Genomic DNA, 142,315 nt, shown 5'->3' with positions numbered 1-142,315 from the left:
GTGACAATATTTTACTACAGGAGTAACAGCAGCATTCATAAACACTGTGAGTGCATATAGCTGACTCTTGTCATTTAGGTGTGGAAAGCAGTTTTCAGTTACAGGACAAGGGCACTTCATGAATCTGATTCACATATATTACATGATTTATACATGTAAATAATTTATGGAGCACACATCTGTGTATTTTAATCAGGCATGCCTTATAGATACAGTGTTTGTCGTCAGTCAGTACAGAAGTAATATCACAGTGTGCTGACATACACTACATCACCTAGCTCTAGCTGTGCTGCAGTGGAGCAGTTACTCACACCGTCTTTTAGGAATCATTTGAGGGACATTAACGACAGCAGTGTGTAAGAGACATTGAAGGCTTCTACACTTGTTATGCATATGCATGAATCAATATGCATATTCACACACTCACCCCATGTATGCCCATATGCAGATGTGAGGCAAACACACAAGTTCACCAGAGATTCTTGTAGTTTTAAAAATCTCATAGACCTCCCTCATAAGCAGTGGACATACACACTCCTATAAAACCATACAAACGTAAATTAGTACGTTTGTCTGAGTAAATATTCGTTTACTCAGAAGATTGCACTGATATTAGTGTCAAATGAAACAATATTAATTCAGAAAGTACTAATTTTAAGTATTCAGTGTTTTTACATAAACCTTTCCTAATTTTTTTTCTTAGCCAAGCAAAGTATTAATTTTAGCTATTAGCTAATATTAAGTTATTAGTGTTTTACTGGCAAATGCACACTGTGTATTCATATGTGTGTTAGTGTCTTTGGGTTTACATGAATACTGATTTATTAAATGGTCAATGCAGCTTATATATACATTCACATGTAGATTACTATAGATTCAATTATGAAATAGACTAAAGGCTTTTATGTGGTTCATTCTCTAAGACATTCCTCCCCATCTCTCTCTCTCTCTCTCTCTCTCACACACACACACACACACACACACACTTGAATCAGTGTTTACCTGGAGTTTTTGCCTCGTGTTAAGTCTCTCTGGTGTACTGTGTTGCTCTTCACTCTTCTGTAATATGATGAGTTTAATATTAATTAATATAAATGAGTCACATTATGGCCTCAGGAAGTCATCCATTTTCCTGTGCACATTTTCATGCTTTCCCCACTCTCTATTTACAAGGCGAGAAATCATATATTGGTAAGTGAAAGCACCATTTTGAGACTGTTGATAGTACATTGAAAGATCATTTAGCGGTTTCTGGTCATTTGTGCTAAGTAACTTTATGTTGTCTGTGAGGAGTTGGTGTGTTCTCCTTGTGTCCGTGTGGGTTTCCTCCGGGTGCTCTGGTTTCCTCCCACAGTCCAAAAACACACGTTGGTAGGTGGATTGGCGACTGAAAAGTGTCCGTAGGTGTGAATGTGTGTTGCCCTGTGAAGGACTGGTGCCACCTCCAGGGTGTGTTCCCATTTTGCTCCCAATGATTCCAGGTAGGCTCTGGACTCACCGCGACCCTGAACTGGATAAGCGCTTAAACACGCAATTTTTTCCCCAGTAGAGGATGTGTCATTTTATTGTCACTTAGAAAATTGACACAACATTACAACTTGATACACCTTGATTCTGAGACTATATAATCCTATAATATTCAGCAGTATAACTGAGAAGCAAAGTCTGCCCTCCATATCCTTGGGAGATTAGTTAAATATATAAGGCGCTGTATTTTAATATAACCTCTGCACGTCCGTGAAGGTCAGTGATCAAATACATGGAAACGCTGGGCATCCAGCGTATTAAACATGGGATAGTTTAATATTTCTGATTCCCGGTTGGATGAATCCATGGATGCAGAACCATGGCATATGGAGGACCGTCTGTATTATGATGACTGAATGTAAGAGGATTTCACTTCCCAAAATATAATTTCTTGCAGATTTTTTGAATTCATCATCAAATCATCATTCATATGGTCTCACTCTCACCCTCGCTTTTTCTCACTCTCTCTCTCTTTACTTTTAGCTCTATATCCCTGTGCTGCTCTCCTTCCAGATTACTGCACACCACCAAACAACATCACAAATATATCTAGATTTCACACCCTTCTACACTCCAGTCTTTCTGAACATATTTAAATGTTTTCATGTTGTACTTTAAGCTGTGAAGGATGTATGTTTTGGGGGCAGATTGGGTGGTCTCTGACAAGAGTCGGGGGTTGTATATCTGACACGCTGTTGTTGTTTTCCTCTTCCTCAGGTTGTGTCGTGTCATGCGTTTGTATGTCAGCTCTTGTTGCTACACCGTTTACACTGTGTATCACTGTCCTGTCTGTGTCTGTCCTTGTGTCCTCATGTGTTTGTCCTTTGTGCTCTGTTTGGTGTCGCTGTGGCCTCTTCCTCCTCCTCCTCCTCCTTTCCCTGTGCTCTCACAGTGACCCGCCACCCCTCATATCCCCCACTCAGGGGGCACAAAACCTTCTCCTGTGCAGTTTTCAGGGTATTTATTGGGATTGCTCAAAATTGACAGCCCAAATTGTCCTTGTTCACAGAGTTGGTTGGGTGCTGGGCCACTGAGTGAGCTTGTGTTTAGTTTGTGTTTGAATAAAGCTGGTTTCTTGTCCCTCCTGGAACTGCCCTCCAACACCGGGCTCCAGGGAGCAGTGTTTCAGCATAGCTTTCAGCCTCAAGGGGGCAGCAGACATGCTTCTATAATGTTTGAGCATTTTAGAATATTACTAAAATAGATCAGGTCAACATATGAACTAGCAAAGAATAACAGTTTACCAAATGGTCTACGCTGAAAAATGCTCCATGCTAATGCAAAACACGTAAATGGGAAGATTTTCTGATTATGATTTAACATGACCAATCCAGAAGGTACTTTTGTGATTTTTAGGAAGATAACAAAATAGGAAAAAGTACTTTGTGTGAAAGTACAATGTGGGAAAATAGCAAAAGACGACACAAAATTTGACAAGGCTCTTTAGCTAACTAGCGAAAAGTTTATCTGCCACATTTGCCTACTGTGCTCTCCACTTTCCCAGCTTTAATGCACATGGATCAAAATATTTTATAAATTTTACTTGGAAAGTGAACAGTGTAACCGTAACCAGCTAACGTTAGTAAGGCTTAAATGCAAAGGGCAAAACAAACAAGCTAGTTAACTAGCTATTATTTTACTTTTGCTTTTCCAAACCGCACAGGCTAGCTTTCATGATTCAACCAAGCTTTTGAATATGAAGTCTTGAATTAGGATCAGGTTTTGAGCACATGAACTTTCATGCAGCAACTTTCTGGATGTAGTCTACATGCTGTTGGAAGAGGCCTGGCTGAGCTCAAACACTGCTGTCTGATGCGTGAGGACGTGAGCCACAGTCCTGGACACACCTCCTGGCTCTCTTCATCCCCTCACACACAACACGTTTGGTTTTAAACCTTGTCCGGACGAGAAATCCCACCAATGTATTCAGTTATATGTACCTAATTATGTTTAAGAAGAGTTTTCCAAACCTAACCCTAACCTTGACCTTAATCACATTAACCAGAAAGAAATGTTTTTGCCCTGAAACTTGTAGCATTTGTTAAAAGCTCTTTACCTTGTCAGGATTATTTTTATTGGTCCTTACAAGGTAGGTTATCTCTGTTATTCTTTGGTTTTTATTCATTTTCAGGACTTTATTGTCCTGAACATATGTGGAAAGACACACAGAGGGATGACCTGGACGCATACTGACACACCGACAGATGGAACCAAATTAGTCAAGTATTATTAATAAATAATATTATTATTCAGTGCCTTCAAGCTGCTGAATTCTGGTGACCCACACACACACATAAGCAAACCCATTAAGGGGGAAAATGATGCTGTACTGTACAAAGACACAAAATCACACTTATATAATACTTACGGGAATGGAACAAGTCTCACAAGCTGCATAAATAAATTGACAGATGTGCAGCTTATTGAGCAGGTAAGTTACTGCAGTGCTCCTGTGACACACCTGGGCTGTTGTCATGGCGACAATGTGGGCTGCGCTGTGGTTGGACTGTAAAGTACTGCCATCAGAATGATCCATTGTAGAGAAACCTACTGACTCAGGTTTTTTTACAGTGGGACTGGGAGGAACCAAGGGTGTGATGTCTACAATGCACATGTTGCCATTTGGTATTGTTAATGATACACTCATGGCAAATCTAAACAAATGATAACTTGCATTTGCCATAGGTTAAGGCCTTTTCTGAGGACTATTTTATTATATAATACTATTATAATTAAATAATTATATTGTGTTATAACTGTATTGTATAGTATTATGTTATTGCCTCAGGCATCAGGCAAAGCATTTAGAACCTGGTTCCTGTCATCGCTGATGTGAACAGTTCTGACTCAGTAAGCTTCTCGGGACTAGTGCCTTTCACATCACACCACTCTCAATGAGTTTGTTCTCATCTTAATCATGTACTTATTCTCTCTCTCTCTTTATATATAAATATTGTTCTCTCATTCTCTCCTGTCTTCTCATTCCACTTTGACCTTTGTTGTCAAATACTAAAGAGCATAAACGCAAAGGTCAAAGAATAGGAGGGGTTGTGTAGTTCTGACGTGTGTATGTCACAGAATGTGTGTGAGTTTTTGTGAGTGGGTATTTGAGTATACTCGAGTGTATAAGTGCGTATGTGTTTTGGTGTGTACATACTTTGTTCTTTTTACCTGTTGTGTTTGCATGTTATTGTTGTTGTTGTTGGTTTTGGTGTTGTTTTTGTTTTGTTGGTTTGGTGTTGTGTATTACCCTTTTTTTCCCTGTCTTTTTCCCACTACCCGCTCCCCACCCCACCCACTTTTTACCCACTGTTGCCAAGGAAACAGTGGAAGAGAGCATTCTGGGACTGAGCAGGGTATGACAGAACGCTTGTATTGAAAGAGTTATAGGATGCAGGTCTCATGATCGGGATGATTACACTACAGCAAGCTGTCTGTTATTTGGAATTTGGAAACTGACAATGTGTCACAGCGTCCAGACATCTAGTCATGATCCCAAGATGCACTTAGGACATTACTGTTGTTTTATTTTATTTGAATTTCCTCTCCTTATTTGATTATTTTCTTTTGTTTTATTTTCTCTTTGTTCATTTGTTTCTCCACCACAACAGCTTTGTTCGTCGTCTTTGCATTGATTGGTGTTTTTCTTGCCTGGACCTCAGCACAATGAGCGCTGTGATGGAGAACCCGATCCACTGGCCGCTCTCTGACCGCGTGAAGTTGATAGAGCTGACCATCTCGTTCTGGTTTGGAGCTGAATCTGCAGTCTGGCCGCTGGCCACCGCACGCTGCCTCAGTGCACTGTAGTCAATTTCCTCCCTGGCCCTTTGTCTTCCAGCGATGGAGAAATGCAGCACTGCGGGCCGCAGTCATATCTCTCTCTCTCTCTCTACCTCCCTTTATTTCTCCAATCTGTTCATTCCTGGCCTGCGCTGGTAATGATCCCGCATTGATTTTCCCCCAACCGATTTTCTGAATCATTGCTGTAACCCCGGGGCCAGTTGTGTCTTAAACCTATTCATTATCAGTTCTCCCACAGCCTTTAGCAATCATCGTTGTCACACACGGCCCAAGGACTCTAAAGCTCTTCCAAATTTACTTAGATGGCTGTGGCCAGTCTGAAACTCCCCATTATATTTATTGAGATCAGATATCCTGTAGACATTTCACACTCATTATAATACTGGAGGATTTCAGTAATAGAAGCATGAATAAAAACATACTCTTGAGGTTTAAAAACATTCCTTATTGAATGTAAAAGGCATTATTATAATTAGAATTATGGAGTAATTTTTTTTTATTATAATTTTTAAAATGTTTTTTATTTAATCCCATTAAACTCCAGTTAACATTATCAAAATTTTAAAGTCTGCTTGGTTAAGGCAATGTCAGGTGGTCCACTTTTAAATCAAATTAAAATCACTACGAAGTACTGTTCTGTTTCAGAGATCAAGCCTTTTTTTTTATTAGGCTGCTCTACGTTCAGTTTACAGACACAAATACACACCTAATTTCTCTGCTCTTTTCAGTGAGCTGCAGGAGGAAAATATGAATATAGTTATGATATACTTTGGTTGTCTTCAGCAGTAAGTGATGTACAATCATTTGCATTAAGTGATCTACATTTATAACTGAAATGGGATAGCATCAAAATGTAATAACGCCTTCTTAACCTTTTTGAGGACAATTTCCCCTATAACATGAAAATGGCTGGAGGAGGGACGGTGACTGCAGTGCAGTGAGGTGTTTTTTGCAATGGCTCAGGCTGAATGCCCTGGTGCTGTGGCAGCAGGGAGGTCAGGGTACTCATTTTGCTCAGGTCACTGCCCTGGTGAAGGTGGGAGGGAGGGAGAGAGGGGGGAGGCCTAGTGGTCCAGTTCACCTCCAGTGCTGCTGTAGGCTCAAATCCCACACCCTTCAGTCCAAGAGGGATAGCTGTATGCAGTAGTTGACACCGAACAAATATGTTTTGTTGATTTTCTTTTCTTTTTTTCTTTTTTTTTTTGAACAATGCAATCAACTGCATTGATTTAGAATAAATGATATTATATCCAGTGAAGTGAGATATTCAGAAGATCATTGTCCATGTCCCCACAGTTTATCAATAGATCAGTCTAATTCTCACTGAATCATTGTAAAATTAGAGGTTTAACAAAGCCCTAAAGTTTTTTCCAAACATTTTCTAGACATTTACACCCCTAGAAATCACACTGAGCCGACACTGAGCGTGGCTGTAGGGGGTGGACTGAGGCTGGATCGCACCAGGCAGAGGTAAATCACAACAAAGTCTGGAGACTGGCAGTAGCTGCTGCTCTCAGCGTGGCGTCCATTATGCAGTTTTAATCAGCGCTGCAGAAACATGTGTTCTCCAGGCAGAGAGCCAGCAAAAATCTCCAACACTGACCCCGCCCGTTCCCTCACCCAGGCTGGCTGTTGATTGGTGGGATACAGCAAATATTTATGGGTGCACCACTGAAGTTATGTTGTCAGTCTGTAGTCAGGTCATGCCCACATTAGATGATTAGGGTCTAAGCTGGAATTTTCTACAACAAAATGAATGGAATTTTCAAAAACAAAGCACAAAATAAAACAAAAAAGAACAGCACTTTGTGGTAAACAAATCGTTCCAAAGCAGATGTATTCCCCTCTCAATATCACTTGTAAGGAGTCGATGTAAGAATATTGCTACAAGCCATCTGACATTGCAGCATGTTAAACTGATATCATAACTTCACCAAAATAACCCCCACAGACCTAATGAGGTTAAAGTTACAGGGAACATACTCCCCAACTTCCACAAGTGAACGCAGTTCTGGGTCATAATGAAATGTCTGACCTGTTTTGGTTGAAATTCCACAGGGATTAAACTCCTCAGCAGTGTTCTCCCCTGTTTAAACATCCCTGTTCAAACGGCTGGTTTCAGCACCTGTCCCTTTAAATGACTATGAGCCACAGCTCACTTCAGCAAGAGAGCCCAGAAGTGAGGAGCAGAACCTCTGTTTTTTAGCCGTTTTTGCTTGGTTCTCTTTTTTTCTCTGTTCTCAGTTTGTTTATTTCTCATCCGTTATGTTTGTGTTGGTCAATTTAACCTCATCTTTGTGCTCTCACATAAACACTGGTCTAGCGCTGTGATAGGAGACACTCTTCACAATTCTTAGCATTGGGTACGTACAAAAACGGACTGTTTGGCCTTGTTTCACAGGTTTTGGGTTGGTAGGCTCTACATATGCTCAGTGTACACGTGCACTGAACAAGGAAAGGATATTCCTCCTTTAAGATACTTCAGCAGTGGTGGCTAGAGTTTGAATAGCTGAACCCCATTAAACTTTTTTGTGCACCACAGGATGCAATATCACAAATGCCACTTATTAATATCATACAGTAATCCAATGTATACCTGCAAAACCTTTATACGGGCATGGTACCAACTAAAGAATGATAGATGATAGTGGCCCATACTTGCTAAGGGTCATTGGGTCTCTGATAGCCTTGTGTCTTAAACTGACTGTACTGGCTTGACATGAATTGGGCATGTAATGTCTTTACGTGCTTCAGTATGCCAGGTGTAGGATATTTATTCGTGTTTGGTGATGCAGAGGGCACCGTTGGGTCAGGACGAAGATGTATGGAGTGCTTTATTTTTAGGCAGATAATAAGCTTGTGGGTGTTTTTTTTTATTGTGTGTATGTTTGTGTGCGGGTGTACTTTCCTTTCATGATCACCTTCTGTCTGTCTCATGTATGCAGTAATCATACATGATTTGTAACAACTTCAATGTATTTTCTTTTCAGACGTCTGTAACGGTTGTGTCCCTTATAAAACTTTATGTAGTAGTTCATTGCACTAGTGTTGTCACTCCATTGAACCTCTTCACTTTGTTATGTCAGTATTTGTAATGCTTTTGTGTTTGTGCATTGGTCTGCAAAGTCATTTTCAGTGTGCAGGGACGCGGGAAAGTGCTGAGATTTTAAGCATATGTTTATAAGATGTGTACAGTAGCATAAAAACGCATTCCTTTTTTGTTTCCCTTGTGAAAGTCAATGTAAATTATATGTTTTTGGAACCACTAATTTGCATTAAATCACAACCACAGTAACACCTAATTTAAATTATATTAAATTACACTTAAAGTATACGTAATCATGTTATTTTTGACACTGTTCTAATACTATTGAAGTGCATTTCTGAGAGCTGCCTAAACAAATTCTAAAAATAATAGTCATTAATATAAATTAACAAACAGACCTCAGGCAGGGTGTGTTCCTGCCTTGTGCCCAGTGATTTCGTGTAGGCTTCGGACCCACTGCCACCCTGAAATGGATAAGCGCTTACAGACAATGAATGAATGAATGATCTATCTTACACTATATATATTAACACTGTATTAGAAAAGTTGCACAAGTAACATGACTAGAATACACAGTATAAAGTTTAACTTTATATAATTGAAATTATATATTCATAATTTCGTACAAATTAGTGGTCCCAAAATAACTTATTTATTTATTTATTTTGGGGATAAAACAACTTGACGACTTGAACATTATGGAAATGACCTTTGAAGTTTTGTTTTTCTATTCTTTTGATTATTTTTAAATTTATAATTGACAGTTAAATATTCCTGAAATCTTTTCCCTGTTCCCGCATCTCTGACTTTTTATTCTGTTGTTTTTTGTATCATGGCATGCTCAAGTCTGTGTCTTAAGTTACGACAGAGAACAAATATCCACTGTTGGATATTTCAAATATTAACCTGGATTCTATTAGTTAACCAAAGCCGAAGGCTAGAGACTTATCTGCTGTTGAAGGAATAATCAACCTGTGAGTACTCGCTACTGAAACACTGTAGATTTCATGCTCCAATTGTTCGATTTAATGCACCTCCAAAAAACTGGAAGCTAATCTGGGCCACGGAAATGTAGACCCTCTTTATTAGTGTATCTTTACTCTCTTCAGGGTGTAATTTAATGGAATGTAGTCTTTTCCATTTCCAGAGCCAAAGGCATGTTTTGGGAGCATTACATACTGCTGCTCAGAAAAGACAGTGGGCTGTACTGATTCGTGCTGTATTCATTTTCAGTTCAGGATTGTACCAGGTCTAATATTTACACCTCACTGTTCCATCTCCCATCCCACCCTCAGGCCGGCCCTACAGCCCCCGTAGTGTTACTAAAGTCTGACCTGAGGTACGTATGCATACCAGAAGATAGCTGTCCAAACAAATTTAGACAGAGGTCAGCTTGACTGCATGACAGAGCTTCTGAGGCACCTAGCTATGAGCTCTTAATACAATGGCCTGCAGTGATACTCCTGCACCTGCAATGGGATCACTTCGGGTGAGAGTCGTTAAGACGCTTTGCCTTCCATGTTCTCTGCTGTGTAAAAGCACCAAAGAGGTGTGTTTGTGTAAGATAAAGAAAGTTACAGTCACTGGTATACTTTTTAAAGCATTTAGACCAGGATATTTTACTTTATCTTAAAGCCTCAGTCCACTCATTTTCATGCATTTGTTCATAGAGAATGACACATTTGAGATATTTAAATTATTTTCTCTCCGTTTCCTTCCGTTGGTTTTTAGTGGCTCCTGTAACGTCTGGTCTGCCACAGAACCAATCAGATTAGTGATATATTTACGTCACTCCCCTCAATAAAGACACTGCTAAAGCCCTGTTGGGATTGGATGATTTTATCGGGGAGGCAGTTATAATGGTACATTTTACATATCTCTTCAGCGATAAACTCTTGCATCTGAACTTAAACCGAAACTGGACGAGTGAGTTGCCTTAAACACCCTGCCCTTAATATTACTACTGGTGCATTGCTGAGATTCTGGTATTGAGAATGGAATGTGGGCCCTGGCTCTGCCTGCCCCTGATGGGTTTCTTTCAGCAGGTGGCACTTTCTACAGAGTGTTTGCTGCACTCGAGCAGCATAGAGCACAGGAGATTTTGGAGTGTTTTATATATTTTATATACTTATTTATACACTATTTACTCATTTATAATAATGAGTGGGCAGTGGCTTTAGGTGTTCTTTCAATTAGAATTTATTCACTGTCATCCGTAACCTCTTACAAAACAGGCAAATGTCATGTGTGTGAGGGTTTGTGTGCATTGGTGTGATGCTTATTGCACCGAGTGCCCATCAGGTTGAAAACTGTATTGTGAATGAGATTGTTCTAGCTTCTCAGAATTCCCAAAACATTTAGGTACTATCACTGTGTGATTAGCCTCATGGCCTAATCCAGGTTTTTCTCTGAGAAAAATGTGAATGGTGTTTTAAAAACCACAGTTCTGCAGAAACACCTTAGACCCAGAGTTCCTGATAAGGGCAAGGTGAAAACAACTTTAGGGGAACAGGTTTCTTCAATTTTACCCTTGTTTTCTGCTCCTCTTGCTCATTATGGCTCTTGCTGCATGATCTGTTTGCTGGGGCTCTCTGAGGCATTCTGGATCATCTGGCAGCAAACACTGGGTTTCCCAGCAGCTAGAACAACCATTATAGATTGGGATGCACTGATCATAAATTTTTATGGCAGTTTGGGATGACTTTACATGGAGTGTACTTCACTGACTCCTTTTATGTATGGCAAAATATTGTTAAACAGATTAGTTAGTTCCTGGTCAAACGTGCACCCCTAGTTAGAGATATTCATGCTGCTCTCTGGGTCAGTTATGTTTCATTACTAACTCACTCACTCACACATACTACCCATTTCTTCGAGAGAGAGGGAAGCTTACTGGAGCTCAAAATCATGTCATTACTGATTCATGCGCAGCGCCTGGATGCTGGGTATGTACAGAGAGAGGGAGAGAATGCAGCCAGGCAGAGAGGAAGCTCTCTGCATTAATGTTATGCCCTACACACACTTAGGACCATTGTTGCATTTTCCAAAGCCTGTGGTTCCTATTAGAAACACCTTTTTGTGAAATTACCAGCTAATTTTCGGGCTTTATAATAGAAAACCAACCATGGACCAAGCAAGTAGTGCTGGGTAGAGTGAAGTAGAGCAGGTACCACACAGTGAAAAGCCCCATATATGGTCACACTAATTTCTGATTGACATTTTTGCTGATATTTATAATCAAAGGTGGGCAGTCAGCTTTAGCTGGTAGAACATGCCTCTGCAAAATACATACTAGGACATAACAGAGGAAATGTGTTTTAAAAGTATAACCAAGAAATAATAAAGCTTAATTAGAGGCATGTGTATTAGTCAGTAAGGGTTACATATCTTAATTTGACCCATATAATCTCCAACACCTCTTAAGTAAGCAAAATGGCCATTTCCATGTTGCTGTATCTGTTCTATGCCAAAATCTCATTGAGTTTAACAACAGATTCACAGTGAACACCCAACCCCCAAAACACACACATGTTCAAATGGCATGAATCAGCTGCAAGACTCTGCTGCTGTACCTTAGACCTCATACCAAACTACCCACTGTGGGACTACACCTCCACCACACACTAACATCAACCTCACATCATAACTGGTCAGGGCTAAGGAACATGCTGACCCAGATCTGTCTGCTGTTACCCAGCATGCCTCATTGCCTGGCTCCTATAGGCGACACATTAGTGTAGGAGTTTGGGTGACAGTCATTGGTGCAGCGCCCACTCTGTCCCAGAAGCAGACACACACACAAACACACACACACACACACACACCTGCGTCACTCCATGGACTGAAGAAAAGACAGAATGGCTGACAAACGGACAGAAGGACTTTCCAAATAGCTACCGTTCTTCTTCCTAATGAGATTTTCTTTTTCTTTTCTTATTTCAAAAAAAGTTGTTTAATGAATTTTTGCTCATGGCGGATGTGTCAGTGTGGGGGGAGTTCTCTTGTGTCTATAAGGGGGTGTCTATGATGTAATACTGCTGCTTTTCCTTCCTCATCCACTCCCAGTGAAGACCATGTGTGCATTGACCACGTCCAGACAAGATATCGACACTCTATTATCAGTCACATGGGTGTGTGAAGACATTGAAACTAAAATTGATCATTCCATAAAGGCATTTAATGAATTGATGAAGCTGGATTCAGTAGTAGTTCAGCCATCATTACTGCCACCTCCTAGTTCTACACTCACTCCCCATTCTGACCATACAGGAGCACTGGGTACTTCTACAGTTACAAACTTCAGTATATCTGTAGCTCTGCATACTTTTTTGCCCCCTTTCACAAATCTTCAATGAACAGGACCACCACAGAGCAGCTATGATGTGGGTGGGGGATCTTTCTGAGCGCTGCAGTGAAACTGACATGGTGGTGGTGTGTTAGTGGGTGTTGTGGTGGTATGAGTGGATCAGACACAGCAGTGCTGCTGGGTGGCCCTGTGGGGGCCTGACCATTGAAGAGCAGGGCGTTGAGCAACAGATGGACTACAGTCTGAAATTGTAGAACTACAAAGTGCCAAACTATATGTATACAGTTAATGGACAGTGAGTGTAGAAACAAAGAAATGGTAGTAATGTGTGTGTGTACATATGTTGTATATTTTCACTGTAATAATAAAAAAAAACATATATATATATATATATATGTATATATATATATATATATATATATATACACACACACACACACACCATTGAATCTAGCATTATCAAAGTAGCCAATTATCAGTCCAGTATTCTATAGAAAGTGTAGATTATCAATGACATCACTTGGAAATCCTAGGAAATGGATGTGGAAGGAAAGTTCCCAGGTGTTTTTGGACCACGTGAAGCTTGTTTTGTTCCGTAGTTCTCTCCTTATACAGATGCAAATATTTTGAATTCATTGGAAAGTTCAGTATCTAAAAACTCTAATCAAACCCTATTAAGGGTTAAGACTACAGAAGGAGTTGTTTTGAAATACCAGAAAGTTTCACTTGGTCCAGAGCGCCAGATAAGAGGCTGCCTGCCTCAGTGCTTTGATTGGACAGAGCTCTCCGGCTGCTGTCTGTCTGACCCGTGCGGTTGTGTCCTGTCCGAGACTGGATCAAACACCTGGATGCTCAACTCGCTGTTTTTCCCCCCTCTTGAGCACAAGACATTTCTCGAGTTACACATCAGGTGCTTCATCCACCTGCTCCACAAGTGCCCTACCTTCATCACAACTGTATGTGGCTGCCACTAGTGGGAGCTGTTTAAAAAAAATACTTATGTGGCATTTGAAAACACGAATTTTAATGACATATTTCATAATTCTCATTTTCCTGTTTTGTCCTTGTCTCTGTCTCTGTCTGTCTGTCTCTGTCTGTCTGTCTGCCTTTGTGTTTCATATACACTTGTTTCAATATTTTATTTGATTTTATTTTTCCCTTTCTTGTTTGCTATATTCTTTATAATCTTATTTCTTGGTGATTGTCTGACCCTCCTCCGACCACCTTTTCAAACCCCCTTTACCTGATGACTTCTGAAACATTCACTGTCCCATTTCTTACTTCTCATGCTCAATCTTCCTGACATCTAACCACTACATCTAAACCTGTCCATTTCCCTAAAAAATCATCTCCTCCTAAAAACATAAACCACCCTCCCTGAAATCACCCAAATGCCTGTGGTCTCTGGAATGGCATCTGTAATGTCCACTTACACCATCTTCTGCTCTAGCCACTGGCTATGAGAAGTCCCGAAGCCTGAATAACATATCAGGGATGACGGGGGCTCCCCTGCGACTGACACCCGTTACCCCCATCAACAGCTCCCCCTACGAACCCTATGAATCTCCTGGCCCCCTTCGCCGATGCCGTTCCCCAATTCCTTCCATTTTGTAATGCAGCGATAAAGGATGTGTAGATGAAAAGACAAACCACACCAACTAGAATCATCCCTTGAGAGATAGGCCACAATTACACCATGAGACAACATTATTAACAAGTGATAATGATAATAACTCTTCACAATGCAGCACAGTTGCTAAAGCTTTGACTGGACTTTGGTGGGTAGGGTGGTCAGTGTTGTACTGGGTTGGTTTGGGTTAGGGATGTGGATACATTTGGATTGGGTTGGGATTGAATTGGGTTTGGATACGGTTGGATTAGATCTGAGGGTGGAATTGGGTTGGACTGGATTAGTAGGATGGAAGGGTTGAACTGGGTTTATGGGATTATGGTATTGTGTTAGTTGGGTCAGGTTTCAGGGAGGTTAAATTACATTGAATTAATGAGACTGGGTTGGATTGTGTTAAACTGGTTTTGTAGGGTTGGGTTGGACCTGGTTTGTGGAATTGGGATTAATTTGGTTTGTAGTGTTGGGTTGGGATTTACTGGATTAGGACTTGAATAGAATGAAGTTAGTGAGGTTTGGTTTGCATTATACTGGGGTTGAGTGGGTTAAACTGAGGGGATAGTAGGGATTATGTTGTGTTAAATTAGTTGAGTTATAAGGATCAGGTTTGGTTAGGTAGAAAACGGTGTTCACTATGTCTTGCCTTTACATGGATTTGGGAATGGTTCCTGACTCAAAGTGCTAAAGCAATTAAAAGATTCCGCAGAGCTTTCTCAGTAACTGAACTCTCTCATACACAGCTTCAGGCAATATTTCTGACTGGCAACTATAGAAATGTATGTGCTGTTTGAATTCAGCAATGTTATGCCTTATTGGAACTGTAAACACCATCACATAAAAAAAAAAAAAAACATCGATCATTGCTCAGTGATGAGCATTCTGTAGGTTACTAATATGATCAATTAGAACATTTACCCACTTAGTGAGACAGTAGGTGGCATCTCTTGCCTGATTGCTGGAATTATAGAGAACATACACCATGATGCAGTAGACTCGAGGAACAAAAACTGAGAGCCCTGATGCACCACTGTAGGCCTTGAAGCGAACTTGCCTGATAGCAAAGCTTGGAATGATGCAGTCACAGGTCTTAGAAAACTCAGTAGTTGTAGTGCATGCCAGAATACACCACAGAGAAGAAGCAAGTAGTGCATAACTAAAGAACATAAAGGAGATTCCCCTTTAACCACTCGACTTCTAAACATCAGCAACAATTAGTATAGCTTTTTATTGTAGTGGTCTATGCTACCCATGTACGCAAGGACACTTATTCATCAGTCAGGATTTTTGTTACTTATTGATTGTTACCGTGAACATTGTTATTATCATTATCATGATGAGTGTTATCAGTTTGAGAACAGTGGAAGACACTGAAATCACATTTGTGCAATACAGACTCTACAGACTCTTATGACCGCATCATAGAAGCTAGAACTGGATGCTTAAAACAAAAGTCAGTCCTATGAAATTTTAAAAAAAGAAGCGATGTATGGACATTATTTGAAGAAATACGTGGACTATTTTTATACAAGGCAATAGGGACTGTAGATAGGGGTAGGGATTTGGGTGGAAATCTCTTTGGGTGGAGGTTCAGAGAGGACCTTATCAGATATCAGGTAGATATATGTATATCTGCTATTTAGCTCTTGCTCTTAAGACTGCTTTGAGACTTGGATTGGCCCTCCTTCATGAGATGAAAAAAAAAACAACAAAAAAAAAACAAGACCACTCTGTTATTGTTATGGACAGAGAACCAGGAAAAAAGAGGAGCCATCTTCTCAAGGGCCTATGATCTTCTGCACTGCTTCAGGACCCCTCCCCCTCTTTTATATACTAGTGCATGAAGGAAATGTCTTAATCTCTTCTTCCTAGGTCATTCTCGCATAAATATGACATATCAAGTGTGGAGCTGAACTAGAATCTTCCCTCCTTTGTGAACTGGACAGTGGCTTCTAGGGTTCCCCATCAAAGGAAGCATCCCACCAGCTCCCTTCATTGTCTTTCTCTTCCTCCTCATCATTATTCATCCCCACATTAGGGCCAAACGTCCCACTCATAGATAGTGTGATTCTGACCATTTTGAATGCAGTAGATTTTAAGTTCAATCTTTATTTTCCTTCTTGATTCCTCTCTTTTTTTTATTTATTTCCTCCCTTGTTCTTTCTTCCCCTTTTCCCTCCATTTCTTTTTGACTTGCTCTGTCTCTTGGATGCTGATCTTCCCATTCCATAAAAAAGGAGGGAACGTTGAATGGATGCTGGACTGACAGCAGTCAGTAGGAGAAGAAAAAAATCGAAAGGATCGCTAAACGAGAAAAGAGTGACATAAAGAAAGTGAGAGATAAGAAAAGAATGAGAGAAAGGGAAGTATTTTGATCACATTGATCTGCTGCACGTCTGTGACTGTGGTGCTCAGATCTAAGACTGTGTCCACACTCCTTAGAGAAACCTTCACTGCAATGGCAGCTTGTTTTGTTTTGGGTTTTTTTTCCTCCATTTCAAAGTCTGTGAAGATGAACATGAAGAGACAACAACAAACCTGTAACTGAACAATACAGATGAAAAAAGTTTAGCTCGCTTTGTGATTGTAAAGACATTTTATTGGTCACCTTGCAGCAGAAGCATTTTTTATCCTTGTGTTAATCATTGATGCCTTTCTAGGCAACCATTTCTAATGCTGTATATGTAAATGGAGCTGTGTGAATTTATTTTTGTATTTATGAATATTTTAGTCATTTCGCTGCTAGCATATGTATAGCGAGGGGTTTCTATTATTTGCTATTGTCATGTATGTCCCACATTTTATTTGAAGTCCTTTCACTTCTCATGCATGAAGAAACAGAGACTGGAGTCAGAGTTGAAAAACTTTGTGTACAGATATACAGAGCTTAACAATCAGTCATGAACAGTGTCCCAACTACGATCTGTTATTAGAGAAGGCTAAGGCTCACTTCTCTGACCCTAGACTACATACAACTTTATAAAACCTCAGGCCATAGATAATCTATGTTTGCAGTGATCAGTGTAGCTTTACTTGATGCAGCTGCATCAGTCTCTTTGAAGGGAATCCTCAGACCATTGTGATCACCAGAGTGAGCGAATAAGAGAGCATAGCACTGAGAGCTAAAAACAGTAGCTGAGTTAATTAAACTGTTAGCTGAAGATCAGCCTTTGTTATTGTCAGCTGTACATTCAGATTCTTATTCTCTGGGTACCTTTATACATTAAGGATGTGCACATTCACATGCGTCCACTGCAGAGTAACTTAAAAAGCTTAACAGATAGAACGAACAGGGATGAAGAACCAGAATAGAGACACTTAGCAAGTTAGCAGTGTAGCTAATCATGTCCCTGCTGTTCAGATTAAGCTCACTCCATATCAGACCTCTCTGTTTTTCTTCCTTACCTTATCCACTTCATCTCTCCATTCCTGCCCCTGTTCTCAGGCCTTCGACAGGTCTCAACAATGTGTACAGTTTTAAAGAATGACTTTGTACTTCATGAATGCATGGTTTTCTCCCTTTTGCGAGCAATAAGGAACCTGTCTATAAGATCCTTAAAAAGTATGTTTTGATAAGAGAACTGATTTTATCTAAAGCTTTATGTATGTGTATATTCATATGGGTGTGTACATATGGATGGATGAATATTCATATGCACATACATATTAACAAATTGCATGTCAGGTTTTTGAAAATGACAAACAAACAAAAAAGCAGATTGGTGTTTTGTGGCCAATCTTTTTTTGCTGTTCTGACTAAACTCCTAAACTGCTGAAGGGGAGGGGCTTAGTTGTGCATGCTAAGATGCTATTGGGTGGCAGAGACCATTGTAACTGTAAAACGGGGTTGTTTTTATTTGGGGCTATGACTGAACTCTGTAAACATGCTGTTTTTGTTTCTTTTTATTTTTTTTCTCTTGTTAGTACTCAGTGGTCTTGTTAATCACTTCATGATTTATTCTTTTTTTTTTTCATCTTTTCACAGAGAACTATTCTGAAAGCCCAGTGCTTATCAGATATATGCAAAAAGAAGCTGTAACTGTGAACTAATCTAAAACAGAAAACTCCACTCCTCCTTCCTTTCACGTATGCATTCCCAAACGAAAACCTGACCCACACTTCTTCCCAGTTGCTGTAACAGTGCTTCTCCTTCCTGACCGATTTCTCCACCCTCTTGTCCAGTCTCAGTGTTTGCCATTGTGTCCTGTTACCATCCCACCCAGCTCTGATCTTCCTTCAGTATGTGGAAGAGATCATGTGTGCACCCGCTACATCTTTATACATGTTAGTGGGGGGTGGGGGGTGGGGCAATACTCCACCAATTGGATACTAGTAGCAGAATCACTCGAGCCTACAACGAGGGCTAAATTGATGTAGCAAAAGCTATTTTAGGTAAGCAGAGAGACTGTTGGTCACTTTAGTGGAATTAGATGAATGTTTACCTGTCCTAAGGTCATTTAGCTTGACCTTCAATCACTCTTTTGGAGTTCAAAGTCTCTGACCTTTCCTGCCAGAGGCCAAGATGACAACTCGTGTTCTCACTAACCCAGAGAACATTTTTTGTAGAAGATACATCTGTTCTAGGAGGGAGAGTAATCAGTGACGATGATGCTACTACTGCTCTCAGCAGTGCATGTTGCCTCGCATACTACTGGAATGCTTAGTGCTGCATCCTTGTGCATCTTGTGGTTTTTTCTATATGCCTATAGTAGCTATATTTCCCAGGGGTAGAGCTAGGCTGGGCAGAGCAGGAGGAAAATCTTCATCCCGTCTCACAAAAGAGAAGGGCTGCATCCTATTAGTTTGTTCGCTTATTATGCTTGTAGTGTAAGCAGTCGCTACACAGGGCAAATACCATGGCAAATGACACCTTACTTCTGGTTTATAATATAATTATAATAAACTGTCATTTATACTGTATTTATATATAATAATTATCTAATATTTCTTGATATGAGATTGGTGTGAGAGTATTCCACTTATTTCTAGATTCTAGACATTTTTAATTGTTGAAAGTGATTTTATCTGCTTGAAATACTATTGGAAGACTATGCTACTATTTCATAGTTAAGTTTAATAATATTTATCACGACTCAAAAGTGTCCGTAAATGTGAGTGTGTGAATGTGTGAATGTCTGTGTGAAGGACTGTGTGTATTCCAGCCTTGCACCCAATGATTCCAGGTAGGCTCTGGACCCACTGCGATAAGCGGTTACAGATAATGAATGAATGAATTAATGAATGAATGAATATTTATTTAAAATAATTTCACTCTTTCTGTTTAAAATGTTGAATAATCTTCTAACTTTGGCACAGCAATCTCCTATAGAGAAATAATAGTTATATTCAGTTGTTTTAAGGTGGTTTCACTTGCCATGGCATCATTTTTGCAGTGCACCCCTTGGCTTTGGTTTTAGAATACAGCAGAGAAGACAGGGAATGTGTTTCGGTTGAAATAGATCAAAACTCGTCACTCATACTCCTCTCTGTCTCTTGTCAACCTATATTCCTCCCCTGTCACAACTCAGGTATATCTCTCACTCTCTGTGGGTCTTCCAAAAAAAAAAAAAAAAAAGATGTCATTCAGAACAAAAGAGAGAGAGAGAAAGGGAGGAAATGAATGAAAATGGATTTTTCTGTCGGCGCATGTGCACTTGGAAATATGAATGTGCTGTTATTCGTCCTCATCACCAAAAACAAAGTCTTCCTTTTGCCCACAGTGTCCTTGTACTTTTTTTTTCTTTCCTCTGTAAGCATTCAGTCATTCCCTCACAATCAGATCTACATTTTCTTTTACTTTTCCTTTGGATTTCATTGATTTTATTTCTGCTCTCCGATGTCCTGGATGAGAATATATCGTTATAAAAAACAAGAAAGATGTGTCAGAACTTCAGAAACTATGATGTGGATTATACATGTCACATGAGCGTGGAAACAGGACTCGAGATGAACGAGTGCAATACGGACAGATTGTATGAGTGTGGAAAAAGGAGTGTGTGTGGAAAGAGGATTGTCGACAGAGAGGAAGAAATATCCCCTCCCCTCCCTCCCCCCCCCCTGAGAAATGGAGAAAAGGAGGACAGTTTGGGGAAGAAAGAAACGAAAGGAAAGAAAAAGAGGAAAGGAAGGAAGGAAGCTGCTCGCTTCTCAGTGTAAGGATGAGTGTTTGGTGTTGCTTCCATGTGCGTGTTCTTTTGCTCTGTGTCTCCATGTACCGTGCTCAACTGTGTGCTTGTCGTGTTTTTTTTTTTTTTTTTTTTTTTTTTTTGTGTAAACTAATTTAACTTTCTTTCTTTTAATTGTGTGTTTTAATTGGTTCTCTTTCTTTTTCTGCTGTATTCACATTCCTCACTGTGTGTCATTCTCAAACACTGCACTTGTTTCTCTATTCCCTATGCCGTGGGCAGAAAATGCTCTATAAGTCTCTCCAAAGTCCAAAACTTTGCACTTCATAGGGAATAGGGAGCCATTTTGGGATGCACGCTTTTCGTTGTTGGTGTCAAGGGGCTTCACTGAGCCTTTTTCGCTCCCTTCTGGTCAGTCCTAGAGGCCCCTAGTCCTGCAACATGGCAATCATTTGGCCAATCAGTGACTGTGTTTTTCCGGATTCAAAAATGATGTTAACCCACCTTTGTCAAGCAGATCTTGTGGCCTTCAAAGACTGGAGGGTGTGTGTGTGTGTGCTCTACACAGACATGTGTAAGAGAGAGTTTTTGAGCTTTATGCATGTGTTATTTTTTCTCTTTCTCTGTGCTAAACAGGCTTCTGTGAGTGTTTCTAACATTTACAGTACAAGCTTTTTTATTTCCGCTTTTTCCTGCACATGTTAAAGGAACAATTCTGTGAGAAATCAGATTTCTATGATTTTCTATTTTGTCCAGATGTGGTCACACAGCTGAGAGGTTTGGTGTCTATACTTTTGTTCCTTAGGTCAGTGCTGGCGTTACGAGCGAGACAGTACTCACCCACGTCTTCCCGAAAACCTCTCTCAACCTGCTCATATCATGTCCAGGTCTTCATAAACTTGTACGATATTAAAAAATAAACACTCTTAACACTAATATAGGAAACAGTTGCCATGCAAGTGTATGGACACTACAGTAGATATTTTTATTTAAAAAATTCACCAGCTCGTTATAAGCTCAGAGAGTCCATTTTGAATGCAGGGGCATGTTTACGGCTGGGTTGGAATCATCACAGGAATCATCTGCCCATCCAGTGAAAACTCACTGTAGTCGTTGTCGGATACCCCCCATTTGTTATCATCACGTACACCCCCATCCCCCCCGGCCCTAACATTTAAAGTAGACCGTAATTGTTGCTTACACAAATAATCCCCACCCAATTGTGATATCCTAGTAATGCCTCTGTCAGCATCTGTTGCCCAAAATGACTGACAGCTGTGTTTAGACAAACAGTGTAGTTATATTCACAGCCAGTGTGTCTTACACACCTGGCGATGCAGGGATGGAGCAGTATACACATTTACAGGCAGATATTTTCCTTCTAGGAGTCATGTACCATGGGGTTGGACAGTCTGAAATCCCCATCCACGTTTCTGTTGTTTTACACTTTGCCCATTCACATTTCTATTGGTTGATATACCCCCACGGCATCTGAAAAGTGTTTTGAAACTAAAGTTGAAATGGTTTGAAATTTTTTCAGTGGTCTGTTCTCTGTAAACAGAGTTGTTTCTAGTTCAACAAAAGCTAACGCAGCGTCCTAACTGAAATACACTGTTTAACAGTGTTTCTAATGCTGCAACAGCCTCTATGGTTTAGGCACTCTACATCCTATAGGACAATTTATGATTCTGCATCGAATTTACGGCACAACCAATGCATAGGTCCCGCATATCTGAGACGCCTACGCCGTATCCTAGGAGGTAACCTGATCCGCAGCTCCCCGGAAATGTAACTACGTGTCACAGTGACGCAGATGTAGATGTAAATGACTGAATAGTGCACAGTCCAATGAACATGGATCATGTTGGGAAGAGATAACTGAGGAAGCCCAGAAATATGAACTCCTCTTCTCCACACTAAAGAGGCTGCCAGAAGCAGGAGATTCACAGCAAGAGATTTCTTCACCTGTTTGGACCTCATGGAACAAATAATATAGTCGAATAACTTGAGGGAAATATACAGATGCCTCCAGGAAAAAGAAAACTGCCTACAAAGAGCAGGGAAGTGAAAAAAGTGTCTGTGTTGTATTTGTTTTTTCTGACACAGCATGGAAACTATGCTCTGTCACAAATAGCCCCCTACTCCCTTCATAGTGCACTTTACAAATTATAAAACAAATACTACTACACCACTGCATTGTGTACTGCATAGGGTGGAAAAAGATATTTGGAATTCAGACCAAGTATTTTGGTGATCTAATCACAGAGCGACACAGACACAGCAAGGCCCAAGTATAAACGCTCACAGCAGCACAGGGCACTTGCACAGGCTACAGACTGTGCAATGATTCGGGCAGAAACATAAATCAGCTTTTCGACATACTGCGTCCTAAACCACATGAGCAAGTCTGTAAAACTTTAACCGAGCAGGTTGAGAGAGGTTTTGGAGATGTATTTTATTATCTATATTAGCCTCGTAGCTCCAGTGCTAAACTAAAGAATTGCTATGTGGATGCTAACAATGTTTTTGCTGACCAACTACATCTAGGGACATTGGGAAACTCTGCAAAGTTGATTTTCCACAGAACCATTCCTCTAAGGTGGGCTCTCATGAATAGTTTGAGTTTGTTTTATGTTGTTTCACCTGGAATTTGGACAATGTCACTTGCAGAAATGAACTTAATCCATGTGAAGGGTGAATGTGTGCTGTGCTCATAAATATGTGTCCTTGGCTTACCACCACTTTGGCTTTCACAGTTTAATGGCTTCAGATAGGCACTCCAGTAATGTGCCGTTTCAGTTTCTTTTTCCTTTCTCTGATTTCACGTTCCTCCATTTTCTGCTCTCTCTCTCTCTCTCTCTCTCTCTCTCTCTCTGTTTCCCACAGTGCTGAGTTTCTGAACTGACCTCTTTCTCCCTAAAGAAGACCCCCTTCCCTGCCCCCTCTCACTCACGCTGCATAGAAAATCAAGAGGCCACTTCCAGAGTCATCAAGAAATGGAGAGAACCCACAGGGAAAAGAGAGAGAGAGAGAGAGAGAGAGAGAGAGGAAAGGAGAACAGGGTGGTGCTCGTAAGACGTCATGAAAAACAGGATCACTCATCTCTCCGCTCATAGATGCTACCTCGACTGGATCGACCCAAGCACAGCTGCGTTAATAAAGCCTGGAGGATGTGGGACTTTACACAGTCTTCCAAACCTGGAATATGGGTTCTGTCCAGCTGTGCTTTTCCGCATGCATATCAACACAGCTCTGCTTTACCTTGCAGCCAACTGCCCAGGGATTGAGACTGAGATTGACCTGGGCACACAATCATTTTAAATGGACTAGTTTGCATTTTTATTTTTAAGACACTAGACCCATTGGCTTTGCACTTTGCATTTAAGCTTATCACTCAAGCTAAGGCCAGTACAACTCAGCAATTGTAACATTACAGATTTCCAGACACTTGCTGTTTAAGGCGCCAAACTGGCCTGCACTCCAATCCAATGATGGTGGTCTACCATACCTCTGCTGTCCTCTCAAATACCCTGGGTTCCACTTGCACTACACATGGACAGACAAATAACATCAAAAACAACAACCTGTCTGAGGGACAAGATCAGTTCTCACCGGACCCTCAGGCATATGACCGTGAGCACGACGTGAGGGAGGACCCTCAGCCACTCGCTCAGTCTTTCCTCTTGTTCTTTCTCTTCCTCTCTTCCCACTCCGATGCCCCCTCCACGTCTCAGCATTTCTCCTCCTCTGTAGATGAACTGCATGGCATGAAAGAAATATAACATAAAAAAATAACTAATTAAATAAACCTACGGGGAGAGAGAGTAGTGACCACAGAAGTGAGGATGGAGAAATGGGAGATGTTTCTAAAGCCGCGAAAAAGTCCTGCTCACACAGCGAGGGGGGACACAGCGGCCGTGGGGAGGGTCTGGGATAAACGGGACAGTGCAAATCATCCGGGGAAAAGGACAGGAGTGTTTTTCCACATCAAGACAGCGATTGTGGAAGCTACGGAAGACCGGAGGGGGTTTTCAACAAGGCTGAGTGAACTTTACACAAAACACTTGAGAAGGAAAAAAAAAAAGAAAAAGAATGAAAAATTGAAAATGCATTTTTCTGACTTTGTTTACCAGCATGACTAAAACTGCATGACTTGACTTCTGCAAGCCCCGAACCCCACCCATCCCCCCAAGAAAAAGAGGGCTTGGAATTACTAAAGAGCAAAATCATGGGAAAACGATACAGATTTATGTTATATGCAACAAAATTTAGGAAAAAAAACTATTGTATTTAAAACAAAAAAAGATGTTCTATATTTTGTTTGTTTTTTTAATACAAAGGAAAAAGAACAATGAAAAAAAAAAAAAAGATATGATTGCAAGTCACGTTCAGAACTATGCTTTATTAGAAATAAGATTCCCCCCAGTGAAGTCTTAGCTGACCGGTGAGATTAATGACCATTTCAACTCCTACTGTTACCATGCTACACTCTCTCTGCTCCTCCCTGCTCCTGACTCTTTGTTCTGCTGCTGAATCCTGCCGTCCGAACTGGACGTTACATACTCTTGGGGTCAGTCTGTGCCTTTGCTGACCTCAGCAGTCACATTGCAGCTGCTTCAGAGGCCTGATGCACAGAGGGTGTTATATGTGAGGGTCTGGGGTGACTGCTTCATCCTGGAGATCTGAGATTATTGAGAAGATTTAGGACATTTTACGTTTTGCATTCCATATCCAGAAGCGACTAGTCCAAGAACTTGTCCAAGAATCACAGTCTCTTTGTGCTTAGTTATTGAGCGTACAGGTGCTCCTAGATGATGTAGCAGGTGTCTCAGGAGATATGAGTGGTTCAGTAACAGTAATAATAAATATAGGAGCAACCACTGTCTACCGGAGTTGGCCTGTGTGGCTCTGTATGTTTTAGTAGAGACAGATGCATAAATAGATATCATATATGATTTTCTGAAGCGAATGTAGGACCCCTCCGTGATGTGTTTCTGATTCTGAGTGGGCTCTGGACCCACCGTGACCCTGATCAGGATGAATGAATGAATGAATGAAGCAAATGTAGCTTGTGAGAAGCCTTGTTCTTTTTGTTCATCCTATACTTTCTTTGGTATTTCATCAGAGGAAATATTGCAGTGCACTTCAGGGCAGTCTACAAGCAAAAAAATGGCCTATAGATTCCCAAACGCATCGTTGTGCACTGAGCCAAGGTGCTTTTCAAGTCTTCCTTTGCAGCTTCTTGGTTAAAGGCCAAGGGAAAGTATCACGAAATGGATTCTGCTTATTTAACGTGGTTCGATAGGTTGCAGACTGGAAGGTGAGCAAAAGTCACAGGGCACTCACTCCAGCTTCTGTTGCTGTAGAGCAGGGACATGTCTGAATCGGTTCTCAATCAGTTTGTATATTTAGGGCTTGAGTTTTGGCATTTTTACGAGAATTGCTGCTCTTTATCCCCGTATGTCAACAGAACCAGGACCAGGCCAGGAAAGGGAGCTTGAGCAACTACTGAACCTATGCAAGACTGTTGCAAGACACGTCATCCCCACAGGCAGGTACTCAGGCCGGCGAGCCGACGGTTGTGTGTTCTGATTGAAGGGCAGCACACAGGCCGGATGAACCTCTAGGTCTAGCCAAAAAGGGCTACACAAACCAGAGAGGCCACTGCTGCACATTACCCAAAGCAGTGGGTCAGCAGAGACGGGAACTTTGGGGGCAGCTGAGCAGGAATCCACTGTTTAGATTTTCCCACTCATTTTTTTTTTTTTTTTATATATACGTTGGGCTCCTTGCTGGTAAGTAGCAGAAGAACCACAGGAGCTGATAGAAACATGTTTTTAAAACATTAAAATGTGTAGCTATAAAAGGTCATCAGATATTTTGTTATCTGGAACTGACCTGGAACCAAGGAGTGAGCCAGGCACTACTCCTTAGGAAGGTGGTCCTTCAGAGAGTAGACCAACTGCATGGGGTAAATTCTGTTGGCACCATTCAGTCGGAGCAATAATTTGGTGCGATCCCACCCTACTCTCACTTTCCATCTCATTCCCAATCAGTCGGAATATCTAGCCTGCCTGAGAGATCAATGATCTTCTAATGTTATTTTGGCCACTGCTGACTTAGCTGCGTCGACGCATGCAGCTTTGGGTGAGTGAGCAAGTGTTGGTGTATGTGTGAGTCTATCAGATAGAGCTCTCTTTTTTTAATTTTCCTTTTATTTTGATGCTCAAGTTCAGCATTTCGGAGGTGCAGAGTGAGACTGCCCGACCCTGTCCCACCCCAGCCCCCCCCTTATGATGACTGACAACTCAACACTCGCATAACTTTTACTTGAAAACCCAAATATCAGAACATATCAGAGAGGATTAGAACAAAGCCAGAATCAAGTCTTCACCCTTTCTCTTTCCTGTATGTATTCCTCCTCATCCCTTTATTTCTCTCTCTCTCACTGTCACTCTCTGTTCTCTGCGCCATCCTTCTCTATTTTTGAGAAAGAAGCTCTTTTTTGCATCCCTTGTTCCTGTGTTTTTCTATCATATTGTTTGAAGTTGAATTATACTGCATGCATGGGATAAAAAAAGAAGACTTTAAAACTTAATTGTGAATGGTCAGATCAAGGTAACCATCTTTTTCTCCTGGACCCTCTGTCTGTCGCTTGCTTAGAAGAAAAGTGGAGATATATGAATTGCCTTTTCCAGTCCAGTAAGAGATAAAGATAAAGATTAAAACGGATAATCTGACAGAATGTTGCTCACAACTCACTACTGACCATTCATTCTCCATGGGAGATGTGGTGGACACCTATAGCTGCTACTTGAATTCATTCAGCATCTTGTTTTCATTTAAATCACAATTCATTTCATTATTATTGATATATAAATATATTTGACGCTCGTCAGAGACATTGCACTTTAGGGCAACTAGCATTGCTCTCCTACCTTCGATTCTTTCTGGAGTTCAAAGTGAATTATCCAATTATTTTTGGCACGTTTATATTAAGAGAGTTCACTGCACTTTCAATGCTGTATAAGAGATATCTATCCCATTATAGTTGGTAACTGACCATCTGACCCTCACTGACCACTTAATGATACAAACTAAGACAAAGAGAGAGCAGCGAGAACAAGATGGTTACTAAAACAATGGATGGTTTATGCTATTAAGACCGATGCTGGACACAATTTTAATGTCAATACAAAAAAACAATCGAAAAAAAAAAAACCAACAAATGACAAAAAAAAAAAAAAAACAAATAAAAAAAACCCCCAGAACTGTATAAAATATATTTCAATGGAATGTTTATTATTTACCTTTTATATTTTTGAAACATGTAAAGAGATTAAAAAAAATAAATAAACTGTAATAATTGATCAGTTTGAAGAAAAACAGAGACTTAAAACATTATACTACTGAAGGTATGAATGTTTGAAGGTGAATGCTAACCTACCTGATAAAGTCTTCATTACCAATAGGAAAAAATAACCCTGAAAATGGTCAAAAATAAAGGGGAAAAATGAAATTTAAAAGAAAAGCCTAAAAAATCTATAAAAATAATAAAAGCTCATGCCAAAATTTTCAATATGTGTCCTGTTTTCTTTCATCCAATAGCTCAGAATTATATTTACATATCATTTACATATCTATTTGCAACAAAATGATTTTTAGGTCTCAAACTCCATGTGTCAGCATCTGTGCTGTGCTGGCTGTTTCAGAACCACTTTTTAAATTGTTTATTTCTGGGTTTTCTTACAACTGTAGTGAAAAAAGAAATTCGGCAAAAACTAAACAACCAAAATGAATTAAAGTATTACAGGAAAACATTTGTAAATGGACTAAATTGGTAACATACAGCTGGTCAGCATTGAAGGGATTTTTATGGAAAGGCTCTATTAACCCCTCTGTAGTACATGGAGATTAGAGACAGGGAAGAGAAAACGTCATGAATGGGTCCTAGGTTTTAATAAAGACTTTATTAATAAAGACTACTGTATAGATCTATGAACTTTACCAAAAGCAGTATTTCATTTTTAGGAACACAAGGTAAACTTGGGGATTCCTTTTGCTCCTGGAGCTCCCCCTAGTGTAAGGCAGCTGGTGTACTAACCTCTTCCAAAAGGTACATAGTGCAGTTTCTGCAGTGTTGAGCCCAGAGCAGCTATGACAGAGGCTCTTTTCCCACTATTACAGGTCAGTGGAGCATCACGGTTATTTTAAAGCTGTAATTTTAAGGTAAAACGTTACAAAGTTTTCCTTTATTATTTATTTGCCATATGTCATCAGCGAGAAATGTGAAGTATTGACATCTAATATTTGCCTTGTATCTGTGCAATAAATTTCTCTAACCACACTTGTTTAATGTGTTATATTTAGTACCAGGATCTGTATATATATATATATTTTTTTTAGAGTTACTTTTCCTGGGAAGATTGTGTGGTCTGATTTATGATGACGAGTTGCTCTAAAAACCGTCAAGTAGCCATGGATCAGGCTTCATTACAGCTGGAGGAGTTTTTGTGGTCCAACAGCTATAAGAAAGACTGATTGGCTGAATGTGAATTTGTCCACAGGTGTGAGTGAGTGAGTGATTGAGTGTGAGAAATTGCCAGTTTGGCACTGTTTTTTTGAGCGTTGTTTGTTGGGCTCTGAGCCATCAGTGATATCCATCTTATTCATGAAACAAGCTCAAGACGAATCATTTTATTATAGTCACTGATATAGAAAACATACGTTTATTTATTGCAAATGTATAAGATGTTGTTAAAATACAGTACAAAAAAGGTAAAAGATTGTTTCTTAATATAGGAAGTGCTACACAACTATAGTAACATAGTGAACCAAGGCCTGCAGACTGATCTGCAAAATCGAGGCCAGGTGTGTAAGAGCCCTGGAGCAGGACTGTGCTGGTCCCCTGCTTTAACATAACAAAACACTAACAACAAATACATGTGCTCTTATTAATATGACAAAGAAATATAGATATAAAGCTGTATGTACAGTCACATGTGGAAGTGTAAACACCTCTGTGTCCAGCAACAGGTTATAGTTGATTCTGTAAGTGAAAATGAATGAACACATTGCCTGGAACTGAATACATACCAGTGCTTCTAAATAAATTAGAATATCATCTAAAGTTTCAATTCAAACGTTTTATTCGGTTCAAAAAATGAAACTTGTATATTATATAGATGCATTAAAAATGGACAAATCTGTTTTTCAAGTGTTAATTTCTTTAATGTTGATGATTATGGTTTATAGTCGATGAAAACCCAAAAGCCATTATCTACTAATAATCAACAAAAAACACCTGCAAATGTTCCCTAAGCCTTTACAATGGTCCCTTAGTCTGATACAGTAGGCTACACAATCATGGGCAAGACTGCTGACAGATGTCCAGTCTTGATGTCACTGACACAGTCCTAATGTATCCAAGCATATTAACGTAAAGTTGAGTGGAAGGAAACAGTGTGGTAGAAAAAGGTGCACAAGCAACAGGGAGAACAACAGCCTAGAAAGACTGGTCAAGAAAAGGCTATTCAAAAATTTGGGAGAGTCACAAGGAGTAGACTTTAGAGCCACCACACACAGATGTGTCCAGGACATGGGCCACAACTGTCATATTCCTTGTGTCAACCCACTCATGACCCAGACACAACGCTAGAAGTGTCTTACCTGGGCAAAGGAGAAAAAGGACTGGACTGTTGCTCAGTGTCCAAAGTCTTGTTTTCAGATTAAAGTAAATTTTACATTTCATTTGGAAATCAAGGTCCCAGAGTCTGGAGGAAGAAGTGGAGAGGCACATAATTCAAGTTGCTTGAGTCTAGTGTGAAGTTTCAAGTCAGTAATGGTTTGAGGAGCCATGTCATCTGCTGGTGTTGGTCCACTGTGTTTTATCAAGTCCAAAGTCACAGCCGTCTGCCAGGAGATTTTAGAGCGCTTTATGCCTTGTTTAATAACCACAGTATCACTGCTTGACTGGCCAGCAAACTCGCCTGACCTAAACCCCACAGAGAATCTATGGGCTATTGTTAAGAGGAAGATGAGATACACTAGACCCAACAGTGCAGACGAGCTGAAGGCAGTCATCAAAGCAACATGGGCTTCCATAACACCTCAGCAGTGTCACACGCTGATCGCCTCCATGCCACACCGCATTAATGCAGTAATTCATGCAAAAGGGGCCCAGAGTAAGTATCGAGCATGTGCATATACTGTACATAGTTTTCAGTAGGCCAATATTTCTGTATTAAAAATCATTTTTAATATTGGTCTTATATTATTCTAATTTTGTGAGATAATGACTGTTGGGTTTTCATTGGCTGTAAGCCATAATCATCAACATTAAAAGAAATAAACACTTGAAATATAGCACTTGTAATGAATCTATATAATACATGAGTTTCTGAATTGAATTACTGAAATAAATAAACTTTTTGATGATAATCTAATTTACTGATATGCACCTGTGATTATTTTATATCTCAACTTCTGTTTGCTGAATAATACTGGAAATAATAAAACATAAAATAATAATAATAATAATAATAATAATAATAATAATATTTTGTACTTTTCAGGAACCCAAAGACACTTACAATCTGTAATACACAATAGGAAGACATTACAAGAACACCATGATACATACACCTAGACAAAAGTATATATAGCAGGACTGGACTTGGTGGAAGAGCAGATTAGGCTTGAGGCAGATTATATGCAAGTGTGAAAGGATATGATTTAAGATTAGATTTGAATGTGAAGAGAGAATTAGATTATTTAATCAGAAGTGGAAGAGAGGAACCAGAGTCTAGGTGCAAATTTAGAAAAAGCGCTTGGGCACCAAAGCCTCGCAGATTGATTATAAAAAGATAATTACAAATTTCACATAGCTGTAGATTCCTAATAATATTCAAACTGTTTTTTATTTTATCTTTTTACAGATACATGTGTAATATGAGTCTAATGTGTTAGGTTCCAATGTAAATTAAAATGAAATATTAAAAATGAAGAAATAAATACACATTTTGTGTAATGGTATATATTAAAAAAAAATCACAAAACTGTTAATACAATAAGATTTTGCATGCGTCTTATTATGCATCTTTAATGTTTGGAAATGGTTAAAGCCACAGGGAGAACACTCATTAGCTACTTTGGAGTGGAATGCTATCAGAAATCAAGCAATCTCAAAGGTCTCTGCTAAATCTTTCAAAGATTTTCAGTGACAGTACTGTGATTTTGAATGAGGTAGAAGTTACAACAGCTTACTGCCTAAAAGCTAATGTAAATCCACTAGTTATGATCTCAATATGAAAATATAACTATTCTTACTTACAATATCAGCCATGATTTTATAAAGATTTCACTTTTAGTGACTTGCATTTACAAACTTCTTACCATAGTTCTTTATAAAATGAAAATGAAAAATCCCTAGTTTAGAAAAACACAGGCCTCAATCCTGACCTGTGAAGCCACTTTTCAAACACAAAATATATTCTTATATTTAAAAATTGCAAGCTGTACGAAATATATGATTATAGCCTTTATACTGACATGACTATATTAATTTTTACAGACTTTGTCTATTTAACTCGGCTAATATAATGTATTTAAGTTGGCTAAATATTGCTGTGTACATCTAATATATAGAATGTATCTGGAGTATCCCGAATAGATGCTGTACCTGGCTAATCAGACAACTTACAAAATTGGTTATTAAGGTGCATAGCCTTAGATTTGTAAATCTAATCTAAATAAATAGAATACCAAATTATACATGTTTTGGCATGTCCATTTTTCTTTAACTATTTGCCAGTTTCAATTCTGGTTTTAAAAGCCCTTGTTCACTTGGCCTCAACATTTTCTCCTAAACCATGAATCCCTGATGTCACCTTTATGGCTCAACACTACTAATTGAACACAAACGACAATTTCAGCAGAAGAATTTGCTCAGAAACCAATGCAATATAACATTTACCTTTTGAAATCCAAGAAACTGTGTAAAAAATTAGCCACAGATATGCCTTATAATACTTCTAAAATACAGCATTCATAAAATTTACTGCTGAAACAACATTACTTGAAGCTGCTAGCTTGGTAGCATATTGTTGGGATAAACCTAGCATGAGCAGAAAATAAAGGCAAAACACTACAGGTGCTGGTGATAAAATTAGAATATCATGAAAAAGTTGATTTATTTCAGTAATTCCATTCAAAAAGTGAAACTTGTATATTATATTCATTCATTACACACAGATTGATATATTTCAGGTGTTTATTTCTTTTAATTTGATGATTATAAGTGACAACTAATGAAAACCCCAAATTCAGTATCTCAGAAAATTAGAATATTGTGAAAAGGTTCAATATTGAAGACACCTGGTGCCACACTCTAATCAGCTAATTAACTCAAAACACCTGCAAAGGCCTTTAAATGGTCTCTCAGTCTAGTTCTGTAGGCTACACAATCAATTGCCCACTTGACAATTGTCCAAAAGACGACCACTGACACCTTAGACAAGCAGGGCAAGACACAAAAGGTCATTGCTAAAGATGCTGGCTGTTCACAGAGCTGTGTCCAAGCTCATTAATAGAGAGGCGAAGGGAAGGAAAAGATGTGGTAGAAAAAAAGTGTACAAGCAATAGGGATAACTGCACTGTGGAGAGGATTGTGAAAAAAAACCCATTCAAAAATGTGGGGGAGATGCACAAAGACTGGACTGCAGCTGGAGACAATGCTTCAAGAACCACCACGCACAGATGTTTGCAAGACATGGGTTTCAGCTGCCACATTCCTTGTGTCAAGCCACTCTTGAACAAGAGACAGCGCCAGAAGCATCACGCTTGGGCTAAAGGCAAAAAGCACTGGAGTGCTGCTGAGTGGTCCAAAATTATGTTCTCTGATGAAAGTAAATTTTGCATTTCCTTTGGAAATTAAGGTCCCAGAGTCTGAAGGAAGAGAGGACAGGCACAGAATCCACGTTGCTTGAGGTCCCGTGTAAAGTTTCCACAGTCAGTGATGGTTTGGGGTGCCATGTCATCTGCTGGTGTTGGTCCACTGTGTTTTCTGAGGTCCAAGGTCAATGCAGCCGTCTGAATGGAATTACTTAAATAAATCAACTTTTTCATGATATTCTAATTTTATGACCAGCACCTGTAAGCTTAGAGTCAATTCAAGCATAAATACACCCAATTGTGTGTTCAAAATATCCAGATAACAGAAATTGCATGGCTAGCTGATGAGCACACTGGGGCAAGCGCATTTTGTTGGAACATTCCTTCCCCCACAGTCCGCTATCCAATTGGCTAGTGAAAGTTGTTAAAACAACTATAGAAACTGTGTCAACATGATTTTCTTTGTTGTTCCCAACCTAAAATCAAGCCCAATTCCTGCCTACACCATACTCTCTGCCTCCTTTGTGCCTACATTCTCACTTGCATCTGTTTAGTCTCCACATTATGAACCCCCCCAGCAGAGCTCCAGCAATGAACACTAGGACGGATCCAGCCAAGGGAGAGATGCTGCAGAGACAGGAAGCTGAACCCTGCTCTATAGTGAACCGCATCATTGCTGAAATACTGTTAATCTGTAAGTACAGAATGTAAAAGAAAACAGGAACATTGATATTGGGGGTAACATTACTGTAGGTCATTGTTCAAAGGGCTACATAACCCTATATAACCATTTCCTAGCAACAAAAACATCTATATAGGCTTATTACAAGTGTCAACTTCACCCTAGAAAGTGTTATGACAACTGATGCTTTTTGGATTAAGACTTTGGATTTAATGTAGGTTTATCTGTAGTCATGGAAGGCTTATGTAGGAGTCATGAATGATTTTTCTGGCATACATTACTTGCAGACTCTACAGTTATTCTATCTCTGTGTTGGCTGATGCCTTGGAAGAACAATTATGCTTTTACATGCTCTATAATTAAACTTATATTGTTGTGATTTTAGCATTGTCATTTAAAACTAGTCAAGATGTGAAATATCTATTAAACAGTAGATCCACAGCTCTATAAACAGATTATTGGGAGGAAACCTTCCCTTTAGACAAATTTAATGAAAGTAAGCAATGAGTTGCCACAACTGTTAAATCTAATTTATGTGTATTTCTTTGACCTTTGTGTATTTACAATTCTTTCTTACCCATCCTCCCATGTTACAAATCCACTGCAGTAACTTTCTCCTGAAGAAATCCAGACTTAAATTCAGTATGTCTGTGAACACTGCTGGTAAATGAGCGAGAACCATCTAAAGTAGACAAAGAATCATGACACAACTGCACACACAAAGAACATACAGGATGAGTTAGTGTCCTGAAAAATAAAAACATGAAAGACCTTGACAGAGAGTTTTCCCACGGAGTAGAAAAGCACGATAATTCTTCCCCAGGTAATCTGTTCATTACAGAAGACCTTCTCCACCAGCTTCCAGAAACTGCTTTTATCAGCAACACATACTAATCCATCTATCATACTGAGGGAAAACAAGGGGACAAGAAAACAGTGGTCATTTTTGAAGCTCAGAAGATTAAAGGTGTTGTAAAATGTCGACTGTAGTTGTCTAGTCAATTGTATTAGCACTGGATTTGGACAGTCACTATCAACAGCCCTTGATTTCAAAGGAACCACTGGGTGAGTGGGTGTCTCACAACTATAAATTAGCATATAGTGTGATTTAGATCATTACTTGCATCATTTCTGCAGTGTTTTCAGGTGGTTCTCTAGTTAGTTCTTAGAAAAAAGTTTGAATGTGATACTTAAGACTGATCACAATGTCTGACCCAGTTTTTTTTATATATAGTTTATACAGAAAATGTTGTTTTGTCCTGTTACTCACTCATTAAACCGTTGATCCTGGTCCAATCTGTCTCCAATTACTCTGATGGTGTCCGCCAGCTGTTCCACCAACCTCTGATCCTGAGAGTTGGTGATTGGTTTAGGTTTTGGAAGACTAAGGGAAGAAATGTCCACTTCCGTAGTTGCATTCTTCACCTGATCTTCCACCACTCTGAAAAATACCCAAAGATCCTGACAGTGGCATAATAATGCAGTTAATACATTACACCTGTTAAATGACTGGCAGTTTCTGTAGTACATCAATTACAATTTCAGTCTTCATTATATTGTCTCATGGGAAGCCACAGACAAAATATGTTGCCATAAATGAACAGCTTATGTCACATGCTACTGTGGTGACAGTCATTCATTAATTATCTGTAACTGCTTATCCAATTCAGATTTGTGGTGGGTCCAGAGCCTACCTGGAATCATTGGGCGCAAAGCAGGAGGAGGGGGCACCAGTCCTTCACAGGGCAACACACACACACTCACTCCTACGGACACTTTTGAGTCGCCAATCCACCTACCAACATGTGTTTTTTTGGACTGTGGGAGAAAACCGGGGCACCCAGAGGAAACCCACTTGGACACGGGGAGAACACACCAACTCCTCACAGACAGTCACCCAGAGCAGGACTCAAACCCACACCCTCCAGGTCCCTGGAGCTTTGTGACTGCAACACTACCTGCTGCGCCCTGGTTACATTCAGTTCTAACTTATATTACCTCAATTTACATTATTATCCCAGTAATTTGCTGTATATTGGCTGGACATGTAACCATAAAGTGCATCAGAAACCTATGACTCACATATGAACTGTCAAAGTCCATATACTCGATTTGCTTTTAATCTGCTGTTGCCTAACTTGCCTTAAAGCATGGGTGGGGATCTCCGGGCCTAAAGGGCTGGATTCCTGGACAGTTTAGTGATTTTCCTGTTCCAGCACAACTAATTCAGCTCCGCAAATACATAAACAGGTTTAGCTGTGTTGTCAAAGCAGAGAAATCAGCGAAATGTGCAAGACTCCAGCTCTCAGTTCCCCATCTCAGCCTTAGAGCCAAAGCCACTACAGTAAATACCTAAGCAACTCAAGTGCTGGTTAATGTTTATTAACACATTCATGTCCTATATATATATGATTCTGGGCAGGCTCCGGACCCACCGAGACCCTGAACTGAATAAGCAGTTTCTCTAAGTAAGTTTTTACTAGTAAAAATATGCATTAGAGATATGTAAGGTTTCAGAGCTCTAAAATTTAATTTTAGATATCTACAATTCAGTTTTCCAATAAGAATTGAATTCTAGATACCTGCAATGTCATTTGTACTAGTAAAAACAAAAGTGTACATATCTGTAATTATATTTTTACTAGTAGAAACTGACCTGAAATATAGATATCTATAATTCTCATTTTTACTAGTCAGAATTTCATTTTTACTAGTAACAGTTATTTTTGTTACCGGCAAAAACTGAATTAGGACTTGTATCGCTGGTGTCATTTAAGGTTAAATCGGCTTGCACCTTAAATCATTTTAACCACTTTGACTCTAATTCATGGATTAAAAAGGATGTATGCAATCTTGTTGACAGTTAAAAATTATAACACATTTTATAAACATCAATGTATAAACCGTGCAGAAAATGAGTGAAATAAAAGAATGGAAAAAAGAAAAAAACTCACCCAATCAACAGAGCCTCTCCTATCAGGTCATCTGTGAGAAAACAGGAGAAAATAGTCCTCATGCAGAAAAGTGAGGTTCAAAGCTCGCAATGAATGAACAATAGTTATTAAACTCACCTGAGGTTCCCTCGCAGGTCATACTGAATTAAACCTTTCACTGACGGCCAGTCGGCTGTTCCGGGTCAGAGTGCTGCTGTGACTCTCCCTCTTTTCAGACGAAAACTCCTTCAAATACTTTCAATATTGAAATTAGGGAAGCGCCTCAGCCTCAACGCACATGCGCTGTTTACAGAGTACAACTCTCGCGTCCGCTTACGCTCTCGCGATAATTACCTTCAGCAGGGACCGTAAAGGATTGTTTTGGTTTTATTTTATTTATAATTATATGTTATTTTATTTATATGTTTTGAACCAAAGCATATGCCAGAAAAAGTAATAAAATACTGCCACGGGAGAGAATTAGTGGAAAAATGAAAATAGTAACAATAAACTGATTGATAAATAAAAAAGAAAAAGAAATGAACGCAAATGAAAACTAGATATAAGGCTATTTGCATAAAAATGTCAAAATTAGACCATGATTTCATAAAATAATAATAATAATAAATAAAGTACATATTTAAAATACATATACATCCATTCCTGGCATTTAGGCCTGCAACACTTGAGATCAAACTATTTAATCATGATGTGGTTTGAAAAAAATGATGTCAGCAGGTGATTAAAATCATTCAGTTCAATATTTCAGTTTTATTTATAAAGTGTATTTTACAAGTTTTTGCAAAGAAAAAAAAAAAAAAAAAATATATATATATATATATATATATATATATATATATATATTGTACAATGTGTGTTGCCTTCACAATTATATCTTCTTCATGTATCATGAATGAATGAAGCCTTCATTACCAGTAGTGTAAGTCTGGAAACAATTTATTACGTGGCAGTGTATTTTAAAATATAATTTCTCAACACATTGTGGTTGTAACGGAGCTCTCGTCCGTTCCATGCTGAGGACATTTTAGAGAACCAAGAACAAAAGCACAGACAATTTATATGGTTTTAAGGACTCTTTTATTCAACTCTCTGTGATCATGGCGGCGCCTGTCCAGCACACTTATTTTCTGAACTCTGAAAAATAAACACAAACGATCATGCTTATCTCGCACTATTCAGGGTGGCCAACTGAGGGTGTTGATGATTTCTACTTTGTGTAAGCATTATCTGGGCATATTTAACTGAAATAATAGTTTCAATGTGGGTTTGAAATGAGTTTGACTGACTGGTTTCTTCCAGCATGCCGGTGACCTGCTGTGAGTCACGGGCACAGGGGGTTGATGGGTTATGTAGTCCTGAGTGTGTGCTAAAGTTAGGATTGTCCCATCCTCCATATTAAGCAGAGGGGGGTGAGTTCTCTCAAGTTTCCTACTTGTATTTTTTGTTTGTTATGTTATTGCATGAATGTTTTAAATAAGGGTTTGTTTAGTTAAAACAGCATTGAGTATTAAAAGTGGTTTTAATTGAATTAAGAAAGATAGGTTATGGTTAACCCTACAATTTGTAAACTTACCTGTATTTGGGCCAGGCCTATAGCCTAAAGGTATTTAAGGGGGAACTCAGCCATTTTCGGCTGGCTGGATGGGGATGCAGACCTTAATATTTTGATTGATAAGCTACTATATTAAGTGTTGATTTTCTTTGACTGTTGGTACTTGGGTGAAAATAAAACTTCTGGTGCATTTGAACTCCTGGTTGTGAATCAGTTTTCGACCACCACTCAGCTATCCTGCAACAGTGGTGCACTGTATAATGATGCACATTGTCAGGGTAAGCGTAATGTGCAATGATTGTGGCTGTGCTGTAGGGGGCAGTGTGTAATATGTGAGATTGAAAGAAATAAGAAGAAGAGAGGTGGAGTGGGAGTATCTCAAATCGCTCTCTATACCCTATAAAGTGTACAATTTGAGTATTTTACTTTTTTATTTTTTATTTAACTACAAAGCACGCTGTATGTCCATCACAAATTGTGCGCAAGTGGCTTCATCACAACCTTATAGAGACGTTCCCATAATTATGACCTAGTATCGCATGAGGTTTGGTTCATATTAAGCAGATTAAGTAACTGGACTAACTTTTCTAGGCCTGTGTAACATGTACAATTTATGTTGTAGATCTCTAAGAAAATCTCAACATTATTAGTATAATATTCATGTCTGTTTTGTGCGTTTGTGTGTGCCTTTAAACCATATAACAATAGAATAAATTAATATACACAAAGAAATAAAAGTCAACAGAAACATGAAGATTTTATTGAAACACTGTGTCCAAATATATGTAGACACCCACCTACGTCTGTAGTTGGTTCAAAACGCAGCTGAGAGGCTCCATGGAAAGCAGAGTATTACCCTGAACTCATATTTTTACAGTTCAGCCAAGGTTAGGAGCACTGGGCTTAGGTGTTGATGAACAACCTACGCGTGTAGAACACAGAAATATGTACAACAAACACGGTATCAACATAGTTACGGACATGTTTAAGTGGTAACCTTTTGTTTGTTTAGACAAGTTTGCTTCTGGTTGCCTCATGTCAAAACTCTTCACTAAGGGACCTTCAAGACATTGGACGCAAATCGAAATCAGGTAGGGAGTAGGGAGCAGGCGGCAATTTGAGAGTCAGCCTGAGAGAGTGCATACGATTGAAGGGGTGCTCAGTTTAACGCGTTTCCCGTGCCTCTTTATTTTAGTGATTAGTTACAGCTATCAAACCCAGAGCACTTTAACGCGGGGTATCTGTGTTCTGGTGTGTTATAATAACACTAGAATAGCTGTAATTCTTATATAGACTACGTCTCTGTGCTTTCTCGCTGCAGTCCGTGGCTTTAACTTTATTTAGAGAAGTTAAATGGCAAATACTACCTTAAAATCTGTGTATGATATATTTCAGTCCATGGAGTACGGAGCGTCCAGTCCGAGCTCTGCTGCTACTGCCAGGGTAAGAGTGAAAAACTCCACGTTACACTGAAATAACATTTCTAAGAACAGGTTTCAGCAGCAGATGTGTGTCTGTCATCTGCCCCAGAAGAGGGTTCCCTCAGTAAAGTCTGTAACTGTTCACATATGACAGTTCTCATTGGGAACACGTGACAATGTGATCTACTGGTGGCCCCATTTTGGAACGTTAAATGGTGCACTTTACTGTTTTAATTCAATCTATTTTATTTATTAATCTTCTGCTTTATATCAGTTTTAATTATTGTATTGTTGTTTTCTTTATATGCTATTTTTGCATGTCTTGTTCTACCTAAATGTTTTTATTAATATTATTATTATTTAACTGAGATGACTACTACTGTGAAACTCAATCTCAGAATATTTTTTATTTTATCATTATATATTACATAATAACTAATACGTATAGAACTGTACACTGAAAGCAACACTTGATATTTTATTATTATACCATTTAATATCTAACATTACCAATTATTATTAAGGCATTTGTTACTAATTGTGTAAGTCTAAATTATTATTCTGATTGCTATCTTTTCGAGGAAACTTTACAATAAAATGTCTAGAGTAAATGTATGATACAGAGCAGCAACATAATTTATACAAATAAACATATGGCCCCAGAGTAGTAGTATAGTAGTAGTATTTTTATTGTCATTTCTGTACAGGACATACAGAGGTTTGAAATAACGTTACTCTCCTCTCCCACTTGCAGCTAACATTAACGAAAAAAGACTCAATTAAACTTAACTAAGCATACAAATATATGAAAATGAACAAACAGAAGACAAATGCAGGACATATGATACAAATAATCTCACTAATAGACATACATAGTCTAACTGCTGCACCATTTAACTCAAACTATAAAGTAGAATTAGAAGTTGGAAAATAAAAATCCAGGTTTGTTTTGAAGTGAGTCTGACCTGGTGGAGTGTAAATTGTTACAATTAGGTTTTATTTCTCACCTGTTTCCGACAGGCCACGCCCCCTGCGCTAGGATTGGCTTGTAGTGTTCCACCTCCTCTGCTGCTACAGGCTTATAGCTCATGTTCACATGCAGTTAACCAATCAGAAATCAGTTTGAGCGTAGGCAGGCGTGGGCTGTTGAGGTACGGGTGGATTTAAAGCTTACTGTGTGAACAGTGCAGTAGTGAACGCAACTCAGATTTTATGGATGGTGTAAAGTCCAAAGAAAAACAGGTCTGAGTGAGTTTAGTGCATGATCTACAGAAGCCCTTCTTTTATTAAACTTAACACTGGAAATATTTAAGAATCACTTTATTTGTATGATGTATACGTAACAGCGGCAAGTGTCACTCCCACACAGCTCCAGGGGCTCTGCGTCCTGGGTTCAGTTCACAATTAGGGTCACTATCTGTAGGGAATTTGGTTATCACAGAGTTAAATAATATTAGTCATAATTTCTGAATTTCTTTGTTGTTTTTTTTCTTTGTTTCTTTTTTAATCAGGCCTGGCTCGAGCAGAAATCATCTTCTCTTGGTCTCTTCATTGATGGGAATTTTGTTTGTCCAGAGAAAAGAGAGACACTCACTGTAACTGATTCCACAGGTTAGTGTGTGTTGAAACAAGAGGCGACCAAAATTATTTTCAAAGAGGCAGTGTGCAGAAGTGGGTAGAGCAGTTTAAACCTGTACTGAAGATCATTTCAGAAGAAGTACAAATGTCACTCTTTCACTCTCACGCTCACGCTGTCACACACATTCAGTCACTCTGTTCAGTGCTTTACATCTTTTTACTGTCTTTTTTTACATTAAACCAAGAACTTATTTCCTGTTCTGTAAATTAAGTACCATTTTGGAGATACAGGGATTTAGTCAGCGATTTTAGATGTTAACATTAAATCTGAGTGTTACTTGTTACTGTAGTGTTTATCTCTGGTGCCGTCAGTGATCAAGGAGGGTCTCATTCTCTGCCCCCTGTCCTGGTCTTTAAGATTGTGTTGTGTTGCTCTGCAGGTGGGGCTGTGTGCAGTATTATCTGTGCTGAAGATGAGGATATTTCGTCTTGTGCCTCCTCTGCATCTGGAGGCTTTAAAGCCTGGAGTGAATTGAGTGGACACAGCAGAGCTAAAGTCCTGCTCAGGTTTGTCTGGCACAAACTGCTTAAATCATACTGGACAGGGAGGCTTCGGGGATCTTCACTAAGTATATTCACTGTTTACACTCACTGTAAACCTGTAATTCTTTATTAATACGGATCCTCTATCTGTCTAATTATCTATCCATGTATCCTTCTATCTTTATATCCATCTATCCATGCATCCCTTCCTCTAATTCTCTTGAGCTAGTGTATACAATGCTGTTAGTGTGTGTATTTTTGTGTGTGTGTTTCAGGTTGGCAAGCACTCTGCAGAGGTACACTCAGTGTGTGAGTGAGCTATGTGAAGTTTGTCAGTCTCCCTGTTCTCCTGCTGTTCTGATCAGACTCGCTCAGTACTGCTCTGGCTGGGCTCAACTACGGGACACACTTCTGCCTGAATGGGCTCCACGAGGTGTGTGTGTGAGCGAGGGAAAATTTGTGTGTGTTTAGAGAGAGTGAGAGAGGATTCAATACTCATGAGTCTTGAATCAGTCTCTGACTCTAACTTCACTGCTGTACATTTTTATTATTATAAAAGTAATTAAAAAAAGTACGAAACAAATATACTTTATTGCATGAATGACACTGAGTGAATAATGACTGTGTTTGTTAAGATGTAAATGTTTTATTGTGCTGTAGGTGTAGGTGCTGTGGTTGTTTCCGATGACTGCTTCTTCTACTCCATATGGATAAAGGTCTTCCCGGCTTTGGCTATGGGTGAGGTTTGACTAACACTTTTCACCAACAGAACAACTGTATTAAGTTTGAGGGAATAACTAAACGGGTAACTGGGTAACTGACTAATTACAGTTACTGAGTGAGAGACTGGGTTTGAGTGTGGTCCTAGGTGAGTAGGTTACTTCTGTAGCTATAAGCTAGTTCTGTGTGGTGCGTATCAAAAATGTTAGCTTGTGTATTCAATGTTCTTACAGTGTGTAACTGCTTACGGCCTCTGACCACTGTGGAGTGACCAGGTGTGACCTGCGCTGTGTATCTGTTTATAGGTAATGCAGTTGTTGTAGTTCCTGGAGTGAAACTGGCTCCTGCTGCACTCCTATTGGCTCAGCTCGGTGTGGAGGCGGGGCTTCCTGCTGGAGCTCTCAATGTAGTGATTGGTGATGGCACTGTAGGTGTGAGAGTGGCTCAGAACAAGCACATCAGCTTCCTCACCTACAGCGGGAAACAACAGGTGTGTGTGCATTTTGAATTATATCTATTTCAATTATATCTAATCACATGTATGAATAAACACACAAAATAAATAAAGCTTTGATGATGCTGATTTATAAACTTCTCCTCTGCCTCTTTTTTTTATTTCCAGGATGGAGAGGTGTTGGCGAAGCAGATGGCTGGTTGGGGTCTCCCTGTCTCTCTCTCTCTGTCCCTCAGTGCTGTGTGTCCCTTCATCATCTTTGAGTCTGCAGACATTGACAGTGCTGTGGATGGAGTGATAGAGGCAGCTTTCAAAAAGAAAAAAGACGTAAGCCAAACTGACAAAATGGTGTCGGAAATGTGAAAATTTGCTTTCAGCTGCTGCAGGATATAACCTGTCCATCTGTCTGTCTCCAGAGACACATTCTTTTTCCCTTTCTGTCTCTTTCACTCTGTCTCTATCTGTCAGTAGCAATGTGTGCTATCTCTATCCTTTTTAATCTGTCTATTTGTCTCTTTGCTTTACTGGTGCATTAATAATTCATTACTGTACTACTGAAGCAGAATACACAAAACAGTGTCTTTACATCTCTGTCCATGCTCTGTCTGTCTCTCTCTCTCTCTCTCTCTCTCTCTCTCTCTCTCTCACACACACACACACAGTGGCAGTGGGTGCTGTGTGTTCAGGAGTCAGTGTTGGACAGTGTTGTGTCCAGGCTGAAGCTGAGGATGACTGGAATGAAGTGTGTGCCCCTGGTCAGTGAGTCTGAGAGGGGTGAGGTGGACGCTGTGGTAAAGGAGGCTCTCCAGCAGGGGGCCACAGTGAGTTACACTCTTTACATCATTCATGGCTGTAGCATGTGAAGTTGAATGCTGATTTTTATGCATTATGCTCACAACATAATATTAATTTTATATTAATGTGTCGAACATTGATTGAATAATAAATTAAATGGATTTTAATTTTTTATTTTATTGTGGTCTAGGCCACACTGAGGCAGCGTCTACCATGTCATCATCCTCACTGTGTAATAGAATTTGTTGTGTGTATTCTTTGATTTAGCTGGTCCAGTCATGCTCTCCACCTGCATCCGGTTCTATGTTCCCACCCACAGTCCTGTGTGGTCTGGCTCCAGCCTCCTCGGCTGCAGTGACCCCTCCTCCAGGGCCACTGCTGCCCCTCCTCACCTTCAGGAGTGCTGCAGAGGGAGCTGCTCTGGGTAAAAAAATGGACAAATGTTTTGAATAAAGGTTTTTCATTAATGTCTAAGTAATTTAATTTTGCTTTTTTTGTGAAATTGTGTAAAAGTAATTTTAGATTTTAGTCTGTACTGTGGATGATTCCATAGTAATTGGAATGCATTTTAGTATCAGAAATGAAGTTATAATAAAATTTACCCCCATAATGCATCATATATTTAAAGGTGTGATCGAATATTGAGGGTAAAAATTACTTCAAATATTTAACATTAAATTTAAAATATAGTTTGGTATATAGTTTATAGCATTTAAATTGGATGTATATGAAAATGTCAGAGTCAGGCATTTTCTGTTGTGTTTGTGGTCCATGATCAGTTTGAAGGTGATTCTGGGAGACTGTATCTCTCTACTTCACTTCAGCTGCCAGGGGAAGTGAATGATTTTGTTATGTTGTGTATTAGCTCTCAGTGGTGTCTAACGCAGTCTGTTTATGTGTGAAGCTAATCGGACTCCTCATGGTCAAGCTGCCTCCATCTGGACTGAGGACCTCACCTTGGCTTTGGAGACTGCCAAGAGGTACAGGCTCAGCCACCTGTTTATATCCAACTAACCTTACCTTGACACTAACCAATCCAGCTAACCATAGCCTTTTACCTTGAGGCTTTATAAAGGGAGATGAGTCAATCCCCTCTGTAAATCAAGGGGATGCTATCTATCACAGGCGTTTGTTGAGCTGATGAAAAAGAATTTGCCATGGGGAGCTGTCCAGTTACATTAACAGACGTTTGAAAAGGTGGCATTTCATGTGTCTCAGGAAAATGTAAACAAGACTAAATCAGGAAGAAAAACTGAACTGGATTTAAAAATTACTTGCTGTAAGTACCTACTGTGCTGTTGTATTCATTCTTTCTGCACTGTTGGCTAAACTTGACGTGTGTGTGTGTGTAGTGTGAGTGCAGGTTCTATTTGGGTGAACAGTCACTCTGTAACAGACCCCTCGCTCACTCAGTGTGGACGGAGAGACAGTGGAAACTGCACCGATGGAGGGAGAGAGGTAAATTACTCTATTCGTTATCTCTTTATGAGCAGTGTTTTAATAAAGAACTTAGCTACTGCTGAGGTATTGTCATCTAGATATATATTTTGTGCTTGGCTAAGCATCCAGTTGCCTAAACCTCACCAGTCTGGTCAGGTAATGATTACTTCAGGCTGTTTTGAGATAATTCCTGTCAGTTTTGTCCCTCTTTTATACAACATGTACACTTTTTGGGGCAGAACACAGCAATGACACTTACAGATCTCGGGTGCAAAGCTGTAGGGTGTCTGTAACACTTACTTCATAACAGCAGGTGAAATGCTGAAATGGAAACAGAGGAACTCTAGCTGAACTGTGCACAGAGTTTGTGACTTAACTGGACAGTCTCTATGTGGACAGGATTGGAGTGGGTATTAAAACAAGGTGAAATGTAACAAAAGATCATTCAGGGGAATTAATGCATAAGACTAATTTTGTTCCTGGAAGTTTCTCACATAATGTCTGTCAATGGTCAAACTGTTTTAAATAAATGAGAATATAGAAATATTTTAAATATTGTTCTAAAATTCCTGCCTTGGGAATAAGGCCAAACTTATGCATACATTTGGAACTGTTTGGGAAAAAATACATTAAATTTTTAGTATTTTTCACAGTGCGTATATAAAGGTGACATATTTTGACATATACACGAAGCTTAAATGAAATATTTTAATATTACTAATGTATTTCAGCACTTCAAATTTTTTTTTAAAACAGGCAGTGTATGTTGGAGTATATAAATATGTGGATGTTCTGTATTGTCTTTTGTGTGTTGTAGGGCCTTTATCAGTTCCTGCGCCCGTCTCTCTCTCCCTCTCTTCCTCGCTCCACTCCGTCTTCTCTGGAGTACTCCACATTCGGCTCAGGAGCGTCAACCTTCATGATTCCTGAAGCCTGTAGTGTGTCCAGGTGTGATGAATTATCATCATCCTCATCTTCTTTTCCTCTTGTCCATTTCAGGGTCGTGGTTGTGATGACTTAGTAAACTATAAGATAAGTTTGAATAGATAGCATGTGTACGTTAATGATAATAGAAATAATAATACTTAAAGGCTGTAGACTTCCAGTGTTGTTTATTTATCCACGTTTCAAAAAGGAAGCATTACGTAGAAAATTAACGAATGCACTTTGTGGACTGTCCACAAGATGTCTCTCACTTATTGTCATATTTTTCACTTACTCTCTCTCTCTCTCTCTCTCTCTCTCTCTCTCTCTCTCAGTGTCTCTCGTTCCTGTTCTCAGTTTGTAGGTGGTAAGCAGTGTAAGGCTGATTCTGGCTGCAGTAGAGCAGTGCAGGCTCCAGGTGGCGCAGTATTGGCTTACTGTCCTGATGGAGGCAGGAAAGATGTCCGTAATGCTGTGGAGGCAGCTCTGAAAGTCCACCCAGGGTACGAATCTTCCCAAACAGACTCCAGCTATTTCTTAAAAAATGCCACATTTAAAGACACTATTTAAATCACAGTAGTTATGTCTTAATATGCACAGAAGACAAAGAATTACAGAGTGTCTGATCTAGACTTGGTCAATTCCAACGCTGTTTATGTTGAGTGCTCACTATCTTCCTGTCTGCTCTGTTTATGTGTTTTAGGACTTAACACGGTGTTATTATGTTTCTCTCTTGTTTTGTTTTCAACTGCAGGTGGCTGAAGAAAAGCCCAGCTGCTCGAGCCCTGTCCCTCTTCTCTTTGTCAGACAGTCTGGAGAAGAAGAAAAGGGACATGGCTGCATCCATCCAGGCTCAGACCGGACTCTCTGTGGAGGAGGCTGAGAAGGAGGTGGAGCTTAGCATCTCCCGCCTTTCTGATTGGGCAGCGAGATGCGATAAACTAAGAGGAGAAATGCCGGTAAGGGACTGGGTGATTGTGGATTAATTATTTAGCTTTTATTTTTTATATTTTATAATTAAGTTCCTCCTTTAACTTTAAATATCTATATATGGTGTATAAAAATAGAGGGCAACACTGCTACTCTCCACTGGGGTTTGATTCCCTGCTCAGAAAATGTCACTTCAGTATATAAATAAAAGTACCTGAGCAAGACTCCTGTCAGTGCATTAGTCTACATCTTTAACAGGATTAAACTTGTATTAGCTTCCTCCTCTTTCGTCAGGTTGGTTTTACAAGGTTTAACCTCATCTTTGCGCGTTCACATAAATACACATAAATGCATGTGCACATGCACAGCGGTGTGATTGGAGACACTCAGATAAGGGGTGGGGCAGATATAGTTAAAATAAAACACTGAGTTTTCATACAGAACACTTATATTTTAGCAACACAAAATACAGATAAAAACAGTAATTAAAAAGCAGGTTAACCAGTATAGCTGTAAATTAATGCTGTTCGTTTGTCTGAAGCTGCTTCCCCAGACGGGCTGTGCTCTCTCAGCTTCGGAGCCTGTGGGAATTGTGGCTGTTGTTCTGCCAGATGCTAAGCCTCTGCTCTCGCTGGTCTCTCTGCTGGGTGCTGCCATCTCCACAGGCAACGCCGTCATCCTGGTGCCCAGTGAAAAATACCCTCTCCCAGCTCTTGACTTTATTCAGGTGTGTGCTAGTTTGTAAAAAACAAAATTCATCCATTCACTCATTGAAGGAAAGGTTTGTGTAATGCATATACTTTATATAGTACACAGTGTAATATAACAATACAGTACTCAATATGATGTGCTAATTCTGATTGTTACTTCACTAATGTATTGTTACCATAAGAGAAAACAGCTTGGGTAACTATATATTGATTATAATTTTAGTTTGTATTTTTATTTTTTTATAAATAATATCATATTATTATATTTAAGTAATCATGACTGATATCGTTTCTGTTCCCTTTCTGCAGGTTCTCCAGGCCTCAGACCTTCCTGCCGGTCTTGTTAGTGTCATCACTGGAGGAAAGAATCAGCTGACCCAGGCACTGGCCAACCACAGTGAGATCCAGGCTATTTGGTACTGGGGCAGTAAAGAGGTGAGTTTGATCTGTGTGTTGTGCATTTTTAAGGTTACTGTGTGATGATGTAGAAAATAATCTTCATGGGTAATGTCAAAGTGCCTAGCTGTGTGACTGCACTGAGGGTGGAACAAGACCCAAACAGTACTTTACCCAAACAAGAATAAATCCGATATCGGCTTCAGGAGTGCCAAATGCCAGGAAGCTTCATCACCTGGTTGGAAGCACAGCTACAGTGTCAGTGCAGAATGGTCTTAGCAGGGAAGTGCCTTAGGGCTGAGACTGTACTCTTTTACTTTTCACAAATAGTTTCAAGACGGGAAGCTTTGGGATGTTCAGTATTCAGTCTGACTCTTCAGAATACAAAGTACTGTGTGTTGTTTGTGACAGATTTTATCAGTAAATACAGAGATGTACAGAATTTACACAGATCAAATAATCTCTCTCTCTCTCTCTAGGGATGTCAGTTTCTTCAGTACACCTGCTGCAGTCCTCTAAAGCGTCTTTGGCTGCACTGTGAGGAAGAGGAGGATGGAGACGTTGGAAGATACTGGAGCCTCTCAAGTCCCTCGCTGCAGGAGGAAATGTGGAGGGAGGCGGTGGTGTGGAAGAGTGTGTGGATCCCTACAGCTTAACACTGCAGAGGACGTTTAAGTGAAAGAGGTGAAGAGGGAGGGAGAGAGAGGGAGAGGGAGAGGGAGAGGGAGAGGGAGAGGGAGAGGGAGAGGGAGAGGGAGAGGAGAGAGAGAGAGAGAGAGAGAGAGAGAGAGAGAGAGAGAGAGAGAGAGAGAGAGAGAGAGAGAGAGAGAGAGAGAGAGAGAGAGAGAGAGAGAGAGAGAGAGAGAGAGAGAGAGAATGTAAGACTGACTGGTATATTGTGAAATGGGAAAAATAAAGTCCATGGGATAGTGATAGATTTTCTTTTTGACAGAAAATTCCCAGATGTAAAATGAAGTTCATGGGAATATATCTGCGGGGTAATTATGAAGAAGTTGTTCCAGGTTTATTTCGTGTTCTGGAGAACGTCTTACACAATGCATTGTTCATGAAGAAAAAGTTTTTTTTTTTTTTTGTTCTCTAATTGATGAAATTATGTATTCTGCTTTCCTCATGATCCAGTTTACAATAGAAGACAGTTTTAAGCCAGTTCACTGTGCATTGCCTTACAATCTCATATGCTCAGGAACCTGGTAAAAATAGAAACTATGCATTTATATCTAAGACACTCTTCATAGTCATGTGTACAAAGATTTGTATACACTTAACGCATTCCAATCTGGTACAAGGAAGTACCTAAAATACATAACTCATACACATAATATTAACATATTAAGATAATAGGCTGTTAATCAATGTCCAGGCATCAGTTTCCCCAAGAGCAAATTAACATAAAGATGATTCCTAAATGACAGAGCGAGCACCACAATGAACACTCACTCTCTAAACAGGCTAAGATGATCTTAGCACTTAAATGCTTTTGGAAAAATGGGCCCATGTTCATTAGCAGCCTCTCCAGGGTTAGTAGGCAATTGATAAATCTCAACAGTCATACTTCATATACTGTGACACTTAAAGTCATTTTACTTTTGACAATGCCAGGGGCCGCAAAAGTATTCATAATGTACATGGTCATGAAGCTTCCTTTTAAAGGTATAGTTTGATGGATACATTACTAATGAGCTAATACATATACCCAGACTGAACAAAGCAACCATTGTGAATGTTTTCTCTGAAGAACAGAGCTAGTGCAATTTTTAGGTTATGCCTGTCTTTTTAAAAGCAATTTACACCTCTACAGCACTGCCCTACCTTACTCGTGAAATGGGCTCCAGAGCTGGTTTCACTTACAGTTCTGGAAAACCAAGGATTTTCATAGTTTAGATTTTTCCTGCTCTCGTTCACTGTATAGACAAAAGTTATGGACAGTGGTACATCCAATATTTCCCCTGAACTGAATGGCATTTACAGTTAATTGGTGCCTCTTTTGCTGCTGTAATAGCTTCAAATCCAGAAAGAAATAGATGTTGGTACACTGCTGTGAGGATCTGACTGCATTCAGCCATGAGATTATTAGTGAGATCAGGTACTGATGTGGCCACACCGAATTGGCACCAACACAGTTCCACTGCTCCAGAGCTCATTGCTGGGAGGCTTTGTACCCCTTCAGCCAATATTTGGCATTGAGTATGAGGTGTCTACAAACCTTCTGATATATAATGTATATCTGACACAGTTCATCAAGGACACTATCATGTCTGAGGGGCTGAATTGTGTTATTATGCCTTCGCCACATAACATTTCTGCTGATTTCATAGGTGTAAGATTGCTGTGATACTGGTTCAGATTTTGTACATTTCATTTGTTCTCTGTTAAAGAAGTGACAGAAGTAAAGGTTTATGTAGCGCCATGTTACTCATGACTTGACTTAAATTGCCAAAAAACCTGACTTTATAGACTTAAACACATGGGATTAATTTAAACTGTACTTCAAGAGCAGGAAAGACAGGACTGAATTTTCACATCCCTTCATTCATATGTTATTCTTGATTTTATAATTAACGGTTACTGTTGCTATAAGACTCCAACTGAGTCCTCTTTATTTCAGTTTCTTAATATTTTTCTAAGGAATTTAGAGCTTATAATTGCAGTAAGAATTATAGAGATGAGTCCTCAAATAAAACGGTTCAAGTTTATTCATTTAATGTCTCTGAGTACTTATTTTGGGGAGGGGAATGTTACTGTGCAAAAGTAAGAGACCAACCTTTAGATTATTCCTTCATTTACCTACATTCTAAGTGTTTCATACTGATCAGGATCACAGTGGGTCTGTATTATACCTGGGTGAGGGTCCAAACCAGAACCCAGAGACCATGAAGATGCTTTGTGGCAGCGAACCTGCCGGCTGTGTTGTCAACTTGCCACTCACCTTTTGGATTAGATGTTAGAGGGTAAATTTAGCAAACATAAGGGGATGTCATAGGGGATGTTTTTTTTTTTACTGCTAGCAGTGCTACATGAGGTGACCAGAAAAATAAACCTGTTCAACTTTCAAGTATGTTTCCTGATTAATTTGTACACTACAATGTTCCAATTCATTCATTCATTCATTTATTGTCTGTAACCTGTCCGGAACCTACCCAGAATTAATGTTCCAATTGTAAACTCATATTTTACCCAATGATATATCCTTAGCCATTATTCTTATCTTGGAGTCATTTAATGGCAATGACAAGTATAAAACCCTGAATATCACTGTAATAATACACACCTACGTGTCAGTTCCACATAAGCCAGTTTCCTTAAAAGGCAATTTATCAACCGTCTTTTGTTATGTAAATAGCTGATGTGTTGTTACCTGTGTTACTACCAAACTGGTCTCATGTCTGCCTACGTGTGTTGTTGTAATTATAAAACACCCAAGAGGAACCCTATCTGAACTGACTGGGAAATGCCGAGTCATAGTGATGCAGCACATTCTCAGAGCACGTAAAGCCTTACAGGTACGAGAGACAAGCAGAAACTGGTCAGAATGCTTTGTCACATGACTTTACTTATACAGAAATAAAAACACACCATAAAAAGCTATTCCTCCCTTAAGCTGAGAAACATATTTAATAACTAGACAGGGACCATAAAGTTGTGTTTAACCAACTTTTATCCTGAATATAAATTGTACACAGAAGAGTTCTCTTACAGAATTAGCATGAAGTCCAGAATTGCACAAAATATCTTAATGTTTATCATGTCATACCTTCCAATTCTAACAATAATGTTTAGGAATCAAGTGTAACGCACATTTGATTTCTGAAGAAATGTTATGGGAAAAATTGTACCTACAGGTTTGAAGCTATATAGTGTATCTGCATTAGTATACAGTAGCATTTACTAAGGTTTACTCCATTAGAAATGTTAACAGTTATGAAAGATGCCCGAAACTTTGATCCAGGCTTGTTTGCACAGACCTGTGTTTAAAACCGCTTGAGTGTTACGTGCAGGAAAGTACATGTTTATTAGTGAACCTTTCACAATTTGTTCTTTCTGGACTCATCCCCACTCTACATCATCTGACTCTGACAAGACCATAAATGAGGAACTCGAATCACACTGTGGTAAACTAACATGAGTGTCTAACACAAGCACTGGTTTATTTGTATGAAAGCAATGCATGTTTCCAAACATTTTAAGTAAATTTAACTTAAAAAAGGAAAGTATTCTCTACAGAAAACACTTGTATACATTTTTATGCTCAGTTACTGTATATTGGCCTAATTTAACATATTGGGAAAATATGACTTATGCAAATGTTATAGTAAATAAACTGTGTTTATGGCTGTGAAAAAAACACTTAACATTGTCCACAGAGGAACAAAATATTTCCTTAAAACATGAGCTATGGTGCTTTTATCTAAGGGTCAAACTACACTGTGTTTACTCTGATAAAACACCAGTGAACGGTTCCTACCCTTGTTTACTCAGTGTTTATATTTTCGGCTTTGGTATGAATCTACAAAATGGAGATGCAACACGACACAAATACAATGCATGAGCTGTTGTATTTAAGGAAATTTACTTTTTAAATCTGTCTTCTAAACTTTGGTTTCTGTCAGAGAAGCTGCTGGGTAATAGATAACTCAAGAGAGAATTATTACACGGGTTATTCAATAACACTGAATATCTGTTTAAAACAGTTTCATGTTCATCATATTTTAAATTGTCAGGAACTTTTTAATATTCAATAAAATAACCTCTATTATAATTTAACATCTAATGCTGCTTTTTCCTTTTCTGATTTACACAAAAGCATGCTGAATATTATATGTAAGAAAAATGTCATTTAAAAAATAAATTAAAACATGTAAATAGCTTGTATGTAATGCAGAAAATTCCACTATAAATGCAGGTATGTTCACTTTTGTGAAAAGATTACAGCTGATATATGTCCAATATTCTCATTTTATAAAATCTAATTCAATCATTTGCAGAATACAGAACACAAATTCTTACCCAAGTAGTTAAAATGGTTGCATATTATAATATTCAAAACACTATTTCTTACACCTGGTATAACTGTTTGCTGGTAATTGAGATTAGATTTGGATTGAGATGTTGACTGTGTTGAGTGAGATGGGGGTGAAATCAAGGTGTTTGGGTCAGTGAACCGTAAAAACTCTTGTGTGAAGATAAATTGCATCATAAGCGGCAGTTCATTACATTAGTGCTGATGTAGCTATCTAAATTTCAAAAGTGTGTGAAGGGCTGTTCTATAATTTCTGAAACTGGTTTGAAGCGGAGATCTACCAAGGCGGGTTCTCTCAGTTAAACCCTTCCCTCTGATACTGACACTGTAAAAACAGGAAGTGCTGAGTCAGTGTGACACAGCATTATCTGTGTCCTGTGACTTTGTAAGGAAAGCATTCGTATGGGTTAAAGAATCTACAGTAACTCAAAAATGCTGTGTCACCTTCTGACACAGTGTTGTTCAGGAGTGAATCTGACCAAAAATCTTCAGTTATGATGAAATGAAAAGTAAACTCAGGAGAAATGTAGCAAAACACTATTCTTTAGTAGTTAGGAGTGTGTCTGACCTAAATGTTTGAGTTAAGGGGAAGTATTTGTATGGATTAAAGTATCTCTAGCAACTGTAAATGTTTGGCCACATTTTAAATTTAGGAGTGAATCTGACCAAAAATCATTATTGTGGAGGTTTTAAACTGTTTCGAAATTGTACAGTAAACTCAAGACAACACACATTGACAATGATTAGAAGTATCTTATAGCTAAAAATGGATGATTAAATATTTAAATAAACATTATTGTAACCAAGTGATTTAACTTTGATTACTTTCTATAATTTTAACTCCAGACCTTCATCATGAAGAAGAACATTTTTATCAGGATTTTTTGTTTTGGACTGGAATAGTACGGTTTCCAGCTCATGGTGGGAAACGAACCCTGCCTCCTGTGTGGTCAACAGCAGTCAGTGTTATGTACTATCCTTGGTACACTTAAGTTGTGTCAGTGTTACATTAAGGGATTTCATAATTTTTTGAAAATCTTTTCTTACATGAAAATTGAAAAAAAATAAAAAAATGATTAGGCCTATTTGTTCAGCATTTCATGCAAACACATAAGTGCTTTGTCTAGATTTCATAATTTGTAGCTAATAAAACAATTAAATTACATTCATATACCAAACATTATTAGTTACACTAAATGCCTTTTCATGTCTTTTCATATGATATCTTATCTTAGATTTGTTTACTTGTATTCTGGTTTCAGTCTGAGTTTTTAATTTGCAACAAAATATAATCACGTTGTTTTTTTTTTTTAAGAAAATAGAACATTTAAACTGGGTAAAAAGTCCATGGGGTATGAGGGATAGGTAGGCCAAAGTTTAGTCATTTAAAAGGTTTATGATTAAAGGGCCTGGGTTTGATCTGGCATGATTATTTTTATTGATGTGACCTTGGTACACACTCCAAAGTCAGAGAAATAAGTCAGAGCCTGAAATTTGGCAGAACTATTGTGTGAAACCCACAACCTAGAACTAATTTATTAATTAAATGAAAGTCTCCTTTATGTGCATTTCCAGTTGTATATTTTTGACATTACAAGGAATGTTTTTGCTTAGTGCTATTGCTAAACCAAACCATTTTAAAAGACCAATGCTTGTTAAATCTTCTCAAACCATAGTAACGTTTTAAGTGATTATTCATTTTTAACTCCTTGATAATGCAAATATCTTCATGAATGCTTGCTTTTATGGCTAGAAACATGTCATATTTCAAAGGTAAAAAAAAGCTGTGTCACTGTGTCTCATCCATTTGAGCCCAAAATATTGTCATTTGAATTCATATACATTAACACTGTACTTTATTGGTTGCACAAAGACATTTAAATGTTTAAAGTTACTTTACTTTTCCACCTTTGGCCATAACACCGAGTAAAAACATGAAAACCTTTTGTGTTGATTCTTTTGCTCTAATTTGGCTGCAAACCAACACGAGTATCATGATTGGTTGTGCTGTTTAAGACCCACCTCGTTCTTTGTCAAGGTCTTGAGTTTGATTGGCTGGCTGCGCTGTCGGTTAACCACTGCAACCCTATAAATACCGCGCACAAACAACCGCCATCTCATAGCTTTGGGAAGATCCACAAGAGGTTCTTGCTTCAACAGTGATTGAACGGAACTTCTTTCTCTTCTTCGTCAGGCATTTCGCGCTGTTTTCGACGTTCGTCGTATAAATATTTATTTTTCTACGTTTGTGATAATAAAAGAGAAAAGCAGCTGAAATGGAGACTTCTCAGATCCGTCAGAACTACCACCGCGACTGTGAGGCCGCTATTAACAGGATGGTCAACATGGAACTTTTCGCCTCATACACTTACACCTCCATGGTGAGTAAATAAAAGAACATTGTGCATTTTTAACTTGGGACGTGAAGGTATAATTTAGGCGTTTTAAAGTATGTAGTAGGTCTTTTTTTAATCTTGAGTAGGTATAATAACTGTTAACTGCTGTTGGTTTTATTGTAGTCAAAAGAATATTTACATTTTATGAAATGATTTCAAATTCTTCCAAATATACATATCTGGTATTTTTGATATTATTAATTACTTACTATAGGCTCATCCCAATAACCTTGTTAATGTGCAAATTGTGGCCTTATTAATTGCCAGTGTAGCATAACAATGTTTCTTCTCCCTTCAGGCGTTCTACTTCTCCAGAGATGATGTGGCTCTTGAAGGATTTGCCCATTTCTTCAAGGAGAACAGCCATGAGGAACGAGAGCACGCTGAGAAGCTTCTGTCCTTCCAAAACAAGAGAGGAGGGCGCATTTTTCTGCAGGATGTCAAGGTATCTTAATGAAACATTTAACCCTAATCCTAGCTCAAGGGAGTTTGTGTTAAGTTATTTAATATTTACTCTTTTGTACTTGAACTAATCATTTTCTTTCTCCTGACTTCTAGAAACCTGAGCGTGATGAGTGGGGCACTGGTCTAGAGGCTATGCAGTGTGCCCTGCAGCTGGAAAAGAATGTGAATCAGGCTCTGCTCGACCTGCACAAGATCGCCACTGAGAAGGGAGACCCTCATGTAGGTGTTTGTTCACACCCATGTCTGTGGTGACTCAGATAGGCAAGAGACATAGTTACGCAACAGAACAAATGGTCTCTGTCCAACCTTCAATTTGTTCCGCCCTCAGCAAAAACTTGGCTCATAACCACACGTAAACAGTATGGCTGATGAACTGAACCATTTATAGTCTGTTTTCCCTTCATTTCCTTCAGCCTGTGGTCAAACCTATTGCTTCTAAAATTTTAACAAGGCTTTTCCTAACCTTGCATTTTGTTTCAACAGCTGTGTGACTTCCTGGAGTCTCACTACTTGAATGAGCAGGTGGAGATGATCAAGAAGCTGGGAGACTACATCACCAACCTCACCAAGATGGATGCTGGAAACAACAAGATGGCAGAGTACCTGTTTGACAAGCACACTCTGGGGAGCAAGAGCTAAATCTGCTTTGATGTTTTGTCCATGGCTAATGTCTCCTTAATCTGTGACAGTTCTTCCAAGAAATGTACTTGGTTTGCATAACATTCATGCAATGTTGAGCTTAAACAGTGTTTAGTTCCATGTTTTCACTGATTAATGGCTGTCTCGAGTCCCTGAACGTGCACTACTTTTAACCACAAATTAATCTGATGAATAAACATTTTGAGCACGACACATGACTCTGGATTTTCTTTTATATATACTTTCCACAGACAACAAAGCATAGTTTCTTTAGAGCTCTAGTTCAGTCCTGGTCCTGGAGTACAACTGCCCTACACCTTTGAGGCAAAAGGTCAAACTTATTTTATTAGGGTTGAATAGACCACCTCATAGCTACTACAGGCTCAGCACTAAAAACTGCACCATGTAACTTCTGAAGGAGGGTGGAGAAACTCCTTAATTTCAGAACTCTAAGTGAATAACATCATACCTAGTGTTCCTTTAAAAACATCTAGTGGGTATTCCTGGAATACATGTATCAAAGTGTATAAATACGAGTGAGCAGTATTAAATGCAGGAGAGCAAAATGTCAGGAAATGAGTGAATTTTTGCAGGACAGTTTGATAAATGGAATGGGGGGAAAAACCTTCATTAAGGAGCTGTGTAATTATGTAACCAGTGAAATTAAGTATTTATTAGAAATCTAATATAAACATTTACAACAATTCAGTGTCTCAATGAACTAGAAATGGGAGGTTGTCTCCCTCTGCTAGCTTATCTGGCAGTGCTTTACGCTTGCTAATTGGAACACTGCTGTGAGGAAATTGTCATTGGGTTCGGGCACTGCAAGTCAGCGCAATACCTCTAGCCCATACTTTGCATCGTATATGGTCAATTTAATGGTTATTGCTATTCTATGTAGATAATAGAAGCTGTGTCTGCAATGACTTGGATAAATTGGATTTGTGCTCATGCCAAAGAAAACTGTTTGACTGCTCCACAGCCCAATGCTGGGGAGCTGTATACCTCTCAAGTTACATTTGGCAATGAGCATTGTGACCTTAGGTTTAGGTACAACTGCTAGTGTTCCACTTCTTTCCACGATGTACTGTAGGATATCAACACTGTGTATATGTAATTGAATGTCTGTGTCCTTTATATATAGATGCATCTTAAAGCATTAAAGTAGCTGAATACAAATTCATTATGAGGGGTTTCTGAGTTTCAGACTTAAACTAATTATAATTTCAGTAGGGTCACTCACCTGTTCTAAACCTACACAGAGTGACTCAACACAGTTTCTCATTGTAATATAAATGTGCCCCTTTTATATTTGATTAAAAAATGTAAGATTCACTGATTTATTATTCAAGTAATCTTAAATAAACTTTATATACTAGAGTAGTTGTAGTGTAGTTTTATTGTGGGCCTTGCTGAGTTAAACATGCTCAGTCATGGTTTTCATTGACAATACTAGTTGCAGCTCTCTGGGACATTCCCACATGACATGAAAGAGTCCATCCATAGCAACTCAGCTTAAGATAAACACTCTGAAATCTGAAGAAGACTGGGCATGTACTGAGATTTAAGGTAATACATCACCAGTGTCCTCTAAGTGGTTAGTTTAAAGAGAAGGCAAAGATAATCTTAGTGTTTGATGTATCTTTATTGAATATAATTACATTCCACAATTCATTTGGAGCATTTCTGCTGAAATGTTCAATATAACACCAGTTTTACACTCTATTTCCAAAAATGTGTAGACCTGGTTTCAGCTACATTAATGTGCCCTTAATATGGACACAGATGTTCAGTTTGGAAAATATCTACAGAAATATATTAGATGAAATGGGATGCTCTGAAGAAGAAGAATCACATTCATTTACATCCTTCTTTGCATTTAACCCATTCATGGTATTGAACACACACACACTAGTGAGCAATTTGTCACACACACTAGGGACAGTGAACATGCACACAAACGGAGCAGCAAGCTATCAACCACTTCAGTGCTCAAGAAGCAGTTTGAGGGTGAGGTGCCTTGCTTAAGGGAATTTCAGCTATTGATTACATTTTCCTGTCTGTCCTCTGAATTGAACCAGCTGCCCTATGGTCTCAAGCTCACTTCTCTAACCTTAAGGCCATGGCTACCCCTAATGTCGTAAGGTCACTATGCTAAATGCCAGTAGGTGACTAGGGAGGTATAAAGCTCCCAGCATTGGGCTGTGGGCAGTAGACTGTGTTTGCTGGAGTGATGGAGAGCCATCAAGTACCTTTGTAGTGAGTGGTATATGTGATTAAGCACACATTGTCTATCTCGTACACATCTTATCTCACTAAAGCTCTTAGGGCTGAATACCAAAAAATACCACAAACTGTTTCCACATTCTAGTGTAAACCCTTCCCAGAAGAGCAGATGATGTTTCTGCAGCAAAGAATGAAAAACTCGCTATAATACTTGAAGAATTGTGGGTGTCCACATACTTCTAACATGTTTGACAGTCCAGATAAGAACAATTTGCCTAAAGAGAAATTCTGGCTTATAAACCATACAGAAGGACTGGATCATAAACCACAATTTAATGAGCTGCAATGTAAAAATTAAATATGATGCTGAAAAAAAACTATGATAAATTGTGTGTGTGTGTGTGTGTGTGGGGGGGGGGGGGGGGGGTCCATTCATTCATTCATTCATTGTCTGTAACCGTTTATCCAGTTCAGGGTCACAGTGGGTCCAGAGCCTACCTGAAGTCATTGGGCGCAAGGCAGGAATACACCCTGGAGGGGACGCCAGTTCTTCATGGGGCAACACACACTCACACATTAACTAATACACACACCTATGGAGACTGGGGCTACATAGTGTTCTTTTAACACACACAATTTTGTCTGCTTGCAATGATTTAACATGTTAAAAGTTATGTTAAGAGGCTGCTTGCTGATTCATCATTATTCACAGCATCAGGGTCAGAATTAGTGTTGAGTCACTGTACATCACAGACATTGGATGCAAGGCTAGTGCATGTAACTGGACACATGACAGCGTTCTGCACAGGTGAAAACCAAAACCAGAAACAGAGAGGGAAAAAGTTTTGCGTTGGTGCGATCACACTCAACACAGGGGAAGTGTCCAACATAATACAAGGACTCCTGAAATAGCTGAGTCACATAAACATCATTAAAATAGCAAAAATCTTTAAGGTTGTTTCCCAAAGAATGATCAGATTATTTATTTTTATTCATTCATGTTTTCATTTAGTAATTTTAACTACAAAAGATAGAATAATGTTTTTTATATGTATATACCTTGCACAAAGATTAATTAATTAAAGAGACAGGGACTTTTCAAATCATAGATTTGTGTGAAAGCAAAGGTGTAGAGTTAAATTTAAGCCAGAATTAGGGCATTGAGCTTTTTATATATATATATAAAAAAATACACATTCAAAATTGTAATTTTGATGAAAAACAGAATAGATTTTAGATATTTCATTGATTAACAGAAAAATCCTTAAAATCCCCTTTTTTTTTGTTGTATGTAATGCTGATAATTATGTTATTTATGATGTTAAGTATGATTAATTTTCTTTGGTAACCATTTTGTCTAACAACATATTTGTCTCTTTTATAGAAAGGCAACTTATTTTGCTGTTCTGGAGTTCAGTTTTTGTTCAGTCATGGTTTAAAGGCGAGTTTTAAAGCTTTGAGATTAATAAATAATATTAACCTTAATTCATTTTTAATGAAGGTTTCGTCACAACAGGACGCCTTCTCGTGCACGCGCCTTTATTATGAAAAAATCATCCTCGCCTTCTGATTGGCTGTCCGGGACCTGGTCGTTACCAGGGTGATGATTATAAATAGTTTTGTGTAAGGTGCTTGCTTCTCAGGACAGGTTCTAGCTTCAACAGTGATTGAACGGAACTTCAGAGTTTGGCTAAAATTTTACTGATTTTTCGTCGGAAAAACAACAGAATATCAGGCGAAATGCAGGCATCTCAGATCCGCCAGAACTACCACCACGAAAGCGAGGCAGCTGTCAACAGGACGGTGAATATGGAGCTGTACGCCTCCTACACCTACACCTCTATGGTGAGTAGCTAAATACCTCAACAGACTCTACACGTTCAACCCGTAAAAACCGCTCTTTAAGCTTCTGCAGCTGTGTTAGTGTTAGTCTGAACTATTTACATTCTTAACTACTCTTTGCAATAGCACACTTTTCACCGAGGGTTATCTCTTTATTCAAACAGCTGATTATGGCCCCTTTGTATCACTAATAGAGGGTATGTTCCTTGTTGTTTTGTTTCTTCTTTGTTGATGCTCCAGACAGACACACAGAGAGAGAGAGAGACAGAAATGGAGATGAGTAAATGAAAGGAGGAAGGGAGAAAGAGTAGGTAGAAAAAAAAGAATGAAGACAAAGACTAAAAATTGATAGAGGGAATAGAGAAAAATGGATACCACCAATGAGTGGTGAGACAAAGTGAAGAGAGAGAAAGAATGAATATAACAGGGGAGAAAGTTAATCAAGAACGTGTACACAGAAATAAAGGAACATAAGAGAAAGATTAATGGATGAATGCAGCAATAGAAATGAGAGAGAGGAATAGGAAGGAATATTAACAGTTTTTTTTCTATTCTTTTTTTACTTTTCCAGTCAAACTGTGTTTTTCTCTTACATTTCAGTCATTATGATTTATTATTAACATCCATTGCAGCTTTTGAAAAGTACCAGTTAACTTACACCTGTTTATTAATAAGCTTTTTGAAAAGAAAATCTACCTTCCAACTGCTTTTCGAGATATTTAACTAGCATAATTCACCCCTGCTCCCCAACAGGCCTACTACTTCTGCAGGGATGATGTGGCCCTGGAAGGGTTTGCCCACTTCTTCAAGGAGAACTGTCATCATGAAAGAGCTGAGAGACTTCTCTCCTTCCAGAACAAGAGAGGGGGACGCATTTTCCTCCAGGACATTAAGGTACACCTCTGTAATGATGCATCTTAGAAAATGTAAGATGCTTTCTCTCTGTTGTGCTTATGCTCATATTTCTCTGTTGATACAGAAACCTGAACGTAATGAGTGGGGCACTGGTCTGGAGGCCATGCAGTGTGCTCTGCAGCTGGAGAAGAAGGTTAACCAGGCTCTGCTTGACATGCACAGGACCGCTACTGAAAATCAAGACCCTCATGTGAGTCACCTGGCAGTGTACACGCGTGTGCAGTCATAGGTTTGACAATAATACATAAACTAATACTCAAGATTTCTGCAACCTTACTAGCGAAGCACATATCTGAGTCAGGGGCAACAGTGAGTATTAACAATAGACCTTAATATTTGCAACACTCAGTCAAGTGAATAAAGACATACATTATATAATACTAGCCTCTTCCAGGGTGTGTTCCTGCCTTGCGCCCAGTGATTCCGAGTAGGCTCCGGACCCACCGCGACCCTAACTGGATAAGGACTTGCAGACAATGAATGAGTGAATGAATGATATTAATTCATGCTAGTGCCCCCATTGGATTCTAGTAATGCTTTCAAACTAGCTGCATTCAAAATTATTTGTTTTGTCTTTTTTACATTCATCACTCACATTTGAAGCTTGAGGCATTTGTGCAGATGAGTGAAACCTGGATTGTATTCACTGTGTGTGATGTAGAATTTTCAAAAGCCCTGTAGTGATGCCTTTTCTTACTACTTTGGTAATTTATCTGGATGGCAGTCATCTACAGGGCATGGTCTTCATTTCAGCTCCTGAAGCCCTGACCATTGGGAGAGCTTGTTTCCCTGTTTCCATATAGATACCATTAAAATAATAATAAATAAAAACCCCTGACGTGAATTTGTTTAAGATGATTCAAAAATTGACCCTTTTTTCCAATCAGAACTTACAACACTATTTATAGTTTTTCAATTATATAAACCTGACAATTATATGAAATAAAAATGACAAAATTAAAATAATGCAAATGTTTATTAATTTTACAAAATCATAAACTGTTTGGATGTACACTGCTTATGGTGTATTATTAAGATTATATCCAATTTTAATACTCATTATTAGCTTTCGAGACATTTGGTTCCACAATGAAAAAAGTAACTTCAAGTCCCAGGATAATATCTTGGCATTCTTAATGCCAAGATATTATCTGCCACACAAACATGTCCTATCAACTTGAGGTGTTAAAGCCAAACCAGCTGTTTTAGTCAAATGATTTAGTTATGACATATGTTCTATTATGATTCTTTATCTTTTCTACAGCTGTGTGACTTCCTGGAGTCTCACTACCTGAAGGAGCAGGTGGAGATGATGAAGAAGCTGGGAGACCACATCACCAACCTCACCAAGATGGATGCAGGGAACCAGAAGATGGCGGAGTACCTGTTCGACAAGCACACTCTGGAGAGCAAGAGCTAAACGCAAAATTAAGGCCTGGGACTGAACAAGAAGCTACATGTTTACAAATTAGACATGTTAAGCACAATATAAAAAGTTTCAGGAATTATCCATTGTCCCTAGAGCTTCATTCTGTTCAGTCATCTGTCACAAAGCAGCTGTTTACTGCATCTGTGCTCTGAAAATTTAACCATGACTGAATCTGATAAATAAAAATTTGAGATGAATGTGACTCATGTTGAATGTGTCTGATTTTGCACAAAAATGACTGCAGCTGTCTTTAGAATGTGTGTTCTTTACCAAAGAGTGTCCACTTTTTACAACATTCACAGGATTGGGAATTTTTAGTTGCACCCACAGCTTATAAAACACACGAAATGAAATGGTACAGGAGCAGCAGCACCTGAGACTCAGGTCACTGCTCAATGCTATGTGTGCTAGATAAGTATAAAGCAACCATTATTGGGCTGTGAAGCTGTGGAGTGTTCTCTGAAGTAATGGAGCTCCATTCAGTATCTGGTAAGTTGGAGAGATGTTATTGATCCAATACTAATCAGTCAACATCATCCCCTAAGCTCACAAATGCCCTCATGGCAGAATGCAATAAAATTCCCATAAACATGTTCCAGTATCTACTGTAAAGTCTTCCCAGAAGAGTAGGAGGTGTAATGGCATTAAAAGGGAAGTCTCAAGAGATGCTCCTGATTTAAGATTTGTTGGAATGAGCAGGTCCAGAAAATGTTGGCCATGTGCAGGACTCTGTACCTAGACTATAACTATTCTGGTAATGAAAATGCCATAAAACATTAACAAGCAACTGCATACAGATGCATGAGCTTTAATGCTGTGAAAGAAAGTCCTGCTTCTTAGTGTCTTATTTACATATCATTAGTATGTATGCTAGCATGTGTGTATATATAATCATGACACAACAAACCACACAAATGTGAAGTCTCTGTTTTTAAATCTCTCGCTCATATAATGTTAATAATAATATAATAATAATAATATAAACAGATGAACAGAGCTGTGTGTGAGTCCATAATTACTGAAGCATCAGGAGTAAACGTCTAATAATATTAATTTTCAAAATATTTGAATATTCATATTCTGCAAGTACTGGTTTAATTTAATTGGCCAAACACACACAGGACCTTGCTATAAATTGATAATTGCGGTGGATGGTTAAGTCGCTTTTATTTTTTTTGTATATTCAAATTTACATACTTTTCTTTTGTGGGCAGCATAGTGGCACTGGAGGTTGTGTCATGAATAAAACAAAGTTCAGTCTTAGAAGATTGTTGCATTTTTTGCTCCTCACCGTCTGAATAACTGCAGTCACATTCCGCTATGCTGGGGTCTAGGTTCTGGGGCGTTCTGTCCATTGTCCTGTGAACAGCAGAGGCTTTCTTGTGCAAACCATCGTCCTCTTTGTCTATTATGGCTTCTTGGCAGATCCACATCCTTTGAGACCCATTGCATTGATTGTGTCTGTCTGTAAATGTATCTTTGTAAATTTTCATTTATTCCCTCAGTTATTGGACAGAGCTGGAAAAGCTGAGACACCACGAGTCAACAAAACGTCACATGACCCGAGTTTCCATTGTTTGTGATGAACAGGTAAAAGGAGTGAAGGGAGTGAAGGGAGATTGGGACCTGAATCCTGTAGAGACTCCTCTTTCACTGACGTAAGTGAAGAGTACCGCTCATAGTGACTTCATGCCTAAAAACAAAGCTATTAGTAGCCAGTGTGTTACCCAGGAGCTATTAATCAAATTTAATCAAGCCTACTCAAAAGCACATTTCAATGCTTTCTAAAGGTCTGCTTATTGTGTGTACAATTTCACATCCCTTTGAAATGATCTGCTCGAGTTAAATAAAAGCAAGATCTGCTTATGGACATGATCAAATCCTATCAGGGATCAAACTTGTGTTCTTCTAACTGTATTAACTCAATATGAAAATATAACAGCAAATTTGAGTTTTGTTGGATTCTATCATGTGGCTTTTCTGACTGAACTCTCAAGCTAAGAATTAAAGAATTCGAACTGACCCCGGTGAGTTAATAATAGAAGAGGATTGACTCCCTCCCAGTTCCTTGCACCTCGCTACAGTGTGTAACATGATTATTCATCATTTATTCAGGAGAGAATCCACGTCCATCCTGTAAACAAAGACCATGGTCATTCATCAAGACCAGAGAAATTGGAGCCAGAGTTAAGCTGAGTCATGACATGCATGAAGATCTATAAATGTATGCTGTTTTTTAATTTTTTGAAAACCACCTCAGTGATGGTTGAAAGAAAATGGTCTGTACGGCAAAATATAACCATTATGTTTACCCCGAGAAGCAATAATTCAAACATCTTGATGCTCCAGTGTTCTGGGTTTACGGGTTCAAACCCCACTTCTGGTCACTCTTTCTGAGAAGTTTGTTGTGTTCTCCCAGTGTCTGTGTGGGTTTCCTGTGGGTTTTTCAGTTTCCTCCCACAGTACACAAACACATGTTGGTAGGTGGATGCAGGGCAAAAGTGTGCACAGGTGTGATGGTGTGAAACCGTCCAGATGTGTGAGTGGGTGAGCTTGTGAAGTCGTCCACAGGTGTGAGTGACTGTGATGGACTGGTGCCCTGCCTGGGGTGTATCCCTACCTTGCGCCCAGTGATTCCAAGTAGGCCACCACTGTGCCCCTGAGCTTGATTAAACGGCAACAGAGAACGAATGAATGAATATTTATCTGTGTACTGATTAAACCAACCCAAAGCGCAAAGTATATGCAACTGCGGAGCTCCCTTTAAAAAAACCCACCTCTCATGTGATAATCATCATCATCATCTTCTTTTTCTCTCGGTGTCATGTGATAATGAACAGTTAATAGCACAGACCGGTAAAGCGGAGTGATACATGGGGAGTAAATAGCCGCAGCGCTGTAATACTCAGTACTCTTGTATCAGTCGGAACTAAATGTAGTCTAATGATCGTTATGGTGAAAAAATGACTCAGCACTTTTCCACTCATTATCCCTTCTGATTGGCTGTGGGGCCGCTCGGCGCGTTGCCGCGGTGATTATAAATAGTGAGGCGCGCACGGCTCTAGGACACTGGTTCTCGCGTCAACAGTGATTGAACGGAACCAATTCCTCATCTAAGCGTACCGCAGCCCTCACAACTTAGCTCTGCTCCTACAAACTCTCCACCTCAACTCCGAGGAGAACCAGCAGAAAACCAGCCGAAATGGAGAATTCTCAGATCCGTCAGAACTACCACCGCGACTGCGAGGCCGCCATCAACAGGATGATCAACATGGAGTTCTTCGCCTCCTACACCTACACCTCCATGGTAAATAACTTTATCAGACTGTTTATTACAGATAAGTTGCAATACATTCAGAATAACTTCTAAAATTATAGGCAGTTTGTTCTTACTCTTTATCCCCAAGCCATTGCATGGTACCCCATCACTCCAGAGGATGCAGTATGCTTTATAACCCTCTAGTCCACACTTTTGAGCACTGTGAGATGTATGTGCTGTTGCCGCAGAGCATCCTGTTCCAGTGGTCAGTGTTTTAAGAAGATTTTAAGCATTGTGTTAGCAACTAGACACTTGTGCCCACAGCTACTGCGCCTTAAAAATGCTGAATTCTCTGAGGTTAATTAGAGAAAGTCTCTGCAAACTTTTGGATGGTCTACTACTAGGTGCTAAGTGGAATCACTGCTCTAAAGCTGGCTATTTAGTTCTTGTGCAACATTATTGTAAATTAAAATTAAATTTAGTAGGCACACTTCATAATGTTTAGCTTGTTATTTAAATGCATGTCTTATGCCGGGAATTTTATCTGCTATCTGGAAAAGAAACAAACCTTGAACAAGCATCACGTTCTTCTCCCTAAATATCCACAGCCGAAATGCCTTTGAGCAACACTGAGGTGCTGAGGTTGTGCCTTGCTCAACAACAAATATGCTGTGGATGTTGAGGGATGAGAAAACACTGTTCAAACAAGTGTGTTGGCTTCCATCAATATGGTGAAATTTTGTTGTACTACTGTGGAATTACAGTAAAAGCATGAATCAAGTTAAAAAAAAAACAAAAAAACAAGACACTGAATTTTAGTACTTTTGTCAAAAATATCCACAGTAGAATAAATATTATTCTATAATAACTCTATATTTCTGCTTTCAGAACCAAAATGTGTATTTTTAAAAACATAAATTAACTTTATTTTACATATTTTAACATATTTCACAATTTCCATGCTATTATTTAAAACAGCAAAAACTATTGGAAGCTCCTTTCAGCCCAGTCCTTAAATCAGAGTTTTCTTCCCCCCAGGCCTTCTACTTCTCCAGAGATGATGTGGCCCTGGAAGGTTTTTCTCACTTCTTCAAGGAGAACAGCCACGAGGAACGAGAGCACGCTGAGAAGTTTCTGGAATTCCAGAACAAGAGAGGAGGACGGGTTTTCCTGCAGGACATCAGGGTATGATTCACTGTACTGAAGGACTACATCTGAGGACTAGGAACACTAGAGTCAAGTTAGTCACAAACATGTTTTTAACTCTTGTTTTCTCCATCAGAAACCTGAGCGTGATGAGTGGGGCACTGGTCTGGAGGCCATGCAGTGTGCCCTGCAGCTGGAGAAGAATGTGAACCAGGCTCTGCTCGACCTGCACAAACTGGCCACTGAGAAGGGAGACCCTCATGTGAGTCTTTATCACCTACATACAAACCTACAAACATAAGGCATGGGACGTCTGGAAGATGTGGGTTATAGCTATGCATAATGACACATAAACCTCTGCTGTTCTTAATGGTGCTTCTTTGACTTGAAAAGTAGCCTCATTGTGATATAACAGTTGACTAGTGATTTGATTAAGGCCCTGGGAATTGGAAGACTTTTTGCCACCATCAACGGTGTGGCTCTAAGTGGACCAAAAAAATCTCAAATTTGAGCACACTCTCCCTCTTGCGTACAACCAGCAGTTTAACCTCTTGGAGTAGACTTAATCTTGGTTTGCAGCACACTTTGAACTTACCATGTTAATGTAAAAAAAAGAATACATCGAAAATAGTGAAACTTTTAAAAGTACTTGAATAAAATTAAGCTAATTTTGTAATTTAATGTAAAATTAGACTAATACTTTTGTACTGCTGTATTTTGAAATACTTTTCTATTTTATCTGACTAAAACTAACAATAATTGAATGACTAAAATGAGACTAAATCTAATACACATCTTAGTCAAAAGTCTAAGTCTAAATAAAAATCATCTGCCAAAATTAACACTGTTATGCAAAGTGGCATAAAATTCTTATGTATAAGAGGTCAATAAATGCAGAGTTAGGAATCTTGCCCATGGACTGGTTTTAGTGTAGCATGGTGTGACTGTCAGGGCAATTTCAGATTCGTACTGCAGCAGTGAAACAAGCTTCAAGCAGTGTTCATGACCTCCACCTGATTGTTCCTTACTCTTTCTCCTCCAGCTGTGTGACTTCCTGGAGTCTCACTACCTGAATGAGCAGGTGGAGATGATCAAGAAGCTGGGAGACTACATCACCAACCTCACCAAGATGGATGCTGGAAACAACAAGATGGCAGAGTACCTGTTTGACAAGCACACTCTGGGGAGCAAGAGCTAAATCTGAAACAGGCCTCACCCAGAGCTTTACAGGGCATGGTTAGGATAATTACAATAAAAAAGCAAAAATTATGAAATATTTATGTGAGTACTTGTATTATCTGTGAATGCCACTTGTTAAAGTGGTTTCGCTGTGGCTTAAGAGATGTCAAACTAAGAATAAACATTTTGACCTGGATTTCTGAGTCAGTGCATTTCTCAAACAAAATATTACAGGTTTCAAGCATGTATTGTATTATCAGTTACATATGGCAATTTGTATGTGGCCTTTGTTTGAGACTAAAACTGATAACAATGAAGTGGAAAGTGATTACATATACATGCTTTCATTATGATTCCTCTGTGATTTCTGGCTTTCCTCTTAAAATTAATTGGTACTTCAGACTAAATATCCATAGTAAAGTATCTAGAAATTAAATTAAATAATCCATAGATCAAAAATATAGGAACCAGTAAGTGGTTGACAGACTTAGCAAACTGAAAGCAAAGAAAAGCAAAAATTCTTCCCAGAATTTTGTTTCAACTTCCTCAACACCTCTGCAATTAGTTAGAGAAACCAGTTGTAATGAAGTCCTTATACATGTACTCCACTTTGGGTCATGGCCCAATTATTGATTTGGATATAAAATATATTTATTTAATCAAAAAAATTACATTTAGTAAATTTTAAATGTGGAGCAGAGTTTTCCCACCTTGAGCAAACCATTTCATTATTCTCAGGGCAGTATGTTTTACAGCTACTATAGCTTTCATTTAAACAAGTGGATCTCAGTCCTGGTCCTGGTGGGCCACTCCCCTGCATGTTTTGGAGATCCCTCTACTCCCAACACATCTGATACAAATAATGCAGCTGAATTTGTTGTGATATTGAGAAGACTACAACTTGCAGGGCTATGAACCACCAGGAACAGGATTACGAACTATTGACTTAATCACAGTGACAAATATCAAACTCTGTCCAGGAATGTATAACAGTCTATCAGATTCAGTGGATATGACATTCATGGAGGCCAGTCAAATTCCTTTTGGGGCAAGACTACTCCAGCCTTCAAACGCATCACTGACATGGTCTCTTGTGGAGCATTTTGTTAACAGAGTGTGAGTGGTGAGGTACTTCGTGGTCTCAGTGAACCGGGCTTATTTGCAGCCACAAAAATGTTTCTAACTATATATTTGAAATAAAAGGCCCCATACCATAGTAACAGTTTGATTATGTAATAAACCTTTTAACATCGACCCAGGCTGATCTATTGATAGATTAAGGAGTTAAGTTTATGTATTTACTCCAAGACAAATAATAATAATAATAGCTTGAATGTGTTTTACAAGCTTTATGTCATCTCTTGGCACTTGAATCTAAAAACTAATCAGTCGGAGGACCTAGCTATTTCCACTTGTCTAGTTTAGCTAGCTAGAGCTTTTAACATAACTGCTTGGTTAGTTTGCTATATCATGATTTTCATGGCGATATTTTTATTTCTCTAATACCTCAATTGATATAAAAAGGTACTGCAAAATATCTGGCTAAACGCAACACCTATGATTTTATGCAACATGTAGAATATTAGCTACCCTCACTAACTAATCATATTTGTGCTTGCATTATGCTGCTTTCAAGTCATGTCCGAAATATAGCATTTACAAGATGAAAATTACAACAAATCTGTAATTACTAGTGAGAAATTCAGATTCCTAACTTTTCTGAGTTCCAGGTTATGTCAATAAAGTAGCAACAGTAGCTGATAATAGTTAACTGAATTAGAAAGTATGCATGACCCTTGATATTCATTTTGTCTCAGTATTAAAGCAAACAAATGAATTTTAATCAAATTGTTATTCCAATGGAATACCTTTATTTTATTTTATTTATTTTTTTACTAAACAATCTGAATACACTTCATCACAAAATGGTAGTGTGAGTGCTTGAAGGTAGCAATAGTGTGTTTTGTGCAGATTATTTATTTATTTATTTATTTATTTATTTATTTATTTATTTATTATTTTATTAAATTATCCTTATATTTACCTGCGGAAATTTAATGCACAACACTGAGAAGATGCTGAGTCACAATGTCTCAGCACAACTTTGGAGCATCAGGGTTTCCACTATCTTTTGTTTGTAATTCATGGAAAACATGTTCATCAAGTCACTTATTGCTAAAAGACCTTTAGCTTAACGTAACTTGAATATTCATTCATTATTAAGGAGGGTAACAATGCTCAGGTCCATGAGTGAAGTGAAAGAAAAAACCTACAAGATGAGCCAAAACTAATTTAGTTTGTTTAGTCTCCTGTCACGTGGCTGTATAAATTATTAACTTCAGTGATTACTAAATGACCACTTCAGAATACAGTACTGGGTAAAAAAACAATGGGCCATGCCAATCCTATACAGGTTTTAATGGTGTTAACAATAAATATTGAATTTAATATTGCAGAAAGACTTACTGCAATCAAAGCTGAGTGGAACAAAAGATGATCCTCCGTGGGTGAAAAATCTGCAAGGCATCAACATTTAGAGAAATCAAAGGAAACACCCTTGAATAATTTAATCTGCTTGTTAAATTGTTGTTCACTTCTTGCTAATAAGAGTTAACATTTTTCCCATTTTGGGCTTGGAACCTTTTGTTTTGTGCAGGATTATACACATTGTTTACTGTGGTATACTGTGTTGTATACTGTCTTAAAGTTACTGGGTTTTATGCTGAACTCGACTAGTGTTTTTTAACTGAATCATGTTTGCTGCATACAGTTAAGGTCAAAGGTCAAACAGACTGGTAGAGGTGACAGATATATGTTCCACTGAATTCGTCAGCATTTTCCGAGAAGAATCGCGTAACACCTTCAGTCTCGAAAGACACCTGTCAGCAGTTAAGCGTTATCACTTTTCATTAAATTAAATATCTTCACTGGACACTGAATTACAAGAATAGTTTTGTTGCTTGATTTTATACACAATAGTTTCCAAGAACTAAAACGTTAGTTATTTAAAGTTCAGTCAAGATGGGCACACATCAAAGAATGTGGAGCTGACAAGAAGGAAAAGGAAATAGTTCCTCCCACAATCCAATAGCACATTTTGGTAGGTGGATTGTTTAATCAGAATTGTCCACAGGTGTGAGTGTTTGAGTGAGTGAGTGTGTGATGCTGTATGATGTACTGACTCTTTGTCCAGGGTGTGTTCCTGCCTTGCACCCAATTATTCTGGGTAGGCTCCAGACCCACTGCAACCTTGACCAGGATGAAGTGGTTACAGGTGATGTATGAATAAATGAATGAATGAATAAGTGGCCAGATTAATACTAACAGCTTTGTTAATTATATTTAGCCTTACTCTTCAGGCCAGTTAAAATCCTTACTTGACATTGAATCATATGATTCAAGGAGATCTCTTATCTAGAAAATCTCACTAGTCATCTGTAAACGCTGTAGTCATATTCTATGCTATGTTTCAGCTTCTAAAATTACAAACATTAAAAAAGCTGTGTCACGATTCATCATCAGGTAAACAATCCCATCCTGTGGAATGCAGTCCTGATTGTAGATGCCTATTTTGATCTGTGTTGCTTATAAATCTAATAGAGTCTACACTGTTTAAAACCTCTAGGACTTTTTAGGAATATTTAGATTGTTATAAACTTTTTATATCTTTTCAACATTTTGAATCTTAATAACTATTTAAAATACGTCTGCGAGTCAGCAAATTTTAGTTCAGGACCGGCTCCTCCCTCATCCTTCTTCTTGCTTACATCAGCATTAAATCCAAGCATCTGATTTGTCGTCTGGAGCCCTACGGGTTTCTCACTAATAATAAATACTGACCACAAACTCTTCAGCTTCACATCTTTGGAAAGATCCACAAGAGGTTCCTGCTTCAACAGTGATTGGACAGAGCTTCTCCTTCATCCTTCCAGCACAATTTATTTTCCAGACACAGAGGAAAAAGTTGGAAAACCAGCAGAAATGGCACTTTCTCAGATCCGTCAGAACTACCACAGCGACAGTGAGGCTGCCATCAACAGGATGGTGAACATGGAGCTGTACGCCTCCTACACCTACACCTCTATGGTGAGTTTTCTGAATCTCTGTTCATCAATAGCAACAACTATTGGAATCTCCTTTCAGCTCAGTCCTTAAATCTGATTTTTCTTTCCCCCAGGCCTTCTACTTCTCCAGGGATGATGTGGCCCTGAAAGGTTTCGCGCACTTCTTCAAGGAGAACAGCCACGAGGAACGAGAGCACGCTGAGAAGTTTCTGGACTTCCAGAACAAGAGAGGAGGACGGGTTTTCCTGCAGGACATCAAGGTACATCCAAAGGTCCTAGAGGTTCTTTAGAAAAGGGAACAATTCTGTATCAAACCATGGACAATTAATAACCACTGAATGTATAGATGACACTTTGCGTGATTAAAGGGTTCTTCTCTTTGATGAAGAACCTGCTGTAAGAAATTTTCAAAAGTTTTCTAGAGTTGCAGTTGTTGGAGAAATTTAAATATAATTTCTTCACTCACAAGGCCTTTTACTCCTTTATCCCAATAGAAACCTGAGCGTGATGAGTGGGGCACTGGGCTGGAGGCACTGCAGTGTGCTCTGCAGATGGAGAAGAAAGTTAACCAGGCTCTGCTTGATGTGCACAAACTGGCCTCTGACAAGGGAGATGCTCACGTAAGTCTCATGTCTGTTGGTTATCAACTCTGGACAGGACAATGGATAACAATCCAGATACGATCATATTACAGTGTTCTGTACAACTCTAGAGGACATAGTTGATGTTTCTCTGCCTGTGATGGGGCAACCACTATAGGACCCTACATTGGCATTTAGAGAACCACAAAATATTATGATGGCTGTGAGTTTAATTCACACTGGTGGTGAGGAGCTATCCACGATTGGATTCACTTATCAGTGACTGATGTAATCCAACAGTCCAGCTGCACTCAGTGGTATAAATAAGGCATAAACATATTACAAACCAGTTGTGTTTTCTCATTACTCTGATTAAACAGTCCAATGGTAAGGTTGACATTCTGTTAAGAATTAGTAGTCAATTCAAGGCTTCCCTACACATCTTTAAATTTACCAATGGTAGCATTATATTATTATATGTTCAATAGGATCATTATCATACTTCTATCCAGCACTACAGTGCTAACTTAGCCATGTGGCTAGACATCACACATTGGCAACATTAACTCTACTGATACAGGTCCAAACGCCTTGATATGATGATAACTATACTCATCCAGGCCCTTGGGCAAAAATGATCTCATCGAGATCTTCACCCAAAACCAGAACTGTTTAGTGAGGAACATGAAAAATGGTCACTATTGTTGTTGTTTATGACCTCCACCTGATTCTCTCTCTCCCGCTCTCCACCAGCTCTGTGACTTCCTGGAGTCCCACTACCTCCACGAGCAGGTGGAGACGATCAAGAAGTTGGGAGACCACATCACCAACCTCACCAAGATGGATGCTGGAAATGACAAGATAGCTGAATACCTGTTTGACAAGCACACTCTGGGGAGCAGTTAAACACATCCCAGGCTTCATCTACAGCCTCTAGAACCACCGTCTGATTATCTAATATGTGTACTATCTAAGACAAAATTAAAGACCTGGGGAGTTGTAGAAGATCATGAGAAGCTCCTCTGCACAGCAAATTCACCACTGAAAGTGTTAAATTATTACACTAACAGTGATAATTTAACACTAATAGTGTTGCTTTAACACTGGAGAATTTGCTGTGTGTCCAGTAGTAACGTCTCATTCTGGTGGTGGAGAACACTAAAGTGTAAAAGTCTGGTAAATAAATATTTTGAGCTGGACATGAAAGTCTTGTGTGTGTTTTTTGTGATAAAATGTGTCGAGTAAGAGACTGGAATTGTAGCTTGTAGCCAGTCATAGCTGCCTTCCTTATTCATCATTCAAACCCCTGTACTGACATTAGAAATGAGAAATAAAGCCTGAAAATGGTAGAGTGGGTGTCTACAAACATTAACATAAAGAGTTGGTCTAAAGCTACTACAAACAAAAATACAAACAAAAAAAAAGCTGAAATTAGCAACATTTTTGTCCTTCCTCTTAATTGTTCACTTCCAAATGACAAATTCACAAATTGCTAATTCAAGCAAATTCTAGACATGGTGATATGTTCTAAATTAATAAAAAGAAATAAATTCACTGTGGGTCCAGAGCCTACACAGAATCACGGCAGGAGCACACCCTGGAGGAAACCTATGCAGACACAGGGAGAACACACCAAGCTCCTCACAGTCACCTGGAGCAGGATTTGAACCCACAACCTCCAGGAGCTGTGTGACTGCGACACTCCCAGCTGCGCCACCATGTCACTCTTTATATAGATATGTTAATCAATTTTTCTAAACTAATACATATCCTGCTTTTTTCTGCCCTTTTCTGTGGTATGTTTTTAATGTGGAGCAGACCTCACAACTTCACATCTGACATCTGACATGTTCCACGATGTAGGATTTGAAGGTTTGAAGAAACTTCACAAGGTTCTTTACCAGTTTAAAGGTTGGTAAATCAAAAATGGTTCTTTATGGAACCAAAAGTTGTTCTTCTATGGCATCACTCAAAGAAACGTTTATAGCACCTTTATTTTTAAGTGTGTCCATGAGAGACCACCGTGTGGAATACTCCCAGGCAAAGCAGAAATTGTTGGTCATTTGTTAGCCCCCTTCTTCTATGTCCACCTTTAAAAAAACTGAAGTTGAAGTACTTCATAAAGTAATAATGTCTCTCAGCGCCTCTTCCGAAAACATTTATCTAAATTTTATTCCAATAGTGTCCATTTTGGTTTTGACCAAACCCATTGAACATAGTACACTATGATCACAAAAAGGAAAGAAGGAACAACTGAGGAGCACATGATGGTAACAACAATTTGTTTTGTGCAAATATATATATTTTTTACTAAACAAGGCTCAGATTTACCTGGAGGATATTAATGAGCAGTGCTCAGCAAATGCTGAGTCACAGTGTCTCAGTACAACTTCTGGCTATCAGGGTCTCCACTGTCTACTGTGTGTCCTTCAAGGACTAAATGTTCATCAGGTCATTTAGTGCTTAACCATATTCAGCTCAATGTAACATAAATGTTTATTTATTATTAAGAAGTGAAACAATTACTGAGGTCCATGTGTACAGTGAAAGAACATAATGTACAAATTGAGCCAAAAGTCATTTCCGCAGTTTTTTTCCTCAGTCTCCATGTTGTTGTACACATTATGAACTTCAAGGTAATGAACAGACTGGACTCCTGTATAATAAAAAAACAATGTTTTTTTTTTTTTAAGGTGTTCTACAGAATGACCAAACACAACAGTGCCATCACTGCCAAGAAGTGTCTTAAGAACATGTCCATCTTCTGGTCAGAGTCCAAAATGATACAAAAAAATAAATAAAAATACAGTGGAACAAATGCCTATGATCCTCTGTCTGTGAAAACTTTGCAAGGCTGCAACAATTAAAGTAATCACAGCATCAAGCTCCAGTATCTGGGTCTAGAACCTGAATTTCCTCATGGGCCGATGGCAGCTGGTAAGGATGGACAGCATCATGTCCACTAACCCTCAGCACCAGTGCCCCTCGGGGCTGCATGCTCATCTTCTCTGGTACTCCCTGTACACCCAGGAATGCACAGGGAGGCACAGCTCTAGTGTCATCCACTGTAAATTTACTGATGACACTACAATCATGGGCCTGATCAACAGCTATGAGGCAGCCCAACAGAGACGAGATTAGCTTTGTGTTACACTCTTGCCAGGAAAAAGACCAAGGAGCTGATAGTGGTAGATACATCTGATTTGATTTAACTTCTTGCTAATAAAAGCACCATTTCAGTTCATTTTGGGCTTGGCCCATTTGTTTTGCACAGGAGCCTACACAGCATTTACTTTGTTAATACCAGATTTTCAAAATGGTTCTATCACAGTAAAAGGCTTTATACTGAACCTGACTGCTAGTGTTTAACTGAGTCATAAGCAGCTCACATGTTTTCTGCGTACTGTCTCAGTCAAGGGTCAGAGAGACTGTGGTAGAGGTGACAGAGAAATGTTCTGGCTTTGTCATAATTTTCTGAGATAGATCATGCACACCATCAGTTCCTAAAGAGATCTGTCAGCAATTAAACATTAATACTTTGCATTAAATAATATGTCTTCATTGGACACTGAATTACACATTTTAATCACACTTGGGGATTATATGTGAGGGCTATTTATTTTGTTTGTAATTACTTCTAAAGCATTCCTTAGGAGATCTATGCCTATTAGAGCTGTAATGTTTTTCATTTTTTTAAGTTAACACATTTCTTATTAAATGTACAGTAAATAGTACAGTAAGTACAAGATTTTAACTTCTTGGGATATATTTCTGAGGAAATTAGAAATCAGAAAATTCATTTCCATTACAAAATGTCAAAGGATAATAAGTGAAAAACTCTAGTTTGGTAAAATTATTTAAAGCTAGATAGAAAATGGGAAACTCATCAATCTCATTAGTGTCACGGTCTGTGAGGAGTTTGGTTTGTTCTCCCAGTGTCTGTGTGGGTGTTCTCCAAGTTCTCCACTTTCCTTCTGCTGTGTGAATGTACGAGTGACTATGTGAGTGACTTGGTGAGTGTGTAATGCCCTGTGATAGACTGGTGCCCTGTCCTGTGTTTGTCCCTGCCTTGCGTCTGTTTCCAGGTTGCATCTGTTTCCACCTCCACAGAGTCTGTGAAAAGGATGAAGCACATGCTGAAGATAAATGAATGATAGTGAATATTCCCTCTTTAAAAAGTTGTACTTTGTGCTTGAAGGACAGACGACAGTCAGATTTTTTGTTTTCACAAGAAAATAGAGATTTTAGTGTTGCAGTATATGCCTTACTTTACAACACTTACTTAAACTGAACAGTTAAAAGCAAAGTGCTCAAATATATCATCAGGTTTATTAATAATGTGTCCTTGAACCTCAGTTAAAATCATTTCCTGACCTTTCTGCATATGATTCAAGGATATCTGTATTCATCATCTCCAGATTTTTCAAATCAGCTTCTAAAGTTACCAGTCTTAAAAGAGCTGCATCATGATTCATCATCAGGTAAACAGTCCCATCCTGTGGGATGCAGTCCTGAGTGTACAAGCCTTATTGTGATCTGAGATGCTAATAAATCTATTCAAATTAAACCTGTTTAAAGCCTCAAGGACTTTCAAATATTTAAAATGAATATTTTTAACCTTTTAAAAAACTTTTAAAATGTTTAAAACATAATAATTTTTTAAAATCGTCTGCGAGTCAGCAAATTCAGTTCAGGACAGGCTCCACACTCCTCCGTTTTCTTGCTTACATCAGCATTAAATCCAAGCATCTGATTTGTCGTCTGGAGCCCTGCGGGTTTCTCACTAATAATAAATACTGCCATAAACTCTTCAGCTTCACATCTTTGGAAAGATCCACAAGTGGTTCCTGCTTCAACAGTGATTGGACGGAGCTTCTCCTTCATCCTTCCAGCACAATTTATTTTCCAGACACAGAGGAAAAAGTTGGAAAACCAGCAGAAATGGCACTTTCTCAGATCCGTCAGAACTACCACAGCGACAGTGAGGCTGCCATCAACAGGATGGTGAACATGGAGCTGTACGCCTCCTACACCTACACCTCTATGGTGAGTTTTCTGAATCTCTGTTTATCAACAGCAACAACTATTGGAATCTCCTTTCAACTCAGTCCTTAAATTTGATTTTTCTTCCCCCCAGGCCTTCTACTTCTCCAGGGATGATATGGCCCTGAAAGGTTTCGCGCACTTCTTCAAGGAGAACAGCCACGAGGAACGAGAGCACGCTGAGAAGTTTCTGGAATTCCAGAACAAGAGAGGAGGACGGGTTTTCCTGCAGGACATCAAGGTACATCCAAAGGTCCTAGAGGTTCTTTAGTGAAGGCAATAATTCTATATTATATCACAGTTTATTCTGGCATTGCAATTTGATTGTCTGAGAAACATATTAGGAGTGCAAATATTGCATGATAAACAGCACTCTGGCCGAAGCTCTTTGAGTATTACTCCACCACATGCACACATAACCTAGCAATGATGCAAACGCTTGTTAAACACTGTGGGGAGGCCTGATATTTTACCTTGCATAATGTTGTTAACCAAATAAATCGGGATAATGGTACTGTGATATTGCAATAATACAGATTCCTGCTATATCATGAGATAATTACACTGGTGTACGGGTCTATGACTGCAGTACACAGGGGCCAATATATCACGTTATGGAATTCACTTTTATGTAATATTTGTTATAAAACCATGGACAATCAACTATCCATTGAATGTATAGATGATTCTTTGCGTTGTTAAAGCGTTCTTCTGTTTGATGACGAACCTGTTGTAAGAAATTTTCAAAAGTTCTTTCAGCGGTTGCTAGAGAAATAAAAATCTAATTTCTTCACTCTTTATCCCATCAGAAACCTGAGCGTGATGAGTGGGGCACTGGGCTGGAGGCACTGCAGTGTGCTCTGCAGCTGGAGAAGAAGGTCAACCAGGCTCTGCTTGATGTGCACAAACTGGCCTCTGACAAGGGAGATGCTCACGTAAGTCTCATAGACATAGCAATCCCGATATAATCATATTACAGTGATCTATACCACTCTAGTGAGCGTAGTTAATGCTTCTCTGTCTGTGATGGTGTTTACCACTATAAGGCACTAGTTTTGCTTTCAAAGAAGTCCCACACAATGTAGTATGATCATAGAATCGTGGTGAAATATCCATCATTTGATTCTCGAGTTCACTGTTTAATAATCTCATGGGTATTTACCAATGAATGCTGCTGTGCATTTAATGATTGGTTCTGCTTGTTATTCAACATTCCAACTGCTTTCAGTTGCATAACTAACACTGACGCAAATACGTGGCTATTTCTCTTGTTTAGTCTGATCTCTCTGCTCAGCTCTGCTTTTAAAATAAATAAACACAGACATATGACCATCAATAAAATTTGTGATTAAACAAATCAATAAAACGTTCCACACTCTGTTAGAAATTATTTTAAATAGTAACCTAAAAACATTAGCTTATCCAAAAACAAAGGCAGCCACACATATTTACCTTTTAAAATCGTTTAATTCTATTATTATTATGCCTTTAATTGTAATTTATTTTTACACTATATGTATATGTATATAATATCATTGTTTAATTCTATTCCAATCAGCTAGACCTGGCTCATTAAACAGCACTAATGATTAAGGTGCATTGTACATTTATCCATGGCCGGTAACCCTTATCCAGTTCAAGGTCGTGGTGAGTTTTGAGCCTACCCAGAATCACTGGGCGCAAGGCGGGATCACACCCTGGAGGGTGCGCCAGTCCCTTGCATGGCAACACACTCCCACACATTCACTAACACACTCACACCCATGGACACTATTGAGTCGCTAATCCACCTACCAATATGTGTTTTTGGACTTAAGTTTGCATTGTATCTGTTAAAAAAAACAAAGCAAATAAAGTAAGCCTAATATGATCATAACTGTGCCCATCCCAGCCCTTGGGCAAAAATGATCCCATCCACTGTTTAATAAGATGAAGATCTTCTCCCAAAACCAGAGCTGTTCAGTCAGGAACCTGAAACATGGTCTTTATTGTTGTTGTTTATGACCTCCACCTGATTCTCTCTCTCTCCCGCTCTCCACCAGCTCTGTGACTTCCTGGAGTCCCACTACCTCCACGAGCAGGTGGAGACGATCAAGAAGTTGGGAGACCACATCACCAACCTCACCAAGATGGACGCTGGAAATGACAAAATAGCTGAATATCTGTTTGACAAGCACACTCTGGGGAGCAGTTAAACACATCCCAGGCTTCATCTACAGCCTCTAGAACCACCGTCTGATTATCTAATATGTGTACTATCTAAGACAAAATTAAAGACCTGGGGAGTGGTAGAAAATCATGAGAAGCTCCTCTGTCCTGTAGTAAGGTCTTATTCTGGAGGTGGAGAACATTAAAATGTAAGAGTCTGGTGAATAAATATTTTGAGCTGGACATGAAAGTCTTGTGTGTGTTTATTGTAAAATGTGTCAAGTAACAGAAAGAAATTCATTAATTTTTATATTCATGAAAGTCATAGGTGCCTTAGTCAAACTTACTTACATTAGAAATAATTCTAATGTGTTTACCATTTATGATGAGGTTATTTAAATTTCACTCATTGTGGACACATTCATTCATTGTCAGTAACCGCTTATCAGGGTCACAGTGGGTGCAGAACCTACCCAGAATCATTGGGCGTAAGGCAGGCATCAAGGTGCCAATCCTTCACAGTGTGACACACACTCACGGATACTTTTGAGTTGCCAATCCACCTACCAATGTGTGTTTTGGGATCGTGGGAGGAAACCAGAGCACCAGGAGGAAACCCACGCAGACACAGGGAGAACACACCAAACTCCTCATAGACAGTCACCCGGAGTGGTACTCGAACCCGCAACCTCCAGGTCCCTGGAGCTGTGTCACTGCGACACTACCTGCTGCGCAACCGCGCTGCCTGATTGGGAATGAATTTACATGTAAATACTTGATGTAAAATCATACAGTGTTTGCTCATACACATTTGAAAAATCATAAATTAATCAAAACAAAACACTGAGGTAGATGCAAGTACGTAAATGTTGATAATTGTTAATCAACTCTATGTGGCTGTTACTCTGAGGTTTCACATATACAACCTGCTGTCTGTTATCGGAGAAGCAGAAGTGAGTAGATGCTGAGTCAGAGTGTGTCAGCACATTCTCAGGTCATGAGAGTTTCCCATTTGTGACTGACAAGTCAATCATTTACGTCCTTCAAACAGCCATTTAATCTTTATTATTTAAAAGTTAAAATGCTTTGTTTGCTTGATGTTTTGTGGTCTTGTCAAAAAGGTTTCAGCCTCTGATCCTCTGATAAATTGGGGAAGCTTTGTTAAGTTTGTAATAATAAAGTAATAATGAAGAGAATTTTAAGAATCAAACTGATTCATCTCTTTAACTACAACAGGCTGCTGGACCCCAGAGTTTGAGTTGACTTTAGACTGATAGACACTGGGCAGCGGACGGGTTTCTAACCTTAGGACGCTCATTACCCATATGTTCATGTTCTCTTCTCTTTGTCTGCGCAGGTGAAAACACCAGATCTGGGTCATGATCTGCTGATTAGACAGAGTCCTCCTCACTGGAGCGTTTTCATTCTAACTTCTACAGTTACAGACCTTAAAAGAGCTGTGTCACTGTTCATCATCAAGAAACAATCGGAGATTATGCTGGGACTCCGAAATAATAAAAATGCGAGCCTCAAGCCTGTTAAACACAATCGTCGAGATACAGACTCATTGTTCCTTTTTTGGCCTTGATTCTCTGTCTGGCCAAAGAGACAATGTGTCTCGGGGCTCAGTCTTGACTAATATATAATGTCATTGTGAATTATAGATATAGAATATTGAGTTGTCTGAATTAATGTGGGTAATTTATGAAGCTGAAGTGAGCTTCATATAAAAAGTTTCTGTTCCTTTAAATGGTGCAGCTGCTAAAAAAAGTTAATGTGTAATTTAAGGTGGAATGGTAAATTAAGGGTAGGAGTGTACTTTTTTGTTCATGCTCGCCACATGTGGCCATCTTTTAGGTTCTGTATTAAAATAAAGGACATTGGGACGAATTTGGACGTTCTTATTACATATCAAAGTACTCGTGACTGAAACTAATAAGTTCTAATAGACTCATCCTTGAGTCAGCAACTTCAGCTTTGGAAATTTTGCCCCCTCCCACTTCCTCCGCCTGCTTACGTCACTTACAGTCTAGTCTCTGATTGGCTGCGTCAGCCCTGGAGGGTTTTCTCAGTCAGAATAAATACTGAGAGCAGTGCGCTGTTTTATTCACAGCTGTGGGAAGGTTCTCCAGAGGTTCTTGCTTCAACAGTGATTGAACGGAGCTTCATCTGCATCCCTCCAGCATTATTTATTTTTCTGCACACCAGCTTTAAGAAATACGCTATTTTTATACTCTATTTTTGATAAGAAAAACATAAAGATCAGCCGAAATGGAGAATTCTCAGATCCGTCAGAACTACCACCGCGACTGCGAGGCCGCCATCAACAGGATGATCAACATGGAGTTCTTCGCCTCCTACACCTACACCTCCATGGTGAGTAACAGACTCAGAAAACTGGCGACACTCTAGAACTTACATCCCTTCTCAAATAAAGGGCAAGAAAAGATACCTTAGTTTACAGATACAGACTCTATTTTTCAGGGAATGGTTTAGACTAGGTTATGGAATATTACTGTGAGGATTTGACTGCATACTCCCAAAGTGTAGAAACTGTCCACAGGTGTGAGTGTGTGAGGGACTGGGTGAGTGTATGAAATTGTCCACAGGTGGGTGTTGTTTCTTGTCAAGGAGTGTATGAGGTTTTAATATAAAACAATAGCATATACTCAAATTAGAGGCAGTTTTATATACAATAGTAAGCTGTCTAAATCAACACTGTTGAATTTGATGACGCCTGTTCCTTCCACCTTATATGATGCAGTAAAGTGTAACTGCTGCACCATTCAGTTTAAATAAGAGGCCAGGTTCAGCTTGCAGTAATAATCAAACCTGCTGGGCATAACTGCTCTTCGTAAGTAGTAATCTCCAGTTTAGTCTCACCTGTTTTGCTTCGTTCCTGTTCTTCAGGCCTTCTACTTCTCCAGGGATGATGTGGCCCTGAAAGGTTTCGCTCACTTCTTCAAGGAGAACAGCCACGAGGAACGAGAGCACGCTGAGAAGTTTCTGGAATTCCAGAACAAGAGAGGAGGACGGGTTTTCCTTCAGGACATCAAGGTACACCACCTCCTTGGGAATACTGAGAAGCAAAAAGGCCAATCTTTAAAATTCAAAAGTGTATTATTATATGAAGTTAAATTTCCATTCTTCCTTCCCTCATACTTTACCTGTTATTTTCTCTTCTCATTCCTTCCTTTCTTCTGCCTCTCTCCTCATTCCTCCCTTGCCTTCCTTACGTTGTTCCTTCCCTCCTTCTCGGTTCTTTCATTCATTACCTTCCACTCACTTCTTTCATTGCTTTAAATCCTATCTTCTGATTTTCTTATTCCTATATTTCTTTCCTTCTTTTGCTTTATTTTCTCCTTTCATTTTTTTCCCTTTCCAATTTCTCTGCTCTCTGAGTTATATTCATTGTGGTTATTTTTGATTATGGCTCCCCCTGGCGTTAGTTAGTTAATGTGCATCAATACCACATAACACTAATACAAATTTTATTGTCTGTTATTGTAAAGTGCCAGGTGGTGAACCAGTACTTCACACTGTATTTGTTCTGGATCCACAAGGAATGGTCTGGAAGATACTTGTTATAAGCAAATTGTGATGAAATCTGTCTAAATTATCAACACGAGAACCTCCTCCATACAGAAAAAAAACGAATCCAGCTGTAATTTAAGTACAGTGTTGAGACAAGAGTTCCTACAAGGATCAATTAACCCTTATGACTCTCCCCCATCAGAAACCTGAGCGTGATGAGTGGGGCACTGGTCTGGAGGCCATGCAGTGTGCCCTGCAGCTGGAGAAGAAAGTCAACCAGGCTCTGCTCGACCTGCACAAGATCGCCTCCGAGAAGGGAGACCCTCATGTGAGTCTCTGTTTACTGTTTGCATTGACAATGTAGGGTTTCCATGTGTGTGCTGAGAGACAGTGTGTCTCAGAGCCACATACAGATGTTCACGTCTGATTCGACTATTCTCTGTCCACCAGCTGTGTGACTTTCTGGAGTCTCACTACCTGAATGAGCAGGTGGAGATGATCAAGAAGCTGGGAGACTATATCACCAACCTCACCAAGATGGACGCTGGAAACAACAAGATGGCAGAGTACCTGTTTGACAAGCACACTCTGGGGAGCAGTTAAACACATCCCAAGCCTTGGGATCTCCTGCTGATAATGTAAAATGTTTATTACCTAAGAAAAGTTGTAGGTCTTGAGTAGCTCCTCTGTACTTTTAGTAAGATCTCATTCTGGTGAGGGATGTCTCTACATTAACACTAAACTGTAAATGAATATGATGAATAAACATTTTGCGCTGAACTGAAAGTCTCGGTGTGTATTTAAACAGATGGTTATTGATGCCAGAAGGTTGTCATTATCTTGGTCATAAATATTTCATTTATATAAAATTGTATAACTATAATAATTATAATGCCCCTTTTAGACTCATGGGTCAGTGTTATATAAAGTGATAGTACAGAAATATTGAAATATTTTAGTATAATTCAATGGCTAAGATATAAATTAGGTCATACAGTATGGTATTTTTTACAGTGGTGGTGATAAGAACCAGACGTCTGAAGAATTTAATGCCAGAACAACCAAAGCTGTATTTACCATATCACAGCTCAGTAAAGCATCACAACAATTTAGAAGCTGTAATTTCAAGGTAGAAATACTACCCAGTGTTCCTTTAAATGGAATGGTTATGAATCCACTGCTTGACACCAGAGACACTTTTACAAGAGCGTTTTATTTAAGTAACTGCCTCTATTCTTCTGGAAAGGCTTTACACTAGATACTGGAACGTTAATTTGGGGATCTGATAGCATTTAATCACAAACATTAGTGAAGTCATGTTCTGATGTTGGATGATTAGTTCTAGATCACAAACACCAATCCAACTCATCTTAAAAGTACTGGATGGTGCTCCAGGGAACACAGTTCCACCGCTCCATACTCCTCTAGCTGACACTCCGCACTGGACATTGAGATATTAGTCACATATGAGGCTGCTTCAGAGTGTCTCATTCTGTTGGCCAGTGTTTTCTAAAGGCATGACCTCTTTTTAACTTGTCCCATTTTCCAAAAAAAAAAAAAAACAAACAAACAAAAAAAAAAAACCCTAAGTAAAATGTTTAAAGTCTTACCACTCCCTGTTGAACCCCATCTGGCCAGTGCAAACGTGTGCTGACCCTGGCCAGTAGGTAATGGACCTTGGTGTACGTGAGCAGTAGGACTCTGCCTGGCTGAATGATGCCATGTCTGATTTCTTTCATATAATTACTGCTCTCTCTTGGTGTGTCAAGTTTTACAAAGCCACTGGTTTCAATTAAAGAGCTGCATTTCTCACAGAAGGCTATATCTATGGGAAAAGAAATTTAGACTAGAACTGTACTATAGCACTTTGGCTCAAGTCCATAACAGGAAATCGCACGCTCTTCCAGACACTCACACCTGTGGTAGGTCGTGGTAAAACTCGCTTGTAGAGGGTTTTTGTTTAAGTGCAGTACCATGGCACACCACGAGAGGGCTCTGTTACAAAAGTCCAATCCTCTGTGCGAACAGGAGGTGTTGTTTTTTTTGTTTTGTTTTTTTGAGGCGTCTAGTAACATATATCTATTGCCATATTGTCCTGTCTTGAGTTCTACACTCTGATCTGATCTACCTTTCACTTCGCAATGTCATAAACCATAGGATAGGATTTATGTGTCCATCTGTATGGCCCCGACGCATCCTCTAAACCCCCAGTAATCGGATTAAGACTGGAACCGTCTCTGCAGTAAAACTGGAAATTACAGTGGAATAAAGAGCAGGGTGAATGAGATTATGCAACATATGAAATGTGATATATTGCTGCAGACAAATTTTATCCGTTCCACCTTAAAGGTGATGTTCATGATTTTTTTTTGCGTGCTCAAAAATAGTTTAATGTGTTTACAAAGCCCCAGTGTCTACAAATGAGTAAAAAAAATCACTGTGTCTCAGTACAGTATGCTAGGCATTGTCTCTCTCTCTCTCATTAATAATCACTTAATGTGGAAATGTTTCCAAACTCGGGAGATGGCTAACCGCATTACCAACAATGCTACAAAACTAAAAACTTGAGTTTCTGTGGTCATTCAAACAATGACTAAAACTTACAGACACACAAACAACAGTCGTTTGCATTTCCCCACAATCATAGACGTCCCCTTTAAATAATGCAAAAGGGTTTTGCTGCAAAGTAATTGAAAGCAGACATTAGCTTATACAGATTGTCCAATCCCTGGCCTCAGGGGCCAGACTGTGGTACTAACTGTTGCACCATTCAAGCTGGAGCTAACTGCAAACAATTAAGGTGCCACAAACTGCTGAGTCATTTAATGTGGAACATACTGCAGCACAATTTACAGTGGAAACTGCAGCAAACTAATTGGCTATTTAAAGAAAGCAGTAGAACGCAATGTATATTTTAATGTGGAACAAACTGCTGTATGTCACGGCTGGACACGGAGACAAGCAACTTAGACACTAGACATTAGGTTAGCTGCCTGCTGCTCTGGATGTGTGTGCTAATTGCCTCTAGTGCACATGTGTGTGTGTGTTCACTACCAGAAAAGGGTTAACTGCGGATGCAAAATTACTTTCTACCGTTGTGCAACTACAAGTAAATACTTTTTTTCTAAGAAAATACTGCATTATTTAAGGTGGAACACACTGATGGTTCATTTAATGTGGAAAAAGGGCAATTCCATTTAATGTGAAATAATGTGGAACAGACTGCTGGACCATTCAGAGTGGAATAAACTTATGCACTACTCAAGGTGGAAATCCAAAATTCAAAAATGAAACTTGATATTTGATATATGACATATTTTAAGACTTTACAGAAAACACTGCTTGTGTAAAGCATTCTGCAGTAAAATATAAAAATATATTTAAACAAATTTGTTTCCTGTAGAAGACTGTGTCCACTTATTTTCACAAAAAAACAAAACAAAACATTTTTTGACCAAAACTTTTGGACAGCTTAATCATCAGTAAATGGGGCAGAAAGCAGTGTAGAGAGGAAAGAAAGATGAATCCAAGTTAACCGGGTTTAGAGGGAGAGGTGTACAGAGAGAGAGAGAGAGAGAGAGAGAGAGAGAGAGAGAGATTAGGGACAGGAGCGTGTGCAAAAAATCCTCTCCAACCAAAGCAGAGGTGTCCAGTTTCCATCTATAAAAAAGAGAGGGAGTTCTAGGAGATCCTCAGCAGGTAAGTCTGCATTTATTACATATCAGAGTAAATGTAATTTTACAGACATAAAACACTATAGGTCCAAAAGTTTTTACACACCCTTTAATAGAGAGTTCAGGATCCTTTAAAGCATACATTGTGGACAGCTTATTTAACTTCTGTAGAAAAACACATGCTCAATGCCAAGTGTGGGTTAGAGGGGTATAAAGCCCTTAGGCACTGGGCTGTGGAGCAGTGGAGCTGTGTTCTCTGGAGTGATGGATCTCCATCCAATAGCTTCAGTATCTCATGCAACATCAGTGTACCTGACTTTACTAATGCTCTCAGGGCTACCATCAAACTCACACAGAAGTGTTGAAGTGTAAAGTCTTGTGAGAAGTGTAGACATTATTAGAGCAGGAAATGGGGATCTCTCTCTCTCTCTCTCTCTCTCTCTCTCTCTGTGTCCACATCCACAAACATTTGAATTTGTATTGTACTTGTTCTGTTAGTGTGTGACTAGTGTTATGGGCTTATACACACAGTGCAGGGTAAACTTTTATAAACTAAACACATCTGGAAATTCTGTGTGTTCTTGGACATTTGCGCGACAGATAAACTTTGGTTACTCCGGTCTTTATTCAATGAGTGGAGTCATAAACATCTTTTAGTTGACCTGGCCTTTACCTGTGCATCCTGTGTGGAGCTTTCTGAGTAAATCTCTGCGTAAAGAGCTCACCGGTCTTTAGTGTCTGCGTCCTGCAGTCCTCCCCCTCCTTCCTCATTCATTTCATTTATTTTATTATTATTTTTTTTACTCTTACATAGTCTGTGGTTTTGGTAATCCTCAAAATTTAGCCCTTTTAGCTGGGGGTGGACTCAAAGCAGGATGATTGAAAAACCCTGTTTGACCCAGTGCTCCTCGTCCAGCAGCTGTCCACCTCTTCACAGACACGTGACTCATTTCATCCTTCTCCAAAGTCAAGAAGGACAGATAGATGCAAATACAAACACATAAAATGACTGAGAATAACTAATATCAAACTGATCTGTGTTCCTCAAACTGGATGCTGCAGAGATTCATTATAAAACAAAGGACAAATAAATGCAAATACAGGTGTAATTAGGGTCATATTATTGTTATTATAAAATATTTGTTACATTTATTAGCCCCTAATAAACTGACAGTGTGTTTTACTTGTGTACTCACTATGGGCATGTCAGTGCTTAGAAGTTGTTAAATGGTTATTTTACAACAGTTAGTTCTGACCAAGTGATCTGGGCAATTAGACATTCTATTAGCACTGATATAGATTACAATGGGGCTTTAAACTTTATGCTAATGTTAAGCTAATAATACTACCCAGTGTTCCTTTAAATGGGTGTTCAATATCCATTCATTAAAGGAGGGGCTCTATAGCAGTAGCAGGAACGTTGGGCTTCAGGTGATTTAAAATCCTTACACAGATATCTGTACATGATACAAAACAGCTGCCTGCACTAACATGTACATAAACAAAGTAGCAAGCAAGTGTGCAGGAAAATGTTTGGCAACAGAGCAGTCCCAGTCCAGTGACGTAGCTAATGTTGTGGGTGGAGTCAAATACATTTTAAAATCATTTTTCAGATGAAAGTGTTTGATGTAGGATGCACATTCTACATTTAAAGTTTCAAAACATACGAAAACTTTGAAATTTTAGCTCATTTGGAATCACTGTTTTTGTGATGTCATAAAAATCCGTTGATTTTCACTGTTTTGGCCTACAGTTTTTATTTCTGTTTGGCATTTATTCTACACAGCTCCGCTCACTGACGCTGAAGTTAAAAGCATTGTTTCCGCACTTATATCACAATAGAGGGCATCCATTTAGGACACAGCACTTATACCTTTATCGCTTTAAAGGTGAAATAGCACAGAAATGAATAATGGTCAGTTAAGAAGAGATATGGGAGCTAGAACATAAACTCATACTATGCCACAGGATTAGATCTCACAGGAAATACAAATAAGAGAATAGTGAACATGATCCATTTAACCCACTTTGTGAAGCTCCCGTGGTTACCCAGGGACATAAACCTTCCTCCTAATCTAGCCGCCCTCTTCCCCTGATCTCTTTTACTTGACCATAATGTTTACATTCTGCTTCAGTATGCTCGGTCCATATGGCTGTGGGATAAACTGACCTTAGGCCAAGGCACTGCTGAGAACCACCTCTACTGATGGCTAGAATCAGAAAGCCTATTACTTCTGCTTACAAACTCCAAACTCTCGCAACATTCACAGCCCTCAACATTCGCAGGCTCAAGGGAGAAATCATCTGGCAACCTGAATTTATATACGACAGACATCAATTAGTCCATTTAATCCACTCCAATCAAGCTGAAGTCTTTCCCAGGGAAGTGTGGAATATCTGCAGGGCTGCCGGAACTGGGAATTGAACCTTGGTCACCAATATGACAGTACATTGGTCACTATACTGTTACTGCTAGAGTCAGCTTGAGTCTCACATCAATCCATGGTGTTGTTCTGTGCTTTGCAATAACAAGGTATTAGCTTCATATTTAGCTGCTGCTTTATTGTTGCGATATATTTCTAATATTATTGTGTGAAATCTAATGGGAGAGGGAGTGGGGCAAATGTGATGAAGTTTCTGAACCCCAAGACCACCCATTAGCTTCATCCCCTGAGTCAGCAGTGAGCATTGGCACAGAGCAAGGCTGTCCACTCTGAGAGACACGCCTACCTCATTGGTCCACCTTGTAGATGTAAAGTCAAAGGCAACAGCTCATCTGTCGCTGCACAGTGTGTGTTGGTCGCCCTTCATACGTGGACACAGGACACTTTTGGATGGATATTTTCAGTCGATGGGCTATTTTAATTCCAGCAGTGACACTGAGGGCTTTTAAAGCTCTGCTGCTCCGTCTGATCCACACACCACCACCATGTCCATTGGTGTGTCACCAAATTGCAGAGTGACAGGGGGGCTAACAAAGTATGTGAAGCAACAGATGGACTACCCTCTGTATTTGTAGAACTGCAGAGTGCTCCTGTGTGGTCAGTGGAGCTGAGAGAATGGACAGTGAGTGCGGATATAAGGAGGCCATTTTAATGTTATGGCTGATCAGTGTATAATATGATCCATAGTGTAAACAAGGACGCACAGTGTTGTTGATTAAAAAGCATCACTCTTATGAAGAGATGTAAATCCTGGATTTATCGTCAGCTAAAAGTTACACTATAAATGTAACAAAGTGCCTAAAAGTCAGACTGTGGATTCTGAGGCCTGAGGGTGGGGCTGTGGATGGATTAGTGAACATAAGCAGGAGGAGGGGCCGAGGGCCTGTCCTGTTCCTAATTTACTTAAGCCTCGGGATTTGTGGATTAACTTCGACAATTAATCTCGTTACATGTCTGTTGCGAGTGTGAGGACAGTGCTGCAGAGGGGAGCGTGAGAGTGCTAATGTGAACTGAAAGATTACACATTTCTACGTGTGTGTGCTGAGGGCAGTGTAATGAACTTTGTTCTTGTGCTGATGATGTCAGTGTCAGATGACTCAGGACGATAGCTTGAGGCAACTGAAAATATCTGGGCTCTGAAAGTTTGTCCAGGGGGCACTACAATACACTTTAGATTTTTTTTGTGTGTTCCTAACACCCCTGACTGAACTCATTAACTCATTATGTGCTGGACCAGTGTATGACCACTGGGGAACTTCATCTCTTAATCTACTGCAAAAAATGTTAAGGCATGTGAGACCACATGTATGCTACAAATATCTGTTTGATCTGAATACAGTCTATGTAAAGAGACATATTCACCCCTCCCACTTTCACTCCTCATTGCTCCCTAGTAGCTCAACATTTCACACACAAGCTACCCACAATGTCCTACTCTCCCAGCTACAAGATTATGTGTGCCCGTGTCCTGCCATGGCTCAGACTTTGTCATCCCTTGTGCGTTGACAATAAAAGCATGTTTATGTTTTACGTCTGTTCCCATAATTGTAAGCAGAACACAATAACACACTGTAGTTTAAGAAACTGGAGTTTGTTATTGTAAAAAATGTAAATCTGACAGTGTTTTGTTTCCTGATTGATTGCCCTGTGTTGTTGATATGTGTTGTGTGTTCTGACCGTGCAGGTGATCAGCGATGCGATTGGTCAGTGTTCAGCAGCGAGGACGGAGGGCGGCGGAGCCAGAGTCAGAGCCGGCCCCTGCCCCGCCTCCTCCTCCTCCTCCTCCTCACCATGCCCACAACTTTATGAACATGAAGAACAAGTTCTTCAATGAGCTCGGACATCTGCCCAGTGAGTCCGGGTACACTCACAACACCTCGGCTATGGTAGAGACACTTCAACATGGGCATAGTCTTCACACAAAATCACACACCTGCCATCGTGCAGCAGGCCACAAGCTCTGGACACAAACACTAGTCAGGTCAGGAGTTACACCAGGGGTCAGAAGTTTGGGGTCACTCTTTTCAGTGAAACACTGATATAAACACTGCTGCAGATGAGAGTTTGAACATATTGTTCTAAAATGTTAGGTTTTAGTGGAAATGTTTTTCCACTAAAAGGTTAAAGCACTCATTCTTTTCTGTGAGAATCTTTTCCAGCAGTGTCCTCATGACATCTCTCTCTCTTCTCTTTTTACTTCATCCTTTCCATCCCTCCATCACAGACCATAAGATCAAATGTAAGTCATCAGTACCATTAACACCCTTTTTATCCCTTCTTTTTTACTACCCATTTCACTTCCTGCCACCATCCCTCCATCCATCTGCCCATCCACTAACCTTTAATGAATCCATACATCCATTCATTCATTCATCTGTCTTTCCATAAATTGTCTCATTTGTCCATCTACTTGACTGTTCATCAGTTTACCCATTTATCCATCCATTTATTCATACAACCATCTATTCACACACCCAGTCATGTTTTAACTCTCTTTCTCTTTCTCTCTCTCTCAGTGCCCATGTGGGCGATCGGGGCAATCGTGGTGGTGGTCCTTGCTCTGGTGGGCTGCTTTGCTTTCTGCATCTATAAGAAGTGTTTTGGAAAGAAGAAAGCCAAGAAAGTTCGTGAGAGGAAGGGAGGACGGCGGCGGAGGAAAAAGGAGGGAGAGGGAGAGGAGGGAACGGTGAGAAAGGATGGGGAGATAAATGAAGGGCTGAACCCAGGGGGTAGAACAGATCAAGGACAAATGTGTTGTGAGTCGGTGGCAGGTCTGATGTCAACTGAGGAAAATAGGGGATAAAACTTAACAGAATCTTTTCCTAATGTCATTCTTTCAGGAGGAGGTTAAACCAGAAGAGGGTGAGGAAAAAGAGCAAGAATCCTTTGGCAAATTGGAATACACTCTGGACTACAACTTCACTGAAAATCAGGTGTGTGAGTGTGTATGTGTGTGGAGAAAAAGTGGAGAGTGGCCAAACGTTATATGACCTGCTTTAAGTATATGGCTTTTCATTATGAGCTCTATTCCCTCCATTTAGAGGTCCGCAGTGACACTAAATTCTTGATGAGTGAAGTCTAATTGGTTCTTAATTTTACCCTCCAATGTTTGTCTTATATATGATCATAAGTTTTTTGGTTAAACATTCAACCAGCCAATCAGTTTCCACCACCAAAATGAAAGCAATTGATATTTATGATAGTGATTCATCATTACATTTAATTTTTAAGAGGTACAACTCATAAAATGCAGAATCAGATTGCTTTGTAACTCATAAATTAACCAGATGCTGCTTCAAAGAGTGTGTCCCCTACATGGGGGCAGCCATGTTTAAAATAGGATTATAATAGGATACATTTAGACCACTAGCTGTCTGTAAAACGACTGTTTCATAATGCAACGAAGAATCAATGGAGACTATAAGCTACTGCTTCGTTAAGTTTAAACTAACCTTGGATTTTGTGTATATGGTCATAAACATTGGCTTTCTTTTCTGTCACAGCTCATCGTTGGTGTCCTGCAAGCTCAGGACCTGCCTGCTATGGACATTGGTGGAACGTCTGACCCTTATGTCAAAGTGTACATGCTCCCTGACAAGAAGAAAAAGTTTGAGACCAAAGTCCAGCGCAAGAACTTGTGTCCGGTTTTCAATGAAACGTTTATATTCAAGGTGTGCACACATTTCTGTTTGTCCTCTAATTCCTAAGAACCTGCCCTTTATATTGTGATTTATAGTAGTTCTGTAAAATAATAATAATAATAATCTAATAATAATGTGCAATTATTTGTCATTATTCAACATATAATGAAATGTGTCTTCTGCATTTAACCCATCTGTGGCAGTGAACACACACACACACTAGTGCACTAGGGGCTGTGAACACATGCCTAGATCGGCGGGCAGCCATCCCCAGTGCCCTGGGAGCATTTGGGTGTTCAGTGCCTTGTTCAAGGACACTTCAGTCATGGATGGCAACCCTCCGGTACCAAGCCCGGTCTCTAACCATTAGGCCAAGGCTGCCCTTATTATATAATAATAATAATAATAAGAAGAAGAAGAAGAAGAAGAAGAAGAAGAAGAAGAAGAAGAAGGAGAAGAAGAAGAGATTATTAAGTTAAAAATGATTTTTTGCCTATGCTTTCCATACTTCAAGATGCTTCCTTTCTCCTGTAATCTCTCCTCAGATCCCTTTCAATGACCTGGCTGGACAGACCTTGGTCTTGCAAGTGTTTGACTTTGACCGCTTTGGTAAACACGATGTGATTGGAGAGATCAAGATTCCCATGAACAGCATTGACCTGGGACAGCCTATCCATGAGTGGAGGGATCTGGTAGGAGGAGAGAAAGAAGAGGTAAGGCTAATCTAGAAATCTTTCCAGCCTCCTTTAGCTGTTGCTCCCACTCTAGACTGAGTGTACCACTTGCCTGCAAATATGACTCCAGCTGCATTTCAGGAAGGGTTTCTGTATGAGCTGATAAGTTGATCAGGTGTGTTTGATTGTGTCAAAGGTGTACCAGGCCACAATTGTTAATTTGGTTTGCTGGTTTCCCATCTAGTATAACACTCTTCCAATACACCTGAAACAGGTGTGATGAACTAGGGAACTCTTTAACATGAAACCCTTGAAAAATGTTGACTATTCTAGATCATTCTAGGTTTGGGCTAAGAATCTCTGCCTTAGGCCGTTGGTTTCTGGTTCAAGTCCTGGGCACATGACAGAGCAGTACAAGCTGGAATTTAAGATGTGTTTGAGAAAATTTAAGACAGTGTTTTGGAAACACTGTCTTAGAATCTGAAATTGATTCAATCCATAAGTATCCCGTCCAAAGTATGTCTGTTTTAGTGCAGTATGTCTGTTTAGCACAGACTCTTAGGGATTTTTTAGAGGAAGTTAGAGGAAACTGCTTGCAAGCTTGGATTGAGAAGCTCTACCTTCAGCTACTGGATCCCAACCTCTTCAGTCATACCATGTGCTCTTCAGGTCACATGGTGCTACATAACTTTAGAATTATTTAATTGTATCTAAGCTGTAGAGGTGAGTGGTACAATGGGACAAAGTCTCTGAGATTCACTAGACCAATACTTCTATCTCTAACAGCAAGAGAAGCTAGGTGACATCTGTATCTCCCTGCGATACGTCCCCACCTCCGGGAAGCTCACTGTCTGTGTGATGGAAGCTAAGAACCTGAAGAAGATGGATGTGGGTGGTTTATCAGGTCAGTGCTGCTCTGTTTTCCAAAGCCATGTTTCTCAATTTTGTTTCTTAGGAACCACCCAAAATTTGTTAGTTATGTCTGGTAGTTTAATAGGAATCAAACTAGAGCAAAATGTTGTGCTGTCTGATGGTGCTTTGAACACTGGGCTGAGCCTGCTTTACAGATTTTGTCCCTCCTTTTTTTTTTTTTTTTTTTTTTTTAATTTTTTTTTTTTGGTCTACATTCACTCTACTAACTCCTAGTCTCAGTTGCAAGGAGTAAGGAATGCTTCCTCTACTCAGCATTAGAGGGTCTAGGTCCCCAGGTCTGTTTTGGTTAGGGCACCATTAGATCACTTGCCAATCACCTAAACATCAACTTAAATTTTCTGAATGGTGGGAAATATACCCAGTTTAGATTCTCAATTAATTTTCAAGTTCTTCATAAGCGGGAGTTTGGTGTTGTATGTGTTTTCCTCATCTTGGTGGTATTTTTATGCCTGTAAAATGTATCCTTGCTCTAATTAGAAAAAGATTAGCATAGGTTATTGTTCTTCCTTCTCATAGATCCATTTGTAAAGGTGGTTCTGCAGCACAATGGGAAGCGTCTCAAGAAAAAGAAGACTACAGTTAAACAGAACACACTGAACCCCTACTTCAATGAAAGCTTCAGCTTTGAGATACCCTTCGCTCAGATACAGGTGAACCATGGTTGAATCCATCAGTGTTGTATTGAATCTTCAAGCTGTGAGTATGTCATTTCCTCCAATGATTCTTCCCCACTTTATGAAACCTCCTTTATACTGCCACCCAGTGACCTGGATGCATCGTAAAGTCTGTACTACATGGCTATTTTCATCATGGCTGTCTCCACTCCATTCCAGGAGACACTCCAGGAGACCCATTCTATGAAGCATAAACTAGTTTATTCAGACACTACAAAACACTTTGATTCTTTCTCTAATGTGAGTTACAGTTTATAGAAAAATATAAAAGTAACTTTTGCTCATTTTCTGTGGTAAAAACAGGACAGATTGCTCCTTTCTCTCCTAAAGTCAGGTATTGATGGTTGACAGCTGTAGCCTACATAAACACAAAGAGAGGTCATTACAGCACACCCACCTGGTCAGAATACACAGTAATGGAGGAACAAGTTGAAGCCACTGAGTAACGTTTGTGATACGTGTAATTATCCCAGTTCTTACACACTGTCTGTTCCCTGTGTCTCTGTAGAAGATCCAGGTGCTGATCACGGTGTATGACTATGACAAACTGGGCAGTAATGATGCTATTGGGAAGTGCTGGATTGGTTATGGAGCCAGCGGAGTGGGTTTGCGGCACTGGTCAGACATGCTGGCCAATCCCCGACGACCTGTCGCCCAGTGGCACACTCTTCAGCCTGAGGAGGAGGTGGATGCAGCTCTGAAGGCCCCTATTCGCTAAACACACATACACAAACACACTCCCATCAAGAAAACACACACAGTGTACTGCGAAACAACACTTTTACAGCCACACCCAAAGAGAATGCACTTACAAAATAACTGTAAACATTACATAAACTTTACTGCCGTTAAAAGACGCATGTTCAAAGTAGACATATACACTACTGAGTCACTGCGTGGTTCAACATATCGGAGTGTTTTTCATTCTTAAAAGAACTGAATCAAACACCCACTCTGAACATTTCATTAACATATTTTTTATGTCGGATTTGTTTTAGAACAATATCTAATGTGTGTAATTTGTTGAATTTTGCTTTCCACCATATGGCACTGATTTATTTCACAATAACATTAGTTAAACAGTAGTAACCAGTAGTTTTACACAAAATTGTTAACTTGTTTTCTCTATCTGTCAATCATAACATCTACCCTGTCTCTCAAAGATGTCTCTTAATACATTTTCTTTTTAAATCCATGTAATTTGTTGTTAAAAAACTGTCATCAGAAGGTCTAATGTTTTTCATGAATCGCCATGTTTCCACAAGCCCCTCAGTCACTACATTAGCATGATGAGGTTCTACTTCACAGTCTTATTCGATACAAGAAATATAGGTAAAATTAAGGTGGAGAAAACATTTGTTATCTGTTTGTGCATATTAGTATTGCAGTATGCAGTACTGGAATGATGGACTCTGTGATTACTCGACATGAAAGAATGTCAGACTATCACGTCCATTTGGCTCCAATCTATAATGGAATGACTCACTAAATTTACACCTGGGGACCTAGCAATTGGGTTTACTCACCAGTCTAGTGTGTCTGAACCAGTGAAACATGTCCTCAGCTCAACTCAAAACTACAATTTTGGAAACACGCACTTTATATTTACACCCCAGTCCCTTCATTAACAATGCCTATGACGATGCTTCTGTCACGTTCCACTGTGGGTAACCTACATCCATCTCATCTGCACTAGAGAACGCACAACAAAATTGGAACAAACTGGAAAAGACAAGATCAGATGAAACCTGGACAAACCAGGACAAAACAAACTGAATCAAATGAAACGATACAGGCCAGAGCAGACCAAAAGAAACTAGATCAGACCAGCTTGATTCAAACAACAGCAAACCAAACCACAACAGATCATACCCAGCCAATTCAATTCAAACCAGACAAGGTCAAACCAAATCAAACAAACCACACCTAAACAGACCAATCCAGATCAGATCAAACAAAACCTAATTATGCCAAACAAATCATTTCAAACCAGACAAAACAATGAAACCAAATCAAACCAAACCTGATCAAACCACAACAAACAAATCAGACCAAACCAAAATCAGATCAGACAAAACCTAATCTAACTACACCAGGGCAAATTAACAGATCATATCAGATCATCAACACATAGGAAGCTTTACATTCATTCATTCATTCATTATCTGTAACCGCTTATCCAGTTCAGGGTTGCGGTGGGTCCAGAGCCTACCTGGAATCATTGGGCGCAAGGCTCGAATACACCCTGGAGGGGGCGCCAGTCCTTCACAGGGCAACACAGACACACACACACACATTCACTCACACACTCACACCTACGGAAACTTTTTGAGTGGCCAATCCACCTACCTGGAGCTGTGTGACTGCGACACTACCTGCTGCACCACCGTGCCGCCCGGAAGCTTTACATTGTCCTTTCTTATTAATATTTTTTTTCTTTGAGGTCATGAGTGGTGTGACTGTGTGTGTGTGTGTTTGTTTGTATATATATTGAAAGTATCTGTGTATGCCCATATATATATATATATATATATTGTAATGAATTGTATTGGAAAAATCCTGTTTTCCATCTGTGTACTGTGATAATGAATGTAAATATATTGACAGGATAAAACTAAACTGATATTGGATGGTTTATGTTCTTCTTAAAGGTTTGATTGGGGAAAAAAAAGTTTCTGAACTGATCCAGGTTAACAGGATAAAACTGCTGCCCTCTATTCAGCAGATTAGGGTTTGATTCTCTGGCTGAGCTGCACCACCTTTAGGCAAGATTACTAACTATGTTTGCCTTCAAGCTACAGAAGACGTAAGTCAGTTTGAATAAGAAGTCATTAGACTACTTTCACCAATTTACGTTTTACGTTATAAAAATTAATAATGTTTTTATTGGGCTTCATACAGAAATATATATGGCCATATTACACTATTATTTTCTTTATCACAATGTAGTCAATCAGCTTTGACATGTTTGGGGTCAAATTTATAATTCATTAGTTAAACACTGAAATTATGAGGCTAATTTTGTTAATAAATAATGGGATTTAGCATTGTACAACCCAAATGCTTGCCTCAAACATTGTGAGGTTCTTGATTACTTGCGAACAGAGATGATAGTAAGGTTTCTGACAACTCCAGGAAAAATGTTATCTAAATAGTTAACACCCCTCAAGAACAGTTTGAAAAGAGGCTGTGATAACTTTTTAAGTGAAATTATTCATACAAACATCTATTTTACGTCATGTTTAATATGTGATTGGGTAAACGTGTTAAAGGGGTAAATTTATATTTAAAGCCCTATATCTGCATTAAATGTGAGATTTGGGGTGTGTGAGATTTTTCTGTGGTTAGGGCACTGAAATGTGAACACAGAGCTGCTGTTGGATGCAGTGCTGAGTCGGGATTAATCTTCTGTTCTGTTTCTGTCCTGATCCAGTGGCAGAGCTGAACAAAGCCAAACATGTGAGCAGGGAATTAGAGAGAGAGAGAGGGGGGAGAGAGAGAGAGGGAGACAGAGAGAGAGAGAGACAGACAGAGAGGGAGAGAGAGACAGAGAAAGAGAGAGAGAGAGAGAGAGAGAGACAGAGAGAGAGACAGAGAGGGAGATAGAGAGAGAGAGAGAGAGAGAGAGAGAATACCCTAAAGCCACCCTGACTTGAAGGAGGGAGGGAGGAGTGTTGTTTGGTGTGTCATGCAACATCTGTATACACCTAGATACATAGAAAGATAGAGCCTGTGGACGTGTAGAATGACTCAGACGTGGAGAGAAAGAGAGAGAAACACAACCACACAGAGTGATGGGTGAGGGATCAAGGGCGAGAAAACATAAAATATCTTACACAACTTTGAACTTGTTCCCAAATTCTGATGCAAGAAACCTCAGAGCACATCTGGACTGCAGTAACTAACCCACAGTGCTCCTCTACAGTCGATCTTGAACAAATTATTTTCATGATGTCACATGATCACATATTTCATATATTACATCCCTAGAGGTCAGTATCAGAGCACCAGCACTGGCCCATGTGCTGCAGTCAAACAAACTAACACTGTATAGCTTCTCTGGACCACTAGGGGTCGCACAGAAGTAATAAAAAACTTACAAATGTATTTCAGACGTCTGAAAGTGATCTATTGAAAAAGGGTCACAAATCCCCCCTCAGTCCTTAATGCCCACTTCTACAAACAGAATCTTGAGGTAAATGGGAAGACTACAACTATGAAGAACATTACTCATTTCCAACACCTTACGCAAGAGCAGTTTGTGAGGTTCAGCCCAGACTTGGCAGGCAGAGCACACCATGTATCTGTGAGAGGTATGAGGAGGTATGCGCCCTGACTTGTGCCAAAAGCACCTCTCTGCATGAATGAAGTCCTGTTGGGCCTCACTCCAAAATACACATTCACTGCTAGCTTATGCTGGAAAAAACTCAGGTGTTGATACAGAAACCAGGCTCAGCAAATGATAAAAAAAAAAGACAAAACAAGTGTCTCAATCCAAAATGGTTCAGGTTTTCTGTTTGTTACTGGATGAGCCACAAGAAACGGCATGTGAGGCCTTTGAACAATGAAGCGGTTTTCAACAGGGAATGTTGTAAAGCATAAGAGGATGTTACAGCTTCATAAGTGGGTGATACTGACATATTTTTGCTGTTACATTTACAAGATGTATGGAGGAATTGATTCCAAATGTTGCCTTTAAAGCTGCTGGGTTTTGGTGTAGGGTACTGACTGACACCGTTTCCTGCTTCCACACAGAAGGTTAGGGTTTGTCTTCCTGCCCTAACACCAATAAAAGTCCTTGGACATGTCTCCTAATGCTACATTAGACATTCTCTCCACATGGGAACACAATTATAAGTGGATAGCAGCACTAGAACATCCAAATGCTTAGATTGTTAAACGTACTTATAAATATTTCATATTTTATTAATATTCTTTGCCTGGCTAACCATAAGACATGACTGTTACAGCCACAATAATATTCTGAGATAAAAGTAATAATTTAAAGAATTTTAGAAAACATTTTCCTAGTTCCTGTATGAGAATTCAAATAATGTGTTAGTACACTGAACACTCATAAAAGGTGCTTCAAAAGTTTCTTTGTGCAGTGCCATAGAAGAACCACTTTTGCTAATATGTTTAAATAACATATATATAGTAAGTAACCTTAATATAGTAAATAACCTTAAGACTGATGTGATGGATCTTTAAACCTTTAAATACGTTCTTCATACATGCATTTCTTAAACAAAAATTGTTCTTTATGGAGCCATGAGTGGTTGTTTTATGGCATCGCTCAAACCTTTTGTAGCATCTTTATTTTTAAGTGTGAACGTTTCTCTGCCACAGTGGCAGAATTCAGTGCTCTTTGCATAAATACGTCTTCATAAAAATGGTGAAACTGGGATTATTATCTATATATTATTGATTTTATTTTTTTGATTTTGATGATCATCCTTGACCTTTATTATCATGGACACCAGCAAAGTGTAACTGGTCATTCTGTTCCATTTGACCTATTCTGTCTGTTCACAGTCAAATCAACCAACAACAGAGCGTTTATTACTGAGGTATGTGCCGTAGTGACAAAGCATGTTGATATTTTAGATTAAATTATATCACCTCAGAATTCCTTTCTCACATTTATTCCTTTGGGTCCTTTAATGTCCCTGCTGCTCCTCTAGCCCCTGAGGATGATACTTATATGACACTTGCGGGTTTCTTCTTTTCATTCCCCACTTCTCAGTGTGATTTCACAGTAAAGACGCTGAGAGTGCAAGATTAGATTTGAGAGCTGATTTATTACGAATACATTTCCCCTTCTCAGCTTCACGATAAGGAAAATGAAAGTTTGTGCAAACTCGTGAATGAATGAAGAGGAACAATGAATAAAGTACAGTTTTTGATTACTCGTTTCTTTTGTGGTTTTGCTTCTGTTTTCTGATCATTCTGCTTCCCAAGAGAAGAACAGATCATTTCCAGCGACCTCCCACTTTTCCTTTTCCATGGACCTTTTTGCTGTGGAGAGAAGCAGAAGTGATGAAATGCTGTGTTTAAAAAGCAGAAACAGTGAAAAGCGTGAACATAGAAGACAGACGGTGTGAAATGATCCATTGAGAACATTGGGAAGATTGAGTGACTTACAATTTTTGGGCGTGCGAGATCCTGTTCAGCAGGACAATGATCTGGAGAGAGAGGAGAGAGAAGATACTCTTAACCCACGATGACCAGGGCACTTGGTGAGACCAGGGCTGTGACTGTGTCCATGGCAGTCTCATCTAAGTATGACTAAGACAGTCAGCTATAACTCACTATGACCTGGATAATCATAAAACACGATGAATGACCAAGAAGTCAGTTATAACTCGTTATGAAAAGGACAGTCATAACCCACTACGAGCTCTTCACCCGATCCTTGAGGTTTTGCCCAACAACCTGCTGGAGGAATCTCTTGTATCAGCTTTGCTTACAGCTTAGCTCCCTCTTCACAACTATGGTCTGCAATGTCTGTATTACCACAGACACTGCACCTAGCTTACAGTCAATCTCACTATCCCTCTTCCCATCACTCAGGAACCATTCTAGTACACGCTGGAGGTCCCCAAGCATAGAAGGCAGAAAGACAATATCATTTGCAAATAGCAGAGCTGACACCTACCAACATCCTCAATAGAAGCCCTCCTTTTCCAAACTAAGCCTTGCCACTCTATCCATGAATCTCAGGAACAGGGGCTGACACAAGACACAACCCTGGCCAGAATCCAATGGCCACAATGAACAAGCTTGACTTGCTGTTGAGAATGTAAACACAACTACCACTCTGAGAGTACAAGGATAAATCTGATCTCTTCTGTTTCAAATTCAGTTTGATAATTTAAATTAGTTGATAATAACAATAGTAAAAAAATTGTCATTCAGTGCATGTATACATTATTTTAGGGATCTGGAGTCCACAAATCTGGGCTGCCTAAGTGAAATGAGCCCTTCTGATTCTGTGTTGCATCTTATGGAAAGCCCTGCCCCCTTGTCTGGGTCTCTCCAATCACAGCCCTGGAACTGTATCATGTGAGAGTGCAAAGACATATTTAGACAAAGCAAAACAATCACAGCAAGTGCAGAGAAATATGAGCACTGTGTAAAAACTGAGAAAAAATTAAATGAAAAAAAGAGAACAGAGTGAAAACAGCCGAAAACAAGAGGTTCTGCTCCTCGTTCCTCACTGCTGGGCCCCTGCGTTGAACTGAGCTGTGGCTCATTATCGTTTAAAGGAACAGGCACTGAAACTGGCCATTCTGAACAGGGCTCTGTAGCCAGGGGATTTGATCTTTTTGGTATTTTGAACAAAGCAGATGTTTCGTTAAGACCCAGAACTGTGCACATGTGTGGAAAATGGGAGAATATGATCCCTTTATGTATATTTCATAGTAAAAGGTGAAAAAAAGAGGCCTTTCAGGATTAGGTTTCAATCTGCAACAAACAAGGCTCTATTCTACCCTCTTCCCACATCATTTATCTTGCACACTGGAGTCATGAGGGTTTGATTGTTAATAAAAAAAAACATCAGTTGAGGACTTCCAGCATTTTTGTTTTGTGCTGGTGTCAGATTTAGAGCTGTCTGCTCATGTCAGGAACAAAGAGATATATGTTGAAGTCAAATTAATATGTTTCCAACTGAAACCCTGTTGTTTTAGCTTGTGCCCATGGCAGCAGTTGAACTGAACCAGAGCTGCACATATTTTGGCTTGGCACAGTTCATGGTATGGTACATTTTTAGGTTGGGTCAAGCCTGAGGTGGATGAGGAAATTCTGACTGGAAGAAAAACCTTGTGTCCAAGACCACTGGCACCAGAAAGTGTTTCTTCATGAACTCCAAGCAATATTTTCCAAAACACTGTGCTCTTCACCCGACGAGCTTGGGACCCGAGCTTGGGTGAAGCGCTGTATCACTGTGGACCCTTTCACTCCGTCTGATTTAATATTCATATCGTTCTCTTCTCATTCATTACACATTTGCGTAAAACAAAAATCAGTAAATATAGTCATTATTTATCACAGTATTTCTCATGGTTTTAACCAGTCTGATCCAGAGAAGCTGTTTTATTTCACTGCTCAGACTTGACTTTTTTAAAGGGACATATTATAAAAATGAGTGGTTCAGTGCATATGCTTTTTAATTTTGAGATCTGGAGACCCATGTTTATCTAAGAAAGCAAAGACAAGGAGAAAATGAGAATGGAGAACAAAGAGAAACAAGCAAAAATAACTAGCGTTTCTGCTCCTAGCTCCTCACTGCTGGGAACTGTTGTTTGGCATAAACAGAGGCTTGTTATCATTTAAAGGAACAGGTGCTGAAACCAGCGGTTCTAAATAGGAATTTAGACAGTGGGAGTACACTACTGTGGTATTTTGACCAAAGCAGGTCATAGATATTTTCTAATTAATTTAATTAGAAAATCTTCCCCAAAACTGAGTTCACTTGTGGTGAAAGTGTTGTAACATGTCCCATGTAAAAAATAGTGCTAAATAAATAAACCCTATATATATTAACTAGATTTAAGGTGTTTTAACACAGCATTGTTTACTGTGTGGAACCCATCATTTTTCCATTAGATGGTAGCCACTCCTAAACAAACAAAAAGTTCACCTCATACTTCTGCTTCTTCATGTGATCCATTAAGTCAAACTTCTCAGACTCCAGCTCATAGATCCAGTCCCACATCTCCTGAGCCCGCTGCCTGTTCCACACAGATGGAAGACATGTCAATAGAAATGCCTGTATTTGCTTTACAGGAAGTGATCAGGATTTTCGTCTTGGTACGGCGTCAAAAAGAAAGTTCTTTTAAAGGTACACTGTCATTAACTGGAGGTACAGAAAGTGGATTTTTTCCTCCAGTGCTACATCAGTTATCTTAAAAGGGATATACTTTGAAAAATCACTTGTTCAGTGCATGTGCACATTAATTTGGGATTCTGAAGTCCACCAACCCACACACTGTGAAACATGACCACCCCGTAAGTAATCTGACCAGGTCTGAAATCAAGGGATAAAATGAGTGTTTGTGATTTTGTGCTGCATCTTAAGTTGAGTGCAGACAGTTTAGAATTGCCCCGCCCCCTCTTCTGAGTCTCTCCAATCACAGAACTGGGTTGAGTTTATGTGAGACGAGTTTAAATGCAGCCGAAAACGGCTCAGGGTCGGGGTGAACAGTGAATGGCTGTTTATTATTTAAAGGAACAGTTGCTGAAAGCAGGCTTTCTGAGCAGGGCTGTATAGACAGGGGAGAACACTGCTGTGAGGTTTTGGTTCTTCTGGTATTTTGACCAAAGTCATCACAGACATTTCATTACGACCCAGAAATGTGTTCTCTTGTAGAATGGGGTAGAATTTCTAACCATGGTAAATAAAAGCAGGTAAGCTCTGCACTCTCCATATAAGCTCATTTGTAGCTTGCTAACTAGCTCTTATTTTGTTTACTCTTTGGTTATTATTTTGGAATAAACATGGCAAAGTAATTAAGGTATTAATTACTAAAATATGATGTGACATTTAAATGGTAAATGTAACATTTACCATTTCAGGGGACTTTATGAAAAGCAGTTCCAAACATCTGTAACTGTGAAAACGTGAAACACGCACACACACTCTCTCTCTCTCACACACACACACACACACACACACACTCACACAGGATTAGGGTCGTGAACATGGCTGTATGTATTTGCCATATTCTTCCAGTAATATGACATATCCATAAAACAATCTGTGGGGTTGAACAACAATTTCCTGCCTTTAATTATCCCCAGGACCTCTACCTTGGTGGAGGCACCTCTTAGAAGACTTTAACATAGGGAAAAAAACACAGGACTACAGGGAACAAAAGACCTGAAGTGTTTGGTGCTCTTTTTATGGAAATGAATCACTGACTTGACAACTGAAAACAAGTTCTGGAGAAATAATGGCTCCCAAGTGTTTATGTGTGTGTGTGTGTGTATGCACCTCAAACCGTCCTCTCTCAAGTTTTCAATGCCCAGAGGAGAGCGTCTCTCAGCCAGAGTTTTCCTTTTGATTTCTCTCCCCGTTAAACGTTTCCCTCGCCTCTGCTCTGCCTGAGAAACACGCATGCACACGCACATACACACACCACACAAAGAAACACAAAAACATACCCATTTAAGGTTAAGATAATATAAATTTACACCTCCTGTAAATATTACCCATATATATATATATATATATATATATATATATATATATATATATATATATATATATATATATATATATATATATATATATATGTATGTATGTGTGTGTGTGTGTGTGTGTGTGTGTGTGTGTGTGTGTGTGTGTGTGTGTGTACAGATCATAAAAAAGTTCTTTGAAGTTCTACAATTACAGATTAGATCCATCCATTGCTCTGCATATTGGACAATGCCTACAGAGTTAGTTTACCTTGGCCAGGAAGCCCCCGAAATTAGCGCCCATGTTGGACAAGACCTTCTTTTTCTTGGCCTCATCGTCTGCTCTCTTTTTCGCCTCCTCGTCCTCCTTCCTCTGGCGCTCCTCCTGTGAGACAGAAACGGAGAGGAAAGTACTTTAAAAAGACTGATCTCTGGCAGCAAATGATAAGCATATTATGTTCCTTTGCAAGAGTGCCTGCCCCCCGCCCCCCAAATCTCTGAGACATCCACGCCACTATCTCTGTTTTATGACGTGAGGAAGAATCACTGGAGACACTGACTGATAGAATAAAGGCCAGTCTTGAGTCACCACACCAAGGTTCAGTTCCCACCTTGGGCAGGAATATCCATATATATATATATATATAGAGTCCTAATTCTACAGCAGTCTCCATCTGCAGCCCGTTTATAGCTGTACATCTATGTGGTGCAGACAGTAAAAAGTATGTTTAAAACTATTTACAAGTACTGGCAAATCTGTATTCAGGTACAGACTGTAATTAATAAACTATATAGTTAATTAAATTATTAATTAAATGAATAAAGCTCTTATTCATGTATTTTAATGTTCAAATGAACACATGCATTAGGAATAGGAAAACACCTGCTTTAAATATTTTTTCTGTGAGAGAGTGAGAGAGTATGTGTGTGTGTGTTGTAAATAACAGTGATATAAATTGTCAGTGTATTGGATCTTACAGCAATCCTGGTCTGCCGGTCTCTCTCCTTCTCTGCTCTCACTCTCTGCTGCTCGGCTCTCTCTGAGCGGCGTCTCTCCTGAAGAGAGAGAAAAGAGATAAATAATAAATGCTAATGCGTTCAGCCTCATCATGAGCCATCATGCTCAATGTCGAGTTTTGTCCAGAGAGATATGTGACACTGCGCACTGGGCTGTGGAGCATTTACATTTACAGCATTCAGCAGACACTCATTCAGAACCATTAACCAGTCCAGCAACCTAAGCCTGGAGCAGTGGAATTGTGCTCTCTGGAGTATACAGCTCCAGCTGATAGCTTTGGGGTGAGCTAGAATGGTGTATGTGATCCAGCACCAATCATCCACCATCTGACGCTGTCCTCATGAGCATTTACATATCTGACTGCTGTCAAATTTTGTCTTAGTTTTCTGCGTTTCTTTCATTTTTGTTAAAATGTTCATTGGCCACTGTGCAGTGAAACCCAATCCGTGCAGTGAAACACACACTAGTGAACACTAGGAGGCAGTGAGCACAAATGCCCGGAGCAATGGGTTCATGATATAGTTATTGGTGGTAGTCCAAATTTACTGTTAGTGTCTTTGTTCAGTTTGTCAGTTCCTCGTATTGTGTTCATTTCTTCAGTTTATATTTAAGTGATGTTACCTTCCCTTATCACATTTTTTTTCAATTTGCTTGTTTATTTTAGTCTAAAAAAAAGTGATTCTTTGTTTCTACGCACTTACTCCTGTGTCTCATTCCTTGTTTCCACCGTGACAAATGCAGGCAAATCCTCACAGTAATTTTCCAAAATCCAGTCCAGAAGATTGTTTAGAATTCACAATTACTATAAAAATACACAATAACACTATACAGATAATGTGGCATCAATAAAAACAAGACAATAGTACAAACAGCAAGAGTATTTTACAAAGACACCACATCATGGCCACATGCCATTGACCTTTGAAGTAATAACTGTAATATTACAGCCTCAGAACTGTATACATTTGGTTTGATTCCCTGCTCAGGTAAAGCACAGCAGAGTGAGTAAAAACAGGATGTAATACCATCATGTGTATCACTCTCCATCTGAACATCTAAAGACAGATCTACATGCCACAGTACACTCTGTGATTGTGATGAAGGTAATAACTGTAACATTACAAAAAAGTGTTCAGATGATCTCATGGAAATATAGTTTTGTATAAATAGAACATCTGAATGGTTCAATCACTAACAATTCTATCCTTCAGGCCAATCAGCTCCTCTTCCTCCTTCTTCCTCTGCTCAAAGTGAGCCTCGATCAGAGTCTGCAGCTCCAGCAGATCCTTCTCCATTCTCTTCCTGTGGATATCCTGTGAGAGAGAGAGAGAGAGAGAGAGAGAGAGAGGGGGGGGGGGGGTTAAGGGTTAAACAGACAAAGACAGAGAGAGAAAGAAAAATTAATTTTTAAAAATTCAAACAAACAACATTATTGAGAGCATTATTTTATAAATAATTATTATTTATAAAACACATATAATAATTATTAATGTCTTTCAAACAAAGGAGTTTTATTTTTATAAAATGCGCCTCTACTTCTTGGAAACCTGCTGCTGTCCATAAACAAAGTATCCTGTCCAACTCACATCAAAATCCACCCTCTCTCCTTCAGGGATCTTCGGAGGCGCCAACTGAGGAACCAGTGGCCTGAGTACAGGAGATTAAAGATTCAATAAAAAAGTGCCCCATTACGTCACATCAGGCACATTTTATGTTCAGTAACTCAAGGACATGTTTAATTATGGAAGGACCTACTTAGGACGAGGCCGTTCCTCCTCTGAGTACAAGAGGGAAGAAAGTGTAGGGAGGGGGGAAAAAAAAGCAGGATAAGAGAAGAGAATTTACACCAGCCAGAGGCATCATGAACTCAGGTCAACATTTTTCTGCAGTGATGAAATGCAGGTCATTAGAGACTGGGTCAAGTGTAAAAAGTAACCTGCCAAAAATTCACTCTTCTCAAATACACTTCTTCAGAAAGAAACATTGCACTCACTGATCACTTCCTGAGGTGCCTTAAACACTACTGAGAGTGTTGGTCATTTCATTTCCATTCAAAATGGCCAGTAAATACAAGTCACTTCTCAGCAATAAGTCCCCAAAACAAGCAACTATCAACAACTAATAAGGAGGGCTCCATTGTTTTGATCTATTGTGTCCACTCACTTATGGCGTTAGATATTTTCTTGTGACTAGTTTTGAACACCAGATCCTACAAATTGGGGGCAATGTCCCTGTGTGGGTCCCAATGCCCGAGTGCAGTGTTAGGGACACTGTACTGAACAAATAGCACTGTCCTTTGGATCAAATTAAAAACTGAGGTCCTGACCCTCTCTGGAAAAAAATGTGGGGTGTTACCCTGACGTCACTGTGGTCATTTTATTGGTCTCCATATCATCCCAATTAAACTGGCTCGGTCACTTCCTCTTATCCCTTCTTGACCTAATATCTGATGTGTGTGTGTGTGTGTACTGGCTCAGACTGGCTGCCATCACATCGCCCAGGTGGACACTGTTCAACTTCTCAAAGACAGCAACCTAGGACAAGAATTGAACTCTGAGACTCTGGAGCTGTATGACAGAGACAGTACCTGTAGCATCAGAGTGGACACAGTAAATAATAAAATATAATATTATATTGTGTGAAATGTGTTGGACTGGAAATGCCTGAAACAAAAGCCTGGTCTCTGACTTTTACACAGTAGTTTTGGAGTTTGTATTTCCAACATGCAGCTATAAAAACACACCTGTTTCAAATCAGTGTTAATATTAAACCAGTACAAAACCCAGTGGGATAAGTGCTGAGTCATGCTTAAAGTCAATTTATGTTTCTGCACTGAAGCTATTCCATACGCAATGCATAGATACCGCGTTACCACATGCTCAACATTTTACCCTACAGTGTAACCTGATGTGCCCCTCGGCCTTGTTACAATGGAGACCATGGTCGGATGAACATGGATCATGTTGAGGTGAAATAACCAAGAAAATTGAGAAACTACAGAAGTCCTCCACACTACAGAAACTGTACACAGCAGCAATTTGCTCTGTTGGCAAGAGATATCCTCAGACATCGGTTTGGACGTCGTGGAAGGAATGAAGTTGTGGAAATTCTTCAAGAAAATATATGGTCACCTCTGGGAATAAATACTTGGTAGGACGGTCAGGGACCCAGGTGAGAAAACAGTGCCAGTGTTGTATTTGGTTCTTTTTTTTGCCACTGTGTGTAAATTATGCTCTGTTGCAAAAAAAACTAATATTTCTATACAAAGTGCACTAAATGATAGACAGGCAGAGCGGAAGCTTAATGTCCATGATAAATGTTTTTATCCAACATACAGTGCACTCACTTTTGAAGACAGAAACAGTTATTTTATGACCTACACTATGCACTACACAGGGTGGAGGAAGGTGTTTGAGATTCAGCACTAGTGGTTCAGTGGTGTAATTGCAGAGTGACGCAGACACACCTACCACAATATAAACACTCACAACGGCGTAGGGCAGTTTTCAGGTTACATCTGCTTTGACTCAGCGCAGAAGCATAAATTTGCTGCAGCTAAAGCAGCTGTTAAACATTAGTGTTTGAACACAGGGACGTCGTCCTGAGGTCAGAGGTCAAAGATAGGAAGACACAGTAATGTAGGAAACCTGACCACACTCTTACCTTCTTCCTGGGCCTCCTCTGATGAAGCACAGTGACAGAGAAGAAATGCAAGAAGAGAGGAGAACAGGAAAGGTGGAGGGGGGTGGGTCCAGAGAGATGAAGAGACAAAAAGTTTGTACAAAAGCTCCAGATAGATAAAGGGTGACAAGAACATGAAAGCTTTGCAAAGCAGCAGGCCAGGAAACCAGCATTTCCCATCGCTGGAGCAGCTTGAGGTCGTTACAAGGGTGGACCCACTGCTCTGAGACCACACTGAACATGATGCGTACGTGCAGCTCCAGGGTGGGACAGTGTCTGATGGGAAACTTAGTTTTCTGAGGCTCCATATCACATACCAAATTCAAACACAATGGAGAGCAAGTGCAGATAATGGAGATTCAGTCAAAAGATGGGGCACATTTTAATTTCGCTTTCACCTGTAGTATTTGATGCAATTCCTTTGAATATTTTAATGAAACTGAAAACATTTTATATTGGTTTTAAATAGTCTCTGACAACTTAAACGTTGTTGATGCTTCAACTTCAGAACTGGCAATGTACACAGAAAATACAGTGTTTGTTAACATAAGAATGAACATCGTCTGCATTTTAGATACTTACTTGGTTCTATTTTCAAATTTTATCTGGGGCTGGTAATGATTTTTTTTTTAAAGATGTTTTATTAATTTAGATTATATAATATATGTATATTCCATTTCTGAGGTCTGAATATATTTAATAGCAATATGTTTGCTAATAACTGATTTCTAAAGAGGTGTAATTGCAATAATACGCTATTATGTAATCTTTTTTTAATAAAGTTGTTCTTAAGTGGTCTTTATATGACAATAACCCTTCATTGCGGTTATTTCTGAAATAATATGTCAACCACAAAAAATCTGTATTGTGACAGGCCTAACACGTGTCTTCTAAACTACAGTACAACTGTCCCAGCACTAAAACCTTTGTTATCCATGTGATCTTTAACAAACCTTTGTTTAAATGTTAGCGGGCTGTAAATGAATGTGTAAAGAGTTGGGGAAAGTCTGTCATGTGGGCTCCCAGTTGGGATGTGAGTTAGTGTTGAGTGTCCTCAGCACAGACCTCAGTGAGTTTACTCAACTCAAAAGCAGTACATTTAATCACTTCCACATGTTTGGAACATGTAAAATGCTCTAGATTAGAACCAGCCACCAGAACCAGTCCTCACTCTTGCCTGATTGGATTCATTCAGAGAAGCTTTACTGTATTAACAGGATATTAGCTGCGCACTTTGAGTATTGCCACAGGTGCTTGATAATCACTTTATGGACATTATTACTTCTTCTCATTAAATTACTGCTAATTGATCATGGATCAGGATATAACCCTCACTTTTCACTAGTCAGGACCGACTTCCACCATTTGGTGACATATTTTTTAAAAACTAAACCTGAAAATCAAAATTAAAATATTCAGAAAAAACAAAGCAAAACATAAATAAACACAAACTTTTGATGAACAGCATTATGTAAAGCTTTGTGAGGTTTCAGCATCAAGCAACCTATAAAAAATGTGTTTTTGTAACTATGTAAAGACTGGAGCTGAATGGGAGGATATCTGTTAGTGATGCACTGAAAGTTTGGCTAGTGACAAAGATTGTTGGCAAATTGTCAAATTTTCAGTTGAAATAAAAAAGAGAAAATATTTTTTTGTTAAAATGGACTTAGTGTCAGGTCAAAATGTAAGACTTTGCAAATAATCGGTGAATAATATAAGTGTGATTATAATAGTAATTAAAAGCACAGTTCATTTCATCTTCTCTCCTGACAACAGTTTGAACTGTAACAAATCAACAGTGAAAATGTCAGCCATCAATCCCTATGAGAATATTTATCAAGCCATTTATAATCTCTGTTCATGTTGAGTGTCAAGAGACACAACTGCCAAGAACTCCCACAGGCAAAAAAAATCCTGCTAGGATGCTAACAACATCTGGATTCTTGTTGCTGTTTTTTTTAATAGACTGGGAGACAAGCTCCAACAGATGGGTGTGGACGCTCACCTGGTAACCTGGATTACAGATTATCTGTTAGAGCGGCCACAGTACGTGAGATTGAAGAACTGTCTCTCCGACACCATGATCTGCAGCACAGGAGCTCCACAAGGTACTGTGCTCTCACCAGTCCTGTTCACCCTGTACACATCTGACTTCTGCTACAACACTGAGTCGTGCCACATGCAGAAGTTCTCTGATGATACTGCAATTGTGGGGTGTATCAGGAACGAGCAGGAGGAGGAGTACAGGAGCCTGGTGGAGGTCTTTGTGCAATGGTGCAAACTGAACCACCTCCAACTGAACACTTCAAAGACCAAGGAGATGGTGGTGGACTTCAGCAGGTCAAAGCCTGTCCTGCTACCAGTCACCATTGATGGGGTCGACGTGGAGGTGGTGGACACCTATAAGTATCTGGGCTTACACCTAGACAATAAACTGGACTGGGCAGCCAACACTGAAGCACTCTACAAGAAAGGGCAGAGCAGGCTGTACTTCCTGAGGAGGTTGGGGTCCTTCAATGTCTGCAGTAAGCTCCTCAGGATGTTTTACCAGACTGTTGTTGCCAGTGTCCTCTTTTATGCTGTGGTATGCTGGGGAGGAAGCATAAAGAAGAGGGATGCTGGGCGACTAGACAGGCTGGTTAAGAAAGCTGGCTCTGTGGTGGGGGCTGAACTGGAGTGCATCACTTCCATATCAAACAAGAGGACCCTGAACAAACTGATTAGCATCTTGGACAATGAGTGCCATCCACTCCACAGTATCATAACCAAGCAGAAGAGCTTGATCAGCTGGAGACTTCGCTCACTGCCAGGCTCAACTGACAGACTGAGGAAGTCATTTGTCCCCAGGGCTATTGAGCTGTTCAATGCTTCACTAAAGGGGAGAGGAGAGTTGGACTTCTCTGCATAGTCTGTCTGTCCATCCAACACCACCACCACCTCCACCTCCTCCATATTGCACATGTGTACCTAACTGGACAATAGACAGGTCAACCACTGGACAAGTCAACCAACTCATCTACCTCATGTGTACCTTAATCTGACAGCTACAATAGTAGGTGTATACTTAATACAGGTACATTGCACTAAATTGCCTTGCACTATTTTATTTAATATATTTATTTCTAATTCTGAATCTGCACTGTTATTGCACTGTACTTATATTGCACATTCCATACCCATTGCATTATCCACACCTTTTCAACTTTTAAATCATATGCTGCACAAAAGAGATCATCCCCAGCTGCTCACAGTATCACAGATTCTTGCCAGGCTATGTTTGATTACTCTGACGATTGATTGATTGATTGATTATTCTTAAGCACACTGTCAGCTTCTTGGGTATTTGATTTTTTTTTTTTTTTTTTTTTTTTTTTTAAACTCTATTAGTCCATTGCTGTTTAGTGATTCGTGTACGTGATGTCTAAGTCTGTAAGCTACTGAGACCTTTAATTTCCCCTGGGGATCAATAAAGTATCTATCTATCTATCTATCATCTAATATAAATATTTAAAGCATAAAATTTAATTAAAAAAACAAAGGGGTTAATTGCTGCGGACGACCAGATATTGAAAATAGCTCTTGAAAATGTTGGATTTCATGGCTCATAGACACTGCTCATTTTAGTCAGTTCTTACGTCCTGGTCATTTTTTTTTCAGGTTGTTCTCAGATTTGTTGGTGTTTACTGTTTTGTTGCCAGCCAAGAGCTGTCATTTCAGTGCATCACTATATTATACCTATCATTTTCATATCATCCTCATCTTCGTATCATGCCAAAGCTAATACTTGACCTACATCTTCAAGAAATCAGCACAGAATGAATGAAGAAAGAAAATCAGTACCTTGATACTCGCTGTACTCTTGCTCTGTCAAAGCAGGTCAGAAGGGGTTGAAAGGGAAGGAAATGTTGTTGACGTATTAAAGAGCATACAAACTTTATAAACAATGTAAACATGTCAATGCCATGATGGGAGTAGACCAGAAGGTTTCAGCATCAGTGAGAAAGGGCAGAAAGGACACTGCCCACTTTCAGTCACACTGAAGGACCACATCTGTTGTTGATAATAAGGCGATTCTGCTGCATTTGAACAGACAGCAGCAAATAGCTTCAAATGTGCGTCACACACTGACCCAGGCCAATGTCTCACTCCAAGCCCTGAGGCTTCTTTCAAGTCCACACTTTCATAAAGTGGTTGAAAGCTGAACAACACGGGCTTAAAAGTCCTTCTGGGTCGGGGACGGGGACTGGGGACACGCTAATGTCTAGCCAGTTATTGTCGTGAGTTTATTCTGTGTTCTTTATGAGATGAATGACATCATCTCAGTGATAGGATTGGGTTCTACACTCAAGACAACACAGTTCCTCTACTGCACATCACAACGCTAATACACCTCTAGCCCACACTTGGCATTGAGCCCATTCTTTTGGTAAATACACCTTCTGTGGAGATTATACAAGCTGTGTGTTCACAAATGAGTGCCTTCTACATACATTTGGACATAGAGTTTATCTGCATTTATAATACTGGAGAACTAATGGTGTTTTTCCTCTGCAAGGTACCCACTTGTCTCAACTGTACTCAACTGGACTCTGTTTGGTCCCTGGTTCTGTAACATTAAGCATTGTTTACTCATTGTGTATTGGCATGTTGTTGTTGTTGTTTGGGACTGAACACAGCTCCGTCATCAGTTCAGACAGATCAGTAGAGTTTGTTCCTTCCTTGTTGCAGCGTCCAGCTCTCACTGGATTCTTTCATCTTCTTCAAAAGACCACGGCGTCATTTTTTACGAGCTGCCGTTGTAAGTCGGATAAAAACTGTGGTGTGTAAACATTCTGTATCTTTAATTAGAGAATGTAATTATACCTTATTCTATTATGTAGCATTTTTATTCTTAAGTGTGATAGATGAATAGTTTGTGTTGGACATCTGTATTTCATGGTTAATGAGAGCTCTGCAAGATTTACACCTCACGTTTAATCCCTACGTGTCTCGCCTGGACCCCTGAGCGAATGAGAAATTCCAGATACCAGACCTTCCTAATGGGAAAGGAAACAACCCGAGGAGAGTGGAGTAATTTAGAGTAGGCACCCTGCAGTTGAAAAACGGCATAAGTGAATGTTGAAGGTTGGGTGTATTCTCTCACCTCCATCTTCCTGCTGTGGAGCCTCCTCCTCTTCCTCTTCTGCCTCTGAAAGTCAAGTTAGAAGAATTTTATATAACACTTTACAGTCGTCATCAAAGACTGTCCCAACGACTGACCTAATCCTTCAACTCAATGTTCACCCCCGATCCGAGTGCACAGCAGCGAGGAGCGTGGAACAGAAGCCCCTGGTTTTTAGCCGCTTTTGCTCGCTTCTTTTTCCTCTCTCTCTCACACACACTCACACTCTCACACACACACTCACACCCACACCCACACTCAAACCAGACAGTGACTGAGATGAGGACTGAACCCAGAACTGAACCCAGGACTGAACCCAGAACTGAACCCAGGACTGAACTGGGTGATTTCTGCAGTAAGTAAGTTAACAAACACACAATAAAGAGAAACCTACAAAGTAAAGAGGAACACACTCATAACGATTGATGCAGAATGGCTGATGCTTGTGTATTGAGTATTTATTACTCTCTCCCAGAGAGGCTATTCTTCATTTCCAGAGTGTTTGGGAGTCAGGATCTTGGCAAAAAATCTGAACAAGCTGGAGTTGCCTCCCGGTTTGGGAGTATGACCGTGGGTGAAGTCTGACTCCTTCTGTTGATATTGTAGACTAAATACCTTTAACACAGTGTAACACAAAGATGTTTTTATTTTTATGTCTGAAAGACAGCTTATATTATGTAGCACTTAAAGCATACTCTATAGTAATCATGTTATTTTTCACCACTCTAATACAATTGAACTATATTTCTCTGAGCTGCCTGACTAAACTCTAAAAACATATTCATTCATTCATTCATTATCTGTAACCGCTTATCCAATTCAGGGTCGCGGTGGGTCCACAGCCTATCTGGAATCATTGGGCGCAAGGCGGGAATACACCCTGGAGGGGGCGCCAGTCCTTCACAGAGCGACACAGACACACACACACATTCACTCACACACACACCTACGGACACTTTTGAGTCGCCAATCCACCTGCAACGTGTGTTTTTGGACTGTGGGAGGAAACCGGAGCACCCGGAGGAAACCCACGTGGACACGGGGAGAACACACCAACTTCTCACAGACAGTCACCTGGAGCGGGAATCGAACCCACAACCTCCAGGTCCCTGGAGCTGTGTGACTGCGACACTAACCTGCTGCACCACCGTGCCGCCCTCTAAAAACATAATTTTAATAAAATATAATATAATATAATACTGGGGTGGCACGGTGGTGCAGAAGGTAGTGTCACAGTCACACAGCTGCAGGGACCTGGGGGCTGTAGGTTCGAGTACTGCTCTGGGTGACTGTCTGTGAGTTTGGCGTGTTTCTCCCACGAGTCCGCGTGGGTTTCCTCCGGGTGCTCAGATGCCTCCCATGGTCCAAAAACACACATTGGTAGGTGGATTGGTGACTCAAAAGTGTCTGTAGGTGTGAGTGTGTGAGTGTGTGTCGCCCTGTGAAGAACTGACACTTTTTTTTCACAAGGGAAAGTATGCAGAGCATGGACTATAGTCTCAAATTGCAGAATTAGAGTGCACCTGGTCAAAGGGACTCGATGCACAGAAAAACAGGTTTCTTGACTTTGTCTCTTAAAAAATATGCTTTAATAATCACTGCTGCAAAAAAAAGCCAATGGTGCCTGGTGTAATTAAGCTGTGGACAGACATTTAAAGGGACAGCAGGCCAGAACAATTTGATGTGTACTCACCCTCAGCCTGCTCCCTGATGGAAAAAGGGGGGTGGAAGGAGAGGGAGAGAAATAAAGGTCAAGGAACAAGGGAATGTGAAATGTACATATATACCAAAAGAATGCAATCATTTATACGCACTCGTATTCTTCTTCTACATCAGACATGGTTCAGTCAGCTCCTGGAAGGGAGGGAAACATAAAATACTGTTAAGAATCCTGTAAAATATACCTTTTTCAGCAATTACAGCAAATATAATGCACAGTAAAAACCCTTCTCAGAACTGCCACCTTCACCCCCTTTTCCTTTAATGAGACGCTCACAGTTCACCCAGACCCAAGCGCACAGCAGCGAGGAGCTTGGAGCAGAAGCTCTGGTTTTTAGCCATTTTCGCCCTGTTCACTTTCTTCACCATGCTCTTATTTCTCTGTGCTCATTGTGTGTTTTCTTCTGTTTAAACTCAACCTTGCGCTTTCACATAAACACCAGTGCTGTGACTGGAGAAACTCAGAAGAGGGGGTGGGGCAAATCTGAAGTTTCTGCATTCCACTCTGTAAGAAGCAGCACAAAAATCAGAGCGTGTTGTTTTACTCCATGTTTTTCCGAGTTAGGGAGCTCACAAAAACAGACTGTTTCACAGTTGGGGTTTGGTAAGGGACACTCACATTGCGCACATGCACTGAAAAATTCAGTTTTTCATAATTTGATTCTAGTATGTGGCTTCACTAGCAAAGCACTGTGAATGACTCTCTGCCTGATGGAGGAGGTAGCACTGGGGGTCTCCCACTGATAGAGACAATGCTTAGACAGCACACATTATTTGGCTACTCAATAGATTGTCGTTTCAGGAGCTGGACACACACCTGCCTACTGGGGTCCTGCTAGTTTACTGGATTCAGTTGGTAGGCCCTCACTCATTGTAGCCCATTTCTGGTAACCCAGAAATTTTCCAGACTTTAACCAGAGGAGCCACAGGTGTGAACACAAACACCTGTAACATTTGTCCCGGATATTACACAGACTTTATCCTGCCAGCCTCTTAGTACAAAGTCTCTGTGATGTCAAAGTGAGTGTATGTGTGGATAGAGATGGTAATGTTTCTGAGAATTCACAGTGAACTCATGTCGTCCCTTTTCTACACACACACACACACTAGGGGCAGTGTTCATACACCCAGGGCTGTGGGTTAAGTACCTTGCTCAAGGGCACCTTGGCCATAAACAGAGGGAGGAGGACAGTGCTGTTCCTATACTCCCACTGCCTCCAGACATGGGACTCGAACCAACGACCTTCTCTAAGCACTGCTGCCTCATAGGCACTCAGGCATTGGGAGTAGCATCTACCTGATTGGCAGGGAACACCTGGATTGCAGTCAGATGACATCACTGCCACTGTGATCACACGCTGGCTAGAAGAGGTGGAGAAATAGTCTAACAGTTGTTAGTGATGGCCGGACACAGCCTGCTGGAGGTCGGCCATGACATGAATCAGTTTCACCAGCTGTGACGTGCTCCGTTGAGCCAGAGCGCTGACATCACCGGGGCAGGAGCGATAGGGTGAGAACAGCTGGGAATGTGAAGACAGTGAGATACAGTTGCTGTCACTTCCTATAGTCCTCCTCGTCCAATGGTTTTCTTGGCCTTGTGCTTTATTTTTGCACCAGGGACATCCTTGCGGGGAGACAAGTAACTAACACCTCCATTGCCACATCGGTCATTAGTCAGTAGTCTTTCTTTTAGAGAAAATTGTTCAGTCATCATGTAACTTTCAATTTTGTCCATTTTGATTAAAGGCTTTTTATTAAAGGGTCAATACGGTTAATTGAGAAAAATGGCCTGTGGTGACTAAACCCTGCTGCTAGATTTATTCATGGAAATGTGCTATGTAAAAGAGTTCTGTGAGAGAGGTCTTTGAGCCATTCACTTCACTGTGGATGTCCAGTTTGTAAAGCACATCTCTGCCATGTCGAAATGTGGAAATGTAGAGCCCCCTCACTCTCTCACACACACAGTCAAAAATACACTAATTCGTTCATAAACATTCACTTACTCACAAATATATTCACTCACACACATTCACAGACATATTTCGACAGTCATAATCACACAATCACATTCACTTATTAACATATTCAACCACTCACAAACATCATAAACACAATACTCACTCATACATACTCACACACAGTTAGAACTGTTCCATCTGGGTATTTTGTATTTTACTAATATTTTTTATTAGTGTGCTTTATTATTATTATTATTAGTAGTAGTATTTTTATTTTACATAACTGTGCTATTTTTTAAAATCATTTTTATATTGTATTGCATTTCTCTTTCTCTGTGCTGTATTGTCAAAAAATGCATTTGTCTTTAGTTTGTGTTAATCCTCACCACTGCCTCCAACAATTTGCAGACAGCCAGCTGTCCTCTGTCCCCTAAAAGCAGCAGTTCTTAAACCTTGCCATGAATCATTTTAACAACCACATCATCCAGTGCAGGTCTGGTTAATCACTACCAGCTACATTTCCACTTCCAACTTACACAAGCTTGAGAAATGAAGGTTTTTGCTGTGAAAAATACACTGAAGCTTCATTTTCAGGATCCTGAGGTCAGGGTCAGTATCTTATCTGAGAGCATTGTTTGGAAGCTGACGTCTGAAGGCCACACTGATAATTTTTTTGGAGGCTAATATCCAACACGTGTCCTCCATAAAGGGCAGAAACCTGTGCTCACTGTAATGCAATGTTAATACCCACAGGGCTGTGGTGCAGACGTGTGAGGGGATGGGCAGTGAGCAGTCAGGGGAAGCGCTGGGCTGGGAGATGAGATGATGGAGTAAGTGGCAGAAAGTGAGGGTGTAAAGTTACTGTTGAGAAGCGCGGCACGTTAGCCACATAATTCTAAAGGGTTAATTTTAGTCAAGGGCACACGAGGAGATTAGGTGTGTCACATCAGTTATTATCACTGTCAGAGTAGACTTTATTAATAGTTTGGACTTAGGAGACACAACTGCAATAGAATACAACCCTCCGACTCACTACTGTGAGCTGATGTCAGACACAATGAGCGTTTAGTGTTTAAGTGACTGGACGTATACCACAGACCAACTACTGCATTATAAAGTCTTTATGAGCATTTGAATCTTCTGTTTTCATCTTCTGGTCTTTGTCTGGGGTTACATTTTATTGCCTTTTACAAGTAGAGTTGTCTCCATGGAGCCCAGTATTTCTCAATTCAACCCAAGTGCAGGTTCTTCCAAGATTTCATAAAATAAAAAAAGAGAAAGTCCTAAAAAAGCAAAACCGGAATTTGGGGAGTGCTGAGCCAGGCTCTTCTCAAGAAGGTTTTGTACATATTTCACTAAAAGGCTGTTCCCAGGATCCATAGAAAGTGTACTAAAAGTATTTGGCACTCATAACATGTACTAAATAGATTTGTCAATGTTTATGTGCATTTCACATTACCCCACCCATAACCCTAAACATAATCCTTTTCAAACTTCAAATCTCAAACTAAGTGTAAGTTTCAAAAAGTGAGATAGAGCACCAAAGTGAGATAGAGCAATGGTAAGTGCAAAAATATTGAAACAGCAGTGTTTTGTTGTAGTGTATCGCTCTCACAGATAACAGAGCTGTTTCTGAATCTGCTTTTGTAGAGTTTGAGTGAATTTATTGAAACAGTGCCACCAGTGGACGGGAGCTCAGTGAACGTAAAATAACTACAAATATTGATGAATCAAAACTTACATATATTAAAAATATTGGGGTGCACTTTCCTGCTTTTTGTTGAATCTTACCTTATTGTATTGATACTATTTTTTTCTTTTACTAAAATTCATCCTTTTGCTTTTCTGTATTTTGAATTGTACTTATAGTGATTTTCTCTTCTGTATTTGATTTGAATTTAATCTAATTTGATCTGATTTTATTGGCCGTTTAGTTTTCTGTAACCTGTGTTTTTAACATGCTTTATCAAGATGAGGGTCCCAGGAGGTCCAAAGCCCATTCAAAATACTTGGGAACAAGACAGCAACACTGGAAAGGGCACCCGCCCACCACCAAGCGTCACATGCTCACCCAGTCAACCACATTCGCTCACATTTGTGGACAATTTCACTCAGTCAATCCACTTACCAGCATGTGTTTGGACTGTGGGAGGAAATTAGAGCAACGGAAGAAACCCACACTGACACAGGGAGAACACACCGCACTGCTCACAGACAGTGACCTGTGGCAATGAAACTACTGTAACTGGTGTTTCATGTTTATTTTAATATTTTGAGCAATTGTTTCAGTATTTGTTCTTTATTATTGCTTTCCCTTTTAAACTGTGAGTTTAAAACTGTGATTAGTTTACAGCCTGAAGTTTGTATTTTAGGTCATTGCCTAATTTCTCCTTCAAATGTCCTATTTTACAGTCCTTTCTCACTTCGCTGTGCGTTGAAACATTGTTGTACAGATATATGAAACAAATCACTGTGCACTAAAACAGGCTTTATCTGTCCATCCTAAAAACCCAAGATAAAGGCACTTATAACCCCCCCACCCCCCAACCACACACACACACACACACACACACACACCCCACCAACCATGCACTAATAATACAATAAAAAGTTATCTGTAATTTGGAACTCAGTGAGCGAGTTAAGACGATGAGGAGAGACAGAGAGACAGACAGACACACACACAGAGAGAGAGAGAGAGAGAGAGAGAACACTTCACTGTGTTGTTTACCTTGGTCAGAGGAGGAAGAGAGTGGCAGAGAGTGCAGAGGCAGGGGTCCCAGAGACTGTGATGATGAACAATAGGCAGCTTTTTATACCTAAATATTTGGGGGCAGATACGGCACACGGCCATGGGTGGATTAGCATTGAACTCTGGGACAGAAAGATGACCACTGCTGGGGGATTAAGAGAGACAGAAGCTCTGACCTCACTCACCAACGGAGGGATAAAAAAAGAGGGAAACAACAAAGGGAAGAGAGGAGGACCAAAAATAGAGCAGGGATTTAACAGTAAACCCTTCTCAGAAGACATGCTTTCAATTTTCACTCTGAAGGCAAATAAAAAAAAAAGTGAGATCATGATTAATGCTATTCATTCAGAACATTCTAGTACAAAGTGATTAAGGGAAGATTGTTCTAGATAAGTGTGATCAAGATGGGAACAAGTAAAAGGCACTGTTCTAGAACAAGTAAAGGAGAGTTTAAAGTAACACTGCAAGTAAGAAGACACCATTTTTGAACACTGTAAGAAGAAGGCATTCTAGAACCGTGTAAGTAGGAGAACATTCCAGAATTGTGTGTATAAGAGAACATGGTATAGCATCATGATAAAGAAGAGCGTATTCTAGAACAGCATGAACGGGGATTCTAGAAAAATGCGCGTGTGAATAGCAACACTAGAACAGTAATGAGAGCAGACCATTCTAGAACTGTGGATAAGGGAAATAAGTTCTAGAATAGTGTTATAAGAATGTTCTAGAGCAGAGTGTGTTGTGAGTGGGGCAGGTTCTGGTGTGCTGTTGTTTGGAGAGTCTGGGGTCTCTAGAGCTCTGTTCCCACAGCTCCATCATTTCCTCCTTTGGGAACTGTGATGTTTGAGTCCAGCGCTGTGTCTGTGGAGCTCTGGGGACGGAAGCGAGGCCGAGGAGGAGACGCAGTTCTCGGCTCAGTGGGAGTTACAGGGTTAATGATGAATCGCCCGATTAGACGCCACAAAAAAGAAAAAAAAAATCCTTATCTCTGACTGTGATCAAATAACACACTGTCAATCTACAGGTCAGAGTAATGACATCATCCACCAACTGTTACTCATTTACACCGATCCAGTCGAATAGAAACCAGTCAGAATTAACACCGGGAAACAACAACCACCACAATAAAGACTGTGCAACAAAAGAGAAAGGCTTTATTGAAAATAAATACAATTAAAATACTTTTATGAAGACAGCACTGGCATGGTCACTGTGAGCCCCTGAGAACAGAGAGAGAGAGAAAATTTAGATAGCATTAGGGATGGGTACAGGTTTTAATGACACAATAATAGAGGTATATAAAGTTAAAGAGAGAGAGATAGATACAGAGAGAGAGACAGTGAGTGAGTGAAAGTGAGAAAGAAAGAGAGAGAGAGAGAGAGAGAGAGAGAGAGAGAGAGAGAGAATGTGGGATATAAATGTTGCTCTGACTCTGCTGCAGGTGTGAGAGGGCGAGAGTGAGGTGGCTCTTACCTGTGTAATGGTGTGGTACTGGGCCACACTGCTCTCCTGGTCAATGAAAAATGGCAAGAAAATATCCAGGTGGAAGAGAGAGGGCCGAGCAGTGAGTACCAGCCTATCCTCTCCCAAATCGAGAACGAGAGAGCGAGCAGAGGACTGAGAGAGAGAAATAGCAAGAGAGAAAGAGATTTAGAGTAATAGCGAGAGAGCAAGAGGGAGAGTAATAGCGAGACAGAGAGAGAGAGAGAGAGATATCAAATCACTTTCAGAAGCATTCCACAGCTGGTAAAGACCTTTTAAAGGAGATGAAGATGGAGTGAACCCCAGAGACCAGCTCTTACTCACCACCCCAGGAAGCTGGATCTCAGCAACCAGAAACTCAGCATCCCCCACAGGAGGCTCTGCCCATAAACAGAACTGTGGGCTGGAAAGAATGAACCTTTATGAATATTTTCTGAAGCAAATTAGAGATGAAATTAGAACATTAACAACATGTTATATATATATATATATTTCCTGAGGGGGTTCCCCCTCTGTGTTTAACACTGGCACTGTTCCTGACCTCCAGTTCTCAAAATAAATCTGTGGCACAATCTTCACCCTTCCTTCAATGGTGAGCGTTGGACGCTGGTTTCAGTTTAAGGTTCCCTCAATCCATAAAACGTTCAGTTATAGTGAGATCCCTGTGGCATTCGTAGGCTAAATGTTATTCATTTGTTTCTATTTCCTTTTCTCAGTAAGCTCCACATCCTTTCAGACCCACAGAGCTGAGTTCTCTTCTCGCAGTGGAAGGAGGGACACAAGCAGCTGTGGATGTGTTCAGACCTGAAGAGTGGAGCTTGATTTTCTCCTCTCTCTCGAAGATAAAAGCTGCAAGTTCTGTTTATATGAAAGTGCCCATTTTCCCTGTGACTTCTTGCATTTTTTAAACACCTGTTTTTTCAAAAATGTTATCAAGATTTTGTCAAACCTTGTCAATCCAAGAGTTTAAATTCAATCAAAGTATTTTCAGCAAACTCCAGCATAACTCTCATACAGAAATACTGGAGTCCTGGGATTGCAAAAGCATGTGACATGTGTATTCCGTCTCTCTTACAATTCCTACATGAGGGAATAAAAATATCTGAGAGGAACGGGAGAGGGAATGCAAATATTTTTGTTTTCTCCATGTCCTCAAAGGGGCTCGGACATGTATGTTCAGCTCTGTGGAGATTTTGATAAGTGGAGTTTGAACAGCCCTGGTGTTTCTAACCTAGAAAAATAAGCAGCTGCAGCTACAGTGCTGTCACAGCCTGACCCACAACCCCTATTGTGTTTTTACTGCATGTGCAGCTGATTGGAGTTCTGGGAATATTGAGGAAGTCCATGATGTACTAAAGAAAGTGTACTGAAACACTTTATCTCTCATTTGGTCCCAGGCTAAACGAAGTAGAGGGAGAAACTAAGAAACTGCAAGCATCAACAAACGCAAATCCTCCATCTTTCACATAATCTCCAGCTGTAAACATGTACGTACGTACAAGATGTACGTGTGGTTTAAGCCACAACCAACGACACACTACAAATCACATGAAAAAACAAACAAACCAACAAACAAAAACAATAAAATAAACTCACCGTTTCACTGCAGACGGCTGTGATTGGGGGCTGTTCACAAAGAACACATTTAGAGAAATTACAGCTTTGTATCTAACAGAGTTCTTATTCTGAACAATAGCTTATTATTCATTATTCTGACCCTGAATCAGTGTGCTCCAAAATATCAGTCTCCAAAAATTATATAAATAAAAATCTCAGGAAACAGAATGTGGTGCTAAACAAATACATAAGGCTTCTGTGCCAAAAAGTGAAAGCTTCTGCAATAATAGCTCTGGGAGAAATCGGAGGCAATTATAACATTAGCTTTTAAAGTCTACAACAGTATGAATAGTATATAACCAGAATTTCTGCGGTTTCTTACAAGGGAGTGCTCTAAACCTCCCAACTGCTCTTTGGCACCTGCAGAACCTGGCACAGGAGCTAATCTGTTTGGCTTCAACTGAATTTTATGTCAGTCGAGAGTGATGCATTTGTTTTGATTGTATTTAGGTTACAAACACAAACCTGCCACATCTGAGCCGCAACATTTACTTTCACCTTCCACAAAAAACACAGCACAGATACTGACAGCTAGACACACAACCTGGTGAGTCCAAGTGACTCTGTTCATTCAGATTGAGGCCTGATAAGATCTTCTTTGTTTATTTGGGGGATTATTCAAGTAAGGGAACTTTTACATCCCCAGGATATAAGTTCATGTTGGGAATACTTTATTACAAATATATAGCTTATGTTCAAAAATGTCAATCAAAAATTACACACTAAAATCAATAAGATTTCATTTTTTTTTACATGGTTTTAATATCAATACTTAGCTACACTGCCCTTGTCCCCAATCTAAACTTTTAAAAATGTAAAAGCCTTAATAAAACAATAATAGTAATCAACTCACAATGTGTGTTTTTATAATAAACCAGAATGTATTATTCTGTTCATATTTATACAAATATTGTACACTCCCAAAAATGTACAGCAGTACATTATTGGTCACCAAAAGTACAGTTTAAAATGCACCTTTAAAAACACAGTAGTAGTGTTAAAATCCAGTTGTGGTCCTCAACAGTTCATTACACTATTCTCCAGAAAGAGAGGGGGATATTTGTTTTCTTTCCTTATAGAACATAACACAAGTCCTGGAGATGAAATTGGGCGTATGAAATCAACACAAACTTTACAATTAATAGTAATAAATAGTTTGAGTCCTGCTCCGGGTGACTGTCTGTGAGGAGTTTGGTGTGTTCTCCCCGTGTCTGAGTGGGTTTCCTCCAGGTGCTCCGGTTTCCTCCCACGCTCCAAAAACAAACGCTGGAAGGTGGATTGATGACTCAAAAGTGTCCGTAGATGTGACTGTGTGAGTGAATGTGTGAGTGTGTTGCTCTGTGAAGGACTGGTGCCCCTGCCTTGTTCCTGCCTGTGTTCCTGCCTTGCGCCTAGTAATTCTGGGTAGGCTCCGAAACTGAATTGGACAAGTGTTACAGAATGAATGAATTGAATTGATTGAAAATCAGATGCTTTTGAGAATATAATCAGAATATTTTGATAAAAACTGTTTGGGTTATTATTTTCCATAATATGTAGACAGACAGACATTAACAGTTTGTGTGCCATGAGTGAGTTGTGAAAGGAGCAGTCAGTGAAGTGAACAGAATTATTTATTAAACGCATCCACACGACATGACGACCCCGTCAGTGCAGCCCCTGACTGCGATGCATAAGGCTTTAGTTTATTGTACGAGTCTGAGCCATAAATGTGAGTAATTTAATCATATTTTTCATTTATGAACTCTGGAAAAAGTCCAGAGAATTAGGTCCTTTCACACACGTAATGTACAGCTGGAATTTTTCCACATCAGAGTGCTTTAGGAGTGAGTGAGAACTGCCTGTGAGGCAAAGCATGAGTCTCCAGAGCATTCCTAGCTCTATTCCTGGTTCATTCTGACTTTACGCAGGTTTTTGTATTAAGGGGCTGGCAGGATAAAGTCTGGGTAACTTCCCATACAAAAAATATGGATGTATGTGTTCACACATCCAGCTCCTACGGATAAAGTCTGGAATGGTTCTGGGTCACTATGCATGTGTGAAAGGGCTTAGGTTTAATAATTATTTGCATTTAGGACACTACAGCAGTATTTTTACTACTATATTTTGAAAGGCTGACAACTTCCCAGCATGAAACAGGGGACTTAGAGCACTGTGCAGTTTCTTGATTTAACACAAACACTTGTACTACTGAGCTGCATCATACCCTGAGTTTCTGTGAGTGTAGGAGCAGAGTAAACATCAAAGATATCTGACTGTGTTTACAGTGAGAAGATGAGCGTGATGAGGCGGTGAAATAGCACAGGGTAACTACAGCTTAATCCTACACGCTGATACCTGAAAATCACTGACACACTTACTCAGAGCTGATCTCCTGAATGACAGGTTTGCTCTTGGTGCGAATGTTCTGCTCTGTCAAAGAGCCCATGAACTTCCTGTTCTTCAGTATTTTTATGTCTGAAAGAAAATGAAAAAATGTCATGTCACAAAAGACCATCTAGGGAAATAAACAAGCACATCTGGATAATTCTGTAAACACCACAGACCACTCTTCCTGCAATTAATACAATGTTTTTTTAGGACATTAGATCAGATAAATCATTTACAATAGAAAGGAGAATGTCAAAACAAAAATAAATGGGGGGTTCCAAGGGCTTAAAAAATACGGAATTGCTATCAACGCAAGACCTGCATCACAAAAAAAGTAGAAAGTAGTGTCCCATCCATTTAGAGACCTGCTTAAGACACTTACACAGTGAGGCACTGAGACCAGAGTCATTTGGAGACGGGACCAAGTAAATCTGAGTATCATCTGCATAGCTGTGATAGAATAGCCCATGATCTTGTAGAATCTGGCCAAGAGGAAGCATGTATAGCTTAAATAGGAGTGGACCAAAATTGAACCCACAGGTCACAGGCACACTCTCAGAAATATCTTTTCTTTTTCCACAAAATAGTTCCTGCCTTGCAGGTATGAACCGAGAATCCAACACAGTTTGCGAGTCTGTCTATACAAATTTTATGGTCAATGGCGTCAAAAATAAACATTAAGCAATACATACCAGTTACTCAAAATCCTGCTTAAAAAGACAAGTCTGTAGTTATTTTTTTAAAAAGTCATCAGAGAATCTGTCCTCTTTGGTTTTTTTTTCGTCATTATTTTGGGGGGTGGGGGCTGTACTTTAAGTGATTATTTTTACACACAATCATCTATAAAAACTGAAAATATTTAAATTTGTTAATTTAAGAAGTTATCCAGAGTGAAACGGCAAATCATGGCTCTCATGGCAGACACTGACCTCGGCTCAGCTCCAGGCTGTATTTATTCTCCAATCCCTCCAGTGACACAGCAATCAGAAACTGCTGGAACAATGTGTCCTTCTGCAGAAGTTAAAGCAAGCACCACACGACGTCTGTTAATACAGTGTTCACATCTCGCATAAACAGTGCACCCGGAAATTATTCACAGCGCTTCACTTTTTCCACAAATTGTAATGTTACAGCCTTATTTCAAAATGGATTCAATTCATTTTTCCCCCTCATACTTCTACACATAATAACCTATAATAACAAAGTGAAAAAAGTTTGTTTGGAATTTTTGCAAATTTATTAAAAATAATAAACAAAAAGCATCAAGTGCATAATATTCACAGCCTTTGCTCAATACTTTGTTGAAGCACATTCGGCAGCAGTTACAGCTTCAAGCCTTTTTGAGTACGATGCTAAAAGCCTGGCACACCAATTCTTTGGCAGTTTCACCTATTTTTCTTTGCAGAAGCAGCTCCATCAGTTTGGATGGGGAATGTCGGTGCACACCCATTTTAAGATCTCTCCAGGGATGTTCAACCGGGTTCAAGTCTGGGCTCTGGCTGGACCACTCATGAACATTCAGAAAGTTGGCCCGAAGCCACTCCTTTTGTTTCCTAGGCTGTGTTCTTAGGGTCATTGTGCTGTTGGAAGAAATCCTTCGCTCCAGACTGAGGTCTAGAGAGCTCTCTAGAGAGTTTTCTTCAAGGATGTCTCTGTACATTGCCACAATCCCTTTGTACATTCCCTCCACGCTGACTATCTGACTGTCTATCAGTTCCTTCTGCTGAAAAACATCCCCACACCATGATGCTGCCACCACCACGCTTCACTGTAGGGATGGTGCCTGGTTTCCTCCAGACATGACGCTTGGCATTCTGGCCAAAGAGTTCAATCTTTGTTTCATCAGACCCGAGAATTTTGTTTTCCAGGTGTGCCTTTTTGTCAAACTCCAAGCGGACTGTTACGTGCCTTTTTACGGAGGAGTGACTTCCATCTGGCCACTCTACCATACAGGCCTGAATGGAGTAGTGCTGCAGAAATGGTTCTCCTCTTTCAACGGAGCAATGCTGAAGCCCTGCCAGAGTAACCCTCTGGTTCTTGGCCACACCCCTCATTAAGGCCCTTCAACCTTGTTCACTCAGATTGGATGGGTGTCCGGCTCACTGTGACCTTCAATGCTGCGGAAATGTTTCTGATATGTTTCTTGATACAATCCTGTCTCAGAGGTCTACTAACAGCTACTTGGACTTCATGGCTTGTTTTGTGCTGTGACACAACTACAGGACCTTATATAGACAGAAGTGTGCCTTTCCAAATCAGCTGGATTTCCCACAGGTGACTCCAGTCAAGTTGTTGAAACAATAGAAAGACAATCAGTGGAAACAGGATGCACCTGAGCAATTTTGAGTGTCATGTGAAGAGAGAGAGAGAGAGAGAGAGAGAGAGACAGGAAGATACATACACACAAACACACTACCTGGCACTTCTGGAAGAATTCCTCATTAATCACGACATCATACACGACACAGCTTTTTGAGCCTGCCAAAAACAATTAAAAAAAATAATTTAAAAGCAATACCTACAACTACATCATTTTCCTTTATTTCCCCATTTTCTCTAACTTCATTTACACAGAAATGTAACACATGGGCACGGTTAGGACCAGACATGAACATTAATGTTTCCATTAACAGCAAGCACCCAGTTTTTTTGCCCTCCCTCAGCCAGTCACAACAGACTATAGAGATATGCGTCACCAGAGTACTCACTTGGTTTGTTTGTTTGGGATGTAAAAAGAGCATCTGATAGAGGTATTAAGCTTTAAAAGTAATCAGAAAATACATATTTTCACTATTTACAGGAATAAGCCTTGTAACATGTAAATAACAAATATCTGGTTTTTCATTCATTCATTATCTGTAGGTGCTTATCCAGTTCAGGGTCCAGAGCCTACCTGGAATCATTGGGCGGAAGGCGGGAATACACCCTGGAGGGGGCGCCAGTCCTTCACAGGGCAACACACACACTCACACCTATGGACACTTTTGAGTCGCCAATCCACCTACCAATGTGTGTTTTTGGATTGTGGGAGGAAACCGCAGCACCCGGAGGAAACCCACGTGGACACAGAGAGAACACACCAACTCCTCACAGACAGTCACCCCGAACAGGAAACGAACCCACAACCTCCAGGTCCCAGGAGATGTGCGACTGCGACACTACCTGCTGTGCCACCGTGCCCCACTATCTGTTTTATTTTTTATTTTTTCCAATTTCTTTGACATCATTAGGCCTAATAAGGAGAGTTTAACAGATTTATTTGATTATTAAAATCATTATAAAACAACTAGTTTCATTATTCACCAAATAAGACTTAACATGTAAATAATAAATGTGTTTTTACTGATATATGACATAAAAAAACATTTAAAAAAAATTCACATAGAAGTGTGTTCAGTGTGAGTAGGTGGCAGTGGCGACAGACTCTTTCATTTGGTGTGTCTTTTAGACTTTTATTTTTCAAAGTGTCCTGTTATCCGTATTACTTGTTAAAATGTTTCTTACTCTGTCAGCTAAGCCTCCACTCAGTAAAACTCCACAGTTATATTGTAATATGGTAACATCCCAAAAAAAAAAAAAAAAAAAGGAAAATAAAAACTATGCCAGCCCTGGGAAAAGGACTGTCTCCAAAGACCAATTTCCCAGCTCAGTCTGAGTGTATGGTTTACTTTTTTCTTATGAGAATGGTTTTATGTATTATGCTGGTTTAATTCATTATCAAGGATGTAACTGTGCTGTGTTTAACTATCCTTGTGAGATCCTTGTACAAGCTTGGAGCTGTTATGCCTAACCCTGCAATAAACTTATGTTTCCAGAAGTAAACAGAAGCCGACCAAAGGTAACCAAAGCAGAGCTCTGATTAACCACATGTATGCACTGCAGCTGCCCAGGAGCCCTCAAACTGCTGCTTTAGAAAGGTTGTGCCAGTATTATTGAACACACCAAGATATTTCTGTTACATGGTGTCCTCAAGAGAACAGCACAACAGAGTGAGTCAACCGGTCACTTTGGGTCTACAACACACGTGAAACTTACACATCAAGTCAGAACGTAAATCAACAACTGATCATTATGAAAACAGCTGCAGACTGCAGCTAAAATGGAGTATCATTCAATATATGCTGTTTATCAGACATGCCAGGAACAGAAAAAATAATATGTCACATCATGCACTGACCCTAGTGGCCGGTGTACACAGGTGTATTGACTGCAATGGGAGCGTTGCGTTTTGTGCAGTCACTCGATCATGTCACTGATCTGTGTAGATTTCTTGGTACAAGGTATCATCTGTCCTTTAACTGAGGAATACCCCCTGATGTAATCTCATAATAAAAACTACACCTGTCATTGTTATTACAAAATTGTTTATCATATATATTTGCTGCTTGAAGCAAAAGACAGCCATTACACTAGGGCTGCAACAACTAATTGATTGTTAAAATAGTTGGCAACTAATTTAATAATCGATTAGTTGGGTCTAAGTTATTATACACATAGGTACAGTTGCTACACATGACGAACTCTGGAAGAAGGGTTTGAAAAATGGCGGAGGCGGTCACAGCAGAGGATAATGTTAGCAGAGAGAAAAATGTACGACCCAAGTCATCAAAAGTATGGGAACACTTTACATTACAGGTGCAAAATGTGCACAGCTGATCACTGCATGAGCACCTGAAAATTAAGCCTGTTGGAGCTATGTGTGAAAGAGATTAAGTATAGTAAGTTAATTCTACTTTTTCTCTCACTAAAATGTTACTAGAGCCTTAAATGTGTCAGCTCCACCAGCAGTTCCAAAACAGGCCGTAGTTTTACTCAAGCTAGCGTTAGCGATGTTAGTTTTTCCTCTCACTCAATGTCACTAGAGCCTGCTAGAGTAGTTAAACAAGATGCCTCATTTTTAGTAAATTTATATCACTTTTGTATTTAGCGAGTTTTCCGTTCCACCTTAAATGTGGCGGCAGTTACATTCAGAGTTTAAAAAAAATCAATCCAAACATTTTTTAAAATAATATATTTAAAGTCTTTTTCAAGGTCTTTTCTGACTGGCATTGTGTGTTAGTGTTTGAGTATCACAGCCAAGTGTATATTACATTATAAGTGTATATTACATTACTTACACTGTTAAATATTGATAAATATAAAATTAATGTAATGGTTGGGTTAATTCTTCATGTAAACACTAATTTTTAATGATGGTAGGTTGTGTGTTACTTATACACTTACAACATTAGTTCTCTAAAATCTTAAATATCTTAACCATAACTGATCATATGTGTTAGCTGAATTTCCCTTTTATTCTCAGCACATGGCAGCATCACCCAATATCAATTTATGTAATTTCAATTTGCCTGCATTGTTGTCTGCATTTTAGTACAGTACTTACACCTTTTTTAAGTTAATATGTTCATATCTACACTTTCTCTCTCACCTCAGATAAAAACAGCCCAGCATTGCTGACTATGTTTTGAAGATCTGCACACTACAGCAAGCAGCTATTTTCACTGATGGTATCCTGAATATACTAGTAACAGACAGGAAACCAAATTTGGCTTGTCTTCCTTTTTATCCGATTAATAATTGATTAATCGAAAAAATAATCGACAGATTAATCGATTATCAAAATAATCATTAGTTGCAGCCCTACATTACACTCTTAAAAATAAAGGTGCTACAAATGGTTTATTGATCGATGCCACATAAGAACCACTTTTGGTTCCACAAAGAAACATTTTACTAATATATTTAAATGGGTAAAAAAGATGTTTAAACCTTTAAAAGGTTCTACACTCACATCTCTTAAATTAACATGGTTCTTTACGGAACCAATAGTGGTTCTTCTATGTCATCACTTAAAAAACCCTTTGTAACCCTTTTTTCAGACTATAATATTGAAATGGTCTAATCCAAAACTTACACATACTTTTGGATTCACTATTAACACCAAGAACAAGGACAAATATTTTCCTAATATTTTGCTAATGGATCTCAGAGAATGCATTGAACAATAAATGAATCTCTGTACATTTTCAAACTACTTCCTTTATAAGTATAAAATGATGATTTTCATGTTACTACTACACAACAGTTACCATAAACTGACAAGAGAGTGGGAAAATGTTTGAATTTTAAAGAACACCTTAAACAAAACACACATTAAAACTTATTTACACATCTAAATGTTACTTTAAAATCTAATATCCTTTGCCAGCGAATCTATAGGAAAGAGAAGTGTGAGGAGTGACTCAGCAGAAAATGATGGGAGATGCTCACTGTTGTCCATTTCCGCGTGGGCCTCGCCGAGGCTCATGGGTACTTTGTATCCTGTGGGGTCGTCTGACTCTAGGAGCTCCACCAGGGCATCCTGGGACAGGTGCGGAGGGGGTGGGACATCCTGAGATTGACAGATGTTTACAAAAACCTTCTCCTGGTCAGTCAGGGATGAGGTCTTGACACACATTCCTTTAAAGAAAGGGGAAAGTAATAGTGAATTTTGAGTTATTTTGGAAAATGCTTAATATTATCATTTCATACTTTTATACTTATCCTGTGTCATTCTCTTTAAGTTTATCTCAGAGTGTTTTCACTTCTCTTTTGCCTATTTATAACGTTGTTGCTGAGGAGGATAGTCTTGGCACAGTGAGGGTGAGAATTGCAGTGAAAGCCTTGGCTTAATGTATAAAAAAAGTGAGCTTGGCACGATCCCCACAATCAGCAGGAAAAGAGAGGGAGATAGTAGACTCTGTAGTTTAATCTCTGTAAATTCTGTAACGATTCCAGAATTCAACTGAGCCAGAGGCAGTTTGCCAAAATTCACCTCTGTTCTAGGGACATTTGTTTAACCTGTTCATTGGCCTCTTCAAGGCAATCAAATGTAATCCACTGGAAAAAAAAAGTTCTTTATTTACATGGAAAAAGCGTTTTGGTTTGAGAAGCCCACTGATTAACAGCTTCTTATCCATTCTAGTGTATTCTACCAAAATCATCCTGCAACTTCATGTGAAGAAAAAGTTATTACATGTGTCTGAGTCGCTTATAGACTCTTTCTGTGGAAACTAACAGTAGTGGACACGATATTTATTCTTTTCCAAAATAGTTGCTGGTATATTCATCAGAAATTTTGAGATTTCCCAGGAGAGAAGCAGCTGTGGAGGGTTTTTTTGTTTGTTTTTTTGAGAATGATCTTTTTAAATAGTACGAGAGCTGAAACAATACAGTGACTGATGTTTGGACTCCTATGCTGTGGTCTGAGAATGTCCTGAAAGTACCACAAGAAGATTTTCACTGAAGCAATACATTGACCTGACACATCAGTACACAGTAACCCACCACAAAATACATTCAGCTGTGTTGCTGAGTGAGGAGAAAACTACAACATGTGTGGCGATGGCCCAAAAGAACCAGGACTGTTAGACATGGGTTGAAGTCAAGAGATGTTTTGGGGTCATATTGCACCACAATGGGGACTGATAGCGTGGAATTAGCATTTTCATCATAGGATCTAATAGAAAACTGTCAGTACGTTAGACTTATTGCATTTCTCTGATACTGTGCCTGATTCTGTTATAACCGAATTAGTTATTCATACACAGAACTTATACAAGCTTCAATAATCCTGTTATTTCACTCGTTTTGTTTTAGTGTGTAAAAGACTATATATTCTTTTGCCTCAGTCTTTTCCCCGTTTACAGGTAAATAATCTAATCCTGCTGTCCCTGTGCTCTCAGATTCTTGGAGGATAATGATTTATCGTGACAGTTGACCTAAATTACTTCTTTGGCTTGGCTTTAGTTTAATAAAGTAGTTCCTCTTGTCTGAAAGTGTGAGTGATCAGTGAGAGAAGTTTCCATGCCGCAGCAAAGCCAAGACCAAATCTCAAATGCCCTTCTATGCCCTGCGTTGGGCACAATGTTAGACATGAAATAATGGTTTCTGCATAAATCAAACACAAATGCAAAAGCGAGACTGGAGAAGGAAAGGAACTGAGCAAAAATGGTGAAAACAGCTTCTGTGTTTCGTGCTTCCCTGTGGCGTGCTTTAGGTTTTGTGGGGGAGGGGGTAGTGAATGAGCTGTGGCTTGTTTTCAACAGGGTCCGTTCTGAAAAGTGCTGTTTGGATAGGGGGAGAATGATGATGTGAGGTTTGTCATTGTGGTATATTGACCAAATCAAACATTTTATTAACACCCTGGATAACTGCTTTAACTGTATTATAGGGAAAATAGTGTAACAGGTCAAACTGGAAAGTTCCATTTAGTTGATTTTTAGAACTGAATAAACTAAATGATAAAATAATTTCAACTCAATAAATCAGTCAAACATCTAGTAAAGGGGTTTTTAAACATTACTGTTATTGTAACTGTTTTATTCATCACCAAACACTGAACTTTTACCCACTGCCATTCTGAATGTCTGCCATCAAACTGACAAAAAGAAACAATAGAATTACAGATTAACACAGATTAAAGGAGACCGATGCCATGGAAATGTTTACAGGTCCTGTTCAGGGCTTGTTGAAATCCTGCATTTTCCTCTTGCACTTCCTTTCTACTTGTGACAATGGTGTGGTGAAAGGCATTTTATAGCTATACTATAGTCATTAAGTTTTAAATATACAGTAGAGACAAAAAATATATATGTAAACTCTTGGTTATTTGTAAATATTAACTTAAAAACATTCAGATATTGTATAAAATGTATTATGTAACAAATACATATTTCCCGCAAAGCCAAAGTGCATGCATGTAAAAACAAATCCAATTAATAACATGTATCTCTCAAAATAGTAACTTTACAAGAAAAGAAAGTGAATGTAAAAAGAATGTATTCCAAATCATTTTGGAGCATTTCTATGGGTTGATTCATCATGAAAATGTCACACAATGTGAAGAACAGCTGCTGTGTTCAAATGATGTAGTGAATAATCAACAAAAATGGTGATACATGTATTTAATTGGACAGTGATTAAATGTAAACAGTTATATGTGTTTTAAAATATTCCCAAAGCTTCACTATAAATAACAAAACAAATGCAGTGTAGATGCTGTGCTGAGTTAGTGTAGTCTGTCGGCTTGAGTTACAGCTCACACAGATTTTCCTTGAATCCAACTGGGTGCCTCTGTGAAACAGATTAGTTGTGCTTCCCCTATTTTGTTGTTACATGCTTCTGGCACATTGTACCAGAAATCTGAGCTAAACATCTGATATTTTGTAACTAAACCAACTCCACATGAATTAACTCACGTCCCCTCTTCAGAATGAAATCTTCCTCCACAGGGCCATTTTACAGGTCCAGCAGCTGTGCCTCAGTGGCATAGTAATAAGCATATGCCTCGTTACATGTAACAGCATGAAGTCATTATGCAAATACGATTTTATACTTTGATCCCAAATATGGGCTGGATGCTTGGGAAAGGACAATAAGTTTCAATTATTATGTGCAATTATTTGTCACTGCATAACGTACAACAAAAAGTGTCTTCTGCATTTAACCCATCTGTGGCAGTGAACACACACACACACTAGTGCACTAGGGGCTGTGAACACACACAGATTGGCAGGCAGCCATCAGTATGTATATACTCTAATTGGTGGCTGAGGTTCTATGGAATGCGCTCTTTGATCCAGCATCTGATCAATAGTGTGTACAAATATCAGAGAAATGATTTCATAATTAAGCAAGTTGGATACTAGATGCAACAAAGCACAAAGAGTGTGGAAGAATGTGGAATTGTTCCAAAACAAACAGCTGTGTATAAACAAGGCTTCGGTTCAGACTTCTAGGGTCTGTCTGAATTTACACCCTATACACTGGTATGTGCATGCGACCCTGAACTAGATGAGAGGTTACAGACAATGAATGAATGAATGAATGAATGAATGAATGAATGAATGGAAAACTGGACCTGAACATCTGGTAACAAACTTTGTTCCCACACTCGCAAAAAAAAACAAAAAAACAAATCTACTAGTTTTCAGGGAAAATCCTCTTATTGCATTAATGTTTTGTACTTGTTGTAATTACTTATAATTTTCTACAAGCACCACAGTTATGGAGAAAATACATTATTTCATGCAACAATATGAATCTTAGGTGCCTAAGATTCTAGGCTTTTGCACAGTATTGTACATTTCTTATTAGTTATGTAAATAATGCAAGATTTTTTTATATTGTCATATTATAAATTGTAATTTGGTTTTTGTGCTGTCTGTGGTTTTAGTCTGTTTTATGAAAAATAATGTTTTATACTGTGTGTAAACAATAGACTGTTAGCTTCAAGGTAAGATGATATGAATATATTGTAGTTTAATTCGCTTTTGGGATTGTATTATTATATACTGAGACTATTAAAGTACTACTATTTGTAGTTTACAAGAAAAAGCTCAAAAAATCCTCTCTCCTTTCCCTTTTTAGTGCACTATTGTTGAGTATAGAAAACACTATATAGTGTGCAAGGAATGTCTGAACAAATGCATCATACCTCATAGAAATTAGGTAAACACAGCTGGATAAGTAAAAGTTTCTGTCCAAAATAGCCCAATCAGCTTCTGGAGGAGGCTATTTGGAGACTAACCTGGCTGCGGGCGGATGATCTTTGAAGGAAGACTGTCGCTCTGTATTCTTCCCATGGTCTAAAAACAGGAAAGACAAAAGCAAACAAACACTTTTAACCACGCTTCTCCATTGTTTGACTTGGCTATGAAGAACAAGATACAAGATGTATTGCTGAGTTAAGGCTAACGGTTTGCCAATTATCAAAGCTAAGGACAAACATTAAACAGACCAAACCAAGCCCCTTGACTCAACACTTGGATATGTGCCCTGTGAAAGTCAAGATGAAATGAACATGGTCTGAGTTCATGTACATCAAGACCCAGAACACTGTTCACATGTGGAAAAGGGGTAGAATATATCCCTTTTAAAATACAAACCGCTTTCCCTAAAATACCACAGTTATGAGACAGCACTCTCCAATTTTTACATTTTAAAGAGGCTGGGATAATAGACAATACAGGTTCTGTTGGAGGCATTTCAGGCCGGACTGATTCATGAATCTAATCGACCATGAAATGAGATTCACCCAAATAATGGGACACAGCAGTCCCTCGAGGCACACTGCCCAACCCATCGTCTGGACTGAAGGGAATTTGGAAAGATTAACCTTAAACGAATGCCTAAAATACTAAAGAGAAACTTTAAGAGTTACTCATTAAAAAATATATATATGAAGGAATCAGTTCAGAAAAATGATTCAAACTTCCAGTGTTTTACCATCTAATGAAATGTAGACTGATAAAATCATGTCCAGCCCAATCGCCCTGTTTCATTCCTGTCACAATAAAGCAACCCTAGGTAATACATTTACCTTAAATTATAGGTTCAAAATCGTTGTGATGCCTCACTGGCCTATAAGGAGAACCAAGCTTCTGTCCTTGCTACTCTGGGCTCAGCACTGCAGAAACTGCACTATGTATATGGAGGGGGGCAGGAAACCATCCCGCCTGAATTCAGTGAATTACGCTCTGCAATTGTAGGAGGAGCCCAGGAGCAAAAATACCAGATCATACCCATTGTACCTTTAAATAAAGAAAATACATTTCAATTTGTGTTTAGGCTTGCCCTAAAGAGGACCCTGGCTATTGAAATGTGTACTGTAAGTGTTGTAGACACCCAATCTTTCTTAATGGCTTTAACAAATATATGCCCCCCCCATTGCTACTGTAGCTGGGACATTGCTGCATGGACTTAATAGGCACGAGAGCTTTAATGAGGACAGCCACTCATGTTAGATTAGTTCTGGATCACTAACAGCACTACACTAAATCCCATACCAAGTTTATTGTAGGATTACATTTGTGTTGATAAACTGGTAACTGCCTAAAAACTTGCCAATCTGCGATACCTGAGCATGAACAATGGAAAGAATTAACATCTTTGGTCCCTGTCCACTGAGAGAATGAATCCACTGATTGAACATGTTTGGCAATTATTAATTTAATGCCAAAAATGTTTATTTAGGCTCTAGTCTGGGTTTGGTTCTTGAAAATCAAGACTCTGTCTCTGTCTTAAAACCATGTACGTAATCTGCCTGCATTTGTTATACACGCTGCAACATGTACAACTGTGTGATACATCAGAAGATTGTGCAAAACATAGAGTACACCGCCACACACCCTCTAAACATCACTACTGAGTAAACACTCCACAACGAATCACTGTCCAGGAATTTTCGACAACCAGCCTTGGGCCTGAAGGAATGCCATTTTTCATTAATAAACAGGTTAGATGTTGTACTCCAAAGGCTTGCTCGTTCATACAGGTTATTCATGTTTTAGTGTTGAGAAGAGCAGCAGAAAATATATATTTAATACAACATAAAATAATTAAGGTAAAGCTTTTTATTGTTACAATATGGCATGTAAAATAAAACTAAATAAACATCTCATAATTATGGGAAAGTATCTTGTTATTATGAATTCTTACATCTTATGTGGTTGTAATTCTGTTCTCGTGTTTGTAGATGTGCGGAATAGCTTTGTCCCTAAATGCTGTTGTGTCCTCAGCTTTTGTTTGCTTTGCAAATGTCATTGATATGACTCACCTGGCCACCGTACCCTACAGAGAACTGACTTCTGCTCATTCTAATCTAATATTATTTTTACTTCCCTCCACAGAAAAAGAAACTATGGACAGACTATAATATACAGAGGAAAAAGCTTTGGTTGTACATATATGTATGTATGTGTGTGTGTGTGTGTGTGTAGGATGTGTGAGAACAATAAGACAAAACACTGATAAAAAAAAAAAGTAAAAAAATAAAATGGTAGGTGGGGATAACTTCTTAAAGATAAAGTAGTTGTAATAAAGTATGCATAGAGTACTGTGGATAGGATACAATGGGGGGAATTTTAGAGAAAGCTTGGTCAACAAAGGTCTGAATGCTAGAGGAGGAGGAACTCCTTTCATATGGAATACACTCCCATACTCAACTTCATGGTGATGAAAGTGACGTAGTTCAGCTTTAATGGGTTGTTACTTTACCTGCAGTAATAGCTGTTGATAGAGCTCCTCCTGTCTCTGCTGCTCCAGTTCAGAACTGAGGAGAGAGGAGTCAGTGTCCATCTCTTAATAGGATTCACACTAAACACACACACAAAGAGAGAGAGTTAGAGAGAGAGGGGGGGGGGGGGGGGGGTTAGGAGTGTTCAATTAGCGGTGGGGTGTTCAATTAGCGACAAATTACAGCTTTAGAAATCAAAACTAAAAAACTGCAGCATGTGGGACTGCAAAAAAACACAGTGGTCAGTTACCAAGGCAACCAGCTTAATATTAGCAGACAGAAACGCAGCAAATCCATTTCAACAACACCCACATTATTCAAGCACTCAGAATAAGAACATAATTTACCCACTCAGCCCTTTACTGTGAGGTTTAATCTTTCAGACTTTTAAAAGTAGCTGAAACTCAGTGCTACATAAAGCGGCTCTGCTAGCTAACACACCGGTCTCCACAGCAAGAGTCCCGTTTCACACAGAGAAGCTGTCAGCCTTTCAAAATAAAAGTTCAAAGACGCTATGCATTTCTTCCATTCAATGTGAAACCGAAAGCATCTTAATAGGTGCGTATTATATGTGTGTGATTGACTAAGTTAGGGTGTGGTGCCCTGCTTTATAAAACACACCCTGCACAGGGAACCAGCTCAAAGCAGGGCACCACACACTAACTTAGTAAATCACACACATCCACCTAAGGAAAGATACAATTCACAGAGCTGGACGACCAGGAGGAAACCCATGCAGACACTGAAATACCCTCTTGAAGCTTTTCTTTCCTAAAATATTTCAGAAGAATGGGGGTGTGGTCTGAAAGCTGCAAAACCTAATTGAAATAATAATAATAATAATAATAATAATGAACTTCCCATTGTCCCAAAAAGATGATTTATCATTAAATAACAACTAAAAAGTTTTTGAATAATAAAAAAAATCTATCATATTTGAATTTTATCTACAGAG

The 142,315-nt window shown here is 39.4% G+C and overlaps 12 protein-coding genes across 19 annotated transcripts in view; 9 read left to right on the top strand and 3 right to left on the bottom strand.

Annotated features, from left to right (window-relative positions):
* kcnc3a (potassium voltage-gated channel, Shaw-related subfamily, member 3a) overlaps positions 1-28,421 on the top strand; it is an 89,754-nt gene extending 61,333 nt beyond the window's left edge. For 2 of the 5 annotated variants that reach the window (XM_066641580.1, XM_066641579.1), the window contains exon 5: positions 14,131-14,592. In XM_066641580.1, the coding sequence (XP_066497677.1) occupies positions 14,131-14,294 (164 nt within the window). In that variant the 3' untranslated portion in view covers positions 14,295-14,592. Of the gene's footprint in view, positions 1-2,244; positions 3,990-14,130; positions 14,593-16,541; positions 19,215-23,315 lie in introns of those variants that run through there. The other 3 variants (XM_066641583.1, XM_066641582.1, XM_066641578.1) reach the window with 3 other exon arrangements.
* Positions 28,422-29,144: 723 nt separating this feature from the next.
* LOC136664793 (apoptosis regulator BAX-like) lies at positions 29,145-37,167 on the bottom strand. Of its 2 annotated transcripts, none has more exons than XM_066642203.1 (6): positions 37,074-37,167; positions 36,957-36,987; positions 35,273-35,443; positions 34,774-34,909; positions 34,580-34,684; positions 29,145-33,518 (listed from the first exon to the last, which is right to left on the bottom strand). In XM_066642203.1, exons 1-6 carry the CDS (start codon positions 37,093-37,095, stop codon positions 33,360-33,362), a joined length of 624 nt encoding a protein of 207 aa, XP_066498300.1. In that variant the 5' UTR covers positions 37,096-37,167; the 3' UTR covers positions 29,145-33,359. The 2 variants fall into 2 exon arrangements, with proteins under 2 accessions (XP_066498300.1, XP_066498301.1); XM_066642204.1 differs by having other exon boundaries at positions 33,391-34,012.
* A 2,228-nt stretch (positions 37,168-39,395) lies between these two features.
* On the top strand, positions 39,396-49,105 carry aldh16a1 (aldehyde dehydrogenase 16 family, member A1). Of its 2 annotated transcripts, XM_066642671.1 has the most exons (18): positions 39,396-39,599; positions 39,904-39,951; positions 41,441-41,540; positions 41,948-42,074; positions 42,326-42,483; positions 42,711-42,788; positions 43,076-43,260; positions 43,393-43,551; positions 43,887-44,045; positions 44,287-44,443; positions 44,924-44,999; positions 45,372-45,477; positions 46,277-46,407; positions 46,719-46,886; positions 47,138-47,342; positions 47,855-48,040; positions 48,333-48,458; positions 48,899-49,105. In XM_066642671.1, exons 2-18 carry the CDS (start codon positions 39,907-39,909, stop codon positions 49,073-49,075), a joined length of 2,343 nt encoding a protein of 780 aa, XP_066498768.1. In that variant the 5' UTR covers positions 39,396-39,599; positions 39,904-39,906; the 3' UTR covers positions 49,076-49,105. The 2 variants fall into 2 exon arrangements, with proteins under 2 accessions (XP_066498768.1, XP_066498767.1); XM_066642670.1 differs by lacking the exon at positions 39,396-39,599 and having other exon boundaries at positions 39,683-39,951.
* Positions 49,106-55,574: 6,469 nt separating this feature from the next.
* LOC136664599 (ferritin, middle subunit) lies at positions 55,575-57,168 on the top strand. The gene is made up of 4 exons (XM_066641869.1): positions 55,575-55,838; positions 56,152-56,298; positions 56,412-56,537; positions 56,802-57,168. Exons 1-4 carry the CDS (start codon positions 55,734-55,736, stop codon positions 56,955-56,957), a joined length of 534 nt encoding a protein of 177 aa, XP_066497966.1. The 5' UTR covers positions 55,575-55,733; the 3' UTR covers positions 56,958-57,168.
* Positions 57,169-60,788: 3,620 nt separating this feature from the next.
* On the top strand, positions 60,789-63,504 carry LOC136664765 (ferritin, middle subunit-like). The gene is made up of 4 exons (XM_066642159.1): positions 60,789-61,028; positions 61,779-61,919; positions 62,005-62,130; positions 63,205-63,504. Exons 1-4 carry the CDS (start codon positions 60,924-60,926, stop codon positions 63,358-63,360), a joined length of 528 nt encoding a protein of 175 aa, XP_066498256.1. The 5' UTR covers positions 60,789-60,923; the 3' UTR covers positions 63,361-63,504.
* Positions 63,505-66,385: 2,881 nt separating this feature from the next.
* On the top strand, positions 66,386-69,142 carry LOC136664753 (ferritin, middle subunit-like). The gene is made up of 4 exons (XM_066642140.1): positions 66,386-66,676; positions 67,667-67,813; positions 67,911-68,036; positions 68,817-69,142. The coding sequence occupies exons 1-4, from the start codon at positions 66,572-66,574 to the stop codon at positions 68,970-68,972; spliced, it is 534 nt and encodes a 177-aa protein (XP_066498237.1). The 5' UTR covers positions 66,386-66,571; the 3' UTR covers positions 68,973-69,142.
* A 3,684-nt stretch (positions 69,143-72,826) lies between these two features.
* Positions 72,827-74,790, top strand: LOC136664832 (ferritin, middle subunit-like). Its single transcript, XM_066642275.1, has 4 exons — positions 72,827-73,039; positions 73,131-73,277; positions 73,512-73,637; positions 74,352-74,790. The coding sequence occupies exons 1-4, from the start codon at positions 72,935-72,937 to the stop codon at positions 74,502-74,504; spliced, it is 531 nt and encodes a 176-aa protein (XP_066498372.1). The 5' UTR covers positions 72,827-72,934; the 3' UTR covers positions 74,505-74,790.
* Positions 74,791-78,431: 3,641 nt separating this feature from the next.
* Positions 78,432-81,025, top strand: LOC136664424 (ferritin, middle subunit-like). Its single transcript, XM_066641602.1, has 4 exons — positions 78,432-78,644; positions 78,736-78,882; positions 79,451-79,576; positions 80,684-81,025. The coding sequence occupies exons 1-4, from the start codon at positions 78,540-78,542 to the stop codon at positions 80,834-80,836; spliced, it is 531 nt and encodes a 176-aa protein (XP_066497699.1). The 5' UTR covers positions 78,432-78,539; the 3' UTR covers positions 80,837-81,025.
* A 1,859-nt stretch (positions 81,026-82,884) lies between these two features.
* LOC136664423 (ferritin, middle subunit-like) lies at positions 82,885-85,095 on the top strand. Its single transcript, XM_066641601.1, has 4 exons — positions 82,885-83,165; positions 83,700-83,846; positions 84,526-84,651; positions 84,774-85,095. Exons 1-4 carry the CDS (start codon positions 83,061-83,063, stop codon positions 84,924-84,926), a joined length of 531 nt encoding a protein of 176 aa, XP_066497698.1. The 5' UTR covers positions 82,885-83,060; the 3' UTR covers positions 84,927-85,095.
* A 7,040-nt stretch (positions 85,096-92,135) lies between these two features.
* Positions 92,136-97,163, top strand: syt5a (synaptotagmin Va). The gene is made up of 9 exons (XM_066642548.1): positions 92,136-92,292; positions 92,666-92,680; positions 92,958-93,127; positions 93,288-93,374; positions 93,945-94,112; positions 94,628-94,795; positions 95,543-95,660; positions 96,206-96,339; positions 96,872-97,163. Exons 1-9 carry the CDS (start codon positions 92,136-92,138, stop codon positions 97,079-97,081), a joined length of 1,227 nt encoding a protein of 408 aa, XP_066498645.1. The 3' UTR covers positions 97,082-97,163.
* Positions 97,164-102,185: 5,022 nt separating this feature from the next.
* On the bottom strand, positions 102,186-118,483 carry tnnt1 (troponin T type 1 (skeletal, slow)). Its single transcript, XM_066642139.1, has 15 exons — positions 118,369-118,483; positions 118,220-118,259; positions 118,099-118,112; positions 116,388-116,432; positions 115,085-115,108; positions 111,227-111,244; positions 109,319-109,340; positions 109,150-109,210; positions 108,760-108,876; positions 107,524-107,601; positions 106,817-106,930; positions 106,361-106,470; positions 105,008-105,098; positions 102,508-102,548; positions 102,186-102,381 (listed from the first exon to the last, which is right to left on the bottom strand). Exons 2-15 carry the CDS (start codon positions 118,243-118,245, stop codon positions 102,336-102,338), a joined length of 807 nt encoding a protein of 268 aa, XP_066498236.1. The 5' UTR covers positions 118,246-118,259; positions 118,369-118,483; the 3' UTR covers positions 102,186-102,335.
* Positions 118,484-123,962: 5,479 nt separating this feature from the next.
* On the bottom strand, positions 123,963-141,860 carry pih1d1 (PIH1 domain containing 1). 2 transcript variants are annotated; one of them, XM_066642545.1, is made up of 11 exons: positions 141,708-141,860; positions 141,342-141,440; positions 138,874-138,931; positions 134,574-134,762; positions 130,720-130,781; positions 129,233-129,314; positions 128,294-128,390; positions 125,913-125,942; positions 124,641-124,719; positions 124,308-124,451; positions 123,963-124,054 (listed from the first exon to the last, which is right to left on the bottom strand). In XM_066642545.1, the coding sequence occupies exons 2-11, from the start codon at positions 141,420-141,422 to the stop codon at positions 124,019-124,021; spliced, it is 858 nt and encodes a 285-aa protein (XP_066498642.1). In that variant the 5' UTR covers positions 141,423-141,440; positions 141,708-141,860; the 3' UTR covers positions 123,963-124,018. The 2 variants fall into 2 exon arrangements, with proteins under 2 accessions (XP_066498642.1, XP_066498643.1); XM_066642546.1 differs by having other exon boundaries at positions 141,712-141,856.
* Between the last annotated feature and the right edge of the window lie 455 nt (positions 141,861-142,315).

The sequence above is a fragment of the Hoplias malabaricus genome, chromosome 13, assembly GCF_029633855.1.
Source record: "Hoplias malabaricus isolate fHopMal1 chromosome 13, fHopMal1.hap1, whole genome shotgun sequence".
NCBI lineage: Eukaryota > Metazoa > Chordata > Actinopteri > Characiformes > Erythrinidae > Hoplias > Hoplias malabaricus.
This window is presented reverse-complemented; position numbering and strand designations above follow the sequence as displayed.

Coding starts and splice junctions, on each gene's coding strand:
- LOC136664793 (XM_066642203.1), bottom strand. CDS start 37,095: ATGACCTGCGAGGGAACCTCAG. Junction 36,988..37,073: donor GACCTGCGAGGGAACCTCAG/GTGAGTTTAATA, acceptor GTTTTCTCACAG/ATGACCTGATAGGAGAGGCT. Junction 33,519..34,579: donor TTTGTAACATGGGAGGATGG/GTAAGAAAGAAT, acceptor AATTCCATTCAG/ACGGCTGCATTGACCTTGGA.
- aldh16a1 (XM_066642670.1), top strand. CDS start 39,862: ATGGCAAATACTACCTTAAAATCTGTGTATGATATATTTCAGTCCATG. Junction 45,478..46,276: donor GCACCGATGGAGGGAGAGAG/GTAAATTACTCT, acceptor TGTGTGTTGTAG/GGCCTTTATCAGTTCCTGCG. Junction 46,408..46,718: donor GAAGCCTGTAGTGTGTCCAG/GTGTGATGAATT, acceptor TCTCTCTCTCAG/TGTCTCTCGTTCCTGTTCTC.
- LOC136664599 (XM_066641869.1), top strand. CDS start 55,734: ATGGAGACTTCTCAGATCCGTCAGAACTACCACCGCGACTGTGAGGCC. Junction 56,299..56,411: donor TTTTTCTGCAGGATGTCAAG/GTATCTTAATGA, acceptor CCTGACTTCTAG/AAACCTGAGCGTGATGAGTG. Junction 56,538..56,801: donor CTGAGAAGGGAGACCCTCAT/GTAGGTGTTTGT, acceptor TTGTTTCAACAG/CTGTGTGACTTCCTGGAGTC.
- LOC136664765 (XM_066642159.1), top strand. CDS start 60,924: ATGCAGGCATCTCAGATCCGCCAGAACTACCACCACGAAAGCGAGGCA. Junction 61,920..62,004: donor TTTTCCTCCAGGACATTAAG/GTACACCTCTGT, acceptor CTGTTGATACAG/AAACCTGAACGTAATGAGTG. Junction 62,131..63,204: donor CTGAAAATCAAGACCCTCAT/GTGAGTCACCTG, acceptor TCTTTTCTACAG/CTGTGTGACTTCCTGGAGTC.
- LOC136664753 (XM_066642140.1), top strand. CDS start 66,572: ATGGAGAATTCTCAGATCCGTCAGAACTACCACCGCGACTGCGAGGCC. Junction 66,677..67,666: donor CCTACACCTACACCTCCATG/GTAAATAACTTT, acceptor TCTTCCCCCCAG/GCCTTCTACTTCTCCAGAGA. Junction 68,037..68,816: donor CTGAGAAGGGAGACCCTCAT/GTGAGTCTTTAT, acceptor TTTCTCCTCCAG/CTGTGTGACTTCCTGGAGTC.
- LOC136664832 (XM_066642275.1), top strand. CDS start 72,935: ATGGCACTTTCTCAGATCCGTCAGAACTACCACAGCGACAGTGAGGCT. Junction 73,040..73,130: donor CCTACACCTACACCTCTATG/GTGAGTTTTCTG, acceptor TCTTTCCCCCAG/GCCTTCTACTTCTCCAGGGA. Junction 73,278..73,511: donor TTTTCCTGCAGGACATCAAG/GTACATCCAAAG, acceptor TTATCCCAATAG/AAACCTGAGCGTGATGAGTG.
- LOC136664424 (XM_066641602.1), top strand. CDS start 78,540: ATGGCACTTTCTCAGATCCGTCAGAACTACCACAGCGACAGTGAGGCT. Junction 78,645..78,735: donor CCTACACCTACACCTCTATG/GTGAGTTTTCTG, acceptor TCTTCCCCCCAG/GCCTTCTACTTCTCCAGGGA. Junction 78,883..79,450: donor TTTTCCTGCAGGACATCAAG/GTACATCCAAAG, acceptor TTATCCCATCAG/AAACCTGAGCGTGATGAGTG.
- LOC136664423 (XM_066641601.1), top strand. CDS start 83,061: ATGGAGAATTCTCAGATCCGTCAGAACTACCACCGCGACTGCGAGGCC. Junction 83,166..83,699: donor CCTACACCTACACCTCCATG/GTGAGTAACAGA, acceptor CCTGTTCTTCAG/GCCTTCTACTTCTCCAGGGA. Junction 83,847..84,525: donor TTTTCCTTCAGGACATCAAG/GTACACCACCTC, acceptor CTCCCCCATCAG/AAACCTGAGCGTGATGAGTG.
- syt5a (XM_066642548.1), top strand. CDS start 92,136: ATGCGATTGGTCAGTGTTCAGCAGCGAGGACGGAGGGCGGCGGAGCCA. Junction 93,128..93,287: donor GAGAGGGAGAGGAGGGAACG/GTGAGAAAGGAT, acceptor TTTCAGGAGGAG/GTTAAACCAGAAGAGGGTGA. Junction 95,661..96,205: donor GGATGTGGGTGGTTTATCAG/GTCAGTGCTGCT, acceptor TCCTTCTCATAG/ATCCATTTGTAAAGGTGGTT.
- tnnt1 (XM_066642139.1), bottom strand. CDS start 118,245: ATGTCTGATGTAGAAGAAGAATACGA. Junction 115,109..116,387: donor TCCACAGCAGGAAGATGGAG/GTGAGAGAATAC, acceptor CTGCTTTGACAG/AGCAAGAGTACAGCGAGTAT. Junction 109,211..109,318: donor GAGGAACGGCCTCGTCCTAA/GTAGGTCCTTCC, acceptor TCCTGTACTCAG/GCCACTGGTTCCTCAGTTGG.
- pih1d1 (XM_066642545.1), bottom strand. CDS start 141,422: ATGGACACTGACTCCTCTCTCCTCAGTTCTGAACTGGAGCAGCAGAGA. Junction 138,932..141,341: donor ATCAACAGCTATTACTGCAG/GTAAAGTAACAA, acceptor TCCTGTTTTTAG/ACCATGGGAAGAATACAGAG. Junction 124,055..124,307: donor AGTACCACACCATTACACAG/GTAAGAGCCACC, acceptor CTCTGTTCTCAG/GGGCTCACAGTGACCATGCC.